The 118418-nt window shown below is 40.7% G+C and overlaps 14 protein-coding genes, 1 long non-coding RNA gene and 1 other non-coding gene across 27 annotated transcripts; 4 read left to right on the forward strand and 12 right to left on the reverse strand.

Moving 5' to 3' along the window:
* Positions 1-630: 630 nt before the first annotated feature.
* On the forward strand, positions 631-10971 carry LOC118122603 (transcriptional coactivator YAP1). Of its 2 annotated transcripts, XM_035179433.2 has the most exons (9): positions 631-872; positions 1203-1442; positions 3705-3904; positions 4684-4838; positions 5762-5863; positions 6106-6209; positions 6422-6540; positions 6898-6998; positions 7849-10971. In XM_035179433.2, exons 2-9 carry the CDS (start codon positions 1239-1241, stop codon positions 8028-8030), a joined length of 1167 nt encoding a protein of 388 aa, XP_035035324.1. In that variant the 5' UTR covers positions 631-872; positions 1203-1238; the 3' UTR covers positions 8031-10971. The 2 variants fall into 2 exon arrangements, with proteins under 2 accessions (XP_035035324.1, XP_035035325.1); XM_035179434.2 differs by lacking the exon at positions 5762-5863 and having other exon boundaries at positions 632-872.
* A 1121-nt stretch (positions 10972-12092) lies between these two features.
* Positions 12093-20237, forward strand: birc2 (baculoviral IAP repeat containing 2). 3 transcript variants are annotated; one of them, XM_035179430.2, is made up of 14 exons: positions 12093-12158; positions 12651-12730; positions 14607-15441; positions 15557-15837; positions 16018-16326; positions 16508-16796; positions 17399-17498; positions 17661-17739; positions 17826-17874; positions 18133-18375; positions 18480-18578; positions 18933-19088; positions 19370-19411; positions 19956-20237. In XM_035179430.2, exons 3-14 carry the CDS (start codon positions 15348-15350, stop codon positions 20147-20149), a joined length of 1935 nt encoding a protein of 644 aa, XP_035035321.1. In that variant the 5' UTR covers positions 12093-12158; positions 12651-12730; positions 14607-15347; the 3' UTR covers positions 20150-20237. The 3 variants fall into 3 exon arrangements, with proteins under 3 accessions (XP_035035321.1, XP_035035323.1, XP_035035322.1); XM_035179432.2 differs by having other exon boundaries at positions 12094-12158; positions 16018-16320; XM_035179431.2 differs by lacking the exons at positions 12093-12158; positions 12651-12730 and adding an exon at positions 12760-13365.
* Positions 20238-21833: 1596 nt separating this feature from the next.
* rpl23a (ribosomal protein L23a) lies at positions 21834-23940 on the reverse strand. Its single transcript, XM_035179435.1, has 5 exons — positions 23842-23940; positions 22754-22934; positions 22396-22572; positions 22103-22172; positions 21834-21900 (listed from the first exon to the last, which is right to left on the reverse strand). Exons 1-5 carry the CDS (start codon positions 23909-23911, stop codon positions 21886-21888), a joined length of 513 nt encoding a protein of 170 aa, XP_035035326.1. The 5' UTR covers positions 23912-23940; the 3' UTR covers positions 21834-21885.
* On the reverse strand, positions 21970-22036 carry LOC118122715. The gene has a single exon (XR_004698505.1). It is a non-coding gene; the product is annotated as a small nucleolar RNA SNORD42 (small nucleolar RNA).
* Positions 23941-25670: 1730 nt separating the features above from the next.
* On the reverse strand, positions 25671-32375 carry ddx52 (DEAD (Asp-Glu-Ala-Asp) box polypeptide 52). Its single transcript, XM_035179353.2, has 15 exons — positions 32213-32375; positions 31732-31975; positions 30487-30611; positions 30212-30397; positions 29966-30109; positions 29259-29370; positions 29103-29175; positions 28781-28984; positions 28603-28693; positions 27781-27903; positions 27540-27690; positions 26805-26880; positions 26476-26547; positions 26071-26334; positions 25671-25853 (listed from the first exon to the last, which is right to left on the reverse strand). The coding sequence occupies exons 1-15, from the start codon at positions 32297-32299 to the stop codon at positions 25817-25819; spliced, it is 1989 nt and encodes a 662-aa protein (XP_035035244.1). The 5' UTR covers positions 32300-32375; the 3' UTR covers positions 25671-25816.
* On the forward strand, positions 26330-28332 carry LOC118122568. Its single transcript, XR_004698475.1, has 2 exons — positions 26330-27152; positions 27564-28332. It is a non-coding gene; the product is annotated as an uncharacterized LOC118122568 (long non-coding RNA).
* Positions 32376-33173: 798 nt separating the features above from the next.
* On the reverse strand, positions 33174-42606 carry heatr6 (HEAT repeat containing 6). Its single transcript, XM_035179442.2, has 20 exons — positions 42307-42606; positions 41195-41302; positions 40951-41091; positions 40749-40864; positions 39639-39753; positions 39445-39546; positions 39169-39333; positions 38874-39094; positions 38501-38675; positions 38196-38402; positions 37576-37675; positions 37102-37493; positions 36901-37023; positions 36699-36785; positions 36316-36450; positions 36098-36220; positions 35856-35980; positions 34916-35012; positions 34182-34386; positions 33174-34022 (listed from the first exon to the last, which is right to left on the reverse strand). The coding sequence occupies exons 1-20, from the start codon at positions 42592-42594 to the stop codon at positions 33436-33438; spliced, it is 3612 nt and encodes a 1203-aa protein (XP_035035333.2). The 5' UTR covers positions 42595-42606; the 3' UTR covers positions 33174-33435.
* A 2128-nt stretch (positions 42607-44734) lies between these two features.
* On the reverse strand, positions 44735-46860 carry dynll2b (dynein, light chain, LC8-type 2b). Of its 2 annotated transcripts, none has more exons than XM_035177686.2 (3): positions 46763-46860; positions 45645-45789; positions 44735-45544 (listed from the first exon to the last, which is right to left on the reverse strand). In XM_035177686.2, the coding sequence occupies exons 2-3, from the start codon at positions 45774-45776 to the stop codon at positions 45407-45409; spliced, it is 270 nt and encodes an 89-aa protein (XP_035033577.1). In that variant the 5' UTR covers positions 45777-45789; positions 46763-46860; the 3' UTR covers positions 44735-45406. The 2 variants fall into 2 exon arrangements, with proteins under 2 accessions (XP_035033577.1, XP_035033578.1); XM_035177687.2 differs by having other exon boundaries at positions 46695-46837.
* A 2625-nt stretch (positions 46861-49485) lies between these two features.
* LOC118122295 (serine/arginine-rich splicing factor 1) lies at positions 49486-53640 on the reverse strand. 5 transcript variants are annotated; one of them, XR_004698443.1, is made up of 6 exons: positions 53201-53640; positions 51813-52066; positions 51548-51720; positions 50855-51113; positions 50419-50507; positions 49486-50074 (listed from the first exon to the last, which is right to left on the reverse strand). XR_004698443.1 is itself a non-coding variant. In XM_035178941.1 (4 exons), exons 1-4 carry the CDS (start codon positions 53386-53388, stop codon positions 50931-50933), a joined length of 798 nt encoding a protein of 265 aa, XP_035034832.1. In that variant the 5' UTR covers positions 53389-53640; the 3' UTR covers positions 49486-50930. The 5 variants fall into 5 exon arrangements, 1 of the variants encoding a protein (XP_035034832.1); XR_004698444.1 differs by lacking the exon at positions 50419-50507; XR_004698442.1 differs by having other exon boundaries at positions 49486-50507.
* Positions 53641-54328: 688 nt separating this feature from the next.
* pigs (phosphatidylinositol glycan anchor biosynthesis, class S) lies at positions 54329-59368 on the reverse strand. The gene is made up of 12 exons (XM_035178665.2): positions 59292-59368; positions 57894-58033; positions 57665-57776; positions 57480-57569; positions 57283-57374; positions 56714-56954; positions 56459-56601; positions 56258-56372; positions 56002-56147; positions 55803-55903; positions 55506-55716; positions 54329-54907 (listed from the first exon to the last, which is right to left on the reverse strand). Exons 1-12 carry the CDS (start codon positions 59308-59310, stop codon positions 54629-54631), a joined length of 1689 nt encoding a protein of 562 aa, XP_035034556.1. The 5' UTR covers positions 59311-59368; the 3' UTR covers positions 54329-54628.
* A 2161-nt stretch (positions 59369-61529) lies between these two features.
* Positions 61530-71960, reverse strand: aldocb (aldolase C, fructose-bisphosphate, b). The gene is made up of 9 exons (XM_035178666.2): positions 71821-71960; positions 65611-65727; positions 64218-64429; positions 63779-63833; positions 63535-63695; positions 63291-63374; positions 62999-63173; positions 62165-62364; positions 61530-62057 (listed from the first exon to the last, which is right to left on the reverse strand). The coding sequence occupies exons 2-9, from the start codon at positions 65720-65722 to the stop codon at positions 61965-61967; spliced, it is 1092 nt and encodes a 363-aa protein (XP_035034557.1). The 5' UTR covers positions 65723-65727; positions 71821-71960; the 3' UTR covers positions 61530-61964.
* A 1234-nt stretch (positions 71961-73194) lies between these two features.
* On the reverse strand, positions 73195-80133 carry rskrb (ribosomal protein S6 kinase related b). The gene is made up of 13 exons (XM_035177867.2): positions 79857-80133; positions 78290-78580; positions 78117-78200; positions 77742-77810; positions 77344-77413; positions 76627-76734; positions 76298-76338; positions 75761-75788; positions 75394-75483; positions 75154-75242; positions 74758-74868; positions 74553-74666; positions 73195-74413 (listed from the first exon to the last, which is right to left on the reverse strand). The coding sequence occupies exons 1-13, from the start codon at positions 79884-79886 to the stop codon at positions 74177-74179; spliced, it is 1362 nt and encodes a 453-aa protein (XP_035033758.1). The 5' UTR covers positions 79887-80133; the 3' UTR covers positions 73195-74176.
* Positions 80134-81304: 1171 nt separating this feature from the next.
* On the reverse strand, positions 81305-88416 carry cct8 (chaperonin containing TCP1, subunit 8 (theta)). 3 transcript variants are annotated; one of them, XM_035178983.2, is made up of 16 exons: positions 88249-88416; positions 87698-87788; positions 87516-87595; positions 87272-87421; positions 86976-87156; positions 86522-86583; positions 86303-86440; positions 85839-86017; positions 84957-85023; positions 84789-84876; positions 84564-84679; positions 83864-83935; positions 83589-83753; positions 83252-83371; positions 82718-82849; positions 81305-81597 (listed from the first exon to the last, which is right to left on the reverse strand). In XM_035178983.2, the coding sequence occupies exons 1-15, from the start codon at positions 88306-88308 to the stop codon at positions 82742-82744; spliced, it is 1677 nt and encodes a 558-aa protein (XP_035034874.1). In that variant the 5' UTR covers positions 88309-88416; the 3' UTR covers positions 81305-81597; positions 82718-82741. The 3 variants fall into 3 exon arrangements, with proteins under 3 accessions (XP_035034874.1, XP_035034873.1, XP_035034875.1); XM_035178982.2 differs by having other exon boundaries at positions 82714-82849; XM_035178984.2 differs by lacking the exon at positions 82718-82849.
* Positions 88417-89716: 1300 nt separating this feature from the next.
* LOC118122600 lies at positions 89717-94972 on the reverse strand. 2 transcript variants are annotated; one of them, XM_035179426.2, is made up of 6 exons: positions 94820-94972; positions 93072-93385; positions 92623-92930; positions 92415-92510; positions 91680-91718; positions 90599-90732 (listed from the first exon to the last, which is right to left on the reverse strand). In XM_035179426.2, exons 2-5 carry the CDS (start codon positions 93378-93380, stop codon positions 91688-91690), a joined length of 744 nt encoding a protein of 247 aa, XP_035035317.1. In that variant the 5' UTR covers positions 93381-93385; positions 94820-94972; the 3' UTR covers positions 90599-90732; positions 91680-91687. The 2 variants fall into 2 exon arrangements, with proteins under 2 accessions (XP_035035316.1, XP_035035317.1); XM_035179425.2 differs by lacking the exon at positions 91680-91718 and having other exon boundaries at positions 89717-90732; positions 94820-94969.
* A 2752-nt stretch (positions 94973-97724) lies between these two features.
* Positions 97725-103895, reverse strand: tmigd1 (transmembrane and immunoglobulin domain containing 1). Its single transcript, XM_035178955.1, has 6 exons — positions 103767-103895; positions 99979-100063; positions 99579-99869; positions 98564-98851; positions 98365-98468; positions 97725-98272 (listed from the first exon to the last, which is right to left on the reverse strand). The coding sequence occupies exons 2-6, from the start codon at positions 100040-100042 to the stop codon at positions 98261-98263; spliced, it is 759 nt and encodes a 252-aa protein (XP_035034846.1). The 5' UTR covers positions 100043-100063; positions 103767-103895; the 3' UTR covers positions 97725-98260.
* Positions 103896-104083: 188 nt separating this feature from the next.
* Positions 104084-116541, forward strand: slc47a1 (solute carrier family 47 member 1). Its single transcript, XM_035177800.1, has 17 exons — positions 104084-104311; positions 104656-104757; positions 108213-108281; positions 108372-108520; positions 108966-109008; positions 109948-109992; positions 110830-110927; positions 111446-111543; positions 111718-111831; positions 112068-112135; positions 112389-112497; positions 113093-113168; positions 113250-113319; positions 113423-113555; positions 114627-114721; positions 115106-115210; positions 115310-116541. Exons 1-17 carry the CDS (start codon positions 104084-104086, stop codon positions 115682-115684), a joined length of 1977 nt encoding a protein of 658 aa, XP_035033691.1. The 3' UTR covers positions 115685-116541.
* The last annotated feature ends 1877 nt before the right edge of the window (positions 116542-118418 follow it).

Raw genomic sequence — 118418 nt, forward strand, 5'->3', positions numbered from 1 at the left:
GTGCAGTGAAGGCTGGAAATTGTTCGTAGCGTGTGAATATAAAAACATTAATAACCAACTTGTTCTCTGGGTATTGTCCTGTGCAGGAGACTCTGGTGGGTAAGTGGACATTTTTCGGAGCCTCTGAATATAAAAACACGAACAATCAACTTGTTCTCTGGATATTGTCCTGTGCAGTGAAGGCTGGTGAGTGAGTGGACATTTTGTGGAGCCTCTGAATATAAAAACACTAATAAACTACTTTTTCTCCGGATATTGTCCTGTGCAGTAGAGTCTGGTGGGTGAGTGGACATTTTGCGGAGCCTCTGAATATAAAAACACTAATAAACTACTTTTTCTCCGGATATTGTCCTGTGCAGTAGAGTCTGGTGGGTGAGTGGACATTTTTTTTGGCCTGTGAATATAAAAAAACTGTGATAAACAATTTGTTCTCCGGATATTGTCCTGTGCAGTAGAGTCTGGTGGGTGTGTGGACATTTTTCGGAGCTAGTGAATATAATAAGCAACTTGTGTTGTTTATTAGTGTGTTGTCCTTTGCAGTGTTGTCCTGTGCAGGGATTGTGTGTGTCCTTGCAGTGAAACATTTCCCCCGCAGCTGCGGCAGCTTTAAAGCCTACAGCCCCGCCCCTCAGCACTATCACATGAATCTGGACTCAACACTGGATGAGAAAAAAAAAAAAAAAGTTTGGAGCTCTCACTTTTCTCCAACTACCTCCATACTTTTTGTTTCTACGTTGGGAGGCTTTAACGTGGAATCATCGGAGGCCAGTGTTGATCTGCGTGTTTTCGCTCGGCTGTGATTCTTCAGTTGAGTTTCCTGCAGGATTACACAGGGAGGCAGACACGGAGGAAAACGGTCTGGCTGCTTGAAGGTATGTGGGAGGCTCGTAACGTGTTGCACACCGCGGAGCTTTGGTTTTGTTTTTTGTCTGCGATTCGGCGCTTTACACCGCACAACTTCGACTTACACACCCGGAGACTGTTCGTGTTTTCGGAGCCGATTAAACTTCCGAGATTGTTGCGGCTTGAAATAGACTGAACGACGCGACGGGAGAAATCAGGGTGGAGGGGAGGAGGGGGGGTGTCTGAGGGCGAAGAGTGTAAACACAGCCGATCATTATAACTCTTAGAACCGCGCGCACACGCATCCGGTCGTGTTTGTTTGTCATTGTTTGTTTGTTGAACTTAATTTTTTTTCCCAGATCTGCTTCGACACCAGCAAAACTTTTTTTGGCGACATGGACGCGCACCGCGGCGCGCCTCCGGCCGGGCAGCAGATCGTGCACGTCCGCGGGGACTCGCAGACGGAGCTGGAGGCCTTGTTCAGCGCCGTGATGAACCCCAGCAAGGCCACACAGCAGCCGGCCTCCCTGCCCATGAGGATGAGGAAGCTGCCAGACTCCTTCTTCAGGCAGCCGGACCCCCGGGGCCACTCCAGACAAGTACTGATACCAATGCTATTACCAATACCAGTAACAATTCCAGTATCAATACCAGTATCAATGCCAGAACCAATATCAGTACCAGTACTAATATCAGTACCAATGCCAGTACGAATACCAGAATCAATGCTAGAATCAATACCAGTACCAATGCCAGTATCAATATAAGTACCAATATCAGTAGCGATAACAGCTACATAAATATGCACCACATTCATGATAAACAACAGCAGCTGTACGTGGTGCACAGATGTACCGCTGTATACACCATAGTGCACATATATGGATATAATATATGATTAATAGGGTGAATTTGAGTAATCTGGGAGATTCTTTTGCAATTTGGACTTCTGCGACTTATTCCGATATCTGTTGTACATATTAGATCAAAATATTGTACCTTTCTGTATTCCTTGAGATGTTTTCTAACCACACCGGCAGAAAGAATGGAGATATCGTACTCCGAGGAGTATTTTTACTGTTCTTTGTGCCAAAAAAGAAAAACAAACATGCAGGTGAGAGTCCATCATCATCGGTCAGCCCATTGTCTTCTCCACATGTTTGGTGAAACCAATGGCTGCACACCACAGGACAGTCACTCTTCTGTGCTTTTTGGATCATCTCTGTCCTAGAGAGCAAACTGATTATGTGCTAGTTAGCTAACCAGACACTCAGTTTAAACAGACACGGACAGGCAGTATTTACCATTAACTCCTGTCTGACAACTGCAGACCACATGCAACATCTCTTTGGTTTATCTTTTTCTTATTTACTTCAGGAAGTCACTAAATGCATATTTTTCCCATTTATAGAATGTAAATAACTGTCCCAGATTCCCAGAAGCATGCGGTCCCACCTGAATAATCATAGTTGATAAAGTGGGACAACAAAAAAAGTTTGGAAAAAAGATCATTTAAAACACATTTTCAGCATTTTGTTGCTTGAATACGTCACAAACATAATTTGATGACAATCAGGAAAATTGTCTTATTCATGACAGATATATATCTTTAACATTAATCTTCTCAGAATCTTATGTCATTGACCTTGTCATGCAATCCTTCTGAATAACATTGTCCCAGCCCCTTCCTGTGACATCACCCCCAAGAAGTGCTGTGATTTCAGTCACATGATATCCATGCTAACTTTTAGTAAAAGTGCTGTTGACTGGATTTTGTTACTATATATTGATATAATGCTTATACATTGTGCAAACACAGTGAGGAGATGTCACACATAATTGAGCTACCTCAGATTTTTATAAAGAAGACTTTAAAACCACAACCTTCACTCAGGAGCAAAAAACTGTCTTTAAACTTAAAATAAATAGAATGTGACATATCATTGACATTTTCAATCTTGATATATTTTTGGGTAATATAGTCCAGCCGTACATGAGGACAAAATATTGTGCCCAATATGACATTGAAACAAGTAGTAAACTGATCAGTTAGGACTGCTTAGTAATATATCTGTCCTTTTTTTCCCTTAATTGATCAATTAAAATAAAAAAATGTACACATTAATAAAATGTCAGGAATAAATAGTGGAAGATATGACTGCCCATCATAATATTTTATAGTCCAAGAGTATTTTTAATTCAAACTATGCTTGAAAACCCAAAGATTCTCAGTTTACTCTCACATGTAACAGTGACGAGCATCCGATCCTCACATTTGAGAAGCTGATATAATAATCACTTTTATACCAAATTAGCTGCCGGTAAGTTTCTGCGATCAAGTAAAATACTTTCAGCTATAGCGTGATCATAAATATGTATGTTATGCCATTTATTCTGCACCAATGTTGATCATTTTCTGGTTCCAGCTTTTCCAATGTGAGGATTTACCTCTTTTCTGTTACGTTGTACAAACCATCTTGTAAAGTAAAACAACCGGACGTGCGAATGTCCAGTTTCACTCTTCTTCCTCTAAGCGTTTGTTTTTCCATCTTCTCTCACTCTGGTATTCATCCAGTGGGAACTGTTGGGTTTTCTCTACAAACTTAAGGTCTCAACCTTATTATGTCATGATTTGGCTCTTAAATTGGACTGAACAGAACATCTCTTATTACAATCGATTCTTCATTTTTGCCATGGACTTTTGTGTGAAGCACTTTGTAACCTCGTTTAGATAAGTGCTATACATGTAAAGTTATTATTATTTTATCCAGCCTTCTTCTTCCTTCTGCCTCGCACTGCATTTCTGATCGCCACTCGCCGCTCGTCATGGCAGTTTGTAAACCCTGTTTGTTTCTCGTCAGGCCAGTTCGGATGGAGGTGTGTGCGGCTCCCTCACTCCTCATCACGTCCGCGCCCATTCCTCCCCAGCCTCCCTCCCCGTCAACTCCCTCTCGACTCAAGCAGCGGATGTAGCAGCGACGCCGATCATACCTGACGACGTGCCACTCCCCCATGGCTGGGAAATGGCGAAAACGCCTACTGGCCAACGATACTTCCTCAAGTAAGAGGAAACCTTCTAAATAAAACTGTTCTAGATAAACCTTCTGTTTATCACCGTGTTTGATCTGTTGCTCGGCAGGTTACTCGAAGGGTTTCTGTTTAGAAAAACCCAAAGAATTGACCCCGGCTTGTTCCAACATCCAGATTTCTGCACTTGAACGCATCGTATTTAATTGTCTTTTATTTTATTTTTTAAAATGTCAGATATTGTTGAAAAGCACTGCAGGTAATTTCCCAAAAGCCCAAAACAATATTGTTTTTTTCTGACTGATTGTCAACTTGCAAATCCTCACATGGAACCAACTTAGTTACCTAAAAGATTAAGATTAAATTGTCAAAATTGTTTGTTTGATTTGATCTAGATCATTATAAACGATATCTGACAAACATTCCAGCATTGAGATGATTAGATGTCTGTCCTGCTACAGACAGTAGAGTGAAAGACTGGAAAGAGAGGAGAGACATGCAACTGTGTAGATGTTACCAGGACTCAAACCCGACCAGTTGCATGCTGACAGAAAATGTTCCAACAAGTTTTGCAACCATTGCGGTTTCAGCTAGTGTCATTAATGAGAGCACATGGCCTGACAGCTCACACTCGTGTCAAAGGCCACACCAGCACGAGCAGTGACATTTTGCCTGTGCAGGTGTAGATGTGTGTGCACATCTGGTCGTACAGGTAAATCAGGTCCGAGGCAAAATGAGCCTTGTGCATCTCATCCGTCAGGTTACAATGGTTTGACAAATGCAGATACGTTTAGACTTGTTGTGTGTTTGCAGTCACCTGGATAAGACAACCACTTGGCACGACCCTCGTCTGTCGCAGCTTCAGTCGGCTGCGACCCAGCATCCTATCACCGGCACGCCGATCCATGCCCACTCCCTCAGCAACCCAGCGCCCGCTACGCAAGCACAAAACATCAATCCAGAGACAGGTATCACTCTACTCCCCCCATCTCACCATCCAGTTTCTCTTTAGAGCACACTCCTGCCTTTCATAGTTCAACTCCATCTCCAGCTGGCAAGGTCTTTGCTGGGTGTGTTTTCTTCAGGGATTCAGTTCTTGGTGTCAGCATCTGTGGTTTTTTGGTGACTTTGGTTGGGAGCGATCATGTTAATGGGTAACACCCAGGGTGAACTCTAGTGGTGTCTCCCTGGTGACAGTGCACGATGGAATCCGCATTTAAAAGAGAGATGGGTGAATGTATCTTTATTATTAAAATGCCATTTTTATTGTTTGCTCATTGTTGTCTTTTGAATATATATTCCCCCCATGTGAATTTGTTATCGAGTCGGCTCACCCAAAAATGCAACCTGCAACACAGTAAAAGACAAAGTGGGATAAACAGCGGAGCATTTAGCAGCTGCAGAGCCACACATTTCTCTTAGGAGGTGGTAGAGACCAAAAACTGAGCTAAAAGAGAGACTTTCCCAAGTGGTTAAAATGTATTAATGCAGCTTTAAAAATGCAGAGCGTATTTTGTCCAGGATAATGGGGACAGTGTTTCTGGAATAGAGGAGTTTTTGAATTTTTATGTTGTAATTTGGTTGAACAGACCCTTAAAGAATAAAATAGTCCCTCTTTTTTGACAATGAGCATTAACCCTGAGTATTGACACTAATCTTTTACAAAATCTCCCACCAACTGCATTTAGGCCCGGTACACATAGACCAGTTTTACTCTTAGGAACATGCTTCAGCTATTTACCCTCTAACCTTCACCTCTATTCTAAAATCTCTACAAACTAGAAGTAACACAGACATTAGAGGACATGGGCTATTCTACTTTTTCCTCCCAACACCCCATGCACTCCATCAACCATTTGCCTTCTCACTGTGTACTTTCACTGCTGTTCAGGTCCAATGCCTGAAGGCTGGGAACAGGCTGTGACTGCAGATGGAGAGGTGTTCTACATCGATCACATAAATAAGAACACCGCATGGGTCGACCCGCGTCTAGGTAGCGCACTATCAAATTTGTGTCTCCTAAATTGACAATTCTTGTTCGTCAATGAGGAACATTTTGTTTCAATGTCCATCATCACAAGTTGCTGTTTAGCAGCAACAAAAGTAAGAAAGATCCCAAAGTAGTTTTGACATGTTTTTCCTTATATATGCCATTACTGAAATGTTTTATCTCTTTGAAATGTTTATTTAATCGTAAAAAAAAAGCTAATTTTTCTATGAATTTTTATGTTGCAGCACAGAAGATGAACCCTGGCATCCTTAACTTGGCACTGCAGCAAAGGCAGGAAAAGGAGAGGCTCAGGTGCAAACAAGGCCTCCCACCGCAAACCACACCACAGGTCAGAGGTCAAAGAAAACTGAAGCTGGATGTGCCACTTCAGACTCGTTCAATTTAAAATCGCATTAAAATCTACAGAAGTTTTTTAAAGTTAGTTACTGTGTTATCCGGTTGCATTATGATATTCGGTTGAGATTAACCAGTAATAAAAATGGTGTTTCACGTCAATACAATTCGAATTTAGATGACAGCATACGTGTGTGTGTCTTGTAGGAGGCAGGAGGAAGAAACCAGATGACCAGTGGGATGGACCATGACAGGAACGCACAGACGCTTGTCCCAACTCTGGATGTCAGGATCAGAGCCCCGAACTACGAACCTACTCTTAACGGGTGAGTTTAATGTCGTCATGTTCTATAACTGCAGTGTTGATTTCTAAAGCGTTGTAGTAAATCTTTAACCTTTTATCAAAGTAAAATCTGTATCTTTAATGTATAAATAATCTATGAAGCTAATTAAATGAATATTAACAGAAGTCTTTCCAGAAACATTGTCACAGGTAATCTAATGATCTCACTACCACCAATTTTGCTGTTAGTTTCAGTGAAAGAGACCAAGTTCCAGTAAAAATTTATTGTATATGTAATTTCTATGAAATGTACATGTCATTTCTAATATGCATTACATTTTAAAGAGATAATATGATCACAAATACAAGAATGTTTATATGTGCATGTGTTGTTGTGTAGCGCTCACTCTCGCAACGAGAGCACTGACAGTGGTCTGAGTGTCAGCAGCTTACCCCGCACATCGGACCACATGTTGAGCTCTGTGGATCACATGGACACTGGTAATGCGCACACACACACACACACACACACACACACACACACACACACACACACACACACACACACACACACACACACACACACACACACACACACACACACACACACACACACACACACACACACACACACACTACACCGTACAACAACAATGTCATAGATAAAGATAGACCTGGGATTTCTGCTGTGGAAGAGCAGACTTTTGAGTTTATTGTTTATTTTATTTTTCCGTATTTTAAGCCTTTATCAGACATGAACTCCGGACAATGTCCAGAAAATTGGGTCAGGACATTTTCCCAAGTTTCCAAAAATTCTCGAATCTCATTGTCTTTCCAAGTTGACATCTTCTTCTGTGTCTTCTATACGTGTATGACACCTCCTGAGATTTATATTCTTTTTATTTATTTATTATCAGTTATGCATTAACTGTGTGTTAAAAACACTATTGAATAGACTTCCCAAACAAATCAGCAATAGCACAAAATATAAAGAAAATAAAGAACACACAGAAGAAGACTTGACTGGCAGCAGCTACAGTGAATGACACCAAGTTTCTCTTTTTATCAAGTGGCATCCAAATGATGCCTCTGTAATCTATTTATTTATCTACATTTGTGCTTTCAGCAGCTCCCCTCTCTTATTTCTTTGTATTGATTTTTTTTTTTTCATATTGAACACAAGACAAAACATGAATTGCACATTTTATTTCTGTATATAAATACTACCTGATCCATGTGCAGCTATATTAAAGACACAGTCCTCGATTTGGGGCCAAACAGCTTGATAGACTTGATCTTTTACATTCTCAACACAGTTCAGACATTTTATCTTCTTCTCTGACTCGTGTAGGCGACTCTGGCGAGAACTCCTCGATGTCCCTACAGGAGTCGATGCCCGTGCTCCCGATGTCTGAGGGCGAGGAGCTTATGCCCTGCATCCCCGAGGGTCTCAGTTCAGACCTTCTGATGGACATGGAGACCGTTCTCTCTGGATCACACATGGACAGGGACAGCCTGCTCACCTGGCTATAGACACGCCCAGCCGCCCCCGACGTGTGGTCTGACGTCACAACATGACTGAGAACTTTGGAGGATCTTTTTTTTTTTGCTTCAGAAGTGGTACAGAACAAGATTACTGAGAGAAAACGCTACTGTTGTGTGATGGATACCTAACCCTACTCACCCAGAGGAATATAAATACCTGACTCTGACAGAAGGTGGTAAGCTGCAGTGTTTTCCTCTTTTTTTGGGCCTGGTTTTACAGAGGTGCATGACGGAGCATCAGAATTTTCACAACACTCCTTTATTTTTAGTTATTGGCCTCAGTTGATGCTCCCCACATCTCTGGTGAAGTAGTAGCTAATTTTAGGTAGCAGATTTTTTATTATCCCCACATGGGTAATAGTGTTTCCAGCAAGCCTTTACAGAACAGTGTCAAGTTTAAAAGAAAACTCTGCATGCAAAAGTTACAGAAATGCAAAGAAAACATGTAAAAGATATTTATTTAAGTGTAACAGAAAAATAGCATCACATTTAACTCTTATTACATAGAAGCCTGTGGGACAAAAGACTCAACATCGCAGTAGTGCTACTACCTCTAAGCAGCCTGTGATCTCTGATTCCAATGCACATGCTCACAGTGGTCAGAAAACAACAGAGTTGCAAGAGACAAATCAAAGAATCGACACTATTTAACACTACATTGGTTCCACAAAACCATAAATATCTTGCTCAAAGAGACACACTATTATGACACAGAAACATGAGGAGGAAGAGGACGCACCCTTGTGCTCACAATCCAAAAAAGGTATTAAATAAATGACTTAACATTCTTTAGTCGAGTCATTTATAAGACAGTGTTGAAGACTTCGGGGCTGCTCACAACCAAGATTGTAATAACTTCCAATCATATCTCTTTCAAAATAAAGTTCAGGAGAATAAGCTTTGTCTTTTGTCACAGTAAAAGCCTCATTCCTAACTAATCAAAGCACTTAGAGAAGTAGAGGCTGTGTCGAGGAACTCCATATTGAAACTAACATGAAAGTGTGTTTGTATCTCTTGTGTCTCGTGGTAGACGGTACCACTGGAATGTATTGTTGACGTCTCCTGTCATTGAACACATGGTCAGTATAACGCAATCCAACACAATACAGGGTTTCCTCTAGGAAACTGTAATCCCCACACATCTGGTCTTGTGATCAATTCAGTTGGTAGACGACGACTTCAACAGTAGCCACACTCATTAGAAACAATATATAGTCTATGCTGTGTGAAATAGCTATATTTTACCCTCTGGTTAGTTTTCTTATATTCAAGTGTTTGTTTGTTTTTTCTTTAGAATAATCGCCTGCATCTGCGCCAAAACAATCCCCGTCCTTGAAGTTACTTATATCCAGATTTTGTTAATGCTGGATTTTAGGTGTTTGTATTGGTTTGCATTTTACTGCTCAGTGTTCTGGTTGTTTTGCCCACTCAATCATTGAATATAAGCGTCACAAAGGTAGTATTTATTGGAGAATTGTTTTATCAGGTTGCATTATATTGTACAGTTGTAATATTATTATGTCCACCCCTTGTTTTAGAAATGGGGCCATATAATTTTCATCACGGCCTGGATGCTTGGTTTTCATTTTATTCCCTTTTCTCACTTTTTCCACTAATGGTTTGATACAGTAATACAAAACTTCCTGTCTTCCAGAGAATGACATAAAACCAGTCAAAGTATTTGTTTTAGTTTTGTAACTTACAAATCCTCTGCACTTGATACCATTGCAGATTTTTTTCGGGATGAATGGAGTAAAGATTTAGATTTCCAGATGCATTTTCTCAAAGGTTTAGGCATCATTTGTTTCCCATAATTTCCTAAATTAATTGACAGACCCTTGAAAATTGCTCGAGTAAAGTCATTAAGAGTGAGCATCAAGTCTGCATCTCTTTTTCAGCTGTAGTTATGCAATTTGGGTGCAGATTGATTTGAAGAGTCTCAATTGCATTAACAAACAATGATAATGTAACTGATATAAAAAGTGCAGTTTTTATGCTCACTGTCTTAACGAATTGTTTCTTACTCTGAGGACACAGCGAGATGCAGATTCATCTCAAGGTCCATCAAAATTAAGACATGTCATAAATCTTTTCTCCACCACTCAGCTATCTTCTTGGTTTCCTCATGTATATTTAATATGAATATTCATGAGAACTCACCATAGATGCCACATATACCAATCCTCATCATCCTGCTCTTAAAGAATCTGTCTTGGCTCAAGTTTCCCCCCTTGCAGAGCGTTGTTTTTAGTGGGAATGACAAAAAATATTGTGCCTTTTAAAAATGGTCAGGTTCGCATGAGTCAAGGACTCTGCTCCACCTCCTCAGAAACACAACGTACTAATTGTGGATGCTGTGTTCTTGTTATTTTTTGCTCTAACAACAAGTGCTATCTGTAATACAGAGGGCAATCATCAATATGGGAGAGCTCTGTAACTCTCCACTTTTAGTTAAACTATATAATTTTGAGTATATGGTCTATATAAGCACAGACCATAATCTGTTTTTTTTTCTGCAGTGTGTTTATATTTTATCTAATTTTGAAGCTGTTTTATTACTGGTGAGATCATTACTTCTAACCAGCTTCCTTTTTATATATATATACACACAGTATATAGAGGTAAAGAATGATTTCACAACATCCCCAAACAAAGAGCCACGTCATCTTTTTTGTAATTTCTTTCTAAATTAAAGTTCCATGGGCTCATACACATAATGCAACACACTACCTAGCCTATTATTTATCTTAGCATGCATGACACTACGACGCTATGTATGTTCAATATACTGTTCATTATGTTATTTACAGAGAGTTTGGAGGCAATCACACTTGTTTTATACCTTTTTATGCATGTGCTTTATATAAAATACTCTCACTGTAATCATTTTAAAGAAGTTTCTGTTTAATAAACTTTCAAATACACTTGACCTGTAGTCATTGCTACTCATGTTTTAGTGTTATATAAAACTGCTTTGTATCATGATAGTATTTTTAAGTTTAACTTTATTTAAAAGAAGTTATATGGAAAATGTGTCTTGAGATATGCAAATACTTCAATAATGATCAATTATTTTATAAAGTGCACTTTTCACAACAACCCTTTCCATCCATCAGTTTGTTTGAGTGCAGGTTTATTTACATATCTGACATAAAGACTGTATGATGAGCAAAACATGAATTGCACTGCTTGTAAATGTGCAAGCTTCAAACTCCAGTCTTTAACTGCATTAGGTTTCTGAGCAGCAGTTGGCACATTGGGTTGTCAGTTTATGTAAAAAAAATAAAAGTAAAGGCAATTATCAAAAATGAACAAAACATTTTGTAAAATCTTGAAACGACATTTCTCAAACAGACCTATATGCATTAAAGGCTATTTGAATTAAGATGGAGAAATTCATATTGTACATATATATGTATTTACTGTATATTAAAATCAACATTATCAGCACAGAAGCAGTTAAATGTACTGGTATTCAATGTCACTATACCTTATTACATAACCTATAACAGTCATAATTTATCTGAATGAAAATAATTTAATAAACTCCATATAGCACTTTGAAGTAAAACACATTTACAAAAGTGCTTCACCGGCATAAAAACAGAAAGTACATCCAGTACAATTACAATTTTTTTTCCGATGTAGGGTCAAAAAATAGGATTAAGTAGGATTAAGTCCCTTTATAAATGCGTCTTTCTGGTTACACTCTAAGGAATTTTTTACCTGTAAGTTGATACTTTAGAGCACTATTAACTGTAAATATTGGGTTTTAATTATTATTTAACTGTTTCCTATTGCTTGCCTTCAATTTTTCACTTTTGTAATTCTTGTAACTGTGTTTTGAAAGGTGTTTCAATAAAGCTTATTATCATTAGCCTTGAGGGAACGCGGGAAAAAATGCAGCCATGACAGGAGTCGAGATAGTCATGGCAACCACTTTTTGAAAAAATAAATATGTTTGTATTTAAAAGTGAGGCAAGCTGGAGGGCGTGACACACAGCAGTAGGTGGAGTCTGCTGAGGAAGTGAGTGGAAATACCAGACACTAATCTGCTTAAATGACAGCTCATGGTTTCTGTAACCTCCTGACTTGTCTTCAACAAGGCCTCCACTTGTAAGTGTCTTCTCCTCTTTTATTCCTTGTACTGTTATTTTGAATTAAGCTTGAAGTTCACATTTTGTAACACAATATTGTTGTTGAATTAATTGAGACAGTATCATGTGTTGTTTAAATGCAGTTATCAGAGGTAGATCTATGTTGTAATGAATCAGAAATGTGTCTTTACATTTTATTTTCATTGAACATTTGCTCTCAAACACACATACATGTATGTTATGATGTGTTAAAAGTGACTAAATGAGCAGTGTCTCTGTAGATCTTCATTTTCTGAAAGTATTTTTTCCTTTGTTTTTACACAACTTTTGACTGATTGCATTACAGACATTTTATAGATCAGCTGTCCAAAACAAGTAATTTTAAATGGCTGATTCTGACTTCTATAATCTCTGATAGTTATGTAATATATATATATATAAAAACATTAGGGAGTATTTAGCTGAATGAATTCTTACCAGGTGAATCATCTCTGTTTCTGCCTCTTCACAGCCGGAAGTAGCTGGTGCTCCGCCGTGAAGTCCCGACTGTCACCGGGACTTTCCGCAGCGTCTCGGCTGGGCTGTGGAGCGGTGAGTGAAACCAGGCTCTGAGGAGGAGGAGGGGGATGACATGTCACCGTGTCGTCCCGGCTGTTTGGCACTTTCGTTTTCCTTTTCCCCGTGTCGCCGCGCAGCTTATTATTAGCAAAGTTTCGCTGTTATTAGCCTTAGCAGCCGTTCTATGTGCACTCCGCTTCCGTTTTGCTAGCGCCTGCTAACGCTAAGCTAATGCTATCGTCAGTTAGTGTTATCAAAACTGGTTTCTACGGGGGGCCTCGGAGGTCACGTCTCACGATAACTCAACACGTGACCTCGTGTTTAAGATTAAATATATCTACGACACGGCTAACGTTAGCCGCTAAAGCTAAATTCCACCTTAAATTAATCAGAGCAGCAACAGGAAGAGTGACCCGCAGCGGAAAGTACCGAACTCCCCTGACGGAAACAACCACTAATTTACTACACACTCTTTATTTGACTGCCAGCAGCTGTAATTTGAAGGATCGGTGAAGACATTGTTTGGCAGTTTTGTTTATGGGGCATTCCAGCAAATTTCCACTAAGGTTGGGCCGCCAGCTTTACTCCACATGTGTCTGCAGGGTTGGATTAACTGCGGTTTTGTTATAAATCTGTAAAACCTGAAGTGGAACATCTGCTCTGCCCAGGTCCTCCTTCCATTTTAATTCACATTGTTCATCAAATATTCAACTTATTTATTTATAATGTAATTTGTATATTATATTAAATTTAAATTAATTAAATTAAAGTGCCACAGAAAAACTTGAGTAAGGTTATTTTAGTCCATCATAGGACTTCAAGGCAACAATTTCAATGTGAGAAATTTTCCTTTTTATTAATCCATCGGTTGTAGAGTTAAAAAAAATGGGAAAAGTGCCAATCATTAGTCCCTGAAGCCCATATTAACATAATGCAATGTCTTATTTAGTCTAACTAGCCGGCAAGAAACAAAATGTGTTGAGTTTACTATCATAGAAGATTAGAAAAAAGAACAATTATTCAAATTTTCAAAGCCAGTACCTGAGTGTTTGGCATTTTTGCTTAAAAAATAACAAATTATGAATCTGTCATTAAGTAGTTGCTGTGGATTTCTCTCTGAGAGTTGCTGTAAGGAGACCTCTCTCTAAGGTTTTAGAAAATAACCCGGATGAGGTCATCCGGGTTATTTCTATCTACGAGGAATGTGCTATTGGGTTTCATTGTGGGAATTGTAGTACCTTGAATTATGACTCGTACTATGGAGGAACTATCGGGTTATCTCGCCCTCTGTTGGTTCAATCTTGACTACTCCTTTTAATATCTGCCTCCTGTGTCTTTCCCAGCTTTATGGAAGTGTATCTCTAAATCTCTGGAGTAATCCTTTAACTGATAAATCATTCAAGACATTTGTAAAGTGAATTTGTCAAATATTTCCAGCTTCTCAAATGTTAGAATTCGCTGCTTCTGTTTTCAATATTTCAAAACTGTTGGGTCATACAGATCTAGAAGATTAAACAGATGATTCCTTGAAATTATAATTGGTGGATGTACTTCTGTGGAAAATTACTGTTAGGTGAATCGCTATTCACGCTGTAATAACTTAGTTGTAAATGATTGCACAAGACTTTCCTTCCCAATATTTGCTCCAAGTAGCTCATATTTATTTTTACAGATGTTGCACTTGAGTTAGATGTTATACTCGAGTTTGTTATACTAGAGTTTTAGTAGAATAAAATAAAAAGCAGTTACATAGATTCATACATTGATTATTCTATTGATGAACCTGCCAAAGATCGATTTTTATAACTAATACAGACAATTTATAGAGATTAAAATCCACCAGAAATTATTTCTACTTAACCTTTGTTTTCTGTTTTGTCTCTTGTGTTTTTTGTTTTCATTTCTACAGGTGCTGCTAACAAGAAAACAAAAGAGCAGATCCCATTACTCTACCAAAGGAGGATCTCGTTTTTCTTATTAGGCTTTTAATATTCAATAATGGAGGCTTAATCACCTACAAAAGGGGTGTCCAAGATGGGGGGAGGGGTTTGAGATTACGCGTCCCTTGGTCTGTGTGAATGTGAGTGCTTGAGACATTGATTTACTTTATCATTTAGTTTATAATGTTTTTACATATAATCACACCCATGTTTAGGTTGAGATGGTCAGTTTATGTTTTAGACTTGTTTCTGATAAATGTACAGGATAATAAAGCCTACATGGATCCTGGGTGATCCTGGGAAGACGCTTTTTAAGATAGTTCATCCTTTTTTGACTGCTCAGGATGTTTTGTTCGACTTACACCAAATGAGCCTGTAATTAAAACATAAATGTAGTTTCACCAGTTAAATGTTTATTGGTGGTATTCTCCAAGCGGTGCAGGTAATGTAGGTCCAAGTTCCAGATCCTATGCAGGGAACAGGATGTTTGAGGGGCATAAATATGCTGTGTGATGAGTTTTCATGCTTCGGTCAAAAGGTTCTTAAGTTTCACACTTAACTTTCTTTTCCTGAGTTGCACCTCCCACATGATATTTTCTGTTTTGGTGTGACTGAGTGTGCGTGTGAAGGAAAGACCTTGGGTTTTCTCAAACCTCTCTCCCTTGAAAGGACATCACTTTTCCCTTATATCGCTATACTTCAATCTAAAAATGGAAACTCTTGTTCAACTCAAAAACAACCAGTTTTTGATGGGATTGTGTCGTAACGGACCTCCATCTGATCTACAGTATGATAACTCCTCAGGTACCAATCTTTTTTATTCTTGAATTTCACCAGATACTTATATTTATAATTTATTGTTGTATTAATCTGCCAATCTTAAGAAAACATGCTAATAAAATGTTGTTTTCCTCTGCAGAGCTCTTTCGCATATCCACCTTTGCTCGTTTCCCGACCTCGGGAGTCACAGAGCGAAGCCTGGCCAGGGCAGGTTGGTTCTACACAGGGGTGGGCGACCGCGTGCAGTGTTTCAGGTGCAACGTGACGGCAGACGGATGGCAGGCCGGAGACTGTCCGACAGAGAGACACAGGCAGCTCTCTCCTTCCTGCTCCTTCATCCAGAGCCTCCCGTCCACAGCCAACTTACTTTCCTCGTCTCACTCTGCCTTTTCCCCACTCCGCATTGCCCCAGCCATACCAGTAAGTTTACTGGTAGTTTCTTACAGAATAAGGGATTCCAATATTTCCTATATCTAGAAAAAAATCATAGCTGAAGAACTAAACCTTCTTGACAACAAAATTATTTGAAAACTGTAGTTGCCCAAACAAGTAGCATTTAGCTAGATGAGTATATTCTGACTGTAATTTTCTTTATTCTAGCTTTCTGGTCCAGGTCCAGCCGCTCCTAACCCAACAGTAAACCAAGGTGAAGAACCAGGGGGATACCTAAATATGGGTTTCTCTGCTCCGCCGCCCTCCAGCCCACTGAGCTCTCGGGGTGTAGAGGACATGTCCCACCAGAGACCAACATGCCACAATCCAGGCATGCGCAGAGAGCAGGACCGCCTGGACTCCTTCAATTCATGGACGCTCTCCATCATCACCCCCACAGAACTTGCCAAGGCGGGCTTCTACTATTTAGGCCAGGGTGACAAAGTGGCGTGCTTCAGCTGCGGAGGACAGGTGCTTGTGTGTGTCATCACTGTCATATTCAAATACGAACACTTAAGATTTGAAGTGACTTTAATGGGATTGATTAATTTCCTTACCTGCTTGTCTTCTATGTTGTGTTACTAAATTGTATTACAGGCATTACTAACATCAGAGTGGAACAGTGGATGTGACACAAGTCTTTGTTTTGTATTGGCAGTTGAGTAACTGGGAGCCAGGTGACAGAGCTGTGTCCGAACACCAGAGACATTATCCCAATTGTCGTTTTGTCCGAGGAGACAGAGCCGACGATGTGTCGCTGGCTGGAGCAGCAGGAGCTGCTTCTGGAGCAGTGACTTCCCAGCTGTCTGCAGGAGGCCCAACTCTCAGTAACGTCTCCAATCCAGCCATGCAGCAGAGCGAAGAGAGGCGGCTCACCTTCGTCAACTGGCCGTCTCGTATACCTGTCCGGCCGGACCAGCTGGCTAAAGCTGGCTTCTACTATGTTGGTAAGGACTATGTCCAAGAGACAGTTATTCATCGACCTCATAAGAAATCTGAATACTGGACTTGGATTTAATCAGGTGGTTATATGCGTGTTTCCAATATCAACATGTGTATTTTCTTCGTAAGTGGCAATGAAAAATAAAAAGGAATTCTAATGTAGCCCTTTTCAAAAACAGCTCCAAAGTGCTTTATAAAGATAAAACCTTCATGCAAAAATTCTAAAATTTAAATCTGAAAGCTGCCATTTCAAGGTCATGAACATATCACACTGAATGTACTCATAATATGCAAATCAAGTGTTGAAATGAAGTAATTTCTTCTGTATTGATACCAGTTAGATTTTTCCAGTCAGTGGGGGGATTCCACTGCAGACAGTTATTTGTCAGTGTCAGTAATCTTTGTAGTGACACCTGGTTATAAATATCACAATCTCATGATCTCTAAACCTTGGGCCCAAATGTGGAAACTCTAGTACAAAAAGAAAGACGGGAATGTTCAAACAGTCATGTTTCGTGGAACGACGAATTTATTTATTGTTTTTTCCGTCCTTGAAACCCCCTAAAAAACCATGTGTCACACTTAAAGCTCTTTGTTTGCCCGCAAGGTCGTAACGATGACGTCAAGTGTTTCTGCTGCGATGGAGGCCTTCGGTGCTGGGAATCTGGAGATGATCCCTGGGTGGAGCATGCTAAATGGTTTCCTCGGTAGGTGCTGCTCTTTCAGTTATGTTGATTTGTTGATGCTGATTTAATCATTTTGTATCAGCATTATAAACTAGCGCCATCCAGCAGATATTTGAATAGTCTAAACACACGTGAAGAGGCTGGCTGACATGGATGTATTCCTGTGTCTCTGGTTCATTTCAGGTGTGAGTATTTACTCCAGGAGAAGGGACAAGAATTTGTTCACCAGATCCAGGCTCGCTTCCCTCGGCTGTTCGAGCAGGTGAGTCGACAGCAGGAAAGGTTTTCTCAGTTCAATCATTGGCCTAGAACAAGTTGCTTAAATATGTCCTCTGTTTTCTCCTCAAGCTTTTAACAAATGGAGACAGCAGCTCCAGAGAATTTGTTGATCCACCTGGTGAGTATGAAGTTACATAAATCTGAGAATTTAGGCAAGAGGGTCTGTAGATTCTCTACATCATACTAAGAATCAGCTGAACTGTACCGTGCAACAACACCCGATGATAAAACTTTTCATTGATCTGGAGCCTTAATAAAATCAAATGATACATTATGAAGGATACAAAGGGTCCCAGAGTGAAATGTTATGTTTCAAATGTCAAAGCTGAGGAGTCAAATCCCCCGGTCTGAAGTGTCTCCTCTTTCTTCCTCTCAGTGTTCCACCTCGGTCCCGGAGAGGAGCGGTCTGAGGATGCCGTCATGATGAACACCCCAGTGATTAAGTCTGCATTAGAGATGGGCTTTGAGCGGAGTCTAGTCAAGCAAACAGTCCAGAGCAAGATCCTGACCAGCGGAGAGAACTACAGAACGGTCCAGGAGCTGGTGTTGGACCTGCTGAGTGCCGAGGACCAGAAGAGGGAAGAGGAGCGCGAGATGCTGGCTGAGGCGATGGCATCAGGTACATGAAAATGGAGCAGACATTAATTCCAGTGTATCGGCTGTTCTCTGACCCTTGTGAAAGTGATCAACTATACATTATCATTATGTCTCTCTCTGTTTCAGATGGTTTCACGTTTGTGAAGAGACACCAGGCAGCTTTGATCCAGCGTCTAAAGAGTGTCGAGCCTGTGTTGGAGCATTTGAGAGAACAAAATGTGTTATGTAAGCTCATCTCTTTTGTGGTTTAGTCTGAGATTGACATTTACACTGAGTTAAACGGTTGTCAGACGACTCTCCAGTCAGAACAACAGCAAAACAGGAGTTAGGAAGTAAGGTATTAATCCCGCCGTAGTAATTTAAGGACAGTATCCGGAGTTGAAACTATTTAATGAGTATATCAGTTTTCCCCCTAAATATACACTAATTTGGAGATAATGCAGATATATGATTCAACATTATAATATTTATGTATTTAAGATCATTATTTGAGTCCTTATTTTAGCCCTTATCATGCAGCTGTAGCACTAAGAGTTGTGAAACCTTGATTAGGAGTAACTCTTCCCTGATAACCTGCAGCTGCAGAGGAGTACAGCAGCCTCCAGGCTCAGGCTACGCCCCAGCAGCAAACTGCCAGGCTGATCGAGCTCGTCCTCACCAAGGGCAACGCTGCGGCCGAAGTCTTCCGCAACTGGATCCAGAAAAACGATGTCCACCTGCTCAGAGATCTCATGGGTAATTTTTTACTCACATTGAAATAAGACGTTTTTCATGTTTTGGCCATGAAGGGTTGGGTTTGTGGATCAGCTTGTACAGAAACCATCAACATAGATTTTTAAAAATGTAATCAAATAACACAGCGATCAAACTGTAGCTCAGTGAACTCAAGCCCAGGTTGAAATCCACAGCACAAAAGTGTTCTGTCTTAAAAGAGAATTAAAAAAGGATTAGTCTTTGTTTCCACTGAGTATAAACCAAAGCGTGAGCTAACTCCATGTTGTCTTTCACATTTTCAGCCCAGTCAAATGAAGCTGCGTCACCGAGCCAAGATCTTTCAGGTATGAAGAAACCCGAGCCTCAGAGAGAACGTCATGTCCTGTCAAAATGAATGTTGTGGGCTTGTTATCGTTCACTTTGTAACTCCTATTTGAAAGTCATGGGAAATTTCTAAATCTAAGTTTTCAGAAGAGTAATGCAGTATTTTCGCACACCTAAAGATCACATCTGCCAGTGACATCTTGAGCTTCCTGTAGATGTTTCGAAAAAGAGTCCCGGGAATTAAATCCTTGAATGGTTTGGTTAGGTGTTTAGATCTAATCTTTATCAAACATTTTGTGATGTTTTGTTGATCCAGCACCCATCAAGATTTCCCATTTTAATGCAGTATTTTCTGCATAAATTGCAATTACATGTATTGTACATTTAAGGAATTTAATGTTGAGATTTACAGTGATGTCCTGTTAGGTCCAGACACGTCAGGTCATTTGATTTTATAGTTAATACTTGTGTTGCTGAGATTTTGTAGCTTTTACACAAATTTCAGTTTTTGGGAACTAACAGGAATACAGATTAAGATGGAGACATTTTTCTTTCACTTCACAGACCTTCCCATGGAGGAGCAGCTGCGGCGCCTGCAGGAGGAACGTACCTGCAAGGTGTGTATGGATAAAGAGGTCAACATCGTCTTCATCCCGTGTGGACATCTGGTGGTGTGCAAAGAGTGTGCACCGTCACTTAGAAAGTGCCCAATCTGCAGAGGTCTGGTTAAAGGCACTGTCCGAACCTTCCTTTCATAACCAGGAGGCTGAGCTGTGTTCCCTCAGTCTTGTTTCACAATGATGTGATTGAATGTAAAGCAATACAATATACATTTTTACCTGCAAAGGTTTTGCTTTTTTTCTTCTCATGTGACTTACCCATCCACCTTAAGAAATATTTAAGACTTTCTACATATCATTAAATCTGTTTTTTATTGTTAGGGCTGGTTTATAAGAGATCAAAAACATAAATATCACAATATGTAAACCATATGAAAAATCTCAAAGTAATCAAATGATTTATGTTTTGCTGTTGCTGCCATGAAGTAAACAATCAATGGTAAGGCTTAATTTTTTTTACTTTGTCTGTCTGGTATAAATATCAATGAGATGGTCATTATGTATTTAGGGTCAAGCACAGGCAGCAACTACAGTGAGGGCACAGTCAATGTGAAGTGAATATAAATGATCACTGAAGTTGAACTTTCTGCCATTTGAATGTTTTATTCTCCTCCTTGGCTTTGAAACATGTCTGACCGGGTCCTAAATCATGGTTTGACGCACCTGCTCCAAGTCTGCTTATTTTGACCTGAGAAGCTGAATCATTTTGTATTTTTCAACGAGGGAAAGCAAAGTCTCATACCCAAAACTGATGAGCAGTGATGACTACAAATAGTATTGCTATCAAACTGTATACCCTTCATTACTGTTAATAAGAAACATTAATATTCCATTGATATTCAAATTTAACATTTGTCATTTTCTCAGACATTTGGTGATAAAGCAGCATTTACCCTGGGACTTCAGTTAATACTGACAGCACTAATATCGGTCAGTTGTGTTACCATGTAGTGAATGTAGGTACTTTTACCTATATTAATAAACATAATTCAAACCCTATATCGGTCAGTGAGCATGACTTCAGTTAATCTTGTGTGGTTAAAGGCTCTTTAAGTTGAACCCCGTTTGTACTGAAAGAAACAGCCACATTCATTGCATGTTATGTGAACATGCAAGGTAAGGCTTAGGATAAAAGTTGTGTAGAATTTAGTGACATCTGGTGGTGAAGTTGCAGCTGAATAAACCTCAACCTTCCCCTTCCAAACATGAAAGGGAACCTGTGGAAGTCTTCAGTTGTCATAAAAACTCAAAGGTGTTTGTCCAGTCTGGGCTACAGTAAAAAACATGGCGGCCTACATAGTGAGGATTAAAAGTATTTAAATATAAATTAGAAAACAATTGTACAATTTAGATGAAACACAATAGTGAAAACACCAGGATGAGTTTTCTCCCTTTTTTTAACTTAAAAATCTGTGTGCATACTGCCAGTCAACTTGATCAAAATTATGGTTATTCGCATTAAAATATATATTATATAAACAAAACACTTCAATGCCTGGTGCTGTTAATAATTTTAAATTAGTCATGATCACAAACCCAGAAAACTGTGATAAACCAACACTGACCAAGACCAGTGTTTACATGAATGTGAGCATGACTTACACAGTGGTAGTTATTAGAAATGTATGCTTTTGCCCAATACTTCTGGATTGATATTAGTTAGTGAGACAATTATACACATTTACTCGCAAGATGGAGACTACGTATTTCCAAAATATCAAACTAGGAATTCACTTTATGCAGCTGGGATTTTTGAATGTTTAACTTGCAGTAGTTGCAAACGCATGGAAAACTCCAATTACAAATACACCAGGACAATAAATCAGGTTTAGTTTATACAAATTTATTCTTCCACAAGTCTCTTCAGCCACAGTTTAGATGATGCCAATCTGTGGAGGAAAAAAAGACAAATTACACACTGTTCATAGACAGAGTAGAAGAGCTGCACCTGCATCATCTGGCATCAGTGGTTCCTTTGAATGCATCATTGACATTCAGATAAATTTAAGTTTACATCATGTGCACAGGATTGAATTTCTGAAAGCAACCATTTGGTTTAACTTAAATAAAACTAACAATTTGAAGACTCACCTTGTTTGCAACATCCAACGCATCGTAATCTGGTGCGAGACGGACGTAAGCCTTCTTCTCACCATCAGGCCTGGACACAGATCAGAAAATACAGGGAAGAAGATGAAACAATGAAAAGACTGGTACGACAAATTTATTGCAAAGTTTATATTTACAATGTGAGAATAAAATCCTGTTCAAAGAATCTGGACTAAACCAAAGATGTAGTGCACAAAGTAATGCCATCAGTCCAGCAACTTAGTTTCCAACAACATAAAACCAGTCTTCAGCTCAGCCTGGGTGAAAATGTCTACCTGATGAGTGTGTTGACTTTGGCGACGTCGATGTCGTACAGCTTCTTGACAGCGTGTTTAATCTGGTGTTTGTTTGCCTTGACGTCCACGATGAACACAAGCGTGTTGTTGTCTTCAATCTTCTTCATGGCAGACTCTGTCGTCAAGGGGAACTTGATGATGGCATAGTGATCCAACCTGTAGGGAAAATATATATATTGAGTCAACAAAACACCCTCAAGTCTTCTAAATATGCTACCTGGGTGCATCAGTGAGTTAAAAAGCTGGAATCATGTTTTTTCATTCTTTGATCGCTTTGAGCACCATGTTTAGCCCCCGTCCGCCCATTTGTTGGCAGCATACAGTCATTGTAACTCACTTGTTCCTGCGAGGTGCGCTCTTGCGAGGATACTTGGGCTGCCTGCGAAGACGCATGGTTTTGGGGCGACGGAAGGTGGGAGAAGTCCTGATCTTCTTCTTCCTCTGGCTGTGGACGCCTTTGAGCACAGCCTTCTTGGCCTTCAGGGCCTTTGACTTGGCCTCAGTCTTGGCCGGGACAGCTAAAACAGAGAAATAACCATTTGTCAGTCAGCCGTTTGTGCTCCTACAGTTTGTCATAGGCCACAAAATAACATCTCCTTTGGCCTTAACCAAGTATATAGAATCACAAGATGCTACAAGCTTCACTTGTGCATGACATCTGCCTCAGTGTTGTAGAAGCAATCAATTACAATTCCAGAACAACGTACTATATCTTTAACTGTTATTTAACCAACAAATATACATCGATATAGATCAATATAATGATTAACAGCTCACTGCTTCCTGTTTTAATACTGTGGCAGCATACAAACATATCGTAGCTACATGAACTTAATCACACCCTAAATAGTCATTTAGCCAGAAGCAGCACTACAACTTTTTAGCATTTAGCAGAATTACAGTCAACTATCACGTTAATGACTCACCTAGTGGCCATTAAAACACCTCAGCTAACATGATGAGTTAAGTTTTACTCTTCATATATAATCTTGCTCAGAGGGTTCACATGTGGGTTGTGACGTTTCACATGAGCAGCGACTTTTAGCATCGCCAGAACCACAGCTAACATGCTAAGTAGGCTATGACAAAATCTAGCACGACACCACACAATGGAGGTTAACTAGTTTAGATTCAACAATGAACAGTGTCGGAAGAAACCAAGAAAGAAGCGTAAATGTACAAGTGTGACGATGAGCCAGAGAGGCTAACATTAGCATTAGCTTTAGCTTGGCATCGCGTTGCAGCTAACATGCCGGAGCCCCATTCCAAGTTACCGACGTATTTCAACAGTTGACAGCGACACACTGATATAATTTAACCCGCTACAGCTTCATCGTCTCATGTCGGACCCGGCTGTTAAAGCTAGGAGACGATATTTATGAAATTCCTGCCGTTTAGTCATAGAAAATGATCAGATTGACGAACCTTCCTTCTTCACCTTCGGTGCCATGTTGAGAAAGGAAGATTGAACGGGGTTTCCTGCCGTATAATGCATGGGCGAGAACTCATGACTGAAGTATCGCGATAGCAAAGAAAGTCGCACTTTCTTGAAATGATGGGTTTATGAATCTCGCTAAAAACAATGTTTACACGGTCTATGAACAAATCAGACACATCCACAAACTGCTCTCAGCTGCCTTTTATTTGATATGAGTATTTTATTGTAATTTACACGGATAATCATTTTCATAATCAATTCATTTTAAAGACAAAAATATTGTTAATTTCAACTGTAGGATTTTTGTGATTAATTGCACAATACATACACAGAACTGGACCAACTCAAAAGTGACTTTATACACTTCCAAGAACTAGAATGTCCCTCACTGGAGCACATTCCCCCACCAAGGCCCAACAGGCCCCTTATGAAACCACATTTAAATTCTCTAGATCCAGATTTGTGTTTGGATCTCCACTAAATTGCACAAACTAATAAATATCAGTCTCCTACACATTTTTGTAAATTAAGATCCATGAATTATTCTCTGAGAAATCAATGAAGATGTCTAAAAAACGACATATCTCACAATGTTAAAGAAAGTGAAAATAATAAATCTTAGATCTGCCCCCTGATCCAGAACTACATACAATTTGTATTTTATTGGGTTCATCTAACAAACAAAAACTGGAGGTAACTCTTTGATTATATCACAACAGTCATTAATGTTCTCATAAGTGGGCCATGAAAGTATAGTATTGTTAGATATTGTACTGCATATGCACATTTAATTTTTTTGGCCTATTTTAGGGGAAAAAAAACTTCCTCCCATTTAATAAACTTCACTTCAGTTTGCAATAGAAAGATTTTTATTTCCTTTTCGAAAGAGTGAACCATCACAAGCAAGTTCAAAGTATTTATCGTTTGAATTCACCTTTAGCTGCTGGATTGAGACTCTTTGTTGTCCTCAGTGAGCTGAAACGTTGATGTGACACCTTAACTGGTCATTTTAATGGGACACTTTGCAAAAGGAAAACAAGTTAAATATGTACATGTAATTTTGCTGGTGATATCTTTAAATCTCCTTAAGCCATAGGACAGCTGAGTGTGGGTATTCCCTGTGCTGTAAATAGCACAAGCTGGCCTGAGCTTTAGGACTCTAAAGTCTCTGCAGTAATCACACCCACTTTAAACACTCTGCACTGTTGTGTTCCTGTATGTGATGTTGTCCTGTTCATTTATTTGTTTATTGTGCAGTGTCACTATTGTCTATGTCTAGGTCTTTCGTTTTTCTTCCTGGTTGTGTGGTCATTAATAATCCAAATAACATCCATCAAGCACATGAAGTACAATCTATTGTTTAAATGATATAACTCTACACAGGTCTCAATCTTTTTGTTGAATTGACCAATACAAATTGCATTGTTGAGCGACTGATGGACATTTTTCCTATTCACATTTTTTTCCTTCAGTGTAACTGGGTCCATATTGTTCAAAAATAATCATCACTCAATCACTCATTTTTATTTTATACTACTATCTGATACTCTCAACTCTCACATGCAACACCCCAAGTGCAATAATTTAGCTCGTATTTCATTGTATTATCTTATAGGCTTTTATTTATATAGTTGCACTTTAATTAGTAGTTTATAGTGTTTTACTTATTTTCCTTTATGTGTGACTGCACCTGTGGATTACCACCAATTTTGTTGTATTCTATTACAACATCCATCTATTACGGTCTTCATTTTGTATTGAAGAATGTTTGTTAAATATCTTCTTTCAGTGGTGAGCAAATGTAACAAACAACTATATATACATAAAACAGTTTATTTTATACTCTGATAACAAAGCACAGTTTGATTTACTGCAAAACAATTTGCAGTAAATCAAACCTTAAAAAGAAAAAATATAAGCATCCACATCCAAGTTCATATCAGGCTGTTTGTGCCAATTCTTCTATTCCTTTTGTGGCTTAGTCTTCTTCCCTCCTTTCCTGATGAAGAGAAAAGAGAAAGAAAAGAAAACTCATTCCAGTTGTCGGATTTATATATTCCATGGGTCTAATTTCTAAAACAAAAACTCAGGTTGAAAAGCACAACATCAGATGAAAGGTCCACTCTCACAACATAAAAATGATCTAGTTTTAATTATTATTTCAGACTGTTTCCTCCATGGTTCTGTTTTAAAACATGAGGAAATTAAAAACTTACTTCTTAAACTTAGCCGCAGGGGAATTTGATCCCATCTTCTGTGACGGCTTGCTTTGTTTTTCTGTTCCCTTTTCTTTTTGAGTTTCATTTCTTTTCTTCAGTTTCAGTCCTTTGGTCTTCTTTTCTCCTTTCTGCTCTCCATCCACTGCTTGCTTCTGTTGTTTCTGTCCTTGTGCTTTGCCCGTTTTCTTCATTAAGAAACGAGGGGTTGTGCAAATTGTGCTTCTCTTGGGAGGCTTCTTCTCAAGTCTGCGCTTATCTTTGCTAAAATACAAAGACAAAAAGACAGAATATTAGACCCATATTAAAAAAAACTTCAACTGATTAATTTAGTAACAAATAACAGCTTTAAATATTGAAGTAATTTTGATAATCTTCCTGATCATCATCATCCTTCTCTTTTACCTGTGTATCTTCTTAAAGCCGATCATGTAATCGGGGACAGGACAGCCAGCTTGTTTAATGACATTAGCGATGCTGTTACAAAGAGATGGAGACAGAAATATATTCAGGGGAAAAGTCAATCATTAATAATATCACATACATAAACAGGCATGGGAACTGTACAGACTGAAGCAGCATGTTTCTGAAAAAGAGTAGATCCTTTGATTAAAATTCATGTTTAGAGAAAAGTAACCCAAATCCAACACTATCCAATATTTTACTATTGTAACATCACTGTACTGCAGATAAATTGTTTTAATATTTTATATTTTTGTGCTGCATCAACATACCTTCGGAGCAGTGGTTTGTCATCTTCTGTGAAGAAGGTCATGGCCTTCCCCTGATGTCCAGCTCGGCCGGTTCGACCTGAGGAACAGCAAACAGGAGAATAAGTGAGGAACAGATGAGCAGAGAGAAAAGAGAGGAGCAAGGCCTTAAAGGAGACAACACAGGATTAGAGCGACTACTTAAAAATGTATGCTCAGCGTTAGATATGGAAACGGACAAAGCTTTCCGTTTGTACTCTGCCTTCATTTCAGCCATATTTTTGCACGTTTTCTGGAAGCTTATGGATACAATGGAAACAGCACCAGAAAACGTGGGGCAAGACGAAGACATTTCATCAATGGCGGAAGTTGGTAAGTAACTACAGGAATCCATATGAAGTAAATTCCCCTTGGAAAAGGGACAACAATCTTTTTAACTTTTTCTTCTGGGGAACATTATCACAACCTCTTAAACTGTTGACATGTTTGTCTCTAGTGATATTGATTAAAAACCAAGCCAACGTAAAGGACGCATGTGTGCAGTGACAGTTACATTGTTTGAAACGGACGCATCTCTTATCATCCATAAAGGCAGAATCAATGAGCATAACAAAGATACACATTATTGAACAGTTGTCAGCTGCTATATTAATGTTTCAAATCTCATTTTCACATATATAACATTTAATTAAGACTCGTATTTCTCAATTTTTCCATTATCCATTTGGTTAATCATCTCAATGATCATATTGAACTAACCAATCCGGTGGATGTATTCCACAGCACTGGTGGGGAAGTCGTAGTTCAGCACGAGGTTGACCCCTTTGAAGTCGATTCCTCTGGCGAGCAGCGCCGTGCAGATCAACACCCAAATCTTACCGGAGCGGAAACTGCTCACCACATTGTCCCTCTGCAACAGAAGAGGAGGTTAATCACCAGGCTGCACTTCAGTGACACAGAGAGGACCGACACTGAGGTCTGTTAGAGTGTCTGTGTGTACCTGCTGCTGTGTGCGGTCTGCGTGGATCACATCTACATTGATGCCTTCATACACCAGCTCATGGAAAAGCTCCCGTGCTCGATCAATAGACTGAACAAACACCAGCATGGGAGGAAGAAAACCCTGGAATAAAGCAAGAAGAACATGCCTTCATGTTAATGTCTCTTCTCTTTAGAGAGTTAGTTTCATTTGTAATGACCATGTCTGAATGTAATGAATGAATTCGTCACTATAAACAGAATCTGCATGTGAAAATGCAGAATCTGTGGGTGAGGGACAAGATTTTGGGGTTGAAGGCCTTCTGGTTTTGTTTTGTAGTTTGACCAATCATGTTTGAGCAGGTAAACAGTCCGTGTGGTGAGAAGAAGAGGCAGAACACATTGACTGAAATGTATCTGCTGTTGATTTTTTTGCATTCTTATGCAGATAGCTGTTAATAGATATGAGCTCAAATGTAATCTGGATCTAAAACAACTCTGAAAAAAGCATCGCTGTTTGTGTTTTGTGTGTAAAAACGTTCGACCCCAAAATAAAGGCTGTTACCCCCAGAAACTAATTTATCATCAGAGAGCAGCCGATGGGCTCCGAGATTGTGTATGAAATTACCAAGCTTAGACATTTGAACTATGTTTTTACCCCAGTCCATTTGTTTGTTATTTTGCTTGTTTGTCAGTAGGATTCCACAAAATAATACTGAACAGCTTGTATTCGGCCAGAAACAGCTCATCAAACTAACGATGTGGGATAATCTCAAGCACAAAATGACTGAAAAAAATTAATTCTTAACAACCTTGAAAGGTAACCTCCTTAATGTGCCCTTACTTTTTTAATGATGTCCCTCATGGCGACCAGTTTGCCGCTCTCTGTGCCGACAAACAGCAGCTGCTGGTCCACCGTCTCCACTGCTGTATTTCTGAGAGGACGATAGATGATTTATGTGAGAACAAAAGCCCATATAACTCCATCAAAGTAAGTATTAGTGTTACAGGTAGATTATTACCTGTGTCCAATGTTGACCGACACCAGGTTGTCGAGGTTCAGACGACACCACTGCTCAACATCCGGTGTGCAGGTGGCGCTGAAGAAAGCCCTGCGCACCTTTGACCCCGAGCAGGCCAGAAACACTGTAGCCAGCTGCTCCCTGAAGCCGGTCTTACCACCTTCAAACAGCTTGTCTGACTCGTCCACCACCAGCCACTCCACACTGAACAGCAACATAACACAACCATCAAGGTCCCATAAAAAGCATACTGCAATTAATGGGCAAATATCAGAGGATAAATACAAGAAACAATCTAGGAACGTGAGAGTAAAGGATGAACCTGCTGAGGTCGAGAGCTGGAGGATCCTGATTGAGAAGGAAGACGAGTCTGTTCGGAGTACTGACGAGTATGTCTGTGTATAGAAAAGTAGGATGTAAACAACGAGGAAGAGCAATCACATTTAACTCTTCTGGAAACAAAGTTCTTCCTTCTTACCATATTTTTTGTTTGACTGTGGTCCATATTTCTTTGCTGCCAGAGAAGCTTTGTCAATAATGTGAACTCGAAATCCGACTCCCTCTGACAGACGGACCAGCTCTCTGTAGGTCTAAGCACAACAACAATGAATAATGTTACAATACAAGCAAACATAAGCTGCTTTCAGACATACACTGAAATCTGATGAATCTCCAGAGGAGTTTTTCCAGCCCGTCCCAAGTAAAAACTCTGGATAATGTCCAAATAAACCGCAGGAAATTATCCAGAGGACTCACTACGCGCAAGTGTGAGACTTGATAACAATTCTTACATGCGACATACGCAAAAAGGAAAAAGGATATAAATATCTGAGGATTGAAAAGAAGTGTCATAGACTAAGATGTTAACTTGGAATGAGGATTTCAGAGCTTTTGGACTTTTGATGTGCTGTAAACAAAACACAGGATATACGCCGTGGTATTTATACGTCATGTTCTGCCTCCTGTGCCTACTGTTGCCTGAGTGCTTCAAAGAGTTCCTGTTTTGTTATGAACAAGCCCGAAGTTTTTCATGTGTGAAAGGCAAATTCCAGAACCTGTTATCCAGACATTTTCAGGAGTGTATATATGAAAACGAAGATACTGTCTGATCTACCTGAAACCTCAGCTGTATTAGAAAACATCCATTAGAGTAAAAAAGACATGTGTGTGTCTATGTGTGTGTACCTGGCTGGCCAGCTCTCTTGTTGGGGAGATAACCACCGCTCTGAAGCCCAGGTTGGCCGGCTGCTGCAGGTGTGCGAGCAGCGGGAGACAGAAAGCCAAAGTCTTCCCTGATCCAGTGGGAGCGCAGGCCAGGAGCTCCCGACCCTGACAGACAAACCAGTCACTTAGATCCTGACAAACCCACAGGCTGTTGTTTACAAACTGAATGTGTGCGGGTTTGTGTGGTGTGTGTGTGTGCGTGCTCACATGCATCATGAGCGGTATCGCCTGCATCTGTATTGGCGTTGGGGAATTCAACCCCGCGTCTTTGAGGTTCTGAATGACACGTGTGTTGAGACGATACTCGGACTGCAGCTCGTCAAATGTGGACACTGGGTCGGGCACATCGCAGCCGTGAACGTTTATACGGTGTTGGGAGCGAATATGGTTCACCTGAAATCAGTAGAACAGAAAAGGAACTTTACACATAGATAGAGGAGGGACACGATTCCATTTCACTTTGTGTTTCTTTGTGTTGCGACCTTTTGCTGATGAAGATGTTTCAGCCTCTTCATAGAGTTTTTCTCCTTCTTGTCAGTCGGCAAATTCAGGATCTTTCTTTCCTGTGCGGACGTCCAGGTGATGCCACCTCCCTCTGTGCCCCCAGCTTCAGTCAGACAGAACACAGCAAACAGCAGTGAGGCTCTGAACTGCACAGCTACATCACATTCATTTTAAACAGCATCACACACCATTGTCACTGCATTTCCATAGTGAACACACTGCAAAGAGCTGTGTGGGATGACGCAAAGCAAGAAAAACAAAAAGTGATTTTTATGACATCAATATGTTTTGAATTGCAGGAAATTGAAGTGAGTTTGTGGATGAAAGAACCAGGCGAGGGAATATACATTATTTATCATCGTAAATCAGTCCTGGTCGATGATGTGCAAATTATATGAATCTATGAATTTCTCTGTGACATATATTCAAGGAGATATGACCAGTCAAAATCACAGAGTCCTCTAAAAAGTTCAAACTTCGTGATCCCAGATCTCCCTTAACTAAGACCTGACATTTTGGTTCCATAGGTTCCTCTTATGACCAAATTAGCATGAAAAATGTCATTAAGATCTGTGACAGTGAAGCCGAGAAGTGTGATGATTTGATCCCAATAAAAACAAACTGTTTGTGTATATATGGGGCAACAAAATGTCTGACAGTAGAATCATTTAAATCATGCCACCCTACGAGGAATTTCCTTTTACATACAATGAAAAAACAGGCTCACTTGAGTCATTTTAAACAATAATAAGTGGCCAACTTTCTATGTAGTTTAACACTACGTCTGCAGCTAATTATAATTCTCATGACTAATTATCATAGTGATTAAGTTAATTACTTAAAATGACTTAACTGAGACACAATTGGTCATCACTATTTCTATATAAGATATGAAGTATCTTCAAAAAGTATCATTGGTTGAATTATTATAATTTTTTTTGAAGTTGGACCCGGAGACTTTGTAAAACCATGTGTTGAAAATCGGTCCAGTGCTTTACAGATGTATTTATCATTCTGCTTTAACAGAGGGGTTTATATTTTTCACCAGCTATGTTTCTGTGTGTCCACATCACACAGCGCAGATGTTTACTGTTTCACAACACTAGTCGACTCGTGACTGAACGTGTTTGTATTCTTCAATGTTTTCGTGCATATATCACACAGTTTGTGGATAGATACACACACAAGAAACAAACATGTGGTCAGTCACACAAACCCTTTACCTTCCACCTGGTTTATTTTCGTCTTTTTCTTCTTCTTCTTCGTCCTCAGGCTCCTCTCTTCTTCCTCTCTCTGTCTTTTGACTCCTGCACAAGAATCTCCACTGTCACTTTCTTTTTCATCCTCTTCTCCATGCTCCTCCAGCTCTGTGGGGCTGCTCTGGGCTCCATTGGCCAGGCCTGTGCCGAAGTAATCGATGGCAGAGAGGGGATCTAAGGAAGCTTCTCCTCCCTGAGCCCTGACAACCTGAAAACCAGAGAAGAAAACTCTGAATGTGTAAATACAACATCCTGTTCCACCATGTATCTAATGTACTGCGGTACTGAGGCACCAAATCCAACTTTAACTTCCTCAATACCGTAAAAACAAACACGTTAGCCCACTTTCACAGGGGTTAGCTAATAGACTGAACCATGGCTCGTGCTGCTGCTATTGAGCGATATTTTCATGTAGTACAACATCAGCTTCACGTGTTAAATTTACCTTGAACCGGTTCGCGTCTTGACCAAACCTCTTCAGGTCAAACTTAGCTCCAGCTCCGAGCTTCCGAAACAAATCGAACGCGTCCATTCCTGAGGCAGCGTGGTCTTCACTGATCAGGCATCACTAATCAACCCGGATCGTCCACCACTGGACTCTGGCGCCCCCCACTGGCTGCACCCAACACCGCGAGGGGTTTATGCATAAACTAAAAATCACTGACTGGTCAAATTATAATAATAAATGTCATGTACAGTTCATGTCTTTTTATTTAAATGTATCTGTAAAATATATATATATATATAAATATATATAAATAAATGTTATATTTTATGTCTTACTATTTAAATGTCTGAAATACACAATTAAATATAATCTTTCATGTCTTTATTTGAATGTGTCTGAAAAATACATGTAATGTAATATTTTATGTCTTATTCAAATGTGTCTGAAATACACAATAAAACCATCTTTCATGTCTTTTTATTTAAATGTGTCCAAAAATATATATGTAAATGTGATATTTAATGTCTTAGTATCTGGAAAAAATATAAATGTAATACTTAATGTCTTATTTAAATGTGTCTGAAAAAATATACTTAAATAAATGTGATATTTTATGTCTTGTTATTTAAATGTGTCTATATATATATATATATAAATAAACTCAATATTTTGTCTTATTTAAATGTCTGAAATACACAAATATATAAAATAAAATCTTTCATGTAATTTTATTTAAATATGTCTGCAATATATAAATAAATATAAATGAATATGTTTATAATCTCTTTTTAAATGTATCTGAAATTTATATATATATATATATATATATATATATATATATATATTTCAGATATATAGTGACTTATTTCAATGTCTTAATTAAAAAAAAAAAAAGATGTCACAGTAATACAGATCATTCACCTAATTAGTGATTAGCCAGAACTCTATTCCATCAATGTGAAATGTGTATGTGCTTAATGTGGAGCACTTAGATTTATTTTATATTTTTTAATTCCAGTTGGACCATCACTCTGTTTAGATATCAGGGTGTATCAAGGACTTCAGTTAATCATTTGGCTTACATGATATAGTACATTTTGTGGAATAAAAACACATGTTCACATTCATTGATTCAGTCACTACACACTGATTAGGTGTGTGGTTGAACATCTTCTGTCCTCCAGGAGCCTTTGTGACTCCAGACTTCAGTTTTCCGGAACCTATTGCTGTAGCTCTAACTGCTCTTCACAGGTCTTCAAACAATCCTCCAGAAAACTGACGACTATGTCCTTACCCCTCTCCTCCTCTCTCCGTCCATCCCCTTCAGCCCTCAACTCCTTTACTCCGGTCAGAGTCAGCTGCAGATGCTCAATTCTCTGCTGAGTGTTGAAACTGTTTCCCCCCATTTCTTTCTCTCCCTCCAACTCTCCTCCTCCATCCTCTGCTCTGATACATCTGGTCAAATGCTTTTTGATGGTACACCCCTCCTCGCTGTCCATCGATGCCCCGAGGGCGGGCATATCCTGAGACTGGCTGACGCTGAGCAGGTGCAGTAGCGCTTGTGAGAGTGTGTGTCGCAGGCTGGCACAGTAGCGGTACTCCAAGAAGTCGTTTGTGTCTTCACTGTTCTCGAGCGCTGTGGCCAGGGAATGCCACACAAAACTGAACTGCTTTATGTCCCCGTAGCAGCCGCGGCGGGCGGGAACCGCCAGCGCAGCAGCCGATTTGATGCGCACCTTGTAGTTCTTACAGAAAGTAACAACGTGGCAGAGGGCAGAGAAGACGTCCTGAGACCACAGGGCCGAGTCTGAGAGAAAGAAACAAAATTAACTGTTAAGTTTAATAGGAGAGCAACATCCTACTGATTAACCCTCCACTTTGAATCCTGTTGTTTTACGTTCTTTATATATAAACTACATATAAAAACATTAGAGTAGTGACAGACGCACCGGGAATAAAGACTTACCGAGTGGCATGGCGGGGTTCCTGAAAGCATTTCCCAAGGCGTAGCAGGTGTTCCATCTGACCTTCATAATGGCCTCTGCTTGGACAGTTTTTACAAGAGCGCGGACGGCGTCTTCCAGTGGGCGCTGAAAGGCCGACTTGGTCAGCTGACTCTCTCGCAGGAAACGAAGCAGATTCCCGAGCGCTCGCACTGCGTGAGACTTCACCTGAGCGGGTTGAGGAGAGGACGAAAGTTGGAAGGAGATGAGAGCCAATCAAAAAGAAGATATGGAGATGATGTCATTACAGGGCATATGTTTGATCACCTCCGCCAAGGAGGTTATGAATTTGGAAAGGAACGTGTCCGGGAAGAAGCATTTAGAATTTGGTATGAATCCGTATCAGGGGGTGGATCCAAGAATATATTTACACTTGCTTCAACATTGGGAGATTGGGTGTTTGGACCTTTTCACCATTTTCCCAGAGAAACATTCATGGGTCTTTATGAAAAAGAAAATGCAGGCACGTTTTGTAACTATGAGTGACGGAGGAAAGGGTGCCATTCTACTTCGATAGAAAGTAAGGGAAAACTGGCTTTCTGATGGTCTCGTCTTCATGAGCTTGGTAAAACAGAGAAGATACTTTTCATTCATACATAGATTTTTTACTCTGACAGAACAGACACATCTTGAAATAACGTGAGACCTGTCAACAACCTGCTTAGTGTTGTGCGAGTGAAAGTGTGAATGCACTCACTATGTCCTTGTCATCTGATGCTTGAGTAGCTGCCTGCAACATCTTGAGCAGCAGCATGTCTGACAGCTCCTCTTGGAAGTCAACACCAACACTCTCACTGATAAACAGATTACATAAAGCAAATCTCTCTTAACAAATTATAGACATTAAACAATATAACATACTGTTTTTTATCTAAACCATTTAGTTTGTGTTTCTGCATTTTATTTTGAAAGATAAGCAAGTGATCCACGTTTAAAGGACCAGTGTGTAGGATTTAGTGGCAACTAGTGGTGAGGATGCTTACTACAACCAAGTGAATATCCCTCCCCTCCTTTTCAAAACCACGATTCTTAGTTCCAAGCGATTGTCCGAGGATGAAAATATAATTATGAATATCAAAAACGTTTAAGATCCTAAAGAATACATTTTAATGGCAATGTCAGGTATCACAGATATGAAGGAGTCCTAGAATTACTTATGCTTCCCTATAATTTCAGATAAGGTGAAGTAGCCCAGTACAGAATAGCCCTCAATACACCACGTTATCTCTCAATCTACATTCAGACACAGTAGGTATCCATAGTCTTTCCCACAGACAAGCTGAGTGTAGTTATCAGTGCCATAATGCTCTTGTTTGTGGTTGTATTTATCTGTATCACTGACAAAGAAAAACTAAACAGAGACATTGAAACTATGTGGGCTGCAGAGAAATGTATCCAAAAACAATCTAAAATTCTAAAGTCCAACTGAAGAACAGTTAAATGAACATAACTATCATTAAGACATAGCTAAATGTATTCAAGACCTATTACGTAATTCTTTAACATATTTAAGTTTTTTAGGGCCTAAAATTCTGGTTTCTTTAGACTCCACGGAAACCCGGTTCAACATCAAATTATGTTAAAGTAACATTATAAACAGTGTAGCAGTTTACTCCAAACTCTGTATGTTTTCTTACATATTGACAGTAAGCGTGTCTGTGAGATTTCCTAAAGTCCAGGCCGCCTTGGCACGGACGTTTGGAGATCGATCGCTGAGGGCGGCGAGGACAGTGTTTGCTGTATCTGCCAAGAACATCACATCCTGCAAAGACATCAACACCTCAGAAACACGTTTTCTGGGGTTTTCCAGACTTGAATCTCTTGACAGAAGTTAAAAGATATTAAGTTGGTGGTCATAGCTGCTCATCACCATCCTTACCTCTCTCAGACAGGGGAACAGGATGTAGACTCCCAGAGCCCTAACAGCTGACTTCTTCACCAGATATTTTTCACTGTATGTCAGTCCCAGCAGGACAGTGACGCACATCATCTGGGTCTTGTCCTAAAAACAACGAGACACGATCACACACACAGCTTTCACAGAGCACAGTGTGAGCTGTGCAGCCACAGACGGAGTTCAGTCACAGTGAAACTCACAGGCAGTTGTGCGAAGGCCTGCGGCAGTATGGAGGAGAGCGAGTCGCACGCGCTCATCTGCAGCATGGTGTGTTGTTCATTCTGCAGCGGTCCATTGAGCGGACCGCTCAATATTTCAGACCAAAACTGTACCACCTGAAATGAGTGGAAACACAATCACAAACCATTTTCAGGATTTGACTGAGGAAATAATAGTTTTGACATTATTTCAGAAATGTCTTCTTTTATTGCGTTAGCATGTTCATCAGTGTCTTTCAACAGTAGAGATTGAAGAATCCAACACAATAAAAAGGAAAAAAGGAAAAATGAAACAAGACTCTCTTAATAATAAAAACAGGTCTGACACAGTATAAGTATATTCGGTATGGACAGTTTGTACGTACGTGGCTCATGGGGACCCGCAAGCTCTCAGGCACTTTGCTCTCTGCTGAATACTGCTGGATTATTCCCGTCCCCAACTCCACTAGTAGCTAAACAAAAGTCAAGGACATAGATATCAGCGCCCAGATCTTGACCTTCCAGTTGTTAATTATGTCATTTCTGAACATTTTTCAGCATCTGTTACTGAAGCTTGAATAGAGGTACCTTTGTCGCGTGCAGTTGCATGAAGGGGTTTGACTCTCCAAGGCAGTGAGCGCACATCTGCCCAATATCTAACAGACATGCTTGCACTAGAGAAAAGTAGCCGCGCACCAGGTGGGACAGGAGCTGAAACACCATAAAAAATGACCTTCAGATTTCAGAAATGTCTACTAGGGGGATTTCTTGTTGTACCGTCTCACCAACCTGTAAAGCTTCCACTAGGATAGGGGCTGGCTCTAAAACTGCACCTCCTCCTGTTCCTGCTCCCTCGCTGTCTGACTGGTGGTCCTCTCTGGGCTGAGTCACCAGCGACATACAGAGCTGCAGCAGCCACGGCGGTGAGCTGTCCTCCTCCCCCGGTGTATGAAGCACGCGGGGGGAGTGTGTGCACGAGCTGCGCTGGGAGGGTGTGAGAGGTGTGCACGATGGTGACGACTCTCCCTCTCTCCGTCTCCAGCTGAGTGCAGAGTCATGCTGTGTGAAGGAGCCGCTGCTGCTTTCTGGCTGTTGGAGGAGGAGCTGCACCTCAGGGAAAGGAGCGTGAGTCAGCACCAGAGCCCCGTAAAGTGTCAGGACGGACACACGCACATTCACGTCTAAAGACAGAGAACAGTTGTGTTAAAAGAAGCATTATGTACTGACCTGTAACTTGAAGCCATGTGGAGAAGACAAACAAACCTCTGTGGCCCAAATAAGGACGCATCTGCTTCCAGAGTGGGCTGAGTAGGCCAGGTCTGAGACGGTGGTAGGGAGCGTTAAACACCAGACAGGCCAGACACTAACACACAGGGAACGAGGAGACATACTGTTAGGATGATAAACCTGGATAGATAGGCGTTGTCTAGGCACAATATGTTTTATGCTAATTCTATTATATAATGTAATTCTAGGAGGTGTAATTATTAGTCTGTGACCACTATATCTTTGTCAGTCAAGCTGAGATATGATTTTAACTCATAGGATGAACAATACAAATGATTATGATTGTGGTTACCCTCTAAATTACCTTTCTTACTGTACGTGGTAAGGATCTAATGTGAGTAAATGGACTTAGGGCTAACTTACTTTCTTAGCAAAGGTTATTTTGCATTTTTTCATCCATCAATTTATTTTAGTTTTTGACGTAAAATGAGCATCACAACCTCACAGGGCAGCTAATGTGCCTGTTGACTTTTAGTTTGATCAATGCAGCACGATTGCTGACAGTAAAAAACTGTGCACTTCTCCTGTAACTTTCAGAGCAGAAGTGGTATCTCATATGACAGTAAGGTTTTTTTATTAAAGTTTTGTTATCATACCTTAAAGACCTGTATGAGTGTCTGAGTAGCGGTCTCAGCTACCAGCGCAAGACTCAGAGCACGGTGCAGCTCTCTGATGGTCGTGGCCAGTGAGAAGGAGAAAGGTGTGTAAGATGACCGAGGAGACGCCGTATCTTCAGCCACAGCCAGGAACTGACGGGAGCCATCCAACATGGCTGATAATACCTGAAGTGCACACGCACGTACCTGCAGAGAGAGAGAGAGAGAGAGAGAGAGAGAGAGAGAAAGATGTTACAGTCCTATAAGTTAAGAAGAATTATAAGATGAGTGAGGTTAAGTTGTACCTTTGGTGATGGGTCCTTCAGTATAATTGTGAGCAGAGTGAGAGGTGGTGGTCCGCCAATAGGAGATTCAGGGATGAAGGAGAACCAATACCCATACAGCATCCGTTTCTCTACACTTTTCACCAGCGCTAGCATACACTGCACAGCTCCCTGACGCACACGACCATGATGACATCTGAAAGAGAAAAATGCAACAGGATGGACGACAGAAAAGGATTTCTCGCTCGTTTGTACATGACTTGTGAATCATAAATTCAAGACCTCCTAAGTTCAGTCAACTGAACATTCAATGAAAAAACAACAACCACATGCATGCTCGTTCTCTGGAATGAGAAAATAGTGACGTGAATGGACATGCAGTGTCTTTATGTACCTCAATTTGCTCTGTGCGTTGCCCTCTGCATCGGAAAACTCAGAGTCAGAACTCTTAAGCTTCCAGGACGGGTAGAAAGACGGATCGGAGGGTGTAGCAAACGACTCTCCTCCCTCTTCCCCACCTTCTTTCTTAAATGCAAACATTTCTTCTCCATCATCCCCTCTGCTCTGCTCGGTGCTCGTCTTCTTCGCCTTTCCTCTGGACTTCTTCTTTTTATTCTTAGGAGAGACACAACTGATTTGAACATGGTCCTTTCTTTAAATAAGACCAACAAAAAAAAGGCTTGTCTTACCCCTGAGGTTTTGCCCGGCACGGCAGCATCCTTTTTTGGTTCAGGGGTTTCTGGTGGTTCGGCAGGTTTTGGTGCAGAAAGACCTTCATACTGAGGAAGAGGAGCTGGGTAAAGCACAGCCGGCCACTCGACGTTCACCCCTGGAACTGCCTGGAACATGAGCCTCTGCAAAATACATGTACATATCGCCGGTTTATAACATTAAAACTGTTGTGTAGTGCGTGTTCCTGAAAAAGGACAAGAACGATAAAGCAAAAGTGTGGTACAGCTTTGCACCTTAATTGTGGCCAGCACAGATCCAAGCTCCTCCACTCCACCAAATTTCCACCTGCCACCTGACAGACAACAGTGAAGTCCCTTCAGCGCTGACTGGATCACCTGCAGAGGAGAGAGGGGCAGGCATGGGTCAGATATGATAGAGTGCTTTTCTCTTCAAAATGTTATTTGTTACAACACACAATTGTCCGTACCATGCAGTAGAAGAGCTCATCAGTGTCGGGGGGCATGGGTGACTGTAGATTTTTCAGAAAGACTTTGAAACATAGACTTCTGTATTGATCATCCAGAGGGGCCTGACCAGGGATCCTGGAAAGAAACAATTCAACCAAGCACAGAAACTTTTACAGCCAAGAAGAAGCAACATTTATGCAGAAATGACAATACAATACGAAAGACAGTTTGTGACAGAATGCTAATAGATATCCATTATGAATGGATTTCAGACATATTATGATAGTAGTAACTCTGGGACAACTGCTGGAGTAACTTAAAAACAAATTTGAAAATAAGGAAATATACATAATTGTTGTTTTAAAAAAAAAAAATGTTTGCCTTGACACTGTGCCCTCATTAGAATGCACTTTAACATTTGCTAATCCAAGCTGAAACCAGTGGCCATCCTCCCCAAAGCAATAATCCTTTCAATGCCACTTTTCAAATCTAATGGTCCAACTGGACTTGTTAAAATGAGATTGATACAGATTGCTGAAAGAAACTAAATCCTTACATAATCCTAAAAACAATTTCTTTGAATACAAGGTCTTTAAATCTAAATACCACCGCTGTCTTTTTGTTGGCTGGTTTATTTGTTTATAAGCAAGGTAAGGCAAAATCTACTTGACGGATTACAATGAAACTTGGAGGAAGCGTGTGGTATGGGTAGCAGTAGAACCCATAAAATGTTGGTGTGAATCCAGAGGGCAGGTGCAGAAATGTTTCATCACTTTCATTAAAATTGAGAGATAGACATATTTACGGAACTAATATCTTTAAATGAGTGAAATATGGTGCAACTTGATTGAATTTAAGGGGACTGTTGGGCCTCGGTGGAGTTATGTGCTCTACTGAGTGCTATTCTAGTTATTGTACAAGGCATCTAGATGAGGTATTGAAAGTTATTAAATTAAGAAAACATTTAGGATTATGATTAGCTTGCTTGTTTCACCTTAGCTACACAAAAACCAACATATATATTCATTCTGGCTTCTAGATTGGAAGTGGGGAACCACGATTTTAAAACACCTTTTTCGAAATCAGATCACAGACACCACGTCTCAAACTGTCTGCCAATAAAAATCTACCTGAAAAACATGTTTGCTAAACAGGTGAGAGCAACACGACGTAGTTCCAGATTTGGCTGAGATGGAGCACTATACAGAAGAAGGACGCCATCTTCAAGCAGAAGTTCACTGAGTTGCTGTGAACGAGAAGAATCTCAATGTAAATATTCAATGGTTATCTTTATTTACAACACACTTTCATAACGCTTGTACAAATACATACCTGGTGGCACTGAGGTCCATTCCCATACACTACTGTGGAGAGTGCCAGGAGGACGTCGGCGTGTGTCCATGTACTGCACACTTTCAATGCACTGGATGTATACTTCAGCAGCACAATCAATGTCTGTTCATCCATTATGACCTTAAAGAAAAAATCAGTGAGAACAGAAGAGTGAGAAAAACTTTTAGCTAATTGATGGATTTGAAGGCTGAGCTCTACTGTTTACTAAAAGGAAAGTTGTTACCTTGAGCTGATAGAGCAGATGATGTATTAACTGGCAGAGTTTGATGACTAAATGTTCTTGAGTCAGCGGCACAAGAGAGACGGCACGTTTCAGCAGAGTACACACATCCTGAAATGGATAAGAAAGACGTTAAGGCTTATTTGTCTAACAGCCATATAAAAGCACATAAAAGCCAAAGATATTCTGTTGCTGGAACAGAACCAGATACCGGACATTTGATAAATATAAACATCTGCTTACTGATACACAAATATTCAACAGCAGAAGACCACGGTCACCATGTTTCACTCCTGTCAGCCATAACAGAAGTCTGAGGCTGCAGTAGCAACAGGCTCAACAACCAAAGAGTGTTGTTGATGACAATGTGCTCTGCATCCCTTTATAACCACCTTATAATGGCTGCGCCCAGCATGATGATTCATCCTGCCTCAAAGCATGATGTACATGCATAATGTGATGCACTCACGTCCCCGCCCCTTCTTTATTGAAGAGTTTGGTCTTTCAGTTTGAGAGCAGAACGTATTGATTTCACATTCAAATTTCAAAAAGCTTTCACTCAAATCCCTGCCCTTGCACTCAAATAGCCCCTGCTTGTGCTTCGACTTATTCAGCTTGTGGTCAAACTATGTGCTTGCACTCAGACGATTTGTTGCTTTGATAGATTCCTTGCACTTCATCTGCACTCAGACTCCTCCTCTGCTCTTGGACGTTTCTTCTGTCTGTCAAAATTCACCAACCAATAGAATACCAAGTGCAGTGCTGGCAGCTTATAATGACCCACAGGAAGTCTGTGGAATCTCTCCATCAGAAGCGATGAGTGTTTCCACCATCTTGTTGAATCCATGACATTAAGAGCCGAGGCCTTTCTCAATATTATTGAGGTGTTCCTAATAAAGTGGAATGTATGTGAAAAACGTTAAAAGATTGGGTTTGCACTGAAATTAGGCAGTTTCATAAACACTGGGTTCACATTGGTCAAGGCTTGGTTGTTGTTCCTGTTTGTGTTGCCATAGCACCTGGTGCACCTTGACATATCAATAAAACCCCCACTTTTTTCTGTTTCACAGCATGTTAGGGTTGGCGTCTCCACCAGACAGAGGAGTGTGTGTTACCTCTGGTCGGATGTCGATGTTGGGGTAAAGGGTTTTGTTGTAGTTTTCCGACATGAGCTGGTCAAACACCAGGTTGAGCTCTTCTGGGAGTTGGCCTGAGTCCGCTCGCACGGATCGGAGTTTAGCGGCGCTGCGGGAAAACTGTTTCTCGGCGTCCGACGCGACCCCGAGCCTCCAACGATCCAAGCCCGCCGGAGCGAACCGCTCGCCGTCATCAGCCGCTGTCAGGGAGGCAGCGACACCGCTACGCCCGAAAGCCGGCGCTGACATCCCAGTTGTTGAAGCCATGTTTATCACACCCGGAAGTAATTCACTTGTTTTGTGGTTCTCGCGCTTCATTTACAGCTCGACACCAAACTGTGAGGCTCATTACTGCCTCTTACGGTGAAAACCAGAAACACAGGCACCAATGAACAGGGGAGGAAAATGTTTTTTTTGTATTTGTCTTCTTCTTCCTCTCTCAATTGACTGGCGGATCGCAAACAATGTCAGGTGCACACAGCCACCTACTGTACAAGAGTGTGTAAGATCATGTAATTTAACAGATTTTCTCAAAAGCCCTGTGTCTTCAAAACGTAACGAGAGCCTCCTGATGTCTCTTATTCCTTCTCCTTCTGTCCCCAAATCCCCCACTAGATCCCGCTCCTGTCCCATTTTCCAGACTTTATCCTGGAAGCTTTGTCTTTCTGCTTACTTACAATGGAAGATTACATGTTCGGTGTTTTCTTTAACCTCACAATCACTACATTTGTCACTGTTCCTCTTCCCCATTATAAACAATGTGTCATTTAGTCCTGTGTGATCTAATCTTAGTCTTGTTATAAGAACTTCATCTCTTCTGTTCCTTTCTATGAAGTTCTTGGTTGCGACTGAGTTTTGTATCTTATGTCTCCTTCCTTTATGAATTCCTATTTATTTACCTTCTTGTTTGATAAGAGTCTGTCTTATCACACGTCAATGTCTTGCTTTCATTACTAGAACATGAAATGTGACGAGAATATGTTTGTATTCTGCTATGTAATAAATGTGCTAACTTCAGTAGGACATTTTTTTTACACCACCTATACATTTACTGAAGCTATGTCCCAAATTTAGAAATTCACCTTTACAATAATCATTAAAGGGCCCATATTGTGTAAAATACATTTTCTGGGCTTTTACTATCCGTAATTACTAGAGGGGGGTAAGTAGGTACCCTTAAAGTATGAAAACAGTCACTTCGCGGACTTTTTGACTCAGTCCATTCGAAATATGTTATCGAAACATCTTGTTTCGTACTTCCTCCCCCGTATGAGTCATTCAGGATCGCACTCGTCTCTCAGCCCCACCCAGCAGGTACCAACCCCGCTCCCCGTCACCTCCACCCCTCCACAGCTAGCAGCTTGTTAGCTACCACAGGCTAACCACAACAAACAACACTGAAGAACCACTGCAGCGTGGAGGGATGCAAGGAAGAGAATGTGTCCTTGCACATTCCTCCTTAGAACATTACTGTTCGAGACCAGTGGTTACGCTTTATTTCTTCTGACATGCCATGTCGGTGTGCTCAGTACGGAGTAACGTAGATGTTACTCGGGACTGAAACTCCGTACTGTAACTCGGGACGTTACTCCTACATTGGCCGACTGTCCTGCTAAAACTTGAACAAACATGAGGACGGTGTAACTTACCGTTCAGAAACATCCTGTTGTAACGGACTGTAAATATGTGGCTGGTCTTCTATAGATGTATCCAAACATAATGGGACTTTCAGCTGTGTTTCAGCTGGGGCTCAAGAGGCAGGCGAAAAAAGCCTGTTCTGTCTGCAGCTCCAGAGAGAGGCAGAAGAGAGGACATGGAAATACACATTGCAGCAGTTTTTTTTACTTTAAACCACTGATATATCATCTCAAATTAAATCCCAGAAAGGTGTAAAATATGGGCCCTTTAAAGCGCATAAATTACCTTTCAAACGTTTGTCTTTTTTCAACAGATTCCACCTTTTTTTTTTTCTTAACAGAGATATGGGCATTGTAAGATAGCTGCTGTATTGGTCCATACTATATACTCAAGTTTAAGGTTAATAAATAACTTATGGATAGGTTGTTGAAGCTAGTCAAGGTGGACCCAATTATATACAGATAGGTAGGTTATATTTCATTCATACTATATTGTACCAAATTTCCATTTAATTTCTTACTGGCTATCAGGCAAGTGTAAGGATTAAGAGTAGACTATTTCAATATAGGCATAAAATATACTTATGTTAATATTACTTTCCTCTGCTTTACCTGGAATAATTAATATTACCTGTTAGCCATTACAAATATGTAACCAAAAAAAGCACTGGTTTGTTGCCTCAATGTACACACTATATTATTAAGGTCAGAATACAGGAGGAAATATATTATAGTACATGCAGCTGAAGAAAATTCAAGGAACACATAAGTAGTCGAACCAATTTACTGTCTCAAATGTTTTGTGCTCAACATGTTGAAAATATCACAACACCCAAGTGTACACTAAATTACAGTCCAGCGATACAAAGCAGCAACATTGCAAATACTCGGAGCAGAAGTGGAAACAGGAATGTTCAAACATGTACAAAAGCCTTCAATCTCTTAGCATACAGTCTTCTTTATTAAGTGTGAGCAACAGTAACTGCATTTTTTTTTCCTTCTTTAATTCAATCTGTGTTGACACTGAAAATTAAAAAGGCATAAACAAAAACTCTGTTGCTCATTTTAATGTCTTGAAAAATAAGTTATTATACAACATATTCATATGAAATAATGTACAAGGTCTGTGCATCAATGCACAGCAGAAATTATATCCAAAAATTATGATTCATGGTCAAGTCTGTCGGACGCGCAAATGCTGCCTGGATTCTGGCGTTCTTAGTTTAACATTTTTTAGGAACAGCACGCCACCAGTTCAGGCAGGACTAAAGCACCATCCAGCGACAGTGGTAACATAGTAGGTGGTAAACAATAACAGACTGCAGAAAGTAGGGAACCATGAGGTGGGCATGTCTGCAGAAAGTTGGTAGCAAATGTACAGCATGGCACAGAAGAATTAAAGGCTGAATTTAAAAGTAGTTTTCAGAGGGCACGTTGGGATTTCAGCCCGACTTGAAGAGTAGAATAGCCACTTGGCCCAGGTAGAAGTAGATGAAATGCTTCGTCTCGTGCGTCACATAGCTACCAAAGTTCCTCCCGACGATGCAATGCCAGGTGGGGTTGTACTTCTTGTCAAACTCCTGCAAGGGAGGTGATATTAAGCACAACACAGATAGGACGCCATTAAAACGGCTTTCAATAAATGGTTCATGTTGGTGATAATTGTGTGATCCGACATACCTTTTTGACATAAGCAGCAATATCCTTCTCAATGTTGTACTTTTCCATGGCCTGCATGGCACAGTCCACAGCATCCTGCTGCATTTCATCAGACATGTCTGCATTCTTTATCACTGCCTTCTTGTCAGACATGTTGGCTTCTTAACTGCACAAGAAAAAGCAAATTGTTGAAACTTTTCCTTACCCATATAGCTCTCACACAAATTCCAGTTCATACATCCAGTGACACTTGTCCTTGCATTCCCATGGCATTGAAGTTTCAAGTTTATTAATGTCATTCGAGCCATATCTAAAAAGAATACAGTTTAGGGAAAATTGTATTTCTCGGGACCAGTGTTCACAAACGATCAATCAAAAGACAATAGAAAAAAGAAGAAAGCAGCATTTCTACAAAGACAAGTGCAATTAAGTGCCTGAGTGAGAATGAGTCAAAACAATAAACATAATGCTAGGCCTATAAATACAGGTTAAAGACAATTTCTCCAGGAAAGTCACTTTATGAGGAGTCTACTTATTCGTATCTTGGCTTCATGATTTAAAAAAAAATTGAGAGCATAGTGAGAATGGCATCTTAAAACAGGATTAACAAAGTCATCTGGATAACTGAGGAAAAACTGTGATCCCTCTCAAGATGTAGTTGATGTGCATGTTAGCAGCTCACTAAGCAAGCAATAAAAGAAGTGTTGACGTGACAAACAATTCAATGTAATTCAGCCACATTAGATGCTCATTAGTTTCAATTGGTAAATGTGGTTACCTGCTTGCCTGAGAGTAGTGCAACGAGTTAATGCTTCAATATTTGAAATTCACTAGCTACCATCACTAAATCAAGCTCTGCGGTTTGCAAACAGTGCAAAGAAAGTGGGAGCAAACACACACACACACACACACACACACACACACACACACACACACACACACACACACACACACACACACACACACACACACACACACACACACACACACACACACACACACACACACACACACACACCTTCTCAGGACAAATACAAGAGGAGATCAGCAGAAGCCTCGATGTTCACTCACCTCCTGCACAGCTTCTATCACACCAACAAACAGTGACTCCTCTCTGTCACACATATATTGATTCTTACCGTCTCTGTGAGGTTATAGTGATCAGACGTGTGCGTCACAGGCAACTGCAGTTTGCACTTCCTTTATGGATGGAGCGCGTGCGCCCTCGCCCCGCCCTCCAAATCGCAGCCGCTAATCTGATTGGCCGGAGCCGAGCCTCCACCCTGCTCGTGGGCGTTTTTTACTCGCGGACAGTCCGCCCGCATCTTATTTCAACCCAGAATGCACTGTTTTCACACACACGCACCCCCCCCTCCTATGTGTGCGTGATCGATCCAGGTGATCAGGTCGATCGATCGTGTTGATCCACATGACTGAGAAGATGTGAGGAGCTGGATTACACCCGAACAGTGCAGTGTTAGAAGCGTTTACATTCTGAATCATTTGTTTTTAAACTGTTTATCCCACTGTGGGTAGAACACTTCTATATAAAGTCGGTGCAGCCCTGAAGGAACCCAAGATCAGACATATTTACAGCTCACAATATGTCACAATGTCATTTTTCTGGATTTTCAAGACTTTCAGACTCGAGCTGAAGCTCTGACACCTGTCCGGCAGGAGGATGACTTTAAAGAAAACCTGTGAATTGTTTTCTGTCGGGCTCCAGATGGGAAATTGTCACAAAACTGCTAAAAAATGTGTCTGTTTGAGCTCCACTGACCAAAATGATGTAGATACAGAGGCTGTTCTTCCACTCACTTACTAAAAGAGGAGAGTTTCTCTCTGCTCACCTCAAATCAGAGTTTAGATGCCAGTCTGCAAATCACGTGGTAGATGCAAACTGAGAATTAACACTACAATGAAGCAAGAGGGAACCTGGGTCTAGCAGAAAAACTTATAATTTAAAAAGAGACATATTTGTAGATTCTGTATTTTTCCAAGAGGGGGAGGCATGGATTTATTTCCAACAAGGTCATTTAACGTATTTGAGGAAAAACCAAATGAGACACTGAATACACTTCCTGCTCACACATCAACTTGATATGTAATATTGGTTAACCACATGGTTGCACTAATCACATTAACGATTCTATTTCCAGAAAGAGCCGTAATAATACTACTTTGACTGCATACTATGTTTTGAGTATATCAAATATGCTGCATACTTATGTTTACACTGGGGATCAGAGAGAAACAGCATTTCAATCCCGTCTATGTCCTTTACATATGGCAGAATTGACAATAAAGTTGTGTGTGACTAGAATAGGATTAAGTTTTGGAGCTGATTGGTCGTGGGGATGATACACAAACTGTATCAGGGTAGGAATTTCACCGCAGCCATGGCGTTCATTGCCTCTGGTTGTAATGTCCCATAAAGAAAAGAAAGGAAGGCACTTTCTCTTTTAAAGATAAATGACAATCGTTGGTTGGAGTATCAGTTTTTAATTCATTTTTGGTGACAAGAATTGAAACCCCGACACAACAGCAATGGCATCCTGCTTCCAATAGCATTTGTGTACCATCAGGTGTTAAAACACTAACAGCAGCAGCAGCCTGTAAAAATGTACAATAATGAATGACTGAAACTAACAAAGGCCCTACAGCATAATTATCAAAACATTCTAATGACAACCTTCAGACTAGTTGCATAAAATCATTTCCCCTTTTCGGTTTATCAGTAGTTTTGTGTCCTCACCTCAATCTTTTCAATGGGTTGTGTAATTTATGAATTTTTTTACTACTAAAACAAGAAAATCAAGATTATATGAAACTATCAAGGGAACTTTTATTGAAGCCTCTGGAGTAAAAGACTGACCTAAGAGAAAAAAAAACACACATTAGGTCACATTCCCTTGTTCCCTCCCTCCTCCACTGTTGATGGATTCCCACGCTCATGTGCGTGGATCCCTCCTGCCCCTCCTTCTGGATTTGCTCCACAATACAGAAACACTCATCTGGATGCCATCAGAGACAGTGTCTTTGAGGTCCAAGACAGGAGACAATCCTGTTTGAAGGCCAATTAGTTTGAATATCTCACTACTTTGTTCCTCGCTGCAGGCTGAAGACCAGAGGAGAATGTGCATTTAACTTTTCTATTCCATTCAACCTACGTTCTTTGGACTCGGCGGACATTAAAAGAACAAAAAAAACAGCTTGACTTATGTTTGAACGGCCTGTTTCAATAATTGTAATTTGTCGGCTTTTAATGTTTGCGTGCGAGATGCTAGATGTATTTTATTATATTATGAAGAAAATAAAATCATTAAGTTCAGTTTAATGCCAACTTATTCATTTCAATTGGGAAATCCCATGCCCATAGACCTTTAAAGGTAGAGGGGAAATCATCCGAGCAGAAAAACTGTCATTATGTTTCTGAAGCAATTATTATGGATACCCATCCAGATTCTGAAGAACGTTAAATTAAAAAATGATCCCGTACAATTATTTTGGAGGGCAATGGTCAATCAATATTTTGAAAAACAAGAACCAAATATATATATATCCTCCATTGATGTTGTTAGGCAACTATTATAGTCCTAGATCCATAATTTCGCCCATTAAAAAAATTACTTCAAGCTTGTTGAACGTATTAATGAGAACAGTGTGAATACCTTCAGTCTGCATCATGAGTTTTGTAAAGATATTTAATACTAAAATCCAAATACATTCTCCTAAATACTAACACAGATTATTGCAAAATGTAAAAACACAATTGCATGTCATACATACAGATTTTGTATGCTTTTGTGTAAAGCCCTTTGAGGCATCCAAAATACTGAACAAGAAAAACACTAACATTTACTTGAGTTATCGAAACTTTTATTAAAAGAGAATAAAGCTTTGAGATACTGAAGATCATACCTAAGAAAATAAACCAGAAATCATCCTCCTCTGGAAAGACTGACTTAAGAAAAAGATACAAACCACGTTAAGGTCACAATCCCTTGTTGCCTCCCTCTTCCCCCCCTCCACCGCTGTTAATGGTTGCCCACTATTTACCACTCCTTATGCGTCTTGATCCATCCTGCACTTCCCAGCCCTCTTCTTGGTTTTGATCCAAGCTTTGCTCTTATTAATTCACTTTTTAAAAATCCGAAAAATTATTCGCTCGTCATGTTGCCGTCAGTAATTGTGTCTTTGAGGTCCCAAAGGAAATTGGAAAAAATTATTTGGATAATTTGAAAGCCAATTTACTTCGAATAGCCGACTATGATTCCGGTTTGTGGGTTTATGTGGACAGGGCCAGGGGTCGGGATCCTCTCCCTGCAAAATGCTCCCATGCTCCCATGCTCCTGCTCCATGTATCCATCCCGAAGCCTAATCCTAATCCTGATCTGATCCTGAATCCTGATCCAGCTCCGGAATGGGGAGACAATGAGCCCAGTCCAAACCTTCAGAATACCAGCAGAACCAAAGAGAAGGAGGCAAGTTAGAATCACACCTTCACAAATTACTTAAAAATGTCAATGAATACATCTATGAGGGAGTTCACGTTGAGAAAAACAGGGGACACTTCCATGATCAATCCCAAAAACTAAGGTATACTTAAGATAGTAAAAGATGAGCAAATGCAAAGAACACAAGCTTTGGGTTTTGAAATACAAAGTGGTGAGCAGAATGTGCCAATACTCAAAACATTCAATAATGCGCTCTACTGTCAAGTGTATGTTAAAAAAAAGAAGCTGGACAGCCTTATAATGCAGATTTCATAGATGACAGGGCACAGCCATCATACCATTGGTGCCATATTTGACTCCTCCTCCTCCTGTTTATCCTAATATGAACTGTTTCCTCTGTTCCCATCCTATCCTGTTCCTCTGATCTCTACAGAGAGACACACAAGAAGGTCAAAGGACAATAGTAAATGTTTGAAGAAGTAAATTCTTAAAAGAAACTAAACATGAAGCATACAACGAGCACAATCAGCACAGGAGAAGTGGAAAGGAGGGGGAGAGATGGCTAGCAGAGACACAATTTGAGAGAATTTAAAAAAGGGAAGCATGGCAGAGTGAATAATGCCATGTACACAGACCAGGAGGGTTGTGTACGTGTGGTCAGCAAAAAAATTTAAAACTAAAATAAAAAACTGCGAAAAAGAAAGTTGGGAAAAGCGAACACACAACACAACAGCATGAAGGGGTCACAAACAAGATGATACGTGGTCAGTATACATGATCTGTAATTTGATGTGAAGATTTCCTCTCCAGCTCTGAGGTACACCATTACTTTGGTTACGGTCAGGTGAGTCTAGGTGCGAGAGCGAGAGCGGGAACGCCGGGGAGAGTAACGTGGAGATGCCCTGTTGCGACGAGGGGAGTAGCTGCGTGAGCCGCTCTTGCTCCGGCTTCGACTGCGGCTACGAGAGCGTGAACGCCCGTAGCTGGGACTGCGAGGACCGTCCTCCTTCACCCCAATGTAGGCCGTCTCTCCCTGAACACACACACACATTAGGGAACATTAATTTCCACGTGTAAGTTACAACATGAGAAGGAAACACCTGCAGCCACAAACAGGATCAATTTTTGTTTGCACATTTACCGTTTCTGGACGTCACAACTACTTATTCTAAAGTGTACAGTTCCTTTGGCCATAATATTCTGATAAAAATCAGCAAATCACATAAGACTTTGATTACTCCAAAAGACCATTGTTGTCACCATCACTCCACAAATGACACAGGCAGAATTATGATGCAAAGCGACATTATCTCACCATTCAAACTTAACATTGGCCTTTACTTACTGCCCAGTTGTTTTCACTCCACACTCCTGCTTTCTTCATTTGAGAAAATATTAAAACTTCCAGTTTGGCGTTCCATGGCCATTCCTTATCAAGATAGCTTAAGGCTGTAACACTTTACGTACCTCATGAGAACGAAACTTGGTGTTATCCAAATTACGGAGAGCGTAGACCATGTCTTCTTTCCGCACAAACTCCACTACGCCGGTGCCATCACGGTAAACATCAGCATAACATACGTCACCTGCCTCTCGCATGTGATCCTTCAGGTCCTGCCAGCTTCCACTGGGGGGAAGACCTGACACGAAGAAATGAGGTATAAATTCGTAAATTCACCTCTTACACTTTAGTTTCAAGAACAATCTACAATGAGAGGAACACAACACTCACCTGACACAATAACCCTGTGCTCAGAGCGTCGGGACGGGGGACCGTACCTTCCCCTCGGGGGTCCCATGCCTCCACTACCACCCCCACCACCACCACCACCACGACCGCCTTCTCCGCCGCCTCCTCCTCCTCCTCCGCCCCCACCACCGCCGCCCCCTCCGCCCCCTCCCCTTCCTCCCCTTGGAAACTCAACACGCAGGCGGTATCCATCGTAGTCATAACCATCACGCCCATGAACAGCATCCTCAGCATCCCTGTGGAAACAGACAGTTACAGATCAGCAAACTTGAATGAGCTAAATAAACACAGCCAAGATATCATTTAAGCCAACTGGCTGATGAAACCCGGAAGAAACAAAACGTATCTGATTCATATTATGCCGATTACAAGAAATTTCATTGCTGTTGAAAATGAAATAGTTAGAGTTTAATATGACACGAAAATTACAAAAAGATTGTATTGAAAGCTAAAATGGTGTCTCGGGCTTGGCACTGCAAAATATAGGTAATTTCAAGCTCGGAAGCCAGTGCAGCTGCCAGTTATCTCACAATCAAGGGTCTGTATCAGTGCAAATAAGCTTATTACATTTTCATCAATATGAACCCGTTTAAAAAGCCTTTTCCACAGTTTTAGAAAAGATTCATATGAGGATCAAACTTTTTCTTTGATATAATTTAATAGTTTAGGGTATGAGACACGGAGAAAGGGGGTTACTCATCCTATAATGGTTCTTGATGAACTGAGAAATTTGAGTGACTTTGCTGTTTAATATACAATAGTCTTTGTATGAGGGAAGGGTGTAAAACCATCCATCACTGAATCTTTGGCACCAGAATCAAGGCATGTTACAGAGTTGTTTATTTCCCATTGAAATGCAGGTAAGGGGGTGAAAAATAACAAATAAACAATATTGTAATGTACAGCAGTGCAACAATGTTATTAGGGATGCAATTAATCGATTATTCCGTCTGTTATTTAGCGGATTACTTATAGTGAAACTGTGAATATATCCCCATTTAAATTACTAAATATTTTATATAGCAATTATTATTTGGGTCCTATGAGAGATAGAATACAGTCAAACTTATTTAATTCTGTGTATACCAGGGAGAGTGGTTGATTTGAGGAGCTACAACATGTGTTTGTAAAGGATTAGTCAACCACCAGTGTAATTGATTCATTTACTTCCCGCCATTAAACAGACCATCCGGTTGAATAAACGTCTTTCTAAAAAAAGGAACACCATTAATTTAAATAGGATGCATTGGTAACCAGATGAACGGTTTCTATTTATGAGTGTGTGACTGCATCTTTAGTAAAAAAAAAGCTTTAGGGGGGGAACTACTGGGGAGATAGCGCCGAGACATGGCGGGGCACCGCAGGCTCACCTCGGGTCCTCGAACTGCACGAAGGCGAACGGTGGTCCTCCTCTCCGGTTCTTCAGATCGATATCACGGATCGCCCCATATTTGTAGAACAGGTCTTCGACGTCCTTTGAGCGGATGTCTGGCGGGAGATTCCCCACGTATATACGGCAGTCGTTGCTCCCCGCGGGTCCACGGATGACGCCGGACATGATCGCAACAAACTCGCTAATGTACGGAAGTTAGCAAGTCGGCTAACAGCACTTCTCCTCGCAAAAAGACGACAAAATGGCGCTTAGGTCGTAAAGAGACGAGTAGGAATGCACGTTAATTATTTAGTTACGGCTGCGTCCGACTGGAAGCTGTGGATCTTCCAGGGAAACGACAAAGCATTCAGATAACAAAGGCTCAAAGTTGCGAGTTGTGGTTCAGCGCCTTCCGCCTACTACACGTGTTCTTCTTTGTGCTGAATCGCGTGCAGCAACTGGCTTTAAAGATGCGCACAGCGCCACCAGCTGGCGAGCTAGGTTACATCCTCCAGCATAGGTGCACAGCAGGTTGATCATCCGAGGGGATTCTTGGAAACAGCAAAGTCAAACCTCGACATCCAGTTGGGTTCTGTTCCGGGGCTCTCGACTACATCACGCTATCTTTATCGGGAGATAAAAATGGAAAATCGAACACCCCTATTCTATTCTATACAACAGAGCAAACTTCATCGGTCTACAAAAATGAATGAAGAACGTGATTATCACATAAAGTGGTAAAAAAAAAACTATGTGATTTGGTCAAAAGCTCGAGATGTGCAATTAAATTGCATTTAAATAGAGATTCACTTTACAACACAGCCAAGATCTTTTTCTTATAGAAACTTAAATGTATACATAATGCATTAACAAGCATAGAAAGTGCTTTAGTTTGCCAAGTGATACAAACCAATCAAAAGACTAAAACAGTGAGATCCCATTAAAAGCTCAAATAATACCCAGTAAATTGACCTTGCATTTGTCAAAACTAGTTTTTCTAATGTAAAAACATAAGTTTACCACTCAGCTTGGACAAAAGTCCCTCCCATTTTTATTTGATATATAAAATCTAGTATTCTCATCTCAAAGTATTTCAAGAGACCGGTCAGGTATAAAACTAATAAAAAAGAGTTACACCTTGGTCTTTATTTGTTAATAACTTATAAAGTGGAATTCAAATATAAAACGTTTGCAAATTTACAACAATTCAAGCTTTCAACAGTACAGTGTCTGACAGCCACAGCATTCTTTCAATAAAATCTTATGATAAACACAATCCCTCACATCCCTCAATCCCTCACATGAAACAATAAATATCAAACATGACTGTAAACCAAACAGTTCAATGCTGCAAACAAGCCATTCTTCATGCTTCCTTTGTACCTAAATGTCAAGGCCACTCACAAAACAGTTAATTATGTGTTTCTCAGTCCTTCTTGGCTTGTCTTTCTCTGCATTTCTGTCGAGCATCAGACAATATTTTGAGCAGCGACAGCAGGATGGGCACACACATGGGCAGGAATAGTGGTATGTAGATAGCAAACTTCTGGTCATCAGGGAAGTAGAGGAGGTGGAGGAGCGACGGGTCGAAGAATGCCCTCTCTGATGCCAAGATGGCCTCTTTACTGTACTGCAGAGCAAAGCCCAGGTTCCCAGCCTCCAGCTCAGCCACAGCCAGCCGCACAGACGTGACAGCGCTGGACACCTAAAAGACAGATACAAAAATAAAAAACCAATGATACAACAGATGCAATAAAGAGAAGCAATTATTTATTCTTTTATTATCTATTTAAATACCAATTATAGCAGAGCAGTTAGTACACTAATCATGTCTCTGCCAGACTAGAGCCACTCACAGGATCGACATCCATTCCCTGAAGCAACTTTTTACAAACGTTTTCAGATTTCTGACTGAATGTTTGCTTCAGTCAGAGTTTCCGTACAGGTACACACATTATACAATCAGGTCTGTTTTAATTAATCTTAGCTTTTTCATGGGAGGAGCTGACGCATATTTCATGCTCAGTTTTGAGTTTATGCAACATTTCTGAGGCCCCAGACCTTTTTTTGATCAACGAACAAGGATGAGCTGTAAGCATTGATTCAGAGGAACCAGGCGCGTTAGTTTCTACTTTAGACTGAGATCCCCCAGAACAGAGCTGTACAACGCCTGATATGAACATCCACACTTGATTTTTAAATACTATACAATATTTCCAGAAAGACTATATTTGATGCTCATTTCACACTGAAACATGCACATATATTGCCAACCCAGAAATGTAACTGCGTGTGCATCTTACCTGTTCAGCAATGTTGTCATTGATCACGATGTTGCCTATCTGGTCCAGCAGCTGTGCCAGTGAGGTGATGGTGGTCGTTGCTGTTGCGATATTTTCCACACTCCGACTCCACATGAGGCGATCCAGTTCCCAATCGGCGAGTCCTGCGCTGCCACACGGGGCCACCAGGAAGCCTGGGGGAGGGGAGGACAACTGCACGCCAAGCAGCAGTCTGACGGGATGCAGGACAGCTAAGTTACCTTGTGTCTTCAGGAAAAGTATTAAAAGGACAACTGGGTCCTGGTGGTGTCCACTTACCGAAGCTGAGCAAGGAAGACTCCCATAACTTTAGCCATGTTGATGTGGATGTCAACAGGGAACGCAGCCTCCGGTTCATAGAAATCATTAACATTGTAAACCTGTAAAAACATTGATACAACCATTTTTGTTGAGTGAAACCCAAAACAACATATAATAGAGTGCAAAATCTAATTTCTCTATTACAAGATGATCTCACCATGATTCCACCCCACCGAGGAGAGTGAAAAGCATTAGACTTCACTTCTTGTTTCTTGCGGTCATGGATGTAAAGAGGTGAATGGTGGGCATCCGGGACGTACAGGAGAAAATTCAACACTGGGTTGGAAGATGCAGCATTAGAGCCTGGAAATCAAATGTAAAAAAAACTGTTATATATATAAAAACACCAGAAAAAAAACATCATCAAGTTTCTTCTTTGTTGCAAAACATTCAGTGTGACTTTTCTCTTTTACCAAGTCTGGCCTCCACGGGGTTGATGACGTGTGCAAGGCTGTCAGCGTTGATTATGTAGGAGCTGAGGCTACTGTCAAAGCGAGGGTTGACACCCAGCACGGCATAGTATAAGGCCTGTAAGGAGAATACACGCTTTAACGTACAGTGGCTGAGTATCTTAGCTGTAGCTTAACATTAACACACGTGCACACACACAGTACCTGAGAGTCGATGCTAAAGTTGGCGACAGGGGCCAGCTTTGTAAGCAAAGGTTGGATGTAGGTCTGCACGGCACCCTCTATGTCCCAGTTTAGCCGGTGGGACTTTGGGTCTGGGTTCAGCAGACTGAAAGTTATCTCATAACCTAAAGAGAAGAACAAGCAGATAACCTAAGTGTTCATAGATTTGAGGTGTATACTGAGTAGAACAGAAACTAAGTTGGCCCATTTTGTGGCCGTGGTGAAACAAATACCAACCTGGGCTGGATTTAAAGGCCCTCATACTGTCAGCGATGCTCTCCTTGCTGCCAGGGCTGAGACGGACTCGGTCGCTGAGGGCAGCAGTGATGTCGGTGTGGCTGAAAGACATCACCTGCAGCACCTGCTTAACTCGAGGCTCCATGTGAGTCAGCAGTTGATTTAGAGTCTTGCCCACTCTCATCTGAGCACCAATACGAAGCAAGGCCGTCCGTCTCTGACCGATATACACGTCAACATCCTGAGAAGAATGAAGGGACCGGTAGGTATTGTATTTTCTTCAACTTCTCTGAAATTACTCCTATTTCTATTTGAAAGCAGTGCACAAGGTACTATATTAAACTATATTTCAACATTAAGCACTAATGACAGCTTACATAATTTCTTTCTTTGGACATGCTGCTTGACCACACTTATACGAAGACTTTAATCAACCCCTTTATTAGCACATGCACATTAATGAAAAGCAAAAGCAACTAAAAAATATCTAGTGAAGGCATCACACCACCACTGGTAATAAATAACAGGACGTGTATGGAAAAAGGGCAGAAAATCTAGAGAATTTCTACCTGAGGCAGCAGTGATGAGGACTCTGGGATCACGTACACAACCAAAGAACCACACGGACTCTCGCTGAGTGTGTGCAGAGACAGATCTGCCTCTACACAGGGGAAGCAAGAGAGACGGAGAGAGGTTACTATCTGAGGTCTGACTGAAATAACAGAATGTTTACATGTGCTGATTCTCCAGGCAAACAGCATCTCACCTGCAGCTGTCGGCTGGTTCAGGGCATCCTCCTCCATGACTGTGGCTGTGCGGTACTTTGTTTCATATCTGTACCTCAAAGCTGTGTCCTCTGGAAACAAATACATTTGACACAAAAATGACACTGCACTCCTCATATTCTTATAACATCCTCATATAAGATCAGAGACAGTGTTACTAAATTACCATCTACTCTGTGTTCCTCCTCCTGTGTCTGCTTCAGTGGGACCTTCTTCTGTTGTTCTGGTGTTACAGTGCCACGTGCAAACACAACCTCCACATCAGCACTCAACTGGAGCTGCGAAGAAAGAAATTAAAATGGAGATATTTATAAAAAGGTACACATGTATTACACATGGAAGATAAAGTGACATAAGATGGGGGAGGGTTAATTATTGGATGCGCAAAAACAAACCTGCAGCTTAGCCAACTCATTTATCTGACTGACAGGCAACCATGCGCGGTACGTTTCAGTTGTCCGCCACCACAGAGGGACTCCCACGATGATGACCACCACTGCTATGGACAGAGCAGCCAGCTGGCCTCGTCGACGCTCTGAGAGATACAGACACACAGATCAGCCTAAAATTGTTTTTATGTGTAGTAAGGTCAGCAGGGCTGCAACTTCAAAGAGTTCAAAGCAACCTTCTGGCAAACCACTTGGTTTTTGTCCAGCTAACAGTCCGAAATAAAAACACATTTCAAATACCATCATATGCACGCCTAGTACTTTAAAAGTAACACCTGCACACCTTCGTATACATGCAGCTGTCCAATCAGCCAATCATATGGCAACAGCACAATGCATAACATGATGCAGAAACAGGTCAGGTGTCTGTTAAGGTTCACATCAAACATCCGATAGGTGAAAAAGCATGATCTCAATGACTTTGACATGATTGTTGGTGCCTGAAAACATCCAGTGAGCATCAGTTTGCAGAAGGAAATGCCTGCTTGATAAGAGAGATCAGAGGAGAAGGACCACACTGGTTTAGGCTGAAAGGAGGACGACCATAACTCGGGTAACTAAGAATCTTAGAAAGTATGACACTTCAAAACTTGAGGCAAATGTGCAACAACAGCAGAGGACGTTCGGTTATACTCCTGCCAACCAAGAACAGAAATCTGAGGCTGTGAGGCGGTAGGAACAGGCTCAGCAAAACTGGAGTGTTAAAGATTGGAAAAAAAACACAACTTCTTTTGATGCAATATCTCTTGCTGTATTATGACATTGTGGCAAACAAAACAGAATTGCACTATAATGTGAAATACCTGGTTTTGACACTAGATTAGCAAAGAAGATTGATTCCTCTCGTTTGACTCACAAACAATATGTTTACAGCAATCTGTGTATTCCATAAGACTGAGCTAGATACTGCATTTATAAAGATACATGGCAGATTTGCTGATGACTTTATTAACATTCAGGAAATCTCTGCAAGCCCTGGTTTAGCTCTAAAGCTACACAAACAAAAAGTGAAGGGGAAAGATGTGTTTCCCGGTGTTTAAGAGCTCAGATGTTGGAGACAACCGGGGAGTAACAAAGAAGGGAAGATAATAAATGACACAAACACCAGCCGGTCCTCTTGCAGTGTCCTCAGTGGACATAGGGAGGACGTCACTGCTGCTACTGAGGCTAGTTAGCATTTAGCTTCAGAGGTTCACAATTACATGGGGAAAGCAGCCGCATCAAGCCAACGTCACTACGACTGTTGTACGCGTTAAAGATGCTGTGGTTAGTTGCGTAATTGGTTTTAATTATTCCCCTTTTACAGAAACAGCTCGTACAGAATGCAGATGTGAATTTACTCACCTACTTCCGTGGTCGCCATTTCTGTCAGTGAACTGGGCGAGGTGTGTTTGGTTATGAGCTAAGGAGTCGGTCAGAAGTCACATGACCCACATAGAAACCGTTAATGTGACAGTAAAAACAAAAATATGTCGTCAACCAGGAAGATGTTTTATTTACTCACAAACAAAGGCATGATTTCTAAGCAAATATTCATAGAAATGCATTTTATAAATATTATCTTTCTGTAACCGTCGACCCACCCGGAGCCATTCCGCGCCTAACTGGTGAGAATATCGAGCGCACAAACACAACGTGGGGACATTTTGTCTACTAGCGCCCCGTGTGGTGGCTTTAGTCATAGCAACATAAAAACAGAGATGGGAAATTCAATTACTTTTAAACACAACAGCGTTATATAAAAACACAAGTAGTAGCAGTAGAATTAACAGTCCTGCTTTCAAAATATCATTTTTCTACAATATCATTCAAAGTACCTCAGTATTATTTGTAGAAACTTCTTCTAATGTACTGGTCAATGAATTATTGATTCAGAAATGTTATTAGTATTATTGATGTATTCATATATACATTATATATTATATATACATTCAGTGGAATTTTTTAGTTGGTCTGAGTAAAGCTAATTTTAACTGTTTCATATACAGTTTGGTACGTTATTATTTAACAAGGTATCGTTCTGTTTAAACTGAAGTGATTATATAGATAAATGTAGTGGTGTAAAAAGCATTATATTTCCCAGTGAAATTTGGTGGAGTTGGTGCACAAAGAAGCATGAAATGAAAATAAATATATAATATATATAATAATGTTCTATTACATGTAAAAGTTTAACATTTAAAATCATACAGTAGCAGAGGAATATTGTTCTTGCCTCAAAAATAAAAAAATATATGTTTTTCAGAACATTTATTCTTGTGACTGATGCATAATTTAAAGATTACTTTATTAACCTGTTAATACTGATGCATCAATGCATAAATAGCATTTCACTGTTGTAGCTGGTTGGGTTGGAGCCACTTTTAACTGTGGGTTGTGTCCAAAGGGATCACAAGATAAATCTGAGGGGTCTACGGGGGAGAGGAAAAAAATATTCCATAATGTGCAATAAAAATGTAGATTCACCTCGATAAGCATTTTCTGATATTGATTTTACCTTTGTATGAAACAGGTATTTCACTGAATCCTGTCTTCGCAGATATGTGTGTTCTCTGGAGAGCAGTTCATATTTGACATCTGAAACATGACAAGCGGCCGCAACCAGACAAAAAGGGTAAAGGGCCTCAAGTCAGAACAGTTGGACACCCATTAATCTTTAAAAATGCGTTTTAAAATTGCATTTTAAAGTTTTTCAAAGCGTATTTAATGTCATTCTTAAAAGGAAAAACTCTACCTGAAAATAACTGTACCACTGAAATGGAGAAGAGTAGAAGTAGCATTTAAAGGAAATACTCAAGTACTTCATATTCATACTGAAGCACAGTACCTGAGAAAGTTACTTTCCACCACTGACTGTAACTACAGCTGGGATTATGTCACTGAATAGAATATATCACAAAATTGTGTTCATAAGCATAAGAGCCACAACATCACACACAGGGATCTCTGCAGTTTTTTGTATTTTTAGTTTATTTGTCTCCACTATTTGACACACCAAGTGCTTCAAGAACAATATTAACATCACAAACATCACAGAATTCCAACACAGCAGTGAACACTTCCCCCCGCTGCCGACCCCACGAGTTGGTCCACATCATACGTATGTCAAAAGAAACCACATGTTCTTCTCGTGGGGCTGGCTGAGGGGAATCAGGAAGAGGGGAGGAGGGGGGATGACACACAAGCATCACATAATATCGACACCCACACACAACTGAATACATTGAGTACTGTATGTGATTTAAAGCTAAAGTTATACTTAGAATTGACATGAGCAGACGTTAGTTGGGATTGGGAGTGTGAGAACAGAAAGGTTAGGCTGAATCATACGGACGCATCCTGGTGTGTAATGTTGTTAACGTGGGCCTATACTGACCTCTGCTGGAGCTACATCTGTCTGACAGTACAACGACCACCCCACAGTCGCTCGAAAGATCCACTTGGTAGGAAATGACTCCACGCTGTCTTTTTTGTTTCGTCTCTCACCGGATAGTGCTGATGCTGCTAATGATCGGTTGGTCCCAGTGTCGGGGAGAGTGTTAGTGTGGCATTTTGAGGATTTGAAGCCGGCACTTTGTTCAGACACAAGCGAAAACACACAAGCTGATCTGTCCTGCTTTGGAGTGGTTCAAGATTTGTCGTGAGCGGGGGATGAAGGCGGAGAGCACAAGATGTGGAGACAGGTGCAGTTCAGAGGAGGCAGGAACTGAATACTGACTGATTATCTGATCCTCTAATAAGATTTTGCAGAGTCTAACTTCCTGTCTCTGAGCCCGGTGAAACGGTTACAGACAAGAAATTAAAAAACAGTTGTCCTCTCCAGTCATAAATCTCATCCTTTCAGTACTCTTGTTTCACATTATGTTTTTAACACACATACCTAATAATTTGAATAACTCTGACAACTCTAAAGTACAGTAGACAGCGCAGGCCTGTGATTTATGGAGGCGTGAGGGGGGATAGCAGAGCAGGTATAAGACTTTAACTAGTCCACAGTAGTATGTGGCGGATCGATGTTTAATAGGCGTGATTACCGACGAAGAGAGACTTCGCCGATGCGCCACCAGCTCCAGAAGACTCGTACTTGCCGAGCGCAGCCAGACTGTTTGCCTGAAGAAGACAGAGAAGAGACAAAAAAAGTGAATAAAAGAATATTGCACGATGGAAGTTTAAGTGGATGTGACTGAGTGTGGCGTGCATTCATGGTTTTGTCTGACCTCAGCGCGTTTGAGGTACTCCTCGGTGGCGGCCTTCTCGTTGCTCAGCTCTCCTCTCCATGCATTGAGGGCAGAGGCCTGCAGGGCGCGGCCGTAGGAAAAAGTCAGGGCCCAGGGCTTGGCGAGCGGACAGTTGTTGATGGCGTTGAGGTTCACGCTGGCCTCCTCTTCAGACTGGCCGCCTGACAAGAAGGTCACTCCTGAAAAGACAGACACAAGGAAATACGAACATTATCGACCTGTTCGAACCGGATTTAAGAAAATTTCTGTTACTCTCTTTATCTGAGCATGGGATGAACAAATTATTAATGTGACAATATATAACAATACATACAGAATATATACTGCAATACATGCATGCATATATGCTGATGCTTTATTTCATGGATAAATAAATAACTAATAATATCATAATCATTTCTTATGTATTTTCCCGAAAATACTGTGTAATTTTTTATAATAAACTGATTTGCTTATAAAAATGTTTTCCCAATTTTAATATCAAGAGTGTAACTTTGGGTTGAACAATGAACAATCGCTTGATATACAGTGTTATATAGGCTACATATACCTATTTATACGTCATACTTGCCAGATAATACCAACTAGCTAGTAGCTAAAGTAGCTGCAATAAAATTGGGGTGAAAAAAAAGTGATTCTCTTTTCATGCTACAAATAAATTGATTGAGAAAACAAACAACTTTATCATTAACTCTCAGAATTTTCCATTCAATGTGACAGGGCGATTATTGGGGGGGTTACAACCTCATTCCCCTTTTAAATTACGCCCTAGTTTATTATAATATATCTTTAAAATATCTATCTGCCTCTGACCTGTGACTGCAGGAGGCACAGTGCGGCGCAGGGCGGTGACAGTAGCCATGGCGATTTCCTCGCCGCTGTACTTGGTGGGGCAGGAGTGTCCGGCTGTGACCATGTTGGGTTTCAGCAGTGTCCCCTCCAGGTACACATGGTGGTCTGACAGAGACTTGTACACTGCAGCTAGAACCTAACAGCAGAAGACAGATATACATATACTGATTGTTAAAAGACTGTAGCAGCATACATGTAGTCAAATGAGGACACATACAGTCATTTTTCATATATATATTCCTCTTTAAATTACCTTCTCAGTGACATACTGGCAACGCTTCAGGTCATGGTCTCCATCAGGAAGGATCTCAGGCTCCACAATAGGAACAATACCATTCTAGGAGACATTATTAAGAATGGGTTTAATGTTATATACTTATTTGACATGTTCTACATAGATACACTTCCAATTTTGAACTGGGATTAGGGAATGCTTTTGAAAAACCTAAGGGAATATATCTGTAACTCAACTGACTGAAATGCTTAGTCACACCAACCTGCTGGCAGATGCTAGCATATCGTGCCAGTACGTTAGCATTCTCAAGGATGGCCAGCTCAGACGGCGTGGTGTCGCTGATCTTCAGCACACAGCGCCACTTGGCAAAGTCGGCGCCGTCCTTCTTGTACTGCGCGCAGCGCTCAGACAGCCCGTCCAGACCTATACACAGAGCGTTCCGTCAGAAACACAGCAGCAGAGGCATTCGTGAGGGTTTTAAAGTGAGTTTCTCTGAAGCTTCCTACCCTGAGTGGTGGTTTCTCCATTTGTTCCAGCAAGGGGCACAACACCTTTGTCCACCTGTAAAGACAGAAACAGTAATTATTTAAAAATTACATTGTGTACTTTTCTTCAAAAATATACTTCTACTACCTACTGAACATAGGACCTGAAACCTCTTGGACACAGCTTGTCCTCAAAACCTGATCTTCTCCTTTGGGCGGGACTGTGTGTGTCTAAACATGCTGACAGTGATTCTGTGTTTTCATATACAGAGCCTTTTTCGTTTTACCTGTCAAACACATGACCACTCTCTTTCTTCCAGCTGAACTGAAATCCTAGGCTGCAGTATAACATCAACACAGTGGATGTGGGTACCTTAAGAGCCGAAGCAAACAGCCACCAAATAACCAAGAGAAGAATGAGGTTTGGACTGTAAGACCACACCCGTTGGAGCTACTTTACCTTGATTCCAACAACAATGCCGCGGTCCTGGATGAGCTTGGAGAAGCAAGTGCCGTCGTCTGTGTTCTGGTAGAGGGTTTCGTGGAAGAAGATGACCCCTCCGATGCAGTTGTCCATGCGCTGGTCGGCTGTGAAGAGCAGCTGGCGGTAGCGGCGCCTGTTCTCCTCTGTGTTCTCAACCCCGATGGGGTTGAAACGTTTGGCCATGCTGCCTGCAAATGGTACAATGATTCATGCATGTTCAAATGAAGACAGAGGTCATTCATGTGTGATATACAGTCACTGAAGAGTTAATGTTGCAGTTTGACACTGCCTGCAGTTTTTATTATTCATCTATCCAATAGCTACAGAGACCCTTAAGTCCAGACAGGTTTTTTATCTAATGTGCAATATTATATTATATAATAACTTCATATGCACCCAGCCACCAGGATGAAGAGAACGTAGCTAATCAAGTTTTATTTTTACCTTAGAATATCACAAATTTCTTGATTTGTATTGAATCATCAGCAGGAATCGTTTGCTGCACAAATATTAACTTGTCCAAACAAGGTCATTATCTGGTGCAAACATGTTTATATATTTAGTGTGAACAAGATATTTATCATGTGGGAACAAATTGTGATCAATAAGATTTAAAAATTCACCTGTCGGGACTTTAGGGGCTCCGTAAATATCTGTATTGCTTATCATTCGAGGGTCGTGGGGCAGTTGAAGCCAATCCCAGCTGACATTGGGTCAGAAGCAGGGTACACCCTGGACTGGTCGCCAGTTTATCACAGGACTGAAAACCAACCATTCACACCTACGCCTGTTGACCTACACTGCACCTCATTGGACTCCACACAGAAAGGCCCTGGTTGGCCAACAGCTTGGAACCCATAGCCTTCGTCCTGTGAGGCGACAGTTGTAACCACTGCACCACCATACCGACCATTTTTTATGATAATTACGGCTTTGTAAAAATATTTTTCAATATGTAATGTATGACATCATAAAATACTATATAAACCAATCTTGATCACTTAAAATGTGTCCAGATTTGTTCAGATGAAAATCTATGTCAAAGGGTCCTAATTTACTAATTAATTATCCACACTTAGTTTTATAGTGATGCTGTAAAACTAACGATCAAAGCTGAACCATGTATCTTGCTCTGTGAATGATATGTAGAAGGTTTGGTTGCACATTATCATAAGGAGCTTAAGTATATACAGTACCAGGTTTTAAAAAGATTAACATTATGTACAATCCAGTGTTGATGTGATACCTAATTGATTCAGTTATGTAAAATTGGGACTATGAAGCACCCCTGAAGCAACTGGGGATTCCAGCTCTTGAAAAGAAAAGAAAACATGTACATTTTTGCAACCACAGACACTCTTGCACCTACCGGTGGACTCATCGGCTGCGAGGATGCCTTTTCCTGGAGCGACTATCCTCAGAGCGATGTCCTGCAGCTCCTTCTTCTGCTCAGGAGTCAGTGCGGGGTACTGGTGAGTCATGGTGGCTGAAAGAGGAAGAGGAAGAGAGTGAGAGGTTGCATTGTTTCACGGTTTGTTGGTTTGGACGACTGCCCAGCACGGGCCTCATTTCATGTCCCTCTGTTGTCCCCCAACATGGCCACCTCCCTGCAGGACTGAGCTCCTCTCAGTGAGGGCAGGGGGGATGGGCGGTAAGGACAAAAACGTGCGAGTGATACCAGTGCCTTTGAGCCGAAGAAAAAAATAAGAGCCAGATAGGAATAGAGCTTCCTCATTTGCATTTACATCATTCAAGGTTGAATATGACTGTGTTGAAGTCAATGTCTCTTTGATGCGCCGTCAGGTCTCAGTCACACAGGATCCGTTTGGTGGCAGCAGCCGCCACGCTGTCACGACGTGCCAACGCGCACACAACAAGGCCTAAAACCAGATTATTTTGTTCCCTATTCCCTTCTCCACTCTGCCGTAAATAAGCAGTTGCATAACCCCACCCCGCCCCCCTCTGATCCGCAGAAGACAGAGAGGGAGCAATTATGTAACACGGCTCCTGTGTACTCTGCTGCCAGTCCTCATTATAGCTGCAGGACTGGATGCACAGAGGCCAGTTTCTCTCTCCTCAGCAACCCTGTGCCTTCTCCCGGTTTCCCACAAATGACATTAGATCCCTTTATATGCAATGCACGTACACATGCCTTTTAAATCTTTTCATTAGGTTTATATCACACTAGCACCTCCACACTGCAGAATGCTGCTTCTGCTTCCTGACTACAAAGGGATGCATACACGATGAACACACAAGGGATTTGTAAATTCCCATTTTCGCACACCCCTTAAACGCACCACTCCCACTAATACACACTGTGCCAGGGAACAAGTTGTGACTTATCTTTCTGGTCGACAACACCAGTTGCTAAGGCGATCCCAACTCACGACCACACTGTATGCTGCTGAGTATGTGCCCAATACTGGATCAGTTATAGACGACTCTGTTTGATGGGTGGAGGTGACACCTTTACTGAGGCTTGCATGGATTAGCCCCACGCAGCTGTGTATTGAGGTGTTGCTGCCCGAACTATTCACCATAAATTCACCATAAATGTTTGACCACAGTGAATATAGACAACTAGCCTAGTCTAGAGTTGAGTCTGCTTTATTGCCTTTCACGTGCATCATGCAAAAGAAAACTTGAAGTGCACTATGAGAGTGCATCCCTTCACGAAGGCTAATGCCCTATCTCACAATGTTAGAACAATGTTCTGTTTCCGTCACTTAATCAAAGCTGCTCCAAAAGTTGTTGGCTTCCTCATTGGCCCATATCGCACTCCTCCATTAAGTTCCAATAAAATCGGCTCAGTAGTTTTTGCGTGCCTGCTTACAGACTAACAGCAAAGAAAACATGACCCCCGTGGCGAAGGTTAAAAATAGGCTTAGCAGGACGCCATGGAGTCTTAACCGTGAGTCCACCTCTATTCTATTCTTTACACACTTTTACATTATAAACTCTTGTGACCGTTTAAATCCCCAACCTAGGCTGGTTTGGACGCTGGCCGACATTCCCGGTATCCCCTGTGTTAATCCTCAGCTTAGAATAGATGAGATAACAACCTTTGGAGCACATGCACACACACAAAGGCAGTCAATGAAAACAGTGTGTGGTTACCACAACACAAACGTCAAGCGCGGCTCGCTGTTGATAGTTAGATTCTACATGCAGGTGGAAAGGAGGCAGCCGGACCTGCAGGGTACAACTCGTCTCCTGAGGGGGAAGAGCTAGAGCGGGAGTATAAACTGCAGACAAACTACTTCAATGAATAAAGCAAAGTGTTTAAACGTGATAGTGAAGAGTGCAGGCATGTCCCTGCTCCACTATTAGCCCGACAAAACTCACACTAGCAAATACCTGCTATCTTTTGTGAGTACCTGCATGCTTCGTCAATACAGTTTCACTGACTCTGGGCACAGTGTGGTTGGGTTTGTGTTGAGAAAACGTTGCAAACTTTGCGATATCAAGTCTAGGTCTTACGCAATGTTGAGTCAAACACAATGAAAAGTTTCCAAAGATGTGAGCTTTTTATTTTTTTGCCAAATGAAAGCGAGCTGAAAGACACAATGATGCCGTATATGTGGGTAAGTCTGTTAATCACCTGAGAGCGTGAAAAGGGACCTTGAAGGACAGAGTGACTTTCCTCTGACATGTGATCCGCCTGCAGCCGGTTTGGTGACGAATCACTGCTGAACACATGTTGTGTAAAAAATACTTACACATACATACAGTATCCACCTCTCTACTTATTAACTATTCTGCCATTTGGTTTGCAAATATATCCAGCAGATAAAAAGCCAAACATGTAGAAAAATTCTGCTATTTAGATTTCTGAGAATCAAAATGATCATATGAGGTCAAATCCAACAAAGAGGAAGCAGAAACAGCCACAGACTCAACGCAGGATGTTTCACGTGTCGAGGAGATATTGTATTTGTCAGTATTAGTTGTGTAGGTGTAAGAGCACCAATGCTGTCCAAGACAAGATAACTCTTTTCTACACAGGAATGACACTTTTCTATATCTATTTATTGTATTATTTATATGCCTGTATATTTATAGTTTCTGAAACCAGCAATGATATAACTCTGCAACTTTGACCTGGCCTGTCTCCCATTCTTAATTAGTCTCTGTCATCAACAAGACTACAGCCTAATAACGGCAACTGTAATTTCTCAAAGAAATTTGGATGGGGGACAACCCAGCATCATTTGCTGAATGTCAATTGAATTAGTTTATTCTATCTTTCACTGTCCTTATGTGTCTCAATGAAATGGTCTCCAAAATCAACATGAAGGTCCAGTTTATGTTGCGTACTCAGCAATAGACCTGCTTCAGGACCGAGCACGGGAGATGAGACAACCTGAAAAATGTGACTCTATCAAGCAGAACTTAATTTGATAGTGGGAACAACATGGAAGAGTCAGTCAAGTGAAGCGTGCGAGTTCTTCTCCTTTAGAGATACTGTGTGATAAGCTGCTGTCTACAGCGATTAATTGGTTTATTCGAGTATTCTGCCCTAGACTTAATTTCGTAGAGTAATCTAACAAATAGCGATAGGCCTCATAGGTTTCCGTGTATGCCCTTGAGATTGGTCACTCCCCGCTGCTTAAGTTGATTAAATGCAGTTGTGGTTACACAGATTCTTGGAATCAATCAATAACTTTTGCTTTATGCTATTATATAGTGAGATTCAAGTTTCACAACCTTCAACCCTATTCTGGTAACCTCTTGTTCTCTGATGAGGGAATTCATGTTTGTATTTGTTCCAAGGGCATGAAAATAATCTTCCTTATCAAGATAAATGCAGCCTGCAACAAAAATGTCACTTTGACATGATTTGAAGTGGCTCTTATCACACAGTAACACTGGTGACGAGGTTTATCTTCCACTTTTCATACAGTGTGGAGGAGCTATCTTGCGACAAAGAGCATCACTGCAAAATTTGATAAAAAAACAGCTTTGAAATGCACAACACAATGACAGGCGTTATACATGTTTGGGGTGGTAATTAAACAAATCAAAATTTAATTATTTCCATTTCAATTTGTTTGATTTAGCAAGATTTAATAGTGAGAGATATAATAGTAAATGTCCAAGAGATATAATAGTGAGAAAGCTGAGAAGATCCCTATTTATTGTCTTTATTTGGGATTTTCACTTCAGCCTGTTGCACAGTGGTCGACCACCACGAGACAAACACCATTTCTGCACTGCGACATCAGGATGTAATGACCAACTCCCTCCTGTGGCGTCATGCAGAACCACTTAGAACTGGCATCACGATCTTTATATGTAAATTCACATTTTAACAACAATTTTATTTTAGGTTTAATTGGACCCTGGTTAAGACAAGAGGAGAATAAATACACATGTTCCCTGTCTGAAACACACTCAAACTAGTGTACCTACTGCTTCTGTCCACTTGTTGGTCCACTTACCAACCAAGGATGCAGTAAGAGATCACAAATATACTGTGTGTATAAAAACTCAATCTACATCTCTAGAAATCCTGCTGCAGCTCATTTCTTGAAGCATTGCTGCAAGCATTGAACTGCAAGGTGTTTGAAGCTTGCATACTATAATATGTAGTACTGGTAAGGCTGCAGGCAGGGACTCACTGGGGGTAAACTCTGTAAATAGTATATAGTGTAGTAATTATTATAGTAATAAGGATGTAGGGAGAGGATGGGGGCGTTTGAAGGGAAAATGGGATCACGTTTTTGCTGCCATGTCTGTATCATCACCAGCTGGAGGTTTACCCACCTTCTTTTTTCTTTTCTCTACATTGCAGGCTGCGTGAGCTTTAAGGAGGTAAAATGGCTCCCACAGGGCAGCAGCACTATAGTCAAAAGTGAAACGCCTTGCTTGCTATGCAGCGTTTTGTTACCAGACGGGCTGCTGGCCTTGAGAGTGTTGCACGTCCCTGTGTTTGGACTCTTTGTATCTTCAGGCCTTGGTGCTGCAGCGCTTCCAGGAGCACTGTTTCCCATGCAGCTCTCTGAGACATCACGTCAGAGCCGTGATGCAGTTAAGAGAGAGGTTGATACTGATATCAATGTCTGGGTTGCACAGCAGGTGATGATTCTCTCTGTAACAATCCTAAACTTAACTCTTTTTTTTCTCCAATCGTTAATTTACATGAACATTTGTACATTTTTTTATTTCCATAGTTTATGGATAAGGAAAAGCTAGTTATTCAAGTTAAGGGTACAAAGTAGTAGTTTTAGTACTGTCTGTACAAACAGTCCATATGCATATGTGATGCTTCATTTATAATATTTATATAAATTACACTTGTATGGAGTACAGGAATATTCTTTTTTTTTTTAAATTATCTTTAACATTGAGTGATTTTCACTGATTTCTCAGAGAATCATTTATTTATCTTGATTTTAAAAAATGTATGAGTGTGTGTAATTTGGTGCCGATCCAAATAAAAATCTGGATCTTCTGGTAAATTTAAATGTTATTTCATAAGGGGACTGTTGGACCTTGGCGGAACTGTGAACTCTACTGAGGGCCATTCTAGTTTTTATATTCGTTTATAGACATTTGCATATCCTTTATAGCTGATGTAATTAGTCAGTTATTGATTTGATTATCATGAATTGATTAACAGTCAATCACAATTTTAGTAAATATTCACTACTTCCTGCCTAAAAATTGATAGTAATAGTCTTCTTAGAGTTGTTGGTATTTTCCTAAATATTCACTTAGTGAAGAGAGTACTTGGAAAATTAGTTGATGGTGGAAATAAAGTATTTGTTACAGTTTCAGTGCTCATAAAATATATATATCAAACATACTCTTATTTAGGTTTCCAATGATCTCTTCACTATACTATTCATAATGCATATACTGTATAGCTATAGGTTTGCAAATCATTTCAGCTCCACAGCAAACACTGATAATCTTTCTAGGATGAAGTCTGCTTGTGGAAATATACCGGGATGTGCTGCAGCTACACAGATGTGTCGCTCTGCAGGAACTGCTGCACATATACCCCCCTCCCTCCCATCACAGCAGAGGAGGAGGAGGAGGAGGGAGGGAGGTCTACGTGCTTCGGCTCAGATACACACAGACGGACCCCCTCCCCATCACACCACACACACACAATGTTAATGAACATAATCTATTTTAGACTTACATCATATTAAATCATGTAAAACTGGAGGTTTTGTCGTGCGGGTGCAAACTGAACTGACGCAACAGGCTCACCCTTGAAGGTCATCCTCTTTTTTTTTTTTGGTGGTGCTCTTCCGGTTACGTATTTCGATGATGTGCCCAAAACGCGCCACTTTAAACAGATACGTAGAAAAGGTGGAAGAGTCGTAATAGCTTTGCGTCACAAAAGTAGACGACGTCATTTACCGTCGCGGGTACTGAATGTACTAACGCATACGTGAGCGACGAGAGAGGAGGGCGAAGTTAGGACTGGGTTGAGCAGAGCATCCTCTTCATCCTCCTCATCCTCCTCATCCATATTGTTATAATCTTTGAAGGAGATTCGATAAGGCATGAGGAGAATGTGTGTGTGTGTGTGTGTGTGTGTGTGTGTGTGTGTGTGTGTTACCTGCTGGTGGCTGTCTGGCTGTGAAGAGATCAGGTGAGTGCTGTTCGGCGGATGAGGGACAATCTCCTGTTTCACTGCTGCAGCGCAACGTGACTGCTTTAAAGCGACTCGAGAGCAGGGGCGTGGCAGACGTAACTGCGTCATCGTGAGGAAGTGACGCAAGAACAGCTGACGCGCATGCGCAGGGGACGCGTCTCTGCTGCCTGGCGTGTGCATGCAGCATGATTCTGCAAGTTTTCAGTGATGTGACACTGAATGAAACATCACATCTGCAGCATCTGCACTGTTTTTTAAATGGTAACAACGTTTGGGATTAAAAACTAAATTATGTTCGTTTTATTGTGACTCATGTTTTGAAGAAATAAACAGGAACAAATTGTGGCTTTTACCCAATAAAGTTTGTATTCTAAATCAACTAAAAGATGTCGGTGGATGTGAATAAGTCTTTCTGTGCTCATCCATTCATTCTTTCACTGTGATATAACAACGACTATTATTATTATTATATATTTATAAACCTGGCTTAATTTCCTATGTTTTCAGTACCCTGTATGATTCCGACTGTTTAACAATTTCTTGTCACAACAGTTACCTACTTCTAGCCCCTATGTCTGAATCTTTACTGGGACCAACTTGTACACCTACTCTCTCAGAGAAATCAAAGAAAAATGGCAATGTTAAAGAAAGTAAAAAAAAAATCCCTGATCCGTCCCCCGATCCGCATCCACATCAGTATTTTATATGATCTTCCCTCCACCCATACTGCATTCTCCTACCAAGTTTCATGTTAATCTGTCTAGGAGGCTTTTTTTAATACAGTATTGATGTTTAACTACTGAGCTGAGATATGTCTCAAGGTTTGTTTGTTGATCCCTAAACCTTGATGACATTCACTCATTCTTCCATCCAATATTTATACTGCTTATCCTTTGATTGTGGCAGGAGGATGGAGCCAATCTCAGCTGACGTTGGACGAGAGGTGGGGTACACCATGGACAGTTCACCAGTGTATCACAGCCTGTGATTCACAGGGCCACGATACAGTCAAACAACCATTCATGCTCACATTCACAACTACGGACAATTTAGAGTCTCCAACTAACCTAAGATTTATGTGTTTGGACTGTGGAGGAAGCTGGGGTACCTGGAGAGAATTACCCGATGAAATGAATAGTTTAAATTATACTAAGGTGCAGTATAAACCTATGTAAGTGTCCTTGATTGATGAAGTGTGATTCCTTGTCCAAATGGATTTATAAGTGTATCAATGATGATTTTCAATATATCACTGACTAATATGTTGAAAACTATTTCAGTGCTTTAAAATGAATTTTTAATTCTCAGTGCTTATTAAATGCAGACAAAACCAGAAAATCACTGTATATTAAGAGTTTAATATTCCATCTGTGCTACATGGTAATTACAAAAATACATTGTAACATAACATATAACATCAAATAGCATCCAAGATATTCATATAAACTTTGTAAAGAGGAATTTATAGATAAGGATATTTGTGACATTAAAAGCAAGCTCGGGATCACCGTGAGGCCTTCTGGGTACACATCAGGGCATGCTTTACAAAACAGTTACACAATCTGATGATCAGGTAAGTGCATGAAGGTGTGATTACTGGCTAGGGTTCATAATGGACAATAGAAAAAGCCCTGTATCTATCAAAATGTTCATTGAAGGTAAACAATTGTTTATGTTGTTCATTCAACCTTTACAGTCCCAGCTCAGGTCGGCATCAGCCATCTTGGAGTCAGAGTCAAGAGAAAACCAGTAAGTGCTCCCCTGAGTCACGTTGTAAATGATAAAGTAGTCGATTTTTTACAAGGTACAGAAGAGGAGGAGAGACATTTCTGCTGCGACAGAGTTTAGGCAGTAAAAACGTCAAGTTTATGAAACGGTTGTATCGCAGTGTGAATAACGCATAGAGGACAGGTTTCTTCATAATTACCTAAATTTTTTTTCTTTTTTTAAAGAAAGAAAAGACGTGTTGTGCATTGTGGAGTGAACTTGAGAGCAGTCGTACATTATGTCCTCACAGGGCGACCATGACCAGAAAGCTGTAAGAACTGAAAGAAGATGGACAATAGTGCAATCTTTCTTGCACAACTGTTGAGCAAACACTGTAGGCGTGAAAAAGTGCTCGTTGGAGAAAGGCAAACAAGTAAAAAATTGTGTTCAGTACAGCACAAAAAAAAGATAACTTGCCGATACAAATGGGGAGGACATTTTACAAGGCGCACCACACCAGTGTGTCAGGGTGAGTAAGAAGTGTGCAGAAGTACACTGTTGTTGGCCTTTATCTTTAGTGTGGTGAATAATCATACTGTAAACTCACAGTCCATCACACAAACACTTCTCTGTGTGGGCCATTTTCCTGAGTGGGCTTCAGTGGGAGTGCCGGGCCAGGCAGCGGTGCAACAGCGTGAGTTTGTCTGTCGGCGTCCAGCTGTGTGTCCGGTGTGGCTGGCGGGCTGAGCAGGGAGTCGTAGTCGAAGCCTTTAAGTGGCTGCAGAGACAAAGTGAGGCCTCGTCGAGCTTTGGCGGCTCGGTCTGGCCTCTCTCTCAGCTCCAGAATCACCTGAAACAGTGACGATGAGGAGAAAAATCACTTCACTTTGTTTGCACATTGAACATCACTTCAACTATCTGACTCATGATCTTTAAGTTTTGCAAGGGCACAACAACAGTGACTATACATCCAGACTGTCATAAGTTACCTCTACGGGCTGGCGCTGCAGCAGAGTGAGGTCGAAGGTTGATCCGTGGAAGAAGGTTTGTCGTTTGAAACGATCGATGGTCCTGAGGCGGCGGGCGGGAGTCTTGCACAAAAGCTGGATGGACAAACAGGTGATGACCATGATCTGACATCAAACCAGACACAAACCTAGATCCTGGTGCAAGTAGTACAAGTATAACACTTACCTCGGTTATTAGCAAGGCAAATGGGGGGCTGAAGCTTAGGGGCATTTCATAGGGGAAACCTCGCACTTTCCTCAGCATACTGCAGTGGTCTATTTCTGCAGGCACAGGAAACTGTGGAGAGTCGGAGGAACATGAAGAAGTTTTTTTCATTTTAAGACATTTAAAGACAAGGACACATAACAACAAACATAAAATAACAACAAACCCATTGAAATAAAAAATTAAAATGAATTAAAATGTCAGGTACTGTCTCAAATATGTGTAAAATGACATCTTGAAGCATAAACTGCATAGACAGCCAAATCCAAGCTCAGCTATGTCACTGGAAGTATTAATTGTGTGTAATATCACATTATTATGCAAGACATCATGAGCCTATTAGCAACAAGAGCTCACCTTCCCAGTAACCAATGAGAAAAGCAGAATCCCCAGCGACCACCAATCAGCTGCGTGGTTATAGGGTCCACCACTCAGCACCTCTGGGGCTGCAGAACAGACAGAGCATGTTCGAAACACTGCACGCGATGTGTATTTGTACCATGAATAATTCACCTCTTGGTGTTATATATTAAAATGCACTAATGTGTCCCAGTGACTGCAGCTCTGTCAGGAATCAGCCCCAGACACATTTCTCACCCATGTATTGGATTGTTCCACAGATTGTAAAGGCTCGTCCTCCTCTCTCCAGGCGACGGGACAAACCAAAGTCAGCTAAGCGGAGGTGACCTAGAACAGACCATTTTCTCTACATCAATATGAGCATGTGACATGAGACCCTGGATACAGATTCCAAATACAACTGATGCGGAAACATTAAATGTCCCCATCATAATCCGTTCTGCTCTGTGTTTGTGATTGGATACAGGCTGTTCCCTCTCAGTGACAACAGATGTACTGTTTGCATTAATCTGTATTACTGACAGCTGCACAGTCAGGATGTTCTCTGGGAGTGTCTGCGTGCAGAGCTGTGCTGCTCTCTGCTGGGAACAGGCATTTTACTCACCGTTGTCTGTCAGCAGAATATTCTCCATCTACAAAACATACCAAGCAGACTTAATTAGACACCATCTGTATTTTATTTAAAATGTCATAAATGGCATATAGCTGATTCTCCTGAGCCTTGGATTTCCTATTGTCATTATTAAGTTGCCAGTGATTTTTTATCCTACACACACACACACACACACACACACACACACACACACACACACACACACACACACACACACACACAGTTTGAAATCTTAATAGAACAAGTGATACATGTCAAATCATAAGTTATAACCCATAAGAGGAATCATGTTTTTCAATCAGGAAAAAACATGTTATGTTATGAACTTTAACTGTAGCAATACATTTCAATAGAATGTGTGTGCATGCAGCATCGACTTGACTAACAACCACCATCACAATATCTATAAAATCTATAAAAGCCTTCATTACTTCTTACGTAAGAACTAATGTTATAAAAATACATTTATTTTCATTTTGTACTTTTAATCAGAATCAACTTTTCTTGTCCTTTTGGTCCCTGTCTTACCTTCACATCTCTGTGAATGATCCCAAAGTCGTGCAGAAAGCCTGTAAAAGAGAGGAACCAAAAATATAAATCTTAGTCAACATTCTTCAAATCCATCTCTGTGTCGTGCTACAGGCATTTTAAAAAACCCTGGCCCCACCTTGGTGCTGTGGAAAGTCCTTTGGGAGCTCATCTCATTTTAATTAGACCTCTTTGTATAATTACTTACAATTAATTAAAACATTCACTTTGACAAGTCAGATCTAGTTCTTGTTTGAGGGGAAAGGTGAGGTGTATAAAACACTAAGTAGGTTGAACCCTTTCTGTAATTGTCCTTTGAGTGTACTCACCGAGCGCACATCCCAACTCCGCTGCAAACACTCGTACTGTGTCCTCTGTGAACTGACCAATCATCTGCCAGTAGGTGTACAGGTCTCCCGTGCTACAGTAGTCGCACACTGCAGGAGGAGAGACAGCGTTATAACATGCCTGTGTCGTGTGATGTGAGGTGCAGAGGGGGAGTGAAGGTCAGCAGGATGTGGAACACACACTGGTAAGAGAGATGAGGAAAAAGGAGTGAGCTCTGGAAGTGAGGACAGTGAACAACTATCTTCCTCTACAAATCAAATAACAGTGGTTTTCTGCCGCCTGTTTTTCAGGGTTCTATCAAGTGTGTTGGGGGTGCTGAAGTGAATAGGTGTGAATGTGGAATAATGGTGCCGTGACAAGAGAAGACAGCAAAATGCTCTGCTACGTTTACGCTCCTTTTCCATATTTATACTCTTGAAAGATGGGATTCAGTGATGAGTCATCATTATAGTGAGAAGGGGCGTCTTTTCTTTGGAATGTGACACACATATTATTATGGAGCTGCTGCAGTTTTCCACATCAGGTCCGCGGGCTAACACAGTCTCTTCACAGGGGGTGGGGAAGCAAACAAACTGGGTCACACTTTCTGAGTCAGTGACTGATTTGGAAAAAAGGGTAAATGCTCTGAGGGAGAAGAAAAGGGTTTTGGATAGTGGGATCTGGGTTGGATCGGGTCACTGGTTCTCTGGCTGACTCACTAATGTAGAGGTGGCGCTGTGTCTGCCAGCAGTCCTCGAGGTCGTGGACAAATGGGTGGCGAACCTGACGCTGCGGGCAAAGGTGAAAGGTCAACCTGGAAAATCTCACTTCTGGCCTTTGATCAAAGAGAAGTCCTGTTCTTCTTCCTCATCTAACTCATTTTCCTCAGTTAAACTATGGTCCTGAACTCTGACATAAAACTAGAATTCAACTTTATAGATACATCACTTTTGAAGAGAGGGCTAACAAAAATTACTTTCTTAGACCAATTACATATCAGACGAGGTGTAACCGTATTCACAGCATAAACTTCAGCCTTACACACATTTAATTTGTACCGATTTTCATTAATGTCAAAAACTTTATTCTTTATGATTTCAAGGCCTGTCCTGCTTACCTGGACTATGACTTCTTCTTTTGACTGCTCTAAGACCCCGAGTCTCAGAATCTCTGATTTAGGAATAACCTGTTGACAGACAAAAATACTGAGATGAAATAAGAATACACAGGACTCAGGTGGAACTTTAATGATTTTGTGTATGTGTCAATGCTTTTATCAAGTCCTGACTTGATTGCAATTTTCAACATTGAATTTCTGGTTAATTTGAAGAATGCCATAGTCTTTAAAAATGTTCAGCAAAGGTCGTATATTGTATATTAGGTTATAAAAAAGGTTGTATATTACTATATTTGCACATGTATACGACTCATGAAATATTAAACTGACTTGGTCTTTAATGGCTTAAATCACTCACTGAAACAGAAGACTCACTTTGACAGCATATGTTTTCCGTTTGGACTTGTCCTTTACTTTCAGAATGGGTCCAAATGAACCTTTGGCGATATAACCCAACACCTGGTGAAGTGAAAAACACACGGGATGTATTATCCAATCACATCAAGCCTTACACATTATTGGCATCTGATGTTGGAACTGGGGTTCACCTGAAAGTGTTCGTGCCCAGGCAGGGTTCTGTGGGGATATTCAGGCAGGAACATACTAATGAACCCCGGCAGGCTCCACTCCGCTCTCAGCTTGTCTGGGCCGACTCCCGCCAGCCTCAGGACGTGCTCCGGGATGTCAGGGGACTTGCCTTGGAGCATTCGGTGCTGGCCCAGGCGCAGGCCAGGTGGGGCCAGGCGACATAGGGCTGCTGGGATTGACAGACCCATGCTGGAGAGGAAGCCACGCCATCCAGATGGGAAGTGCTCTTCCTCCTGCCCCTCAGTGGGCCTCTGCAGGGGAGACAGGGGAGACGGAGGCACTGACGAGAAGTTGTGGTACAGGTTTGTAAATGGTAAATGCTGCAGGTGTAACCAGAAAAAATAACTAGTAGCACTGTGGAGCTACTCCCTGAATGAATATGATTATTACAGTGATTTCTAAGGAGACAACCCCTGGGCCGTGTTAAGTGACTATTTATTTAACAGTACTGCGGCTGTATTATGTATGTATTATTAAGGACCAGTATCAGCACTGATCAAAGCTGGCGTGCTGAAAGCAACGTGTTTTTGTTCGACCTTATGAGAGTTCGTAGCCCAGAAACTCCTGAATCCTTGTATTCTTGTTTTTATTTGTAAAGCACTTTCTACCGGCTATTTTAAAAGGTGTCATAAAAAAGTTATCATTATTATCATATTAAACTCATTTGTCAAACAGAAAAGATGCCACTCATCATTTAAACAGACAATCATTTAATTCATACACAATCATTTAAGTTGTGTTATGTATATTAGGATTTCCACAGGCCTGTTAATGACACTGTGAACTGCAGTAGATCTGTGAAAAACTGAGCAAAACCTTTGTCGCAAACTGTGAAAAGGAAAACTTCTGCATCCTAGAAAGAATCGGCGGAGCTCATTGACCAACAGCTTAGAATAATCTGACTGTTCCTGCTCTCATTTGTGATTTAACAAGAGAAAAAAAAACATCATCCATTCTGCAGTCACAGTCACACAAGCCCTCTCCCCCTGGGCCCTGTGCTCCACGACAGATCTGATGCTCTGTGGTGCAAGATGTGCAGAGCAATCAACCATGCAGGATGTTATTATCATCTGAGCCAAAGAAATGGGACACATGGACGAATCTATACCCACTCAGATGGAAAAAAAAAAGACTATTCAATGGGACATCGCCTGACAACTGACCAGAGGGAGCCAGTGTGAGGATTTAATTCGGTTTATAGTAAGGGGTTCAATTCCCTATCGATTTACATGTCAATACCGGAAGCGTGATATTATCTTCAAAGTAAAAGCATTTAAAAGAAGTATAAAAGAGATAAAAGTAGCCTTCTTTGGAACACTAATAGAACGTCTGTTGAGGGATGACACCCAGTGTAATAATAAATAAGAATTTATCTGAAAAAACTATTTGATGTTCAATACACTGGTGAAGGAAACGTCCATGTCTGGCACCATGGTTACTACCTGGTGATTTCGGTCTCATCCTCATCGCCATGGAAACAAGGAACCCCCTCTAGTGCGTCACACCTTGGCAACAGGAATCACTCACCTTCCTGTGTTTGCTGCCGTCGGCCCCCATCAGCCCGTCAGGACATCAGCTCTGGATCCGCTCCTCATGCGTCCTCACATTGTCGTGCGCGTCCTCACGGCACCACACAGGCAGTCACATACACATCACACGGACGAGTTTAAGGATTTAACGCATTAAGAGGCGTTCTGTTATCGGCAGACCGCAGGTGATCGGGATATCCTGCGCAAAACCTGACAGATATGGCGACATAACAGAACCGGACAAGTTAATCCTGAGTATGTTCAACGTCAGCGCAAATCCGCCCACATCTCCGCCAGCCAATGAAACTGCGGGAGTGCAGCGCCCCCTGCTGCTCCTCTTGCGAACACAGCTGCGGAGTGAAATTACACTAGTGTCGTATATTTTCTGTCATTCTTTGCGTGGTCGTATATATTTGCAGAGAGGAAACAAATAAAGCATCAATAAAACAATCATTCCTGCTGCGGTGCATAATGATGAATCTTCAATCGACCCCTTGATTCAATTCTTCACTTCCCTTTGGTCTAAAAATAAATCAGTGCATGCATAATTTCTGCTGCCACAACATGTCAAGTGAAACCCCACAGGACAGCTTCATGGGTAAAGTCATCTCATGCATGTCAGTGCATCCTGCAGCTGATTGATGAGCTTCCATGGGAGGTGCAACCTATTGTGGAATCAAATGGCAGGAAAATCTCAAGTAGCTGTGGCTACTTTAGTTTTATATTATTTCATATATATTTTTTTGATTTTATATTAATTCATTTTTCTGCTTGTGTGATTCTCTTTCTAAATATTTTTGAGCATGGTTAGAGGGAGCCTGTGATCCAAGTATTTCATTGCCAGCTGTATGTAATTGTTGTGCACATGACAAAGTCTTGAAGTCTTGCCTTATTATGGCTTTAAACTCATCCTAACATGACAACTTATTTTTGTCCAAACTGAACTGCTTAAAAACCCTCATAGCTCGATAAGATTAAAATTTGAAATCCGTAATGAAACTAGAATGGCACTCAGTTGAGTACATACCTCCGCCAAGTCCCTTTATGAAACCAAATTTAATTTCACTAGATCCAAATTCCTATTGGGATCTAAATCAAATTGCACACCTGCCTGAATCTTTTCATTAAGATCTATTAACAATATCAAGGAAAATGTTGAAAAAAAAATCCCCTTTTTGGAATGTCAAGCAACATTCACGGATGTGCCCCCTTAAATGGAAACGCACTAAGATTTAAAGGGTTCGTTCCCAGGTCATGTCCCAACCCTCCACATATCTTCATGGAAACTGGTTGCGTAGTTTTTGGTTAATGTGGCTGGCTAAATAACAACCAAACACGGATGAAAACACAACCTCACTGGTGGAGTTAACAATGTGAATGAACACACAAAGTACTACAATCACAGAACAAGGCTGAAAGGCACAAACCCACAAGCAAACCAAGACATGACAGCAGTGCCTTTTATTTGGGCCTAAGGACATAAAAAGCGAACAGTGCTATCCATACAGTTTACTTTCACATATGTATTTGTTAACCAATGCATGGTCATCTAAACAAAATAAACCGAACTGTTGAACTTTAAATAAACAAGTAGAAAAGAGGTTTGTGAATCCACGTGGAAGCGTTAAGGGTGAAAAGGTGCATCAGCTGGACGTCGTCTGCTTTCAGTCTTCGTCTTCGTCGAAGTCCTTCCTGCCCTGGGGAGGTTTGGGTCCCCCTGCTGGTTTGGCCATGATGATCTGAAAGGAGACAAAACAGCAGTCAGACAATCCCTCCTGGCTAAGCACTGAGATACAAGCAGCAGGCTGTGGGCTCTGAGGATACAGACGGACATTTTAAAACAAACTTGTCAAGCAGAAGTTAGCATCAAGTGTTATTTGTAGACATAAATGACTCAGTTTAGCTAATATAACGGATGATGGGTTTCTTTTCATTTGATTAGAAAATGTTTGCCCAAAAAAAAAAAGAAAAGGCGTTCACTATATTTAAAAGTAAAATAGGTGATTTAAACCCCTGGAGATTCCATTAAAGGCCATTTATGGCGATGAAATATTCATGAGCACATATAAGAGTTTGCTACACAAGGAGAAATTATGCAGCACAGGCAATCAAAGTATTTACAGGGGGTAAAAAAGGGGCGATTGGACGGCTATTTTCAGTGATTGAACAAACCACAGCACTTTCGGTACATATTAGAAAAATCTATGACAAAGTTATGAATCCAAGAACAACCTTCATTTTCACTGATGCAGAAAAAAAATTGATGGAAACACAACTGAGGCCTTCAATGTAATCAGAGCAGCTTCAAAGCTCCTCAGTAAGAAAGCAGGGGACAGGCAGTGGAAGCTCTGGAATAGGGACGATAGTTTATAAATGAGAAATACTCTCATCCAGGAAGATGAATGGTTTTAATAATCTCAGATTCTACTGGTATCTGGAGACATGGGCTGCGATCCAAAGAGTACAGATTACTAATGAAGTAGAATGCCTTCATTGTGATGGGAGTACATCTGATTGGGAGGATGCCCTTTGGAACAAAAGGCCACCTCAGCCTCCGGAGCGCCGCATTTCATCTTATTAACATGCTCTCTTCAATTTCACATGCAGCCCGAGGACGTTCACTGTAAGGAAAAGTGTTCATGAGTGCATGCAGCATGCCAACACACCACACTGTATCCACTCTGTGCAAGTTTAGTTTGCCGTCAGTGACGCGCTTTGTATTAATAAAAAACACACGTGAACTGAAGTGGCTTAGCAGTGACAAACATTTCACAGCTTCAGTGGCCTGTGAGAGATTGAGGGCATCCGTGTGAGTTTTTCCAAGTCAAAAATCGCACACGCATTCCAGGACCTACTGACAGAGGGCGTGTGTGTGCGCGCCCTTTAATGGTGAGTTTCAAAATGATCTGGTGCCTCGTCCCAATCGTCCTTGTCCCAATGGCCACTCTGCTTGGGAGCCTTGGGTCCCCCTGCAGCCTTTGCCATGATGATCTGGTTCGTACATATGTACACACACACAAACATTAACTATCTGAGCTATAAATACATTTAACAACACTTCACCTGCTGAATATAAGAACATTAGGACATTATAAACTCACAACTGAACATAACAATTTTTTGTAAAAGCTTCGGCACCATCATGAATCCTGCTAGATAAAACGAAACAAAAAACCTTGTGCAATTGAAATGCAGATACAAACATCGAGGGGTTCTGCAGGTTCCAGAGGACTTTTAAGATGGTAAGGCGATAACATAATTAAGTCCCACCTACGCATAATTAAGACCTAGAAGATCATATTTGAACATTTTAAAGACTTGGTTAACTCTCTTATGCCCTGGTGGGGCAGTCTTGATAATGTGTAATGAGTATTTGTGTGCTTGTGTACGCACCTGGTCAACTCTCAGTACTGTTATGGCAGCGTTGGTGGCCAGTTTGATGCCCCAGTGTTTGACCAGGTAAGGCTCCAGGATGCCGGCTTCCAGCATGTCCTTTAGTGCGGGGCCTTCTCCCTGAAGTCATCACATATGTACATGCCATTAGTCATCAGATCAAGACATGCTGCACAACAAGAACATTAACATTGCTCTGCAGATTTGATTCTAACTTGACTGTGGATGCTAAAGCGTGCTAGAAAAACTCAATTAATTTAAGATATATTTTCTGGACAATACACCTGTTGAACATATTATTAAATGTGATACAGGCATTTTTTGTATACATACTGACCTCAATGTCAAAGCCCATGTTTTTGTTTCCCTCGTGATGTGCAGAGTACATCTTGGAGATGAGCTCGCTTCCCTTCACACCAGAGTTCTCAGCCAGTGCACGGGGCAGCATCTCGAAGGCTTCAGCAAACTTCTTAATGGAGTACTGCTCCAGACCGGGGCAGGACTACAGAGGGGGGAAGAAGTCATGACTCTGCTATTTGTAAGCCAGTGATGCAGCAAAACCAAGGAGACAGTCTTAAACCTGTCTCATATAATGTAGTAAAATCAGCATACCTCTCCATATGAAGTGAGCTGCTTGGCCAGTTCGATCTCAGTGGCTCCTGCTCCAGGTAGAAGTCGCTTGTCCTAGAGAGTGAATCACAAAGAAACTTCAGCTGTTGTGCAGGATAAACAGTAAAAGGGGAAAAAAGGTTTCAGCTTCAACTCATAATTTTATGTTAATGTTATGTTTAACAATCAACTTTGTCCTTCCAACATATGAATACTATTGATTTAAGTATCAGTAATCTTCAACGTCAAAGAAATTTAAACATTCGAGAGAAATACAAGGAATGAAAGTGACACTCAATATTTTCTGTACCACAACATATCTTATTATAGTTTTATTCAAGTTATAAATTAGAATGGCCCTCAGTAGAACTCATACCTCCGCAAGGAACCAACAGACCCCTTAATTCCATTTAATTCAGATGTCATTCCCTAAAACATGCCAGATTTATTTGATCAATATCCATAAATCATTCCCTGGGAAATGCAAAGTTAAAGTAAGGGGGAAATCCTGGCCCTGCCCCCAATCCTAATGGGGTTTGTGGAAATATGTTATGTTATTTTTGTGTAATCTTGCTTACAAACCAACCAACCAACCAACAAACAAACAAACAAACAAACAAACAAACAAACAAACAAACAAACAAACAGGAGTGAAAACCGGCAGAGGTAGAAAAAACTTTAGTGGTTGATTGTGCTGACTCACCCTGACCAGAACCTTGAAGGTGTTCACTCCATCATCTACGGCCCTCTCGATGTCGTCCAGCAGGTTGTCAGTGGAGCCTCTGATCACCACTGTTGAGATGGCACACTCTTCTTTCTCTGTTCGAAACAACCAAAACCAAACAATGTGTTAATCCTGCAACGCAACGAGAAAAGACACACTGAATTAAAATGAAAATTCACAAAACTGGAGCAAACAGTGATTTACCATGTTTGAAGACGACCACCTGCGTGTCGCCCACCTCGTTCAGGTACACATTTTCACAGTGACCCATCTCCTCGGGGGTTGGAGGCACCTAGGAACAATCATTTTATAGATGACACATATAACAACTGTCTCATTTATGTGACCTGATTAAAACATGTCTGCACTCACCATCCTGGGCAGTGCTACAGCTCCCACAGTCTTGCATAATCTCCTGAGGTCCCATTTGGAATTAAGCCTGGGGGGGTAAAAGGAAGATTTAAGGTCGGGAAGTACACTGTGAGAAACAGTACAATACTGAGAAAAGAAAGACTACAACATTAAAAACAACTGTTCATCATAAATGAATAAGACGAAGAACCCACATACTATAATGACAATATCTGATAATAGTCCTGGGGACATTTTATTACAAGGACTGACAAAATATCTAGATCTCACTTCATCTGAAAGTTTTACACAATAAAGAAAGCCATAGAATGAATATCCCACAGATTTTCCAGTGTTTTACATGCTGAAATCTCTCCCTATGTCATTCAATCTATTGGGATTATTTCAAATATGCAAACCATCCTGAACTCAAGTCAGTAACACAGTGTGGAGGCATCCGTTTAGCTCACTTTATAAGATCACTGCCAATACTAAAGGGATCCTTTCCTGCCCATTTAGTTTCTATTAAATAAAGAGCTATCAACGATATCAGCTTCCACCAAGGCTAAATAGTCCCTTTAAATAAATCAAGCTGCACCAAATTTCACACAATCATAGATATCAGTCCACAAAATGTGTTGGATTTTTCCTTCAAGGTCTATAAATTATTCCCTGGGAAAAATGGTAAAAGTGTTGAAGAATATTGCCATGTATAACAAAACGAAATATATATATACAAAATTAAATGGATTCTCTCCCCACCCACATCACACCTTTCCGCCATGTTTTGCTAATCTCTGTTTTTTGTAATCCTGCTTACAAACACAAAGGGGTGAAAACATAACCTCCATGGCAGAGGTAATAAACACTCACTGGGATAATCACAAGGCTTCTCTGTCTTACCTCACCACCATGAGCTTGTACTTGTTGGCATAGTGCAGCGCCATGTCGGCCACCTTCCCTCCAGTGACCACTAGGTTGGCACCAGTGTCCTTGATGGCCTTCACCTGAGCCTCCATCATATCCTCCTCTCCCTTACTGAAGTCCATGAGCTCCTTAGCACTGTTGATCAGCACGGTGCCCTATGAGACACAGAAGATCAATGTCAGCACCACTACAATGATACTTTCTTCTCTTTTCTTATAAACCCTGAAAAGGTGGCTCACAAACCGGTTCTTAGTTGCATGATGTTTTAATGAATACATCATAACACATACATAATAAATAATAATACTTTGCTATCAAGATAACACTATAAACAGATTCACATCATGCGACACTGGCCAAAATGAACTGGAAATTATAGCATGCCAGAGAATAAAATTCCAGATGTCTCTTGAGAATCTTTTCATTACTGTATTCATTACCTTGGTCTCTGTCACCATGGAGTCAAAGGGGCAGGAGTAGACAGCAATCTTTGCATCTTTAACAGATGTGACATCTCCTTCTGCCTCCTTCTTAAAAACCATGCCATGTAGCATGGAGGACGCCGTCACTCCACAACCCTGAAAACACCAAAGACATCAACTTAGACAAAAGCCAACACACTCACAGAAAGAAACTAGTTGACTGATAAGGCTGCTTACCAAAATCTTGCAGACTCTGACGCAATCAACATTGAAATTGCCGGTCTCTGTGAAGATGGACACTGTAGCACATAATGGTAAAGAAAGGAAAAGTTAATATTGTAATCAAGTGGATTATTTTTTGACAGCTCAAAGTCTCGATAATAAAACGCTTTCATTTGAAAATAAACCATGTCTGCTACACCTGGTGTCCACACTACTAAAGAATTATAGAGCCGCTAAATCTGGAACCTTGGAAATGCTTCCCGTTTACACCGGCATGCCCAGTGTACCTGAGTAGTCACGTGATATGCATTTTCAGGCTTGTTACTATGGGTGGGGATTAAAACTGTTACGGAGCCAAAACGCTTGTGTGGAGAGGGATTCTTTTAGTTTGCAAATGCTGTTTACAAATAACAACAGGAGTATGGACGTAGCCTCAGTTTGGTTTAGGTAGCCTGGACTGTTGACTCACCGCAGGCATCAGCGATGAGGCCGGCGAGGAAGTCTTCATTGCCGTACTGTTTACTCATGACTGCTGTACGGATCAGTGATGTGGCCTCCTTCACATCGTGGAGGTCTGAGGCTGAGGAACATACGCAGTCTGGTAGGATCTCCAGCGCCTTCTTGCACGCCATCTCATAGCCTTCAATCACCTGTGGCAAAGACACATGTACACTGAGGCAGACTGCGACCAGCTCTCAAAAACATTTCTGAATAATCTACTCAACATAAAGGGGACGGTGACGAGCAGTGATCATGTGTGTTTACCTCTGACACGGACAGGCCCATCCTGAGCAGCTCTTCAGCCAGGTCCAGCAGAGCTCCGGCAAACACCAGGACAAAGTTTGTGCCGTCTCCGACCTCCTGCTCTTGCATGTGGGATGCCATCACAATCATTTTGGCTGCTGGATGTTGCACCTATAAAAAAAAAAAACAGCATTCAATAAAGTGGTTAAATTCCATCACGTACATGTCATTCCAGTATGTTTTCTTTACTGTTAGTTGCCCTCACCTCGAGCTCTCTGAGAATCGTTGCTGCGTCATTGGTGACAAACAGCTTCTCCAAGTGGTTGATGACCATTTTGTTCATACCTGAAAGGCGACAATATGGAAGTTTAGCCCCTCACTGATTACTCTGGAAAAAGGATTTAATAAAAAAAAAAACATACTGCTAGTGGGAGGGGTGGTGCTTACCATTCGGCCCATAGGCGGTGCGTGTGGTCTGAGACAGCTCCTTACAGGCTCTGATGTTACGGTAGACAGCCTCTTCAAGCCCCGAGTAGTGCTGCAGACATCAGAATTATAAATCAACATGCAACTTCTTTACTGTCAAACAAGTGGCTCTTGATATCCTCACCCATAAGTAAAGCAAAAAAAAAAAAACCCCATATTTAATGGATTTATAAGGGCATGTGTGCGTAGGAAACAGGAACCAGCATCATCATCCATGAGCTGTGGTGAGCATCAAAGCCCCTGACAGTTAGCTAAATGCTAACTAGGTGTGACTGTTATCACTTTCTTATATATAGAGTTGGACTTAGCGCTGTGGTGGACATTAAAAGACGCAGGAACCGTTATTTGGTCCATGCTAACAGCCGCGGGTCCAGCCCCAGCGATCGGCCTGCTGCCTTCTAGAACTCTCCCACATGACTGCGAATAAACGTGCTATGGCTAGCTAGCATGCTAACTCCACATTGCTTCACCCGGAGCTAACAAAGTGGTCGGACGCGCTGGTTGATTCTCACCTTGGCGCCATCCTTCAACATTTGGGCAAAGCCCGGAGCTTTGGGGACGTGGAGAGCCATTTTCCGATGTTTAGCGGCCACTGAGTTCTGGAGAAGTCAACGGCGGCGTGGTTCAGCTCTGCGTACAAAGCCGGAGAGACCGAGGAGGGGCTTCTTCAGCGAGGCGTGGGGCGAAGGACGGGTAACAGCAAGGGACAAACCGAGTCACTCGCGTTTCACCAGCGGGGACGAAGACGCGCCACTGGGGGGCGCTCTCGATTGTATGGCTTTTCCATAGATGAACAGAAGTTCTAAACTGAAATAAATATGGGAAAATACTGAAAGTGAAGAGAAACTGTGATTTGAAACTAAAAAACTCTCAGAAAATACTGAAAATTAAAAAAAACTGTGATTTGAAACTAAAAAACTGTGATTTAAAAGTAAAAAACTGTGATTTAAAACAGTGAAAAAAATACTGAAAGTGAAGAAAAACTGTGATTTGAAACTAAAAACACTGAACAAATACTTAAAGTGAAGAAAAACTGTGATTTTGAAACAAAAAATAACTTTGACTTACAGCTTAAAAATATAAAAGAAAACAAATATATCATGTTGAACTCAGATTTTGAGAAAGTTTGATTATGTATAAATATACCAAATCTTTGGATGATAGTTGAGGCCAAGGCTGGGTAACAACCCACAGTCTATGGTAACAACTGGTGAGACCATACTAACTGCAGGGATCACTACATGTCATTTGAGCCAACATAATTGGATTAATTGGGTCCTTCATCCACCATACTGTGGCCCTGGTATTGTAGCCTTTGAAAATAATGTTTGTTGAAACCTCAACTACTTTAGTTTTTATTGTGATAACATGTATTGAAGTGATTTATTATAAAAGTAAAACACAAGCACACACAAAATGGAAAATAATTATTCCATCAAAGTGGAGTGGAGTACTTAACTGTGAGGCAGCCACCAGCGCCACATTTCAATCAACAACACATCTGACAATAATTACTCAATGAAATAATTGTTTTGTAAAGTGTCCCAACATCGAGGAAAAATTCCCCCAAAGCCCACATTTGCTTTAGATGAATGAAAAGCTCAAAGATGAAAAAAGCAAATATTCACAGATGAGAAACATTTTTTTTTCTTAAGGAACTTTTAATTGACTAACAATGATTGCCAATTAATTTTATGTCAATCAACAAATCATTTGGAGCCCCTACAAACACTTTATACCCCAGGGCCTGGACGGATTAGTCCAGCAATGATTAGGGCAGCAGTTTAAATGCACTATAGAGTTTATTGTTTATTGATATCAATGCATCATATATTTCATGTTTTCCATGCATGTGCTTAAATATTAAATGAAAACGTCTGTCATCATTTTGAGACAAAAATACCAAGAGTTACAGGAATTGTGTAAATGGCTCAGATTACACATGTTGCAATAAAGAAAATAAGGGCATTGACATGTAGGTTGATGGAAGATTACAGATTTTATTTTTCACATTAAAACACTGTCTCTCTGGCAGAAGAGACGTTTTGCTTCATTTGAGGCTGTTTGCTTGACAGTCTCTACATAATTAACTTGCTGGATATGGCTTCATAACATCATCATCAGATAATGAGCCATTACATCTTTCTTATCACATTACAAGATGATTTATGCAAATACTGTTGGTGCATGAATCATCCACAGTCCATCAAAAGTGTTGAACTCTACCTCAAGGAAAGAATATAAAAGGAAAAGAAAAATACAATTCAAATCTGTCTATGCTTATATACAATGTCCCCTTTCATAGAAAATACACTTCACAATTTGGTATAATCCAATGAGATATAAAAAAGGCATAACAAATGTTAGTAACATCATTGCATACGTATAAAAGTACAGGAAAGTGTATCTTTCCTCAGTCAGTGAATTTAGAGTTTGTTCTGCAGATACAAATTTGGTGTCTCATGCAGCGTTTCTTTAAAAGTAGATTTCAGAAACTAGAAAAACAGTTTCGATGCAGTGTGTGAACACAAATAACATTATTAGTTTAGTGAAAATGTAACTAAGACATTTGGTTGTAGCAGCTATGACACGTACATACACAATAAAGAAATCTCTTTGGTAGCTACAATGAGGATTATTCACCCACACCTAGCTAACCTGAGACGTGTAAACTCAAGAATTACATACTATAGATACAAAAGGTGCTCCTAACTACACACAGCTTAAATATAAAAAGAGGCCATGTAACAGTCTCCCAGTATCATGACAAAAGATAAATGTGTAACATGGCTAAAAAAGGTCCTGTGTTTTACGTACACACACACATGCATGCAGCTCAGTTGGGTTTGCGAATGGTGTTCACAGCTGTGTGGGCCCAACCTCCCAGTGTGTCTGAGAGGTTGCTGGCTCGACGGTTGAGGTTTGAGCAGCTGAGTTTACCACTGGGGTCCAACTTTCTCATCAGCACTCCTCCACTGCGTCCCCGTGGACCGGTGCTGGGGAGAGGGAGAGGGAGAGGGAGAGGGAGAGAGAGAGAGAGAGAGAGAGAGAGAGAGAGAGAGAGAGAGAGAGAGAGAGAGAGAGAGAGAGAGAGAGAGAGAGAGAGAGAGAGAGAGAGAGAGAGAGAGAGAGAGAGAGAGAGAGGTCAGCTATTACAGGATTGAGCTGACACACAGAGTGACATAAACTGGGTGTCCGCAGGTTTTAGGACTATTTCTCATGGACATTAATACCAATGAAATCATGCACCTATACACTTCTCTCCTCTTGTAAAATGTATCAAATTATTTCACGGCTGTTAAATCTGTCTATACTTTCCTTTTGGTTTATGGTTGGTTATATAACTGCCATGGACTTGACGCCAGAAATGATTTTTCTCGAGACTGTACGTTGTGTATTTTTTTTAGCTATGAGCAGACAATGAAAAACATGTGATGAACAGTAAAACACATTGTGTTTGCACAATGCATTATAATGATATAATAATATAATAATTTTCCTGCCCAGTCATATATTATCATAGTTTAAAATACAAAACTTCTAAAACAATGCAACATTTATCAGTTTTAAAGTTTATGTATGGTCTTGATTGTTGTTTAATACGATTTCCTATTTCTAAGGCTTTCCCGAAATTTGCAGACACCCAGGTAAGTATTTTAGAGCTGGCAAGGTAACACGAGTCGTTACCTAAAGCAAACGGTATTAGAGGAAGAAGGAAATGTGAGCCTGACAGAGGAGAAGAGCATCCTTCACTTGGACAAAGCCAGTTATTCATCATTCATAAAAAGCTTTTCATCGCAACGGGTCAGAGGTTTTAACGGTTTCATACGAACAGAAGTTCATGCATCAGGCCAACACTGTCATGCACTTTCATGTCACAAAATTTGTTAGACTCAGAACATATACTTCTATATAGCACATTTGTGTTGATGTTTGCATTTACCTTCTTCCCTACTCCACAATATGGGAATAGTTGAACTGCCTGTTGTAGGGGGAAAACAAACTTGTGTATAAATACCCACGAGATAAGGTGTGGATACAGTGAGGGAAGCATTTGGCTGCAAGGTTTTCCCCACTGATAACAGACAAGGCCACTGCTCATGAGCCTTCCTGCCTTCAACAGAGAATCCCATTCCTTATCGATATGTGAACATTTTAAACGTCAACACAGGAAGTGATGCAACTACCCACAAGCTCTCCCAGCACATTTTTGTCATTTCATCTGGCTCAAATTCCCACACCCTTTCCCTCTCCTTGTCGTCGCCCCCCACTCACTCCCTCCTCATCCGAATACCAGAAACACGGACCCAGTTTTAAACCGAGGCGGGAAGAATGTGTTTCGGGGGGAGGGGAGCCTGCAGACCCACAAGCTGCACAGCAGAGTGGGATTCTTTGGGTGGGAGGGCGAGGAGGCAGTTGGATTCTGTGGTGGCCTCTATGCAGAATATATTTGAACGATAGGATATGGACCAGTGGCTTCCTCAAACACACGACAGTCAGAGCGACATGCAGAAACAGTTAAACAGTGTTTGACCTGCTAGTACTTATCATGCATTTCCTACAACAACAAAAAAACAAACACACACAATACAAACAACATTTCTGAGAAGTACAAGAAACGGACACAGCTATTTTAAATGACTGCATGTCTTTCCATACATCATGAGGACGCATTTACCTGTTGTCTCTGCCAATCATGTCATCAAAGGCCTTAGACAGACGTTTGAGCCTCCGGAGTCCACTGGACACAGACTCTAGATCCTGGTCAAATGCTCTGTTACAGCAGAGAAAACAAACGCTCAGAGCAGGGAAATCTGCTAAGAATTAAAGCTACAACAATATGTATAAATGTGACTTTGCAGCAAGTAAATAATAAAAGGACTCACTGCCTCTGATTCTGTGTGTTTGGGGAGGCAAAGGGACTCCGTAACGCAGCCATTCGGACCAGCTGCCTCCGGCCTCCAATCGTTTTCACCCCACGAACAGCAGCCTCAGGGGTCTTTCTCCCTTTAGAGCCTGGAGCACGCCCAGGGGTGGCGGCTGCCCTGGGGGTGCGTTTGGGTGTCGCACCCCTGCGAGGGGTACGCCTTGGAGTGCGAGGATTTGACACACCAGCTTGTTCTTCGATGCAGGACTGACCAGGGGTTGCCACCAAACACTCCTCCCTTGAAAACTCCTTAGTCCTCTGCATCCTCTGGGGGAGAAATAGGACACAAAAGAAAGACGATAATGAGGAGGAGGCAAATGACTGTTAACAGCTGTTGATCCACATTACATAAAAAATAAGGACAAAGCAATTGATTGACGGGGATCTTAACACACAAAACCCATGTACCTGGTACACTCCGGTGATGGAGTTCCGAGCACTGCGAGTAAGTTTGCGGACCGTGCCGGTTTTTGGTTGCTCCTTCAGGGTTTCACAAGTGGGTTTCTCGGGCAGGGAGCTGGCCTGGACAGTACGTAGCGGGAGCCGCTTGCGCAGAGACATTCGCAGGGAGTTGAGCGAAGACGAGGATCGAAGCTTGCGAAAGCGGTCTGGGGCTTCCGGGGAGCCCTCTGCCTCGTCAGACTCATCCAGGACCGTATGTGCACGCCACACTCCCACCACGGCTCTACCAACTCCATCCATCACCGAGGACGACATGCTGACTGAAGTGAAGTACAAAAATAGATAAAACAATAGAGTCTGTGACAATGTATTTGAAAACAGAAGACTTGAATAATGTGCTGGAACGATCAATGTGTTTCTCGATTTACTTAATAGAAGTTCCAGCAATTACAATTTCAGAGACATTGGAAGATATTTTGTTTCTCTCTGTTCATCATTAAACTGAATATCTTGAACAGTTTTTAGCGATTCAGCCCCCAAAATATTATAATAAAAGTGGAGAGGGTATTGATTTGTGCTCATGTTGCAACATATTATATGGTGCTATAATGAGCCTGCTGCAATCGAAGTTATGACTCATTTGTACTAATCTAATTTGTGTGGTTTTATCTTAAAGTGAACTCCCTTTTTAAGCTTACGTTACAGTTATGGCTGAACAGAACGATCCTTTGCACATCTACTGAGAGACACACATGTAAGAGAAAAGTGAGTGGACAAAAAGCAAACCGTTTGCAGTGGTTTGTTTACAAGGTTTCGGTGGTAGACCTTCATCAGGCAAACACCACAAACAAATCACAGACAGTAAAACAGTGTGTAGGAGTATGGCTAAAACATACTATTTCTATTGGGCTTTAATTTGTTTTTGATTTAGGAAAATCATTTTACAGCCCCTCCTCTGTGCATTGCGACCCCTAGGTTGGGAGCCACCATTTCAAAACCTCACATTCAAATCGTGATAGCCTCCCTTTTTTAAAACATATCATCTGACAATAAATGCAACAATAGATTCATCAGTGATAATTATGATTAGTTGCAGCTATAAATGAAACAAATAACTACAAAATGCATTTGTATGCAAGAGTTTGGGATTAATAACAATTGACATGTTTGGGTTTTTTTCTATTAAAAGTTCACGAAATAACAAGTAACAGTGAATCAACGAAAACGATTCAAAGACATGTTATTGATCTGTTTGCCACAGCTTTGCACACCACTGAAGGAACTATTGAAATAAAATAAGCTAAATGTGATGTATAAAAGTATCTGTGTTTAAACACGAGGTGATAACATGTCACACTACATGTAGAGAAGTTGATTCAAAGCAGAAACAACTACATATTAAGAAAGATACAAACAGAATTAATTCTTTATTGTCCTGTGTTTATTGTTAGATGAGGTTTTCATGCTCGGCCCGTTTGAACGTAACCAAAACGACTCCATTGAAAAACACCGAGAGCAACAGTGATTTAACGGTATTACTGAACTTAAATCACGTTAAGCGATAATGAAGTTTTACGGCAGCAAATGAAACGAACTTTGATAAACAAACGGAGGCTTGTTCCTGAGAAAACACGACGATCAGAAGTAACGACGTTAGCTCGACGGCGATAACGCTAAATTGGATTAACGTTGAATAAGTGAAAATAAGAGAAATAAACGCGGTTAAATAACAGTGTCGTGTGTCGTTAGTTCACCTGGAAGTTGTGATGCTCGGCTGTTCTTCTTCTTCTTCTTCTGCTTCTTCTGCCTGTTGCTCTTTCTTTCTTTCTCTGTTTGAATTTGGCGGCGGACACAAACACACGCACACACACACACACACACACACACGCATTAACCACGCCCGTCACGCAAAGGCACCCAGAGTGACGTCATACGCTACGTCTCGGAGGCACCATGAGGACAAGTTCCTTAAAATGTTTTGATTATATAATGTAATTGAACTTATTTTGTTCTCATTGCAAGATATAGATAATGTGTAAAACTAATTGACACATTATAAACTAACTAAATTCACTGACTGAGGGAAGATACACTTTCCTGTACTTTATACATATGCAATGATGATTATAACAAAATTAATTGCAAGAATGTAATGAGGCTACATGTTCTTATTTTGGGCAAAGAATTTTATCGTATCAATGAATTTTTGTGTCTTAAAATAAAAATCTTTAAACTTTTGGTTTTCTTATATTTGTGTTTATATTTACCATAATGTATTTTTACGAAAAAGGCAATAAGACTGTTGGAATATTTCCTAATCTCTCCAAGGAGGAATAATGTGAGGGTTATGTTTTCTTTCTTTTTGTTTTAAATCTTCTTTTTGTTTTGATTTATCTTTTATCTTCTGGTGTCCATTTCGTGGGGATGGTATACAGATCAGTAATCTGTGTCAAGATATTTTTGAATTTGTCTTGGATAATGTGTCTCACGTTTATACCTATACTGGAAAATATATTTGTTTTTATTAGTTTTTTAGCTCCAACACAATTTACAAAATAATTATTTGTTAATTAACTCAATTATATTTCTTGTTAAATTCAACATTCACCAATATGCATTCACTGGTAAAAAAAAAAAGTAATAGTTCACTTTCTAAAAAGAAATGAAACCATATATATTTGATACAGCTGAAGATTATATTCAGACAATTGAAAGAAAACAGACTATGTAACATGAGTTGCACATTTTAATACAACAGTCCAGCAATAAAGCTTATCATTGGGAAGTTTATAATGTGGCATCTTTATTGGCTTGACGTGAGAAGCATGTTGATTCAAATTGGTTTGAGGCCAAATAATTCTGTTTCTGAATTTCAGCTTACTGAGAAATGTTACAAATAATTTGTGTGTACAATTTATAAGGGAGACGCAATGTGGCAAACACAATCTCACATGGTCCAACATAGCAGAGTCACCATGTCAAGTTGTTAATGTCTATTGTTTATATTTTAATGTGTGGGATTGTCTGAATTATTTTTCCTGTTATTCATCATATTACTTTCCTTTTATTTAAAACAAAAACATATGAAGAAATCGTCCTCCAAAAGTACCATTGCATATCACCAAATCCAAATTACATTTAGATACATTGATACTGATGTCATCAACGATAAGTTAATATTTCATCATGTTTCTATTGTCTATTGTTCAACTCTATCTCCCTCTCTTATCATAGCACTCACTATAAAATCATTAAATAGAGAAAGAGATAGCCATGCTCATATGTTACATAATTTACATAGAAAATAGATTATTTGTCCATTGGCACAGAAAGTGAAGCTTTGTCATTCACTCACATTCATATTTAATTATGTCTCTGCACATTTACAGTAAAATGTCATCACCATTGTCAGAAAAGGATTTAAAGTAAAGTGTCCAGCAGATGTCACTGTAGACCTGCATGTGAGCCGCTTCAGAGAACAAGTGCATTGAGATCTTTTTCTGTGTCCTCGTTTTTGTTTTAGTCTGAGGTACTTTAATAAAAAAAAATATTAACAAACCTACGTTTTCACTCTTCATTCATTTTTAATAGAAGTGTTTTTGTCTCATGAAAATCGTGATGACCCTGTGTCTGGAAAACAACTTTCAACTTGACAAAATGGGCGGCTAGATTTAGTGTTAGACAGTGTTGAAAATGTTCCCAGCATGACAGCAGAGCTACATGACACACAGCAAAGATCAGTGTATTGAGAAGGATATAGACGGACATTTTCTCCATGTCTGCACAGTGATTAGTTTGAGTTTGTTCCAAAAAGTCATTAATCAAACCTTCATATCCTCATTTTGTCATATTATCCCACTGCTCGGAGTGCGATTTACAGCTCCAGGCATTTCCTGGCAGCTTCTTTATTTTCACAATAAAAGCTGTGACTCAGACAATAAGTTTCATACTGACTTAACACCTGCAATCCTGTCAAACGTGCTCTCATCCCTGATGGGAATTGCTCTGTTTTATGTGTTTTTTTTTTTATTGGTTAAGAACGCCAAGACCTTGACCTCCACAACATGGTAGTCCCGGTCCTTTTTGTCTCATTAAGAGTAAATGTATAACACGATTTTAACGAGCCTTGATTGTATTGTTGAGTCAGGAGTTAAAGTTCAGATGTGAAAACTAGACACAGAGTTTTTGACTCTCAGTCCGTTCTTTGATGAACATGCATCAGACAAAACTGTTTATTCTGCTGTTGTAACAGTTTGAGAGATATGTCTCTGAAACCTGCACCTACTTTTACAATGAAAGTTCTTATTCTTTTAAAAGAGAAACTACTTTTCTTTTGTCTTATAATCTGAGTTAAACTAGATTGAGGCACAGCAGACAGCATGTGGACATAAATGACAAATATACTTGGGCATAATATATGCATCTATCATACATTCGCAATCAGAAAACAGCAGTGTTGAATATGTCTGTCAATTTGTAATTGTATAAGGAATAAATGCATTAAAGTTCTTAAACTAAAATGGAACCCCTAAATTAAAATAAGCCTTGAGGGCAAGAGTGACACCACGAAAAATGATATCCTTAATCTCTGAAATCACGGCTTACATTTGTTCTGTTCCCAGTGGGGTCCCCACATTGTCAGGGAGCTTTCAAGCTTGGTGTGGGAACAAAAGTACATTTATTGCAAAGATATGAATGAAGGATACAGGTGATGGAGTCTTAAAAGCTCACTTCTGCATCACAGGGTCAGGGAGCATCACAGTATGACAAGTAACCAACACAAAAGAATCATGTCAAGGCTCAATGTGGAACATTTCCTGGATTCCACTGCCATTGTCATTGATTTCATGACAAACATGGTTACAGTTGACAGCATCAATTATCCACACGTTAAAACTCTTGTTTGAAAACCACACATTGTGGTTTTAATGGGGATTTATTCTCGACACAGCCTTCCTAGCTGTTTCCCTTTGATTCCAGTCTTTATGCTTTTATGCTGGCTCTAATGTATTGGTCTCCAAACTTTCAGCAAGAATGAAAACATGTGCTTTTTCTATGATGTTCAACCTTTCCTCTAACAATGTCAAACATAATCTAAAATTAAATACTAGGCCTACGTAAGTGGGTATTTGTGGAGAGGTGCGACGTCTTCAAGGCCTCATTTGGTGAAGTTGAGAAGACGGCCATTTTGGAGACTACTTGCAGCACTGTCAAGAGATAAAAAAGTATTAGTGGGTTCAGTTTGTAATGAGGCACGAGTCGATCACTGAGTTATAAGTCCATGTGTTTTGTTTGTTACCTTTGTGATTTTTCTCCATCGTGAAGCCACGGCAAGAATGGCTGTGAGGCACACCACCACCACCCCCGCTATAATGGGCATCAGAGGGAACTTCATGACCTTGTCTGCAGATGAGGAATCATCAGAAGATCATCAGCCCACTTTTGGTTGAATTCATCATTTCAGTAAAATTACAGCATTATTGACTGTGTGAACTGACCCGTTACTGTGACTTCGAAGCTCTTCTTGTACTCTCCATAGACGGGAGAATTCGCCAGGCACCAATACGAGGCTTCGTGCAGGCTTTTCTCCACGCTGTTGGCAATCAGTTGGCTCGTAACGCCGTCATTGGTCAACGTGAAGCCGCCTGCTAATAGATCCACTGTGCTTCCATTTACTGTCCACACCACGGAGGAGACTGGTGGATTGGCCAGGATGTCACACTGCAGGACGAGCACTGAGTCCTCTTCCACGACGAGATCCTCTGACCCCATGAGCGGCGGGTGGTCTGAAGAGGAACATAACAGAGAAAAGGTAAATACAGATAAAGTGTTGTTTTAGAAACACTTTTGAGTATAGTTTTTGCTTTTACAGATAAGTGAAGGTGTATCCTGTAACATTTTTAGCCACTAATGGCATGGCTCTACGTGCTGGAATATCTTATGTCTGTTGGTCCACCACTTTGGTGCAGACTGGAATATCTCGGTTTGCCATCAAATATTGACAATCAACACTTATGTCTTTACAACAATTTACGGCAATCCATCTAAATGTTGTTGAGATATTTACTCAGGTGGTGCACTGACCAACATGGTCACAGTGGTGGATCTAGGATTTTCCTCAATCAGGAGCCATGAAGGGACAATGACTTACACAGAGAGACCAATTATACGTCCACCATCCATTCACAACTCCTGATTCAGTAAGATGCACATTTAAGTCGTTCCCTGTTAGCTCTATAGCTTTGAGCAAAGCCACACATACTTAGAAACCTGTTCAAGCACATTTTGTACTTCAAGAAAAGTTCAGAAAATACAAATTCTTAACAAATTGTTGCATTAACGTTTCGTAATGTTAGTGAGTGACAATTTTTTTTTAAAGACTACTGACAATCTGGGCTAATCAGATTGCAGCTGGTGTCCCCCTGGTGATTTGCTTATGGTTAACAAATCAGTTAACCATAAGAAATGTGTTATTTAAATTATTAATCTCAGCATTTATTTAAAGGGACTCACATGTGACGTTCAGGGTGACTGAGTCACTATTGGAGGCATTGCTACTCAGATGGCAGGTGAACGTGGCGCCGTTATCTTCTTGGATGACAGGGGTCACACATACTCGGCTGCCATTCTTTTTATTTTCTTCCATCAATCTGACCATGGCGCCATTCCTCAGCCACACCAGGTCTTCGTCGGGCTCAGTCTCAGAGTCGCCGTCAGACAGGCAGAGCAGAGACACAGTCCCCTCCAGCTCGGTCTGAATCACACCCTCACTGCCTACGACTGAGTCAGACTGAATCCTGACGCCTTAGCAGTGATGAAAGTTTAAAGGGTCATTACGTGAAGCAGTAAAAACTCTTTAAATGAGAGTCAGATTAATTGTAGGTGACCTGAATCGCAAATCCGAAACAGTTACCTAATGTCTGCGTTGCACAGAGGAGGAGCAAATGGAAAAGATGGGGTGTGAACATCAGCTTCATTTTACTGTTGTGTGGATGAACCTGTTAATAAAGCACAGATTATCAGAAATAGCTTTCATACAGATTTAATGTCAAATTCTCATTACCTCCGCCAAGGAAGTTATGTCTTCACCCCTGTCCGTTTGTGTGTTGGTTGGGTTGTTCATGAGCAAGAAAAGGCAAAAACTACTGGACGGTTTTCCACAAAACTTGCTGGAAATTTGGAATTATGTTTCACCTTCTTCAACATTGCGAGATAGGCCATTTTTCAAAATTATCAATGAATTCTCCCAGGGAATAAGTTTTCTTTCATCTGTCAAACTTAATAAACTGTATTTCTCTTTCAGTTTATCGAAGTTGAGCCCAACCTTAATCGTGTGCCTTCCTTTTATGCCCTAAACAATGGAATAGGTTTACAAAAAATTAAAAAAGGCTACCATTCTTCTTCTGTATTAAAAATATTCAAAGTATGACAAAAGATATGCCAAGATTACGAAACAGCAGTTAAAAACCACAGGATATGTGACAATCCTTGTCATCGCGATTTTTGTGCACAGTCCTAACGATTAAATTCTCCCCAGTGTTTCACATAATTTAGACATTTGGAGAAGTCTGTTTTTCTACAAAGACACAGTTTGTATTCTACAGACAGACTCTTATTACTGAGAGATAATATCAAAATAACAGGTGTTTTCTTTAAGATATCATTCGAGTAACTTGTTCCTCCTTTATACGTTTTATTTAACAGCACACTGCCAACGCTCTGGGCTCATAAATGCGCTACATTCATAAAACTACACTATAAAAACTACCTGTAAAACTAATGATACATGACACCTTATTTGTATTCATATATAAAGATTATACATTTTTTGAAATGGCTGAGAGGTTCTTACCTGACAGTGTTACTTTTTCCTAATTCTTGTCTGCGTTTTATGCCTGATGTCCCCTCAGTGTGAATATGAAAATGTGGAGGACTTTCTACGTCTTCGGCAGCTCTTATATGCTTCACAAGTCGATGAGGACACTTTTATAACTTCCCTCGCTCGTTGTTAAATGGCTTTCTCATCATTCCAGTTGCCCGTCCCTGTCAACACCCTTTCAATCTTCCCACGTCCCGTCTTTCTCTCGCTCTCTCAGTTTAATGTGTAAACACAAGGAATGTGTTTTAGTGGCTGTAGTCATAATAATGGCAGTATAATGTCTTGGTTGTTGAGGAAAGGATTTAAATACATGTTTTATCTATGCTTTCAGTGGTTAAATGATTGTATAATGCATTGATAGTTTTGGTTAAAATTATATAATTTCAAGTGCTTTTAGGTTTGCATTTTATATTTAGAGATTTAATTCTATTTAACGTAAATATTATTCTATTTGATGCCACAAAGGAAAAATTCTGACCCAAAGCCAAATAATGACCCATGTCAATATAGGTAGAATTGTGGTATTAAGAAATACATTAAATAATACACTGTCCTCCGATAGTCCACTGGTTCAGATTTTAATGCCTCAAGTGACATGGAAGCAATATCCTACACCGCCTGGGTTACAGCTTTTAGAATGAGGTTTAAATGGTCATAGGAATACATCTGAGCACATTTAATGGATTATAAAACTATAATTATAGTCAGATCTGGTCATGTCGTTAATGGGGCAGTGATATTAAAAGCCTATTAACTATTAGGCATCCACATGGTCGGTAATTTATTAATTTATGTTTTTATTTCCAGATGTCCCTCCAGCTGCAGCTGATGCTTTAAGACTTTAGATTATTTGTTTGTCTGATGTTGTAGTTTATTCCTCGTTTGGGAAGAACGCCGTTCTGCTGTCGGTGTTTAAACGTGGGATTGTGTATGTTTGGTATGTCCGTTTTAATGAAGCCAGATAATGAAAAGTTAACCTGGGTATATTTGGCCTTGAAGCCCACTGGGGCAGTGCTTTGCCTCCTGACAACCCAAACCCACATGTCAGATCAGCTCCGTCCCCTTCTGCATCATCTCAGCAGCTGTCGACACCGTGGGCTGAAAAACTATCAGACACTGTCTCACTCTGGCCAAATGTGGATTAAACAGCTGTGTTTCACCAGCAGCAGCAAGACGCGGCATCATGATCTTACCAAACCTTATTGACATCAAACGTTTTCCTGCAGAGCAAAGGAGCGAGCTGCCTCACACAGATATGATCACTGATCCGTAGGAATGTAGTGACTGTGTACAACAGCCGTCCCTCTCTCCCCCACTAGAGAGAGACGTTGATCAAGTGAAAAGGGTTTCTTCAGCTGCAGTCACTTATAGGTTCAGTGTGTAAGATTCAGGTGAAAGGGAGCTATTGGGAGAAAGTGAATATGTTTTCACTAGTGTGTAATGATATAAATTGTACGAACGGTTGTTTTCTTTACTCTAGAATGGGCCCATTGTATTTAAATACTTGTTTATTATTATTATTATTATTATTATTATTATTATTATTATTATTATTATTATTATTATTATTATTATTATTATGTTTTGACAGTAGTTCAAACTGGAAAAACTAAACACCTTTTGAGCTTTTATGACAACTAAAAGATACCCCAGTTTCTCCTTCATGTTTGGAAGGGGCGGGTGAGGTGAGGGGTATTCGACGTGCAACTTCACCACTAGATGTCCCTGAATTCTACACACTGAACCTTTAATGAGTCTCACAAGTTATGGTTTCAATCATTCATGCTTCAGTGTATCTCGGTGTGATGTATATTCACACCCTTTATTTCATTAATTTAGTTATTTAATATCTGCTGTATGTTTGTACGAGTGGGGTCCTTCAAAAGTGAATTTCAAAGCATTAGAAGCACTGGACTTTTTAAAAAGTTGGTTAGTAATATTCAGCCTTTGACAGCTTCTTCTATCTGCTCTTTAAAAAAATCAGTGGGATCAAAGATTAAAGGTTTGCAGCTATTGCAGCACATGTAGGAAGAATGTGTTCCTTATGATGTTGCACAATTGTCGAGCTAGTAACCCGCCCCTCCGCACACACACACCTAAAGTGTCTTCAGCTTTACTATCTACGCTGATCGCTGCTTTTGTTGTCACTTATACTAAAGGTCAACAAGTGTTTGATCGCGTTGTCTTTACAACTGAATTAGACTGACGGGGAATTGGGCCATGCTGTTTTCCCAAATGATACATGATCAACTCTGCACTTCCTGGTCCTGCCTTTTTCTGAGAAGCTAGAGCGAAGTACGTTGTAGATAGATAAATAAATGTATAAGTTACTAAGCTCTGTCCGGGGGGGAAAAAATTACGAATGCAGCTGGTGAGCATGTGACCGAGTTGAGGATGGCAACCCCATGTCAGTGGTCAAAGTACACCGAGAGGCAGATATGATAAGTGGTTCTACGTGTGCACACACAAACACAAAAATTTAACCATAAAACTTGTAGGTATTAATCAAAGCCTTTATATTGTTGATGCCAGAGCTGCTTGTGTACAGCGTGCAAACAGGCATTCCTCGTCAGATTACTGCTGAGCCCTGTACACACACACACACACAACTATCCTTATTAGGATTTTGCATTGACTTTCATTGCTGTGGACAGCCTAACTAAAACCTTATCCTTAACCTCAACCATCACCAATTCATGACTTACCCTAACCTTAAAAAACTCTTTACCCACGCACACACCCACAAACACACGCATGAATCATGTTAACAAATTCCGCTCGCTCACTCACACACTCACTCGCTCACTCGCTCACTCACTCACCTGCTGTATCCCCCTGGTCTCATGTCAACAAACATTCATCCTGCTTTGACCCCCTTTTTTTCCGTTTGCCCCTCCTGTATTCATTCTCTCAACCCCATCCTCCCGCCAAACCACATTATTTAATCAATAACATTGAAGAAGTGCATGTGTTGTGTTTCTAAACCCAGATAGACCGACTGACCCTCTTACCCTTGCTCTCTCTTTTCCCTCTCCCTCCCTCCCTCCCTCCCTCCTTCCCTCCCTCCCTCCCTCCTTCCCTCCCCTGTCCCATAGTTTTTCTCCCTTCTCACTCATCTGTCTTCATTCTCTGTGATTAAATGGAGAAGCTGGGTTCCCCGGAACCTGCACCCCCTTCGCTGGGTGCAGAGCCCGTCATTGGGCTTTCTGCTGCTAAGGCGGCCGAGGCTGAGGAAGACGAGGCCGAGGAAGACGAGGCCATGGCAGCAGCCAGTTCCAAACTGTGTCAGTTGGCATGGGTGAAAAGGTGGCTGCCACTGGCCTACAGAGTGGAACTCTACCAAGTCCTACACCTCACGGGCCCACTGGTGAGTAGGGGAAAGTTGAAGCGCTGGTGGGGGGATGGGTATGTTCGTGCCTCAACTGTAAAACAACTGTATTTGTTGCAGAGTTTCTGTTGAATGTGCCCTGTTACATAATATAATCAGATCAATCATTTATCAAGTCTGAAATGTATATGCAATATGCAAAAGCTGAAATAACATGGTTTCTATGCTGCATGTCAGTCAGCGCTGATTGCACAACACTGCTCTTTAACTTACGTTAACAGATAAGCTGTCTGAACACGTTAACGGCAATACTTTGCCGCTTTGATCAGCTTCCCCTGATCAAAGATGTGCTGTTTGGAAACAATCTCTGTTTGTTTCTACAGCTGCTGTCTCGGATTCTCAGCTTCCTCCTGACGTTTGTCATCACCATATTCTGTGGTCACATTGGCAATGCAGAGCTGGCAGGATTTGCATTGGCCTCAGCGGTACGACCTATACTCCTTTGTAGCATATAGACAAATTGTAATTATAAGTATATAAATTCTTCTTCATATAAAACCACTACTTCTACTTCTCTTGCTGCCATTGATGTTGCTATAATTTCTTCTATATAGGGATATCATGATCATCTCTATACTTGTGTATACCTGTAGGGCAGTGGACATCTACTATCAGTTGCTATCAATATTATACTGAGATCACAGATCTTCAATAACTGATGTGATGTGGTGTCCGTACCTCATCATACATATACAATACTCTGATATTATATTCCAAAACAAAACCTCACATCAACACCTGCCATGCCACATGGGGTACAGACCGGAGAACACAGGTAAAACAGTAACTAGCTGTTATGCAATAGATGTACAAACAGAAAAAAAGTATTTTAACTCAGCACACATTTTCTCAATTAACCCTATAACCTCCTCTCAGAAGTCCAGAGTCTTAAAACAGGACCAGATGTCTATACGAAACAAAATGGAGGATACTCCATTGTTGATATGCCACATTTGACTGTCCTAACCTTTCAGCCGACACACAAGCTGAGGCCATGGTTGTGAAGAGCAGTTAACTCAAACGTAAACGAGGTGTATCTATCTAGTTTTGCTTGGTAACTGATTACTGTGTAGCAGAACAAAAACAACATCTTCAAGCTGTTTATCTAATGTGACTGCAAGGCTACAGCTAGCACCTTGGAATGATGTGTGAATGTTCCCAAGTTCAATTCCATTGAGATTTAAATGTCTTTATTGCGAGACCCAAGACTGGCAGCAGAAATATGTTAAGCAAAACGACATAACAAGAATGTAAATCAAGGCGCTTCCACACCGACCTAGTTTGGTCTGGACCATCAGATGTTTTAGGTCAGTCTGAACAAAAATAACAGGAGTGAAAGCTGCCTTGGACCACGGTCCAGACCAAAATTTAGTCTGGACAAAAGAGGTGGTCTTGGTCCGGATCACACTGAACCATGGTTCAGCTCATTTGCAGTGTGAACATTTTTTTGAATAGTTCGGACTTTGGAAAAATTGCAGTTGAGACAGATTCAAACATTAGAAGAAGAAAAAGAAGCAGTTTCTCAGTCTTAGTCTCCAATATATAAAGTTTAATCAACAAGGACTTTCATTTGGCACATTTAAACTAGTGTTGAGTACTGTACCTGACTTTAGTGATGCTGGTAGTAACTCTATAATTAGACACAGACAAACAATCAAAGTCAAGTATAATTCAAAACAACCCACGTAGGTGATAATGACAGAACGTACGTATGTCACACAAAGTCCTTAGTCCCGCCCCTAGATTGGAATGGAAAACCAAAACTAACTGGATCAAGTGCAAACAATGTAACAAAGACACAAACCTTGGTTGGGACCTTGTTTGGGACTTTTTGGTGTGAAAACTCCCTAAAACCACACATTAATGATGCACATGGACTTTGTCAGCACCAGTTAGGTTGGCCATCTTGGTCTGTCTTTGGCAAACTACACCACATGTTGAACTCTTTTCAGCAGAAGCTCTTATACTTTGGCTATCTTCCATTCGGCACTGGGAAGATGGCATAACGTTTGCTTGTGTGAGCATTTGTGTTGGCGTCGGGTGCCCACAGCTCGCATGAAGGAATTTTGAGAGCAGAACGTAACTACAGTGAGGTTCAAAGAGACTTATGGTCCCCACCTGAAAATCAAATCAGTGAGTTTCAAATTGCAACAAGCTGCAGTGTGGGGATGTTGACTCTCAGCCGAATGGAGTGTATCAACCCTTTCACATTAAAGGTGCAAATTTAAACACGGGCTACCTGACTGAGAAGACCAAGAATAAGAGCAACCCATGCAGCAGATTAAACTAACAGACAGGGTGGCAACCACAGTGTGTCTGTACACTGTCTGCTGAACCTGTGCTTGACTGAAGCTTAACAACCATCCAGTCTATACTGAACAATCAAATCGTGTGGGGCTATCTGAGCTTATCGCAAAACAAGCCATTGTACTTGTAATGTGAAACAAATTATGCAATTTCCCCCCCGGGTGTCTGCATGTAGCTGAGCCACCTTTTGCTTTGACAAGGTGTTTACTCTCAGGGGTATTTAAGTCATGTACAGGGAAAGAATCAATTCAGTAATCTCCTTTCCATATTTCTGGGGTATTTTATGCCTTTGTTAGAAATTTGAGTCACAGGCAGAAAAGGTTGTGAGAAATGAAAATGTAATAAAGTTCTAAATGTGGGATTTTGTGCTTTATGGTAAAAGCTGCTAAACCCCTATACCACCACATGACTGCAAAAGTCATAATTATGTATCCCTTGGCAACATAAGAGCATAATGAGCTGAGCCGGAGGGGTGTACAGTTTGCACAACATCTGTAGACAAGCTCTGATGTACTGGCTGGTCACTGTCTACAGAAGCACTCAAAGACTGAACCATGTGCTTATCACTGAAGGCTAGCCTGGATTGCCACAACAGCAGTTTATGTCAGACATGCCTGAATGCTGGAAGATTTGAGTGAGTGAATACAGATAAGAGGCCTTGCTGACAGGGTGTCTCTTACTTCCAACTGGCTGTAAACTCTTATCTAGTCAGGTGCCGGACCAATTGGGATGTGTGAAGAATGGCAAATACAGTAGATTCAGACATGATATTCTGGAAAAGTTGGTCTGAGCTTCTTCCTGGACTTCCCAGAGTGTGGCGTCCATGTCCACCTGTAAGAGCATGATGGTCTGAGGTCGGACACACTGACAGTGGAGTAAATGAGCAAGCCAAAAAGCCCTGTATGCAGGGGACGGATCCAGGGGTGAAGCCAGGGGGGGACTGGCACCCGTTGAAATCTGATTGGCTCTTGAACTCACTTACTAACAATACTAACAATAAACACAGATTTTTATTTTCTACGTTTTTGGAGGAACACAATGTGCTCACAGAGTTAAACGTAAACAAACTACAGCCCCTGTTTTAGAAAAATTCTAGACGTGCTACTGCCTGTCCAGTCCATACACTGCTTCAAAGCTTGTGCTCAGCCAGGAAAATATCAAATATACTGTTGTAACTCCATAACTTACACAGCATTTCGCTCCCATCATCAAAATGAAGCCCATCATGTTGTATGTCAGAGTAGGTAAAACATGATGGGCAGACGGAGTATCTTCCTGCTTTGCTTTTATGGCAGCATATCCCCATCATGCACAGCTTTAGCCCCGTTTCTGCTCTTGACGTATAGTATTGATGTGTGTGAACATAATGCCTGTTGGACTGTTTTGTCTGGAATCCTTCACATTAGCTGCAGAAACAGCGGAGGTGTAAAAAAGCTGGGTGTCTAGACATTACATAAATGTATGTATTACTCAAAGTTACAGACATGGACAAAAAAGGAGAATGAGGAAATCTATTTTTACAGCCAAAACCTAATGTGCAGATTTTGTTTGTGTCTGATTTCCCGCATGTCAGACCATTAACGTGACCACCACTTCAACAGGCTATGGCCTTGCCCTGGCTTGTGACACGCTGATTTCTCAGGTGAGCAAACCGCCGTATCTCCACCTTATTATTTTTTGTTGTGCGTTGGAACATATGTAATCAGATATAATTGTGGTTTGTGCTTTGCAGACATTTGGCGGCAAGAACATGAAACGTGTGGGAGTAACCCTACAGAGGAGTTCACTCATCCTGTTGCTGTTTTGTCTGCCCTGCTGGGCTATTCTCATCAACTCTCACAACTTACTACTCATCATGCACCAAGAGGCCGAAGTGGTGAGGTACACTGAACACATCGTCTTCGTAATCCATTGAGGGCAAACTGTTGTTTGTTTAAGGATAAAAAAAAAAAAGCTCATCATTACCTTTATCTTTAGTGCCTTGGCTTTTATTATCTAATTGACTGTATCACTGACATCTAGGTTATTCCAGGTTAGTGTTTACAGAGGTATGGTGTGTGGATGTGTAGATGTTCAGCTTTGTTTGGGCATTTATAAATGTATATGTAAACATCCATAAAATTCATTGCATTTGTAGTTTTCCTACATTTAAATATATGTGATTATTACACATGCATCTCCAGGCAGTATAATTTGATTCATATCATTGTATGTATTTCATATTGAGGGAACAAAGTAAGTTAGATACAAAGCTTTCATATAGACTTATAGACCTATTGTCAAAGTTTTCACTGCACTAAATTAATGTTGCTTCGTTTTCCTTCAGAATTGCCCAACTCTACGTGATGGCCTTTTTACCAGCTGTTCCAGTGAGTGCACTAAACTAAAACACTCCCGGGAATTGTTGTTCTCCCAGGGGATCACAACTTCTATTGCCGTATTCAACACATGTATAATGTTATATTTCTGCAGTTACTTGAGCCACAGTATTGGCATATTTGAATCAGTCGGAGGTTCAGTACTAAACAAAGAAATGCAAATCAAGTTTAGGTGTAAAGAGAACCCTAGAATATGCAAAGTGGCGAATGAGGCAAGGAATCAACTCCGATCAAGTCTTCAAGTCATCCAAAGACTGATGTGTGTTCCAGTGTTGTTCAGTTAAAATACCAAAACAGAAAACTCCCTGGCCTCATTTCAAACCATGCACTCTCTCACCTGACACTGTTAATAATCTGACCAGTGTTTGCTTAAAGCTTTGACGTGACCCAAGTTCAACAAGGACCTGAATTTAAAACACGTTTTGGATGTTGTGTAAAGGATGTGAGGCAGCTAAACTGAAATATCTTTGGAACTGCAGCATAAATACAGAAACACAAAATAATGGCACGACAAAATTTTAATCCTGTTGAGTTCATTTCTCTCTAAAAGCAATAATGAAAAAATGTGAGCAACTGTATCTCTGCAATGCAGGGGATAAAAACAGCTGTAGATAAGTGTGTTGAGTCGTGAAATGTTTAATTCTTGTAATCCAATGAAGTTGTATGAATGCCAGAGTGATTCAAAATCAACACGAGTAATCCATCATGTTGTACCTATTCCAATTACTGCCTTCATTTGACCCAGATAATCTAGTAAAAGTCAGGTGGTGTAATTGGAATATTCCCCATTAATATTTTCATCACGTTGTTAGCATGTTAACCCGATTTACACACAACATATCAATTATTGGACATGTATACAGTCGTGGTATCTGAGAGTTGTGCCACTTCTTTTCTGTAAACTGTTCCCTCTGTGTCTCCCTGCTACAGGCCATGTTACTGTATAACCTGCAGGTTTCCTACCTACAAAACCAAGTAAGTCCACGAAACTGCTGCACTGAATTTATGTATGATTAATACAAGACATTATAATATTTTTTTAAGCCATGTAGTATGAGGCTCACATTTGTTCACAAGTGAAATTTTGATCCAGACATTAACGTCCCCCACAGGATGAAATATGTAAGTCCACTGATCTTTTAAGAGCGACACCTCAGGTCAAAATTTGAAATTGTCCAATACACTGGTTTATACCCTTAACAAAAAATTCCCAGCTACAAACGCTGCCATGTTGCACGCAGTAGATCGTGAAGTGGAGTAGCGCCACAGTACTTTGACATACTGTACATCGGTGTGATAAGAACTGGACATCTTTGAAAAAAATCTATTTGACGCGTACTTTGACACTTTGACTTTTTATTCTCATCTAAAACAGAGGAAGGGGTTTACCTATATGCAGCCAGCCACCAGGTGGCAATCAAGACGCTTTGGCTTCACTTATGGGGAGCAGTCATGTTGTCCATCTTTATACAGTCAATACTTTGTACCTGCAAGTCAAATTACATTCCCATTAGCTTCAGCTGTACTTGTGTTGAGTGCCAATAAGCAAATGCTACCACACTAAACTAAAATAGTGATCATAGTAAAAACATGTCCATGTTCGCACATGGGGAGTATGTCAGCATGCTGATGTTGGCACTGATGTTAAATCTCTGTACCTAAGAACAGCATAGTTCACCAAGGTGCTAGCACGACTGTCTTTGTCTTGTTATTGGAACTTTTTCCTGACATTGCTTTGAGGAATAATCAAAATCAAGTTAAGTTTCAGTTTGTTGTTCATGCAGTTGACTGTGTGTCCTTTTTGTTTGGCAGGGGATTATTCTTCCTCAGATGTACACGGCAGCAGCGGCAAACATTTTAAACCTGGGGGTCAATTACGTCTTAATCTTCAGCCTCCAGTTGGGCGTCATGTAAGTGCTGCCTCTCTGCTGACCAATGAAATTTAGTAGTTAAGCCTTTGGAGAAACTCTGTCGCTCCTCTGATCATTTCACTGTTGTTCAGAGAGGAGAGGTCCTGTGGATGGGTTTGGAACGAAGGGGACAGGAGGTCACGGAGCTCATTAGACTAGAATGTTGATCTGAGAAGAATCTGATCAAATTGAGTCAGTCTGACACTGATGTTTATTATCTTTACTTTATTTAGAGAGGGAGGCCGAGTAAAGAAAGGAGGGTGAGCTTTGACAGGAGTGGATCCAAGTCCAGCTGGACAAACATTTGATTCATTGTTTTTTTTCCTATTAGTCTTCAAGGATAAGACTGTCAGACATGAAGTGTGCTCAAACCACAATAACTTCAACTGTCTCAGTGCTGACGTACTATGACTCTTTCCTTCCCCCTGTCTTTGCCTGAAGAGAGGGATGGAGTCACAGTTAGACGTCAGCAGACACCTCTCCAATATGTAAAGATGTTCTGCCGTGTGTGTTTGCAGAGGATCAGCGATAGCCAACAGCCTCTCTCAAATCACCCTCTGCCTGCTGTTGTTTGGCTACATCAGATGGAAGAAGCTCCATCTGCAGACGTGGGAAGGTGAATTTATACACACAAACATGAATATCAAATCCTAAATGACCACGTCAGAATTTACGTTCCTAGAAATGCATCTAGGCCAAAAGGCAAAAGAAACTGTACGCAGTCTTCGGTCATCTGCCGTCCTCTACAGGCCATATTGAGTATGTTTTCTCCCTGTGAAACCATCTGCAGGCTGGTCCACTGACTGTTTGCAGGAGTGGGGCTCCTACATGAAGCTGGCTATTCCCAGTGTGTTTATGGTCTGCTTTGAATGGTGGATCTGGGAAATTGGCTCTTTCTTTTCAGGTCAGTGTTTTCTTTAAAAAACTTTAAAGTTCTGGTTTTGGACTATCATAGAAATTAATGAATCAAAAATGTCTGTCTCTTTGACATATTTTTTCTTCCATCATCAGATTAATAAACCAACACCATCCTAGGTTCAGTTTGCTTCCTGTGTTTGATCAATTTCTTCCTGAAGCTTTCAGGCGTGATGCTAAAGTCTTTGTTCATTTCTTTTGTTAATTTGACCTTTATCATACCAGGTATACTTGGTGAGCTGGATCTTGCTGCCCAGCATATTATGTTGGAAATAGGAGCCATAACATATATGGTATGTATCACCCATTAGTTATATCATTTACCAATAACTCTGCAATTATTTACTGTTGATAAAAAAATGTTTTTTACTCCTGTAAGGAGCCAGTCAATTTATCTTAGCTTAAAACTTTATAAAATTTCTGTTTGTTTGAAGATTTATTCACATGGCTTGACAATAGTGTTGATAAACACTCTCTGGAAGAATAAGCATTTCTACCAAATAGTTTCCTGAATGTGTAAATGACACTGAGGCCGGGTCTTTGCAGGTCCCTCTGGGTATTCAAGCAGCTACCTGTGTGCGAGTTGGCAATGCACTGGGGGCCGGACACACCGCCAGGGCCATAGTCACAAGCAAAGTGGCCCTGGTTCTATCAGGTATGAAGAGACACAATTGTATTATGGCCTGGTGTATAAATTCTAATAATACAGTTAAAACAGTCACCCCTGATGTAGTTTGCTTTCAGACATGCACTGTAGTCCAAACATTTTCCTGTAATTTTCTCCAATGGCTCTATGTGAGAACACAGAAGATTGAATCAGTTGCTCTGGACATTTTCCAGAACTTTTTCCTGCCAGCCCCCGAGTAAAATGTTTGGAAAATGTCAGAGTGAGCTCATGTGAGAATACAGCAGGAAAATGTCCTGAAATATTTTTTAAGAATACAAAAATCTCAGGACGACAAAGAGTTGCCACACACGATCAACACGCCGACAAGGTTGTCAGTGCATGCTCTCCTCAGAAGCCACCCTTCGCCTGAATGTTCCTGTTGTTGTGAACACGTCTGACCCGGACAATCTCCTGCTGAGTTCTTCACATGTGAAAGAACCTGATCTTGACCCAATTTTCTGGACTTCATGTCTGAAAATGGCTTTAGTTAAAGATCTCAGATACAGTGCACACCAGATGCAACCAGACATGTTTTATGTGAATCTGGAGGTCTTACGTATCGTATACAATGTCTTTGCTGCAGGACTGCTTGCCGTGCTCCAGGGTATCGTCATTGCAGGCTGTAAGCCCGTCATTGGCTACATATTTACCTCTGATGAGTGAGTTTCACACCAACATCCATTCAGTTCTGCACCATGTGAAGACAACTCTGTTTTCTGATGATCTTCTACTGTTTGTAGGAACATCGTGAAGCTTGTCTCAGGGAGCTTCACGGTCTACACATTTCTACAATTCTTTGATGCGCTCCTGGTACGTTATTACAGAACAGAACAGATGATCTTGTCTAATTACTGAACCCTCATGTTGAGTAGTACAGCTTTATACTTCTTTGTTTCACTGTGTGTGTTTTCAGTGCGTCTGCTCAGGGATTCTTGTCGGAGCTGGGATGCAGAAAATGGCTGCCTTGTCCAACCTGGTGGGTTACTACTGCATCGGTCTGCCAGTGGGAGTAGCTCTGATGTTTGCTGCCCAGCTCAGAATATTAGGTAATATTCACTCTATCTGTGAGAGTTTCTGCAAATAAGCTATAAATGAAATTTAAATTGAGCTGTTAATTACTGTGATTTTACACCAAACCCTTTTTTGGCTCAGGATGAAAATGTTATTATTTACACACTTTCATAATTTTACTCTTAAATGCAACAGCTGACACTGATCAGCGAGTGCATTGTCTTGAATGACACAGACATTGACTTGGTCATGAATATTTCTTGTATCGTCCAATGAGCAGCAACTTGGAAGTACGACAGCAGAAGTTTGAAATAAGGCAGTGTGTCTATATTTGAATAGGTATTCATTAGTTATACCAACAAACCACACACACACACACACACACACACACACACACACACACACACACACACACACACACACACACACACACACACACACACACACACACACACACACACACACACACACACACCCAACGTGCCTTAAAGCTCTGACCTTGTGAGGTGTGTATCTTTGTGCTTGTTCCATGTGGAAACCAACCTGATGGTGAAGCTCTTTAGGAAGTTGAATGGATTTGAATTAATCTTTCAGAGTAGTTCAGAGTGTAATAATAATCATAATAATCATAATCATAATAGTCATAATCATAATAAGATATGCAATATGTTTTGTTCAGTATACATTAGTGAGAAATGCATCTTTTAAAAAAATCATGTAATACCTCAGTGACTATTTAATTGAATAACATGAAATTTGGTACATTATGTTATGTATATTTATATTGCATTCAGGATGTATTATAATCATCCTGTTGACCTCCACACTTTTCCCCCAGTTCCATCATCAAATCTGAATTTTAATATTCATAAAGTCACAAAACTAATGATATTACCGTCCACTTCAACTTCAAGTTGTATTTATTTTTTTATGTTAGAATGCTAAAACTCTGCATGTCAGTTACTTGTGTGGTTGTATCTTGGAGCTTTTTAAACTAAATATTATGTACATTTTCTCTTGTTATCCAGGTTTTACTTGTATTTATGATGTGAAAACACTGGAGAGATTTACTTAAATCATCTGTATTTGTGTGCTTCTCCTGTTAGGCCTGTGGCTGGGTATCCTAATATGTGTTCTCTTTGAGACGGGTTTCTTCCTCACTCTCATCTACAAACTAAATTGGAAGAAAGTCACACAAAAGGTAGGATCTTCTTATCATCCTGTAAACTGAAGTATTTAAACATCTAGACAGAAAGGACTGACTACAGGAGTGTGAATGGGATCAACTGAAATGTCTTATCGGGTACATTTTCTGCGGCCACTAGGCGGCAGTCCCATCACTACATTGTTACGTCCTTACAGCACTTTCCCTGTAGCAACATTATTATTGATCTAAAGTCTTTTGTTTACATGATTTGTATACAGACACACACTCAAACATGTCACAAATTAGTCTTAATAAAGGCTTTTGAAAGGAAAAGCGGATGTTATTGGTGACAAATCTGAAACCTCTGAAAGAGATTTGATTGTTTTTTCTACATGAATAAAAATGGGTGTCATGAATTCCCCTCTAATGTGATTTCAGGCTCAACAGCGAGCTGGAAAGAAAGTGGTGGTGATACCAAAACGCCCTGTGAGTACAGTGCTGAGTGAAGCGATGGTGCCTGACGTCCCTGACGACCCTAACAAAGTAAGAGCACATGTAGATTGTTCTCACTTCTTTGTATGTGTGTGTTTTATCACACTCCACATGCACACTAAGTAACAGCATCATCTTTGCACCCTGAAGGCCCAGTCGGACGGAGAAGTCGTTCAGGAGTCAGATGGCTACAGTCCAGTTAACACCCAGGATCAGGAGCTGAAAGCAGGTCACGAGGCCGAGGGCAACAACACCAGCACGCGGGGCACTGAAGGCGATGCTGAGCAGAGCAAACACACTTCAAACACCAACACTCAAGAGCTACTTTCTGTCACTCAGCTGATCTTGCGTCGGGGACTCATAGTCTCGGTTATGGTTCTTATTCTGGCCGTAGGTGTTGCTTTCCACATCGCGTTCCCTGCTCCAGAGCCCTCCACTCAGAGCATGTCCAACTTCACCCTGAACTGGGCCAATGTCTCCACTCCCACCCCGTCGGCTCTTCTGGACCTGATCCCGACCCTCTGAGCCGACTTTCCCCTGTGAATGTAGCAGCTGAATACAGTTCTGACAAACTGACAATTCACAACTAGAGAGAAAAAGTGTTGAATTTTGCCCAAAATGACAACTCAGGTAGAAAAAAACTCAGGTTGTCATTTTATAAAACTTCAGCTCCACAGGGGCTGCTGCCTCTTTTTTACGCACAGAGAAAAAGATGTGTCCATTCTGCTCTGCTGAGAAATACCAGAGAAGTAGCCAAGGAAATATCAAGAGAGACTGAAAGTGACAGTTTGAACAAAGGTCTTGTCACAAAGATCATGTTTTAACCTGCACAGCCTGAGATGCTCAACTGGGACAAGAGGACACATTAGTTATAAACCTGTCACTAAGAGACCATGTGGGAATCAAGGAACAAATGTTTTTCCACTGACACTCTTTGATTTTTTGTAACTATTCTTGTCTCGATTTAAATATTGCACTGTGACATATATTCTCTTAAATCATTTTCTCGTGCTTTAACTTTTGATTGATTGTAAATATGCAACGTAAAATTGACATATTTACATAAAAACTCTATATGAGTGAGCTATATGCTACTTTTCTTTTGCCAATGTTATATCTCTAGAACACAGGTGTTTGATAAATAATAAGAGTTATTTTTTACTGTATATTTAGGGCCAATGATGTAATGCACTTTGGTTGAAATCAATAAAAATGATTTTTTTAAAGTGTGGGAAAATATAAAGAATACACAGGTATGTTCAGGTCCAAAAAAACACAAAATATCATTACACCAAGACATTTGCATTAAATAGCTTGAACTTTTATTTTCTGAGATGTAAATATGCAGATATGAAGGAAAGATTAAAAAGTACAACCACAAATTATTGTGACCTTGCTGTTGACCAATATCCAATGGCAGAAAATGCACATTTTTTATTTTAACTGCAGCCATAACTTGATTAAATTCCAGTTGTCATTGTACCACGTAGCAACAAAACCCAGAAGTTAATATGAGATTCATTGACTGTATCACAAGTTCTCGTTGTATAACAGTGACAGGAGATCTTTACACAGTCACTTGTTAATGACGCCACAGCATGTTACTGATTGCAGCCTCTGGAGGTGAGCAGGCCAAGATTACAGTCTCTGTGAGGAGCCGGTCTCTGTGAGTCAGTGTCTCTGCTGATGAGCAAGACTGAGGCTCAGACAACGATTTAACCATGTATGAATCAAGCCTTATTTACATATAATAATGATAAATTCATATGCAGCTTCTTATGTGACTGCTGCCGACATCAATCTGTTGCAATCCAGTGCTGGTGTCAATTTGGGGAAGGAGAGCAGTGGGTTGTGGGTGCACTGGCTTAAAAACCTTTATGGAAACAGACCTATAAAGCTCTTCTGGAGTTAAAAGCTGTTGAAATGAATAAATCAGAAGATACTGTACAAAGGTTATTGTGCATTCACCTGCTCCTTGAACTTCAATGTGCTTGGAAATTGGAATGTTGAAAGAAAATTGATGCCGTAAACAAAATGTGTTTTTTTTCGAGTTTTTAAACCACATCTCGACACCTCTTTCCAATATTTACATAGTAATGAAGAGCAAAGGTATAACAGGCATATAAATAATTTAAAATGTTAAAGTTTGCATTGGATTAAAAGTGGTGTTAGGCACTTGAGAGAGATGGACATACAGTTTGATAGTGACAAAAGCAACAATTGAACAAGTTCACATAAATAAAATACTATTTTAGAGCTGACTGTAAAGTCACGTTAGTTGGCTTATAAGTGATGACGTCGGTCGATTTGTGTATCAAATAATTACACACAATTACTCCTTGAAAGAAAAAAGTCCCTTCAGGAGATTCTGACCATGGCCTAAAATTTAAATATGACTGGACTACATATTGTTATCTGATTATTTTTATAGACGCATAAAAGGGAACAGATTTGGGGAAATAAACTAATTTGCTTTCTGGTTAGAGTTAGATGGGATTTCTACTACTTGCAAGTCTGTTAGCTTAGCCAGGACTGCAGGAAGCAGCTAGCCTGAAAGCCTTTGCAGATACAAGCCAACAGCTTTCCCAGTCCAGAAATAATCCAAGGGTATTGGTCTGAAAATGTAGCCATATTCTGAGAACTGATATCTGATTGTGTCAAATTTGGTTTGATTAAATTTAAAAGGACTGTTGGGAGTTACTAGTTTTTGTGTTAAGATCAGCAAACCCAATTAACTGATAGATATTAAAATGGGATCGATATATAATTGCCCAGAAGAAAACGAATGAGCATATTTCTCAAAATATAAAGTTTGCCCTTTTGCAGGATTGAATTCTCTATTTCCGAGTGAGCAATAGGAGGCTGATTGGCTCAGTCTGACGTGTCTCCATCCAGCAGGCTTGTTGCAGCGCGAGCGCACAGACGTTTCATTATCACCAAAAATGGCGACGTAGATCAAAGCAAAAGAAAAATAAACCGAAGGAAAAGAGCAGCTCTTCTGTGTTGGATGATGAAAACACACCCACAGACCCGCTGTAGCCTAAATATAGCATTTAATCATCCTAATTCGAATTGTGGCATCTATTCCGTCTATATTCTGCAGGATGAGGACATGTATTCTGTCAGTGTCTTGACTGGAGAGACCTTCGTACGCACCCATGTCTTTACAGCATTTGTTCAGTTCAGCTTGTGCTTTGTTTCTTTAGATGTGCCAAAAGATGACAAATGGAACAGCTGCAAAAGTGAGTGGGTTGAACTG

The sequence above is a fragment of the Hippoglossus stenolepis genome, chromosome 15 (assembly GCF_022539355.2).
Source record: "Hippoglossus stenolepis isolate QCI-W04-F060 chromosome 15, HSTE1.2, whole genome shotgun sequence".
NCBI lineage: Eukaryota > Metazoa > Chordata > Actinopteri > Pleuronectiformes > Pleuronectidae > Hippoglossus > Hippoglossus stenolepis.

Bases quoted from the DNA above. Each gene is read 5' to 3' on its own strand.
- LOC118122603 (XM_035179433.2), top strand. From the start codon at position 1,239: ATGGACGCGCACCGCGGCGCGCCTCCGGCCGGGCAGCAGATCGTGCAC. The intron at 4,839-5,761 runs GTATCACTCTAC...ACTGCTGTTCAG, and splicing joins AAACATCAATCCAGAGACAG to GTCCAATGCCTGAAGGCTGG. The intron at 6,999-7,848 runs GTAATGCGCACA...TGACTCGTGTAG, and splicing joins TGTGGATCACATGGACACTG to GCGACTCTGGCGAGAACTCC.
- birc2 (XM_035179430.2), top strand. From the start codon at position 15,348: ATGGAAACTCTTGTTCAACTCAAAAACAACCAGTTTTTGATGGGATTG. The intron at 17,740-17,825 runs GTGAGTCGACAG...TTTCTCCTCAAG, and splicing joins TCCCTCGGCTGTTCGAGCAG to CTTTTAACAAATGGAGACAG. The intron at 18,579-18,932 runs GTAAGCTCATCT...GATAACCTGCAG, and splicing joins GAGAGAACAAAATGTGTTAT to CTGCAGAGGAGTACAGCAGC.
- rpl23a (XM_035179435.1), bottom strand. From the start codon at position 23,911: ATGCATTATACGGCAGGAAACCCCGTTCAATCTTCCTTTCTCAACATG. The intron at 22,935-23,841 runs GTTCGTCAATCT...TCTCTGTTTTAG, and splicing joins ACCGAAGGTGAAGAAGGAAG to CTGTCCCGGCCAAGACTGAG. The intron at 22,573-22,753 runs GTGAGTTACAAT...TTTTCCCTACAG, and splicing joins AGCGCACCTCGCAGGAACAA to GTTGGATCACTATGCCATCA.
- ddx52 (XM_035179353.2), bottom strand. From the start codon at position 32,299: ATGGACGCGTTCGATTTGTTTCGGAAGCTCGGAGCTGGAGCTAAGTTT. The intron at 27,904-28,602 runs GTAAGGGCACAT...GCTTTATTCCAG, and splicing joins TGAGGGACATCATTAAAAAA to GGTTTTCTTCCTCCCATGCT. The intron at 25,854-26,070 runs GTAAGTTTTTAA...TCTCTTCATCAG, and splicing joins CCTGCGGCTAAGTTTAAGAA to GAAAGGAGGGAAGAAGACTA.
- heatr6 (XM_035179442.2), bottom strand. From the start codon at position 42,594: ATGGCTTCAACAACTGGGATGTCAGCGCCGGCTTTCGGGCGTAGCGGT. The intron at 39,334-39,444 runs GTGCAAAGCTGT...TGTATTTTGCAG, and splicing joins CTGTGCTGGCCACAATTAAG to AGGCTCATGTTCCAGGCAGT. The intron at 35,013-35,855 runs GTAAGAAAACAT...TCTGTTTATCAG, and splicing joins GACACGCTTACTGTCAATAT to TGAGAGTGTTGGTGTTGACT.
- dynll2b (XM_035177686.2), bottom strand. From the start codon at position 45,776: ATGTCTGACAAGAAGGCAGTGATAAAGAATGCAGACATGTCTGATGAA. The intron at 45,545-45,644 runs GTATGTCGGATC...CCTCCCTTGCAG, and splicing joins TTGCTGCTTATGTCAAAAAG to GAGTTTGACAAGAAGTACAA.
- LOC118122295 (XM_035178941.1), bottom strand. From the start codon at position 53,388: ATGTCCGGCGTCATCCGTGGACCCGCGGGGAGCAACGACTGCCGTATA. The intron at 52,067-53,200 runs GTGAGCCTGCGG...CTGTTTCCACAG, and splicing joins GTGCAGTTCGAGGACCCGAG to GGATGCTGAGGATGCTGTTC. The intron at 51,721-51,812 runs GTGAGTGTTGTG...TCTTCGTGTCAG, and splicing joins GCACAGGGTTATTGTGTCAG to GTCTTCCCCCCAGTGGAAGC.
- pigs (XM_035178665.2), bottom strand. The intron at 57,570-57,664 runs GTAATTTAGTAA...ATTTGTTTCCAG, and splicing joins GGAGGAACACAGAGTAGATG to AGGACACAGCTTTGAGGTAC. The intron at 55,717-55,802 runs GTAAGTGGACAC...GCATCCCGTCAG, and splicing joins GTCTTCCTTGCTCAGCTTCG to ACTGCTGCTTGGCGTGCAGT.
- aldocb (XM_035178666.2), bottom strand. From the start codon at position 65,722: ATGACTCACCAGTACCCCGCACTGACTCCTGAGCAGAAGAAGGAGCTG. The intron at 63,375-63,534 runs GTTGGTGTGACT...AATGTCTCCTAG, and splicing joins ATGCTAGCATCTGCCAGCAG to AATGGTATTGTTCCTATTGT. The intron at 63,174-63,290 runs GTAATTTAAAGA...TTCTGCTGTTAG, and splicing joins GCCAGTATGTCACTGAGAAG to GTTCTAGCTGCAGTGTACAA.
- rskrb (XM_035177867.2), bottom strand. From the start codon at position 79,886: ATGGGGGCCGACGGCAGCAAACACAGGAAG. The intron at 78,201-78,289 runs GTGAACCCCAGT...TCACTTCACCAG, and splicing joins CTGGGCACGAACACTTTCAG to GTGTTGGGTTATATCGCCAA. The intron at 77,811-78,116 runs GTGAGTCTTCTG...GTCTGTCAACAG, and splicing joins GGAAAACATATGCTGTCAAA to GTTATTCCTAAATCAGAGAT.
- cct8 (XM_035178983.2), bottom strand. From the start codon at position 88,308: ATGGCTCTCCACGTCCCCAAAGCTCCGGGCTTTGCCCAAATGTTGAAG. The intron at 87,789-88,248 runs GTGAGAATCAAC...TGATGTCTGCAG, and splicing joins TGTTGAAGGATGGCGCCAAG to CACTACTCGGGGCTTGAAGA. The intron at 83,372-83,588 runs GTCAGTATGTAT...TGATGACTTCAG, and splicing joins ACATGGGCTTTGACATTGAG to GGAGAAGGCCCCGCACTAAA.
- LOC118122600 (XM_035179425.2), bottom strand. From the start codon at position 93,380: ATGTCGTCCTCGGTGATGGATGGAGTTGGTAGAGCCGTGGTGGGAGTG. The intron at 92,511-92,622 runs GTGAGTCCTTTT...CTGCTGTAACAG, and splicing joins AACACACAGAATCAGAGGCA to AGCATTTGACCAGGATCTAG. The intron at 90,733-92,414 runs GTAAATGCGTCC...CCCTCTCCCCAG, and splicing joins ATGATTGGCAGAGACAACAG to CACCGGTCCACGGGGACGCA.
- tmigd1 (XM_035178955.1), bottom strand. From the start codon at position 100,042: ATGAAGCTGATGTTCACACCCCATCTTTTCCATTTGCTCCTCCTCTGT. The intron at 98,852-99,578 runs GTGAGTCCCTTT...GTTCCTCTTCAG, and splicing joins AGTCACCCTGAACGTCACAT to ACCACCCGCCGCTCATGGGG. The intron at 98,469-98,563 runs GTCAGTTCACAC...CCTCATCTGCAG, and splicing joins CTTCGAAGTCACAGTAACGG to ACAAGGTCATGAAGTTCCCT.
- slc47a1 (XM_035177800.1), top strand. From the start codon at position 104,084: ATGGAGAAGCTGGGTTCCCCGGAACCTGCACCCCCTTCGCTGGGTGCA. The intron at 112,498-113,092 runs GTATGAAGAGAC...TCTTTGCTGCAG, and splicing joins AGTGGCCCTGGTTCTATCAG to GACTGCTTGCCGTGCTCCAG. The intron at 113,169-113,249 runs GTGAGTTTCACA...TACTGTTTGTAG, and splicing joins TACATATTTACCTCTGATGA to GAACATCGTGAAGCTTGTCT.